The sequence below is a fragment of the Amblyraja radiata genome, chromosome 29 (assembly GCF_010909765.2).
Source record: "Amblyraja radiata isolate CabotCenter1 chromosome 29, sAmbRad1.1.pri, whole genome shotgun sequence".
NCBI lineage: Eukaryota > Metazoa > Chordata > Chondrichthyes > Rajiformes > Rajidae > Amblyraja > Amblyraja radiata.
In genome coordinates this window covers 20,845,252-20,989,430 of record NC_045984.1, presented here as the reverse complement: position 1 = coordinate 20,989,430, position 144,179 = coordinate 20,845,252, and the positions used below count along the sequence as shown (strand labels likewise).

At 39.6% G+C, this 144,179-nt stretch overlaps 1 protein-coding gene and 1 long non-coding RNA gene across 2 annotated transcripts; both read left to right on the top strand.

The window, feature by feature from the left end:
* Positions 1-36,139: 36,139 nt before the first annotated feature.
* On the top strand, positions 36,140-138,836 carry LOC116989447 (mucin-16-like). Its single transcript, XM_033046827.1, has 101 exons — positions 36,140-36,184; positions 37,968-38,126; positions 55,347-55,505; positions 55,822-55,980; positions 56,980-57,034; positions 57,985-58,088; positions 58,403-58,564; positions 58,977-59,093; positions 60,013-60,117; positions 60,982-61,148; positions 61,235-61,302; positions 63,425-63,594; positions 63,712-63,738; positions 64,292-64,446; positions 64,533-64,600; positions 65,383-65,552; positions 65,697-65,723; positions 66,487-66,641; positions 66,728-66,795; positions 67,558-67,727; positions 67,872-67,898; positions 68,648-68,802; positions 68,889-68,956; positions 69,657-69,826; positions 69,971-69,997; positions 70,694-70,848; positions 70,935-71,002; positions 71,769-71,938; positions 72,083-72,109; positions 72,806-72,960; positions 73,047-73,114; positions 73,881-74,050; positions 74,195-74,221; positions 74,918-75,072; positions 75,159-75,226; positions 75,993-76,162; positions 76,307-76,333; positions 77,030-77,184; positions 77,271-77,338; positions 78,105-78,274; positions 78,419-78,445; positions 79,142-79,296; positions 79,383-79,450; positions 80,215-80,384; positions 80,529-80,555; positions 81,252-81,406; positions 81,493-81,560; positions 82,325-82,494; positions 82,639-82,665; positions 83,362-83,516; positions 83,603-83,670; positions 84,435-84,604; positions 84,749-84,775; positions 85,472-85,626; positions 85,713-85,780; positions 86,545-86,714; positions 86,859-86,885; positions 87,635-87,789; positions 87,876-87,943; positions 88,708-88,877; positions 89,022-89,048; positions 91,962-92,116; positions 92,203-92,270; positions 93,160-93,329; positions 93,455-93,478; positions 93,936-94,096; positions 94,186-94,253; positions 95,319-95,485; positions 96,163-96,189; positions 97,015-97,169; positions 98,796-98,863; positions 113,323-113,492; positions 113,634-113,666; positions 114,044-114,180; positions 114,267-114,334; positions 115,212-115,381; positions 115,521-115,556; positions 116,484-116,620; positions 116,706-116,773; positions 118,523-118,692; positions 118,830-118,856; positions 120,167-120,303; positions 120,386-120,453; positions 121,718-121,887; positions 122,035-122,061; positions 123,373-123,509; positions 123,597-123,664; positions 125,684-125,853; positions 125,968-125,994; positions 127,051-127,187; positions 127,270-127,337; positions 128,696-128,865; positions 129,013-129,039; positions 129,587-129,702; positions 129,787-129,854; positions 130,439-130,599; positions 131,147-131,319; positions 131,531-131,598; positions 133,017-133,177; positions 134,555-134,667; positions 137,427-138,836. Exons 1-101 carry the CDS (start codon positions 36,160-36,162, stop codon positions 137,517-137,519), a joined length of 10,755 nt encoding a protein of 3,584 aa, XP_032902718.1. The 5' UTR covers positions 36,140-36,159; the 3' UTR covers positions 137,520-138,836.
* LOC116989448 lies at positions 100,383-100,876 on the top strand. Its single transcript, XR_004416248.1, has 3 exons — positions 100,383-100,402; positions 100,539-100,708; positions 100,850-100,876. It is a non-coding gene; the product is annotated as an uncharacterized LOC116989448 (long non-coding RNA).
* Positions 138,837-144,179: the final 5,343 nt, after the last annotated feature.

The following is a 144,179-nucleotide window of genomic DNA, read 5'->3' as shown; positions in this document are numbered from 1 at the left end:
TTCCTTACACATCCAGTGAATAAGAATCATTACAGTACAACAAGTAAACATGGATTGGCCATGTGTGTTCCATGGCATATACTGTTGCATATTTTCTATATCAACCACTTCCCAGAGTATTCAAGAAAATTACCACTTTGATATTTTAAAAAAAGCAAAATTGTAGTTCAATACATTTTCTGCCCTAATGACACCAGTCTTTAAATTTATCTGAATCAAAAATCTCCACCTTTCCAGAAACCACTGTACCATCTACAAGTTCAGAGGAAACTACAACAGCTTCAAGCACCACATCAGTTCCCACATCAACGACAATAGAAACAACAACAGGCAGTACAAGTGCATCTACAACAGAAGCTACCACCACCTTCACGACCACACCACTTACAACCACTGGTGAGTCCGGTAGGGCAAAATAAATATGTTCCTTACACATCCAGTGAATAAGAATCATTACAGTAGAACAAGTAAATATGGATTGGCCATGTGTGTTCCATGGCATATACTGTTGCATTTCTTCTGTCAAAAACAACACAGATTTTTTTTCAAAATTCTTTGGTCCCTTGAAAACAAATGCGGTCTACTTTCCAGAATATTTAAGAAAATTATCATGTTGCTACAAAAAAAAGCAAAATTGTAGTTCAATACATTTTCTGCCCTAATGACACCAGTCTTTAAATTTATCTGAATCAAAAATCTCCACCTTTCCAGAAACCACTGTACCATCTACAAGTACAGAGGCAACTACAACAGCTTCAAGCACCACATCAATTCCCACATCAACGACAATAGAAACAACAACAGGCAGCACAAGTACATCTACAACAGAAGCTACCACCACCTTCACGACCACACCACTTACAACCACTGGTGAGTCCGGTAGGCAAGAGTAGTGCAAAATAAATATGTTCCTTACACATCCAGTGAATAAGAATCATTACAGTACAACAAGTAAACATGGATTGGCCATGTGTGTTCCATGGCATATATTGTTGCATATTTTCTATATCAACCACTTCCCAGAGTATTCAAGAAAATTACCACTTTGATATTTAAAAAAAAGCAAAATTGTAGTTCAATACATTTTCTGCCCTAATGACACCAGTCTTTAAATTTATCTGAATCAAAAATCTCCACCTTTCCAGAAACCACTGTACCATCTACAAGTACAGAGGGAACTACAACAGCTTCAAGCACCACATCAGTACCCACATCAACGACAATAGAAACAACTACAGGCAGCACAAGTGCATCTACAACAGAAGCTACCACCACCTTCACGACCACACCACTTACAACCACTGGTGAGTCCGGTAGGCAAGAGGAATGCAAAATAAATATGTTCCTTACACATCCAGTGAATAAGAATCATTACAGTACAACAAGTAAACATGGATTGGCCATGTGTGTTCCATGGCATATACTGATGGCATATCTTCTGCCCTCCTGAGTTCTGTCTTTATATTTGCCTGAATCAAAAATCTCCACCTTTCCAGAAACCACTGTACCATCTACAAGTACAGAGGGAACTACAACAGCTTCAAGCACCACATCAGTTCCCACATCAACGACATTAGAAACAACAACAGGCAGCACAAGTGCATCTACAACAGAAGCTACCACCACCTTCACGACCACACCACTTACAACCACTGGTGAGTCCGGTAGGCAAGAGTAATGCAAAATAAATATGTTCCTTACACATCCAGTGAATAAGAATCATTACAGTAGAACAGGTAAATATGCATTGGCCATATGTGTTCCATGGCATATACTGTTGCATATCTTCTGTCAAAAACACCACAGATTGTGCTTCCAAAGTCTTTGGCCCCTTAAAAACAAATGCGGCCCACTTCCCAGAGTATTCAAGAAAATTACCACTTTGATATTTAAAAAAAAGCAAAATTGTAGTTCAATACATTTTCTGCCCTAATGACACCAGTCTTTAAATTTATCTGAATCAAAAATCTCCACCTTTCCAGAAACCACTGTACCATCTACAAGTACAGAGGCAACTACAACAGCTTCAAGCACCACATCAGTTCCCACATCAACGACAATAGAAACAACAACAGGCAGCACAAGTGCATCTACAACAGAAGCTACCACCACCTTCACGACCACACCACTTACAACCACTGGTGAGTCCGGTAGGCAAGAGTAGTGCAAAATAAATATGTTCCTTACACATCCAGTGAATAAGAATCATTACAGTATAACAAATAAATATGGATTGGTCATGTGTGTTCCATGGCATATACTGTTGCATATCTTCTGTCAAAAACACCACAGGTTTTTTTTCCAAATCCTTCGGACCCTTGAAAACAAATGCGGTCTATTTTCCAGAATATTTAAGAAAATTGTCATGTTGATACAAAAAAAAGCAAAATTGTAGTTCAATACATTTTCTGCCCTCCTGAATTCTGTCTTTAAATTTGCCTGAATCAAAAATCTCCACCTTTCCAGAAACCACTGTACCATCTACAAATACAGAGGGAACTACAACAGCTTCAAGCACCACATCAGTTCCCACATCAACGACAATAGAAACAACAACAGGCAGCACAAGTGCATCTACAACAGAAGCTACCACCACCTTCACGACCACACCACTTACAACCACTGGTGAGTCCAGTAGGCAAGAGTAGTGCAAAATAAATATGTTCCTTACGCATCCAGTGAATAAGAATCATTACAGTAGAACAAGTAAATATGCATTGGCCATATGTGTTCCATGGCATATACTGTTGCATATCTTCTGTCAAAAACACCACAGATTGTGCTTCCAAAGTCTTTGGCCCCTTAAAAACAAATGCGGCCCACTTCCCAGAGTATTCAAGAAAATTACCACTTTGATATTTTTAAAAAAGCAAAATTGTAGTTCAATACATTTTCTGCCCTAATGACACCAGTCTTTAAATTTATCTGAATCAAAAATCTCCACCTTTCCAGAAACCACTGTACCATCTACAAGTACAGAGGGAACTACAACAGCTTCAAGCACCACATCAGTTCCCACATCAACGACAATAGAAACAACAACAGGCAGCACAAGTGCATCTACAACAGAAGCTACCACCACCTTCACGACCACACCACTTACAACCACTGGTGAGTCCGGTAGGCAAGAGTAGTGCAAAATAAATATGTTCCTTACACATCCAGTGAATAAGAATCATTACAGTACAACAAGTAAACATGGATTGGCCATGTGTGTTCCATGGCATATATTGTTGCATATTTTCTATATCAACCACTTCCCAGAGTATTCAAGAAAATTACCACTTTGATATTTAAAAAAAAGCAAAATTGTAGTTCAATACATTTTCTGCCCTAATGACACCAGTCTTTAAATTTATCTGAATCAAAAATCTCCACCTTTCCAGAAACCACTGTACCATCTACAAGTACAGAGGGAACTACAACAGCTTCAAGCACCACATCAGTACCCACATCAACGACAATAGAAACAACTACAGGCAGCACAAGTGCATCTACAACAGAAGCTACCACCACCTTCACGACCACACCACTTACAACCACTGGTGAGTCCGGTAGGCAAGAGGAATGCAAAATAAATATGTTCCTTACACATCCAGTGAATAAGAATCATTACAGTACAACAAGTAAACATGGATTGGCCATGTGTGTTCCATGGCATATACTGATGGCATATCTTCTGCCCTCCTGAGTTCTGTCTTTATATTTGCCTGAATCAAAAATCTCCACCTTTCCAGAAACCACTGTACCATCTACAAGTACAGAGGGAACTACAACAGCTTCAAGCACCACATCAGTTCCCACATCAACGACATTAGAAACAACAACAGGCAGCACAAGTGCATCTACAACAGAAGCTACCACCACCTTCACGACCACACCACTTACAACCACTGGTGAGTCCGGTAGGCAAGAGTAATGCAAAATAAATATGTTCCTTACACATCCAGTGAATAAGAATCATTACAGTAGAACAGGTAAATATGCATTGGCCATATGTGTTCCATGGCATATACTGTTGCATATCTTCTGTCAAAAACACCACAGATTGTGCTTCCAAAGTCTTTGGCCCCTTAAAAACAAATGCGGCCCACTTCCCAGAGTATTCAAGAAAATTACCACTTTGATATTTAAAAAAAAGCAAAATTGTAGTTCAATACATTTTCTGCCCTAATGACACCAGTCTTTAAATTTATCTGAATCAAAAATCTCCACCTTTCCAGAAACCACTGTACCATCTACAAGTACAGAGGCAACTACAACAGCTTCAAGCACCACATCAGTTCCCACATCAACGACAATAGAAACAACAACAGGCAGCACAAGTGCATCTACAACAGAAGCTACCACCACCTTCACGACCACACCACTTACAACCACTGGTGAGTCCGGTAGGCAAGAGTAGTGCAAAATAAATATGTTCCTTACACATCCAGTGAATAAGAATCATTACAGTACAACAAGTAAACATGGATTGGCCATGTGTGTTCCATGGCATATATTGTTGCATATTTTCTATATCAACCACTTCCCAGAGTATTCAAGAAAATTACCACTTTGATATTTAAAAAAAAGCAAAATTGTAGTTCAATACATTTTCTGCCCTAATGACACCAGTCTTTAAATTTATCTGAATCAAAAATCTCCACCTTTCCAGAAACCACTGTACCATCTACAAGTACAGAGGGAACTACAACAGCTTCAAGCACCACATCAGTACCCACATCAACGACAATAGAAACAACTACAGGCAGCACAAGTGCATCTACAACAGAAGCTACCACCACCTTCACGACCACACCACTTACAACCACTGGTGAGTCCGGTAGGCAAGAGGAATGCAAAATAAATATGTTCCTTACACATCCAGTGAATAAGAATCATTACAGTACAACAAGTAAACATGGATTGGCCATGTGTGTTCCATGGCATATACTGATGGCATATCTTCTGCCCTCCTGAGTTCTGTCTTTATATTTGCCTGAATCAAAAATCTCCACCTTTCCAGAAACCACTGTACCATCTACAAGTACAGAGGGAACTACAACAGCTTCAAGCACCACATCAGTTCCCACATCAACGACATTAGAAACAACAACAGGCAGCACAAGTGCATCTACAACAGAAGCTACCACCACCTTCACGACCACACCACTTACAACCACTGGTGAGTCCGGTAGGCAAGAGTAATGCAAAATAAATATGTTCCTTACACATCCAGTGAATAAGAATCATTACAGTAGAACAGGTAAATATGCATTGGCCATATGTGTTCCATGGCATATACTGTTGCATATCTTCTGTCAAAAACACCACAGATTGTGCTTCCAAAGTCTTTGGCCCCTTAAAAACAAATGCGGCCCACTTCCCAGAGTATTCAAGAAAATTACCACTTTGATATTTAAAAAAAAGCAAAATTGTAGTTCAATACATTTTCTGCCCTAATGACACCAGTCTTTAAATTTATCTGAATCAAAAATCTCCACCTTTCCAGAAACCACTGTACCATCTACAAGTACAGAGGCAACTACAACAGCTTCAAGCACCACATCAGTTCCCACATCAACGACAATAGAAACAACAACAGGCAGCACAAGTGCATCTACAACAGAAGCTACCACCACCTTCACGACCACACCACTTACAACCACTGGTGAGTCCGGTAGGCAAGAGTAGTGCAAAATAAATATGTTCCTTACACATCCAGTGAATAAGAATCATTACAGTACAACAAGTAAACATGGATTGGCCATGTGTGTTCCATGGCATATATTGTTGCATATTTTCTATATCAACCACTTCCCAGAGTATTCAAGAAAATTACCACTTTGATATTTAAAAAAAAGCAAAATTGTAGTTCAATACATTTTCTGCCCTAATGACACCAGTCTTTAAATTTATCTGAATCAAAAATCTCCACCTTTCCAGAAACCACTGTACCATCTACAAGTACAGAGGGAACTACAACAGCTTCAAGCACCACATCAGTACCCACATCAACGACAATAGAAACAACTACAGGCAGCACAAGTGCATCTACAACAGAAGCTACCACCACCTTCACGACCACACCACTTACAACCACTGGTGAGTCCGGTAGGCAAGAGGAATGCAAAATAAATATGTTCCTTACACATCCAGTGAATAAGAATCATTACAGTACAACAAGTAAACATGGATTGGCCATGTGTGTTCCATGGCATATACTGATGGCATATCTTCTGCCCTCCTGAGTTCTGTCTTTATATTTGCCTGAATCAAAAATCTCCACCTTTCCAGAAACCACTGTACCATCTACAAGTACAGAGGGAACTACAACAGCTTCAAGCACCACATCAGTTCCCACATCAACGACATTAGAAACAACAACAGGCAGCACAAGTGCATCTACAACAGAAGCTACCACCACCTTCACGACCACACCACTTACAACCACTGGTGAGTCCGGTAGGCAAGAGTAATGCAAAATAAATATGTTCCTTACACATCCAGTGAATAAGAATCATTACAGTAGAACAGGTAAATATGCATTGGCCATATGTGTTCCATGGCATATACTGTTGCATATCTTCTGTCAAAAACACCACAGATTGTGCTTCCAAAGTCTTTGGCCCCTTAAAAACAAATGCGGCCCACTTCCCAGAGTATTCAAGAAAATTACCACTTTGATATTTAAAAAAAAGCAAAATTGTAGTTCAATACATTTTCTGCCCTAATGACACCAGTCTTTAAATTTATCTGAATCAAAAATCTCCACCTTTCCAGAAACCACTGTACCATCTACAAGTACAGAGGCAACTACAACAGCTTCAAGCACCACATCAGTTCCCACATCAACGACAATAGAAACAACAACAGGCAGCACAAGTGCATCTACAACAGAAGCTACCACCACCTTCACGACCACACCACTTACAACCACTGGTGAGTCCGGTAGGCAAGAGTAGTGCAAAATAAATATGTTCCTTACACATCCAGTGAATAAGAATCATTACAGTAGAACAAGTAAATATGGATTGGTCCATGTGTGTTCCATGGCATATACTGTTGCATTTCTTCTGTCAAAAACAACACAGATTTTTTTTTCAAATTCTTTGGTCCCTTGAAAACAAATGCGGTCTACTTTCCAGAATATTTAAGAAAATTATCATGTTGATACAAAAAAAAGCAAAATTGTAGTTCAATACATTTTCTGCCCTAATGACACCAGTCTTTAAATTTATCTGAATCAAAAATCTCCACCTTTCCAGAAACCACTGTACCATCTACAAGTACAGAGGCAACTACAACAGCTTCAAGCACCACATCAGTTCCCACATCAACGACAATAGAAACAACAACAGGCAGCACAAGTACATCTACAACAGAAGCTACCACCACCTTCACGACCACACCACTTACAACCACTGGTGAGTCCGGGAGGCAAGAGTAATGCAAAATAAATATGATCCTTACACATCCAGTGAATAAGAATCATTACAGTAGAACAAGTAAATATGCATTGGCCATATGTGTTCCATGGCATATACTGTTGCATATCTTCTGTCAAAAACACCACAGATTGTGCTTCCAAAGTCTTTGGCCCCTTAAAAACAAATGCGGCCCACTTCCCAGAGTATTCAAGAAAATTACCACTTTGATATTTAAAAAAAAGCAAAATTGTAGTTCAATACATTTTCTGCCCTAATGACACCAGTCTTTAAATTTATCTGAATCAAAAATCTCCACCTTTCCAGAAACCACTGTACCATCTACAAGTACAGAGGAAACTACAACAGCTTCAAGCACCACATCAGTTCCCACATCAACGACAATAGAAACAACAACAGGCAGCACAAGTGCATCTACAACAGAAGCTACCACCACCTTCACGACCACACCACTTACAACCACTGGTGAGTCCGGTAGGCAAGAGGAATGCAAAATAAATATGTTCCTTACACATCCAGTGAATAAGAATCATTACAGTACAACAAGTAAACATGGATTGGCCATGTGTGTTCCATGGCATATACTGTTGCATATTTTCTATATCAACCACTTCCCAGAGTATTCAAGAAAATTACCACTTTGATATTTAAAAAAAAGCAAAATTGTAGTTCAATACATTTTCTGCCCTAATGACACCAGTCTTTAAATTTATCTGAATCAAAAATCTCCACCTTTCCAGAAACCACTGTACCATCTACAAGTACAGAGGCAACTACAACAGCTTCAAGCACCACATCAGTTCCCACATCAACGACAATAGAAACAACCACAGGCAGCACAAGTGCATCTACAACAGAAGCTACAACAACCTTCACGACCACACCACTTACAACCACTGGTGAGTCCGGTAGGCAAGAGTAGTGCAAAATAAATATGTTCCTTACACATCCAGTGAATAAGAATCATTACAGTAGAACAAGTAGATATGGATTGGTCATGTGTGTTCCATGGCATATACTGTTGCATATCTTCTGTCAAAAACACCACAGATTTTTTTTTCAAATCCTTCGGTCCCTTGAAAACAAATGCGGTCTACTTTCCAGAATATTTAAGAAAATTATCATGTTGATACAAAAAAAAGCAAAATTGTAGTTCAATACATTTTCTGCCCTAATGACACCAGTCTTTAAATTTATCTGAATCAAAAATCTCCACCTTTCCAGAAACCACTGTACCATCTACAAGTACAGAGGCAACTACAACAGCTTCAAGCACCACATCAGTTCCCACATCAACGACAATAGAAACAACAACAGGCAGCACAAGTACATCTACAACAGAAGCTACCACCACCTTCACGACCACACCACTTACAACCACTGGTGAGTCCAGTAGGCAAGAGTAGTGCAAAATAAATATGTTCCTTACACATCCAGTGAATAAGAATCATTACAGTACAACAAGTAAACATGGATTGGCCATGTGTGTTCCATGGCATATATTGTTGCATATTTTCTATATCAACCACTTCCCAGAGTATTCAAGAAAATTACCACTTTGATATTTAAAAAAAAGCAAAATTGTAGTTCAATACATTTTCTGCCCTAATGACATCAGTCTTTAAATTATGCTGAATCAAAAATCTCCACCTTTCCAGAAACCACTGTACCATCTACAAGTACAGAGGGAACTACAACAGCTTCAAGCACCACATCAGTACCCACATCAACGACAATAGAAACAACTACAGGCAGCACAAGTGCATCTACAACAGAAGCTACCACCACCTTCACGACCACACCACTTACAACCACTGGTGAGTCCGGTAGGCAAGAGGAATGCAAAATAAATATGTTCCTTACACATCCAGTGAATAAGAATCATTACAGTACAACAAGTAAACATGGATTGGCCATGTGTGTTCCATGGCATATACTGATGGCATATCTTCTGCCCTCCTGAGTTCTGTCTTTATATTTGCCTGAATCAAAAATCTCCACCTTTCCAGAAACCACTGTACCATCTACAAGTACAGAGGAAACTACAACAGCTTCAAGCACCACATCAGTTCCCACATCAACGACAATAGAAACAACAACAGGCAGCACAAGTGCATCTACAACAGAAGCTACCACCACCTTCACGACCACACCACTTACAACCACTGGTGAGTCCGGTAGGCAAGAGTAATGCAAAATAAATATGTTCCTTACACATCCAGTGAATAAGAATCATTTCAGTAGAACAGGTAAATATGCATTGGCCATATGTGTTCCATGGCATATACTGTTGCATATCTTCTGTCAAAAACACCACAGATTGTGCTTCCAAAGTCTTTGGCCCCTTAAAAACAAATGCGGCCCACTTCCCAGAGTATTCAAGAAAATTACCACTTTGATATTTAAAAAAAGCAAAATTGTAGTTCAATACATTTTCTGCCCTAATGTCACCAGTCTTTAAATGTATCTGAATCAAAAATCTCCACCTTTCCAGAAACCACTGTACCATCTACAAGTTCAGAGGCAACTACAACAGCTTCAAGCACCACATCAGTTCCCACATCAACGACAATAGAAACAACAACAGGCAGCACAAGTGCATCTACAACAGAAGCTACCACCACCTTCACGACCACACCACTTACAACCACTGGTGAGTCCGGTAGGCAAGAGTAGTGCAAAATAAATATGTTCCTTACACATCCAGTGAATAAGAATCATTACAGTATAACAAGTAAATATGGATTGGTCATGTGTGTTCCATGGCATATACTGTTGCATATCTTCTGTCAAAAACACCACAGGTTTTTTTTCCAAATCCTTCGGTCCCTTGAAAACAAATGCGGTCTACTTTCCAGAATATTTAAGAAAATTGTCATGTTGATACAAAAAAAAGCAAAATTGTAGTTCAATACATTTTCTGCCCTCCTGAATTCTGTCTTTAAATTTGCCTGAATCAAAAATCTCCACCTTTCCAGAAACCACTGTACCATCTACAAGTACAGAGGGAACTACAACAGCTTCAAGCACCACATCAGTTCCCACATCAACGACAATAGAAACAACAACAGGCAGCACAAGTGCATCTACAACAGAAGCTACCACCACCTTCACGACCACACCACTTACAACCACTGGTGAGTCCAGTAGGCAAGAGTAGTGCAAAATAAATATGTTCCTTACGCATCCAGTGAATAAGAATCATTACAGTAGAACAAGTAAATATGCATTGGCCATATGTGTTCCATGGCATATACTGTGGCATATCTTCTGTCAAAAACACCACAGATTGTGCTTCCAAAGTCTTTGGCCCCTTAAAAACAAATGCGGCCCACTTCCCAGAGTATTCAAGAAAATTACCACTTTATATTAAAAAAAAAGCAAAATTGTAGTTCAATACATTTTCTGCCCTAATGACACCAGTCTTTAAATTTATCTGAATCAAAAATCTCCACCTTTCCAGAAACCACTGTACCATCTACAAGTACAGAGGGAACTACAACAGCTTCAAGCACCACATCAGTTCCCACATCAACGACAATAGAAACAACAACAGGCAGCACAAGTGCATCTACAACAGAAGCTACCACCACCTTCACGACCACACCACTTACAACCACTGGTGAGTCCGGTAGGGCAAAATAAATATGTTCCTTACACATCCAGTGAATAAGAATCATTACAGTAGAACAAGTAAATATGGATTGGCCATGTGTGTTCCATGGCATATACTGTTGCATATCTTCTGTCAAAAACAACACAGATTTTTTTTGAAAATTCTTTGGTCCCTTGAAAACAAATGCGGTCTACTTTCCAGAATATTTAAGAAAATTACCACTTTGATATTTAAAAAAAAGCAAAATTGAAGTTCAATACATTTTCTGCCCTAATGACACCAGTCTTTAAATTTATCTGAATCAAAAACCTCCACCTTTCCAGAAACCACTGTACCATCTACAAGTACAGAGGGAACTACAACAGCTTCAAGCACCACATCAGTTCCCACATCAACGACAATAGAAACAACAACAGGCAGCACAAGTGCATCTACAACAGAAGCTACCACCACCTTCACGACCACACCACTTACAATCACTGGTGAGTCCGGTAGGCAAGAGTAGTGCAAAATAAATATGTTCCTTACACATCCAGTGAATAAGAATCATTACAGTAGAACAAGTAAATATGGATTGGTCATGTGTGTTCCATGGCATATACTGTTGCATATCTTCTGTCAAAAACACCACAGATTTTTTTTCCAAATCCTTCGGTCCCTTGAAAACAAATGCGGTCTACTTATCAGAATATTTAAGAAAATTGTCATGTTGATACAAAAAAAAGCAAAATTGTAGTTCAATACATTTTCTGCCCTCCTGAATTCTGTGTTTAAATTTGCCTGAATCAAAAATCTCCACCTTTCCAGAAACCACTGTACCATCTACAAGTACAGAGGGAACTACAACAGCTTCAAGCACCACATCAGTTCCCACATCAACGACAATAGAAACAACAACAGGCAGCACAAGTGCATCTACAACAGAAGCTACCACCACCTTCACGACCACACCACTTACAACCACTGGTGAGTCCGGTAGGCAAGACTAGTGCAATATAAATATGTTCCTTACACATCCAGTGAATAAGAATCATTACAGTAGAACAAGTAAATATGCATTGACCATATGTGTTCCATGGCATATACTGTTGCATATCTTCTGTCAAAAAAAACACAGATTGTGCTTCCAAAGTCTTTGGCCCCTTAAAAACAAATGCGGCCCACTTCCCAGAGTATTCAAGAAAATTACCACTTTTATATTTAAAAAAAAGCAAGATTGTTGTTCAATACATTTTCTGCCCTAATGACATCAGTCTTTAAATTTATCTGAATCAAAAATCTCCACCTTTCCAGAAACCACTGTACCATCTACAAGTTCAGAGGAAACTACAACAGCTTCAAGCACCACATCAGTTCCCACATCAACGACAATAGAAACAACAACAGGCAGCACAAGTGCATCTACAACAGAAGCTACCACCACCTTCACGACCACACCACTTACAACCACTGGTGAGTCCGGTAGGGCAAAATAAATATGTTCCTTACACATCCAGTGAATAAGAATCATTACAGTAGAACAAGTAAATATGGATTGGCCATGTGTGTTCCATGGCATATACTGTTGCATTTCTTCTGTCAAAAACAACACAGATTTTTTTTCAAAATTCTTTGGTCCCTTGAAAACAAATGCGGTCTACTTTCCAGAATATTTAAGAAAATTATCATGTTGATACAAAAAAAAGCAAAATTGTAGTTCAATACATTTTCTGCCCTAATGACACCAGTCTTTAAATTTATCTGAATCAAAAATCTCCACCTTTCCAGAAACCACTGTACCATCTACAAGTACAGAGGCAACTACAACAGCTTCAAGCACCACATCAGTTCCCACATCAACGACAATAGAAACAACAACAGGCAGCACAAGTGCATCTACAACAGAAGCTACCACCACCTTCACGACCACACCACTTACAACCACTGGTGAGTCCGGTAGGCAAGACTAGTGCAATATAAATATGTTCCTTACACATCCAGTGAATAAGAATCATTACAGTAGAACAAGTAAATATGCATTGACCATATGTGTTCCATGGCATATACTGTTGCATATCTTCTGTCAAAAAAACCACAGATTGTGCTTCCAAAGTCTTTGGCCCCTTAAAAACAAATGCGGCCCACTTCCCAGAGTATTCAAGAAAATTACCACTTTTATATTTAAAAAAAAGCAAGATTGTTGTTCAATACATTTTCTGCCCTAATGACATCAGTCTTTAAATTTATCTGAATCAAAAATCTCCACCTTTCCAGAAAACACTGTACCATCTACAAGTACAGAGGCAACTACAACAGCTTCAAGCACCACATCAGTTCCCACATCAATGACAATAGAAACAACTACAGGCAGCACAAGTGCATCTACAACAGAAGCTACCACCACCTTCACGACCACACCACTTACAACCACTGGTGAGTCCGGTAGGGCAAAATAAATATGTTCCTTACACATCCAGTGAATAAGAATCATTACAGTAGAACAAGTACATATGGATTGGCCATGTGTGTTCCATGGCATATACTGTTGCATATCTTCTGTCAAAAACAACACAGATTTTTTTTCAAAATTCTTTGGTCCCTTGAAAACAAATGCGGACTACTTTCCAGAATATTTAAGAAAATTATCATGTTGATACAAAAAAAAGCAAAATTGTAGTTCAATACATTTTCTGCCCTCCTGAATTCTGTCTTTAAATTTGCCTGAATCAAAAATCTCCACCTTTCCAGAAACCACTGTACCATCTACAAGTACAGAGGGAACTACAACAGCTTCAAGCACCACATCAGTTCCCACATCAACGACAATAGAAACAACAACAGGCAGCACAAGTGCATCTACAACAGAAGCTACCACCACCTTCACGACCACACCACTTACAACCACTGGTGAGTCCGGTAGGCAAGAGTAGTGCAAAATAAATATGTTCCTCACACATCCAGTGAATAAGAATCATTACAGTAGAACAAGTAAATATGGATTGGTCATGTGTGTTCCATGGCATATACTGTTGCATATCTTCTGTCAAAAACACCACAGATTTTTTTTCCAAATCCTTCGGTCCCTTGAAAACAAATGCGGTCTACTTTCCAGAATATTTAAGAAAATTGTCATGTTGATACAAAAAAAAGCAAAATAGTAGTTCAATACATTTTCCGCCCTAATGACTTCAGTCATTAAATTTATCTGAATCAAAAATCTCCACCTTTCCAGAAACCACTGTACCATCTACAAGTACAGAGGCAACTACAACAGCTTCAAGCACCACATCAGTTCCCACATCAACGACAATAGAAACAACAACAGGCAGCACAAGTGCATCTACAACAGAAGCTACCACCACCTTCACGACCACACCACTTACAACCACTGGTGAGTCCGGTAGGCAAGAGTAATGCAAAATAAATATGTTCCTTACGCATCCAGTGGATAAGAATCATTACAGTAGAACAAGTAAATATGCATTGGTCATATGTGTTCCATGGCATATACTGTTGCATATCTTCTGTCAAAAACACCACAGATTGTGCTTCAAAAGTCTTTGGCCCCTTAAAAACAAATGCGGCCCACTTCCCAGAGTATTCAAGAAAATTACCACCTTGATATTTAAAAAAAAGCAAAATTGTAGTTCAATATATTTTCTGCCCTAATGACACCAGTCTTTAAATTTATCTGAATCAAAAATCTCCACCTTTCCAGAAACCACTGTACCATCTACAAGTACAGAGGCAACTACAACAGCTTCAAGCACCACATCAGTTCCCACATCAACGACAATAGAAACAACTACAGGCAGCACAAGTGCATCTACAACAGAAGCTACCACCACCTTCACGACCACACCACTTACAACCACTGGCGAGTCCGGTAGGGCAAAATAAATATGTTCCTTACACATCCAGTGAATAAGAATCATTACAGTAGAACAAGTAAATATGGATTGGCCATGTGTGTTCCATGGCATATACTGTTGCATATCTTCTGTCAAAAACAACACAGATTTTTTTTCAAAATTCTTTAGTCCCTTGAAAACAAATGCGGTCTACTTTCCAGAATATTTAAGAAAATTATCATGTTGATACAAAAAAAAGCAAAATTGTAGTTCAATACATTTTCTGCCCTAATGACACCAGTCTTTAAATTTATCTGAATCAAAAATCTCCACCTTTCCAGAAACCACTGTACCATCTACAAGTACAGAGGCAACTACAACAGCTTCAAGCACCACATCAGTTCCCACATCAACGACAATAGAAACAACAACAGGCAGCACAAGTGCATCTACAACAGAAGCAACCAGCACCTTCACGACCACACCACTTACAACCACTGGTGAGTCCGGTAGGCAAGAGTAATGCAAAATAAATATGTTCCTTACACATCCAGTGAATAAGAATCATTACAGTAGAACAAGTAAATATGCATTGGCCATATGTGTTCCATGGCGTATACTGTTGCATATCTTCTGTCAAAAACACCACAGATTGTGCTTCGAAAGTCTTTGGCCCCTTAAAAACAAATGCGGCCCACCTCCCAGAGTATTCAAGAAAATACCACTTTGATATTTTTAAAAAAGCAAAATTGTAGTTCAATACATTTTCTGCCCTAATGACACCAGTCTTTAAATTTATCTGAATCAAAAATCTCCACCTTTCCAGAAACCACTGTACCATCTACAAGTACAGAGGAAACTACAACAGCTTCAAGCACCACATCAGTTCCCACATCAACGACAATAGAAACAACAACAGGCAGCACAAGTGCATCTACAACAGAAGCTACCACCACCTTCACGACCACACCACTTACAACCACTGGTGAGTCCGGTAGGCAAGAGTAATGCAAAATAAATATGTTCCTTACACATCCAGTGAATAAGAATCATTACAGTAGAACAAGTAAATATGCACTGGCCATATGTGTTCCATGGCATATACTGTTGCATATCTTCTGTCAAAAACACCACAGATTGTGCTTCGAAAGTCTTTGGCCCCTTAAAAACAAATGCGGTCCACCTCCCAGAGTATTCAAGAAAATACCACTTTGATATTTTAAAAAAAGCAAAATTGTAGTTCAATACATTTTCTGCCCTAATGACACCAGTCTTTAAATTTATCTGAATCAAAAATCTCCACCTTTCCAGAAACCACTGTACCATCTACAAGTACAGAGGAAACTACAACAGCTTCAAGCACCACATCAGTTCCCACATCAACGACAATAGAAACAACAACAGGCAGCACAAGTGCATCTACAACAGAAGCTACCACCACCTTCACGACCACACCACTTACAACCACTGGTGAGTCCGGTAGGCAAGAGTAATGCAAAATAAATATGTTCCTTACACATCCAGTGAATAAGAATCATTACAGTAGAACAAGTAAATTTGCATTGGCCATATGTGTTCCATGGCATATACTGTTGCATATCTTCTGTCAAAAACTCCATAGATTGTGCTTCAAAAGTCTTTGGCCCCTTAAAAATAAATGCGGCCCACCTCCCAGAGTATTCAAGAAAATACCACTTTGATATTTAAAAAAAAGCAAAATTGTAGTTCAATATATTTTCTGCCCTAATGACACCAGTCTTTAAATGTATCTGAATCAAAAATCTCCACCTTTCCAGAAACCACTGTACCATCTACAAGTACAGAGGCAACTACAACAGCTTCAAGCACCACATCAGTTCCCACATCAACGACAATAGAAACAACTACAGGCAGCACAAGTGCATCTACAACAGAAGCTACCACCACCTTCACGACCACACCACTTACAACCACTGGTGAGTCCGGTAGGGCAAAATAAATATGTTCCTTACACATCCAGTGAATAAGAATCATTACAGTAGAACAAGTAAATATGGATTGGTCATGTGTGTTCCATGGCATATGCTGTTGCATATCTTCTGTCAAAAACACCACAGATTTTTTTTCCAAATCCTTCGGTCCCTTGAAAACAAATGCAGTCTACTTTCCAGAATATTTAAGAAAATTGTCATGTTGATACAAAAAAAAGCAAAATTGTAGTTCAATACATTTTCTGCCCTCCTGAATTCTGTCTTTAAATTTGCCTGAATCAAAAATCTCCACCTTTCCAGAAACCACTGTACCATCTACAAGTACAGAGGCAACTACAACAGCTTCAAGCACCACATCAGTTCCCACATCAATGACAATAGAAACAACTACAGGCAGCACAAGTGCATCTACAACAGAAGCTACCACCACCTTCACGACCACACCACTTACAACCACTGGTGAGTCCGGTAGGGCAAAATAAATATGTTCCTTACACATCCAGTGAATAAGAATCATTACAGTAGAACAAGTACATATGGATTGGCCATGTGTGTTCCATGGCATATACTGTTGCATATCTTCTGTCAAAAACACCACAGATTGTGCTTCCAAAGTCTTTGGCCCCTTAAAAACAAATGCGGCCCACTTCCCAGAGTATTCAAGAAAATTACCACTTTGATATTTAAAAAAAAGCAAAATTGTAGTTCAATATATTTTCTGCCCTAATGACACCAGTCTTTAAATTTATCTGAATCAAAAATCTCCACCTTTCCAGAAACCACTGTACCATCTACAAGTACAGAGGGAACTACAACAGCTTCAAGCACCACATCAGTTCCCACATCAACGACAATAGAAACAACAACAGGCAGCACAAGTGCATCTACAACAGAAGCTACCACCACCTTCACGACCACACCACTTACAACCACTGGTGAGTCCGGTAGGCAAGACTAGTGCAAAATAAATATGTTCCTTACACATCCAGTGAATAAGAATCATTACAGTAGAACAAGTAAATATGCATTGGCCATATGTGTTCCATGGCATATACTGTTGCATATCTTCTGTCAAAAACACCACAGATTGTGCTTCCAAAGTCTTTGGCCCCTTAAAAACAAATGCGGCCCACTTCCCAGAGTATTCAAGAAAATTACCACTTTGATATTTTTAAAAAAGCAAAATTGTAGTTCAATACATTTTCTGCCCTAATGACACCAGTCTTTAAATTTATCTGAATCAAAAATCTCCACCTTTCCAGAAACCACTGTACCATCTACAAGTACAGAGGAAACTACAACAGCTTCAAGCACCACATCAGTTCCCACATCAACGACAATAGAAACAACAACAGGCAGCACAAGTGCATCTACAACAGAAGCTACCACCACCTTCACGACCACACCACTTACAACCACTGGTGAGTCCGGTAGGCAAGAGGAATGCAAAATAAATATGTTCCTTACACATCCAGTGAATAAGAATCATTACAGTACAACAAGTAAACATGGATTGGCCATGTGTGTTCCATGGCATATACTATTGGCATATCTTCTGTCAAAAACACCACAGATTTTGTTTCCAAATTCTTTGGTCCCTTGAAAACACATGAGGCCTCTGCCAGAATATTTAAGAAAATTATCACTTTGATACAAAAAAAAAGCAAAATTGTAGTTCAATACATTTTCTGCCCTCCTGAATTCTGTCTTTATATTTGCCTGAATCAAAAATCTCCACCTTTCCAGAAACCACTGTACCATCCACAAGTACAGAGGAAACAACAACAGCTTCAAGCACCACATCAGTTCCCACTTCAACGACAATAGAAACAACAACAGGCAGCACAAGTACATCTACAACAGAAACTACCACCACCTTCACGACCACACCACTTACAACCACTGGTGAGTCCGGTAGGCAAGACTAGTGCAAAATAAATATGTTCCTCACACATCCAGTGAATAAGAATCATTACAGTAGAACAAGTAAATATGGATTGGTCATGTGTGTTCCATGGCATATACTGTTGCATATCTTCTGTCAAAAACACCACAGGTTTTTTTTCCAAATCCTTCGGACCCTTGAAAACAAATGCGGTCTACTTTCCAGAATATTTAAGAAAATTGTCATGTTGATACAAAAAAAAGCAAAATTGAAGTTCAATACATTTTCTGCCCTCCTGAATTCTGTCTTTAAATTTGCCTGAATCAAAAATCTCCACCTTTCCAGAAACCACTGTACCATCTACAAGTACAGAGGGAACTACAACAGCTTCAAGCACCACATCAGTTCCCACATCAACGACAATAGAAACAACAACAGGCAGCACAAGTGCATCTACAACAGAAGCTACCACCACCTTCACGACCACACCACTTACAACCACTGGTGAGTCCGGTAGGCAAGAGTAATGCAAAATAAATATGTTCCTTACGCATCCAGTGGATAAGAATCATTACAGTAGAACAAGTAAATATGCATTGGTCATATGTGTTCCATGGCATATACTGTTGCATATCTTCTGTCAAAAACACCACAGATTGTGCTTCCAAAGTCTTTGGCCCCTTAAAAACAAATGCGGCCCACTTCCCAGAGTATTCAAGAAAATTACCACTTTGATATTTAAAAAAAAGCAAATTTGTAGTTCAATATATTTTCTGCCCTAATGACACCAGTCTTTAAATTTATCTGAATCAAAAATCTCCACCTTTCCAGAAACCACTGTACCATCTACAAGTACAGAGGCAACTACAACAGCTTCAAGCACCACATCAGTTCCCACATCAACGACAATAGAAACAACTACAGGCAGCACAAGTGCATCTACAACAGAAGCTACCACCACCTTCACGACCACACCACTTACAACCACTGGTGAGTCCGGAAGGGCAAAATAAATATGTTCCTTACACATCCAGTGAATAAGAATCATTACAGTAGAACAAGTAAATATGGATTGGTCATGTGTGTTCCATGGCATATACTGTTGCATATCTTCTGTCAAAAACACCACAGATTTTTTTTCCAAATCCTTCGGTCCCTTGAAAACAAATGCGGTCTACTTTCCAGAATATTTAAGAAAATTGTCATGTTGATGCAAAAAAAAGCAAAATTGTAGTTCAATACATTTTCTGCCCTCCTGAATTCTGTCTTTAAATTTGCCTGAATCCAAAATCTCCACCTTTCCAGAAACCACTGTACCATCCACAAGTACAGAGGGAACTACAACAGCTTCAAGCACCTCATCAGTTCCCACTTCAACGACAATAGAAACAACAACAGGCAGCACAAGTGCATCTACAACAGAAGCTACAACCACCTTCACGACCACACCACTTACAACCACTGGTGAGTCCGGTAGGCAAGAGTAGTGCAAAATAAATATGTTCCTTACACATCCAGTGAATAAGAATCATTACAGTAGAACAAGTAAATATGCATTGGCCATATGTGTTCCATGGCATATACTGTTGCATATCTTCTGTAAAAAACACCACAGATTGTGCTTCCAAAGTCTTTGGCCCCTTAAAAACAAATGCGGCCCACTTCCCAGAGTATTCAAGAAAATTACCACTTTGATATTTAAAAAAAAGCAAAATTGTAGTTCAATACATTTTCTGCCCTAATGACACCAGTCTTTAAATTTATCTGAATCAAAAATCTCCACCTTTCCAGAAACCACTGTACCATCTACAAGTACAGAGGCAACTACAACAGCTTCAAGCACCACATCAGTTCCCACATTAACGACAATAGAAACAACTACAGGCAGCACAAGTGCATCTACAACAGAAGCTACCACCACCTTCACGACCACACCACTTACAACCACTGGTGAGTCCGGTAGGCAAGAGTAGTGCAAAATAAATATGTTCCTTACACATCCAGTGAATAAGAATCATTACAGTAGAACAAGTATATATGGATTGGTCATGTGAGTTCCATGGCATATACTGTTGCATATCTTCTGTCAAAAACACCACAGATTTTTTTTCCAAATCCTTCGGTCCCTTGAAAACAAATGCGGTCTACTTTCCAGAATATTTAAGAAAATTGTCATGTTGATACAAAAAAAAGCAAAATTGTAGTTCAATACATTTTCTGCCCTCCTGAATTCTGTCTTTATATTTGCCTGAATCAAAAATCTCCACCTTTCCAGAAACCACTGTACCATCCACAAGTACAGAGGAAACAACAACAGCTTCAAGCACCACATCAGTTCCCACTTCAACGACAATAGAAACAACAACAGGCAGCACAAGTGCATCTACAACAGAAGCTACCACCACCTTCACGACCACACCACTTACAACCACTGGTGAGTCCGGTAGGCAAGAGTAGTGCAAAATAAATATGTTCCTTACACATCCAGTGAATAAGAATCATTACAGTAGAACAAGTAAATATGCATTGGCCATATGTGTTCCATGGCATATACTGTTGCATATCTTCTGTAAAAAACACCACAGATTGTGCTTCCAAAGTCTTTGGCCCCTTAAAAACAAATGCGGCCCACTTCCCAGAGTATTCAAGAAAATTACCACTTTGATATTTAAAAAAAAGCAAAATTGTAGTTCAATACATTTTCTGCCCTAATGACACCAGTCTTTAAATTTATCTGAATCAAAAATCTCCACCTTTCCAGAAACCACTGTACCATCTACAAGTACAGAGGCAACTACAACAGCTTCAAGCACCACATCAGTTCCCACATTAACGACAATAGAAACAACTACAGGCAGCACAAGTGCATCTACAACAGAAGCTACCACCACCTTCACGACCACACCACTTACAACCACTGGTGAGTCCGGTAGGCAAGAGTAGTGCAAAATAAATATGTTCCTTACACATCCAGTGAATAAGAATCATTACAGTAGAACAAGTATATATGGATTGGTCATGTGAGTTCCATGGCATATACTGTTGCATATCTTCTGTCAAAAACACCACAGATTTTTTTTCCAAATCCTTCGGTCCCTTGAAAACAAATGCGGTCTACTTTCCAGAATATTTAAGAAAATTGTCATGTTGATACAAAAAAAAGCAAAATTGTAGTTCAATACATTTTCTGCCCTAATGACTTCAGTCATTAAGTTTATCTGAATCAAAAATCTCCACCTCTCCAGAAACCACTGTACCATCTACAAGTACAGAGGAAACTACAACAGCTTCAAGCACCACATCAGTTCCCACATCAACGACAATAGAAACAACAACAGGCAGCACAAGTGCATCTACAACAGAAGCTACCACCACCTTCACGACCACACCACTTACAACCACTGGTGAGTCCGGTAGGCAAGAGTAATGCAAAATAAATATGTTCCTTACACATCCAGTGAATAAGAATCATTACAGTACAACAAGTAAACATGGATTGGCCATGTGTGTTCCATGGCATATACTGTTGGCATATCTTCTGTCAAAAACACCACAGATTTTTTTTCCAAGTTCTTTGGTCCCTTGAATACAAATGCGGTCTACCTCCTAGAATATTTAAGAAAATTATCATGTTGATACAAAAAAAAGCAAAATTGTAGTTCAATACATTTTCTGCCCTCCTGAATTCTGTCTTTAAATTTGCCTGAATCAAAAATCTCCACCTTTCCAGAAACCACTGTACCATCTACAAGTACAGAGGGAACTACAACAGCTTCAAGCACCACATCAGTTCCCACATCAACGATAATAGAAACAACAACAGGCAGCACAAGTGCATCTACAACAGAAGCTACCACCACCTTCACGACCACACCACTTACAACCACTGGTGAGCCCGGTAGGCAAGAGTAATGCAAAATAAATATGTTCCTTACACATCCAGTGAATAAGAATCATTACAGTAGAACAAGTAAATATGCATTGGCCATATGTGTTCCATGGCATATACTGTTGCATATCTTCTGTCAAAAACAGCACAGATTGTGCTTCCAAAGTCTTTGGCCCCTTAAAAACAAATGCGGCCCACTTCCCAGAGTATTCAAGAAAATTACCACTTTGATATTTAAAAAAAAGCAAAATTGTAGTTCAATACATTTTCTGCCCTAATGACACCAGTCTTTAAATTTATCTGAATCAAAAATCTCCACCTTTCCAGAAACCACTGTACCATCTACAAGTACAGAGGCAACTACAACAGCTTCAAGCACCACATCAGTTCCCACATTAACGACAATAGAAACAACTACAGGCAGCACAAGTGCATCTACAACAGAAGCTACCACCACCTTCACGACCACACCACTTACAACCACTGGAGAGTCCGGTAGGCAAGAGGAATGCAAAATAAATATGTTCCTTACACATCCAGTGAATAAGAATCATTACAGTACAAAAAGTAAACATGGATTGGCCAAGTGTGTTCCATGGCATATACTGATGGCATATCTTCTGTCAAAAACACCACAGATTTTTTTTTCCAAATTCTTTGGTTCCTTTAAAACAAATGCGGTCTACTTTCCAGAATATTTAAGAAAATTATCATGTTGATACAAAAAAAAGCAAAATTGTAGTTCAATACATTTTCTGCCCTAATGACCTCAGTCTTTAAATTTAACTGAATCAAAAATCTCCACCTTTCCAGAAACCACTGTACCATCTACAAGTACAGAGGCAACTACAACAGCTTCAAGCACCACATCAGTTCCCACATCAACGACAATAGAAACAACAACAGGCAGCACAAGTGCATCTACAACAGAAGCTACCACCACCTTCACGACCACACCACTTACAACCACTGGTGAGTCCGGTAGGCAAGAGTAATGCAAAATAAATATGTTCCTTACACATCCAGTGAATAAGAATCATTACAGTACAACAAGTAAACATGGATTGCCCATGTGTGTTCCATGGCATATACTGTTGGCATATCTTCTGTCAAAAACACCACAGATTTTTTTTCCAAGTTCTTTGGTCCCTTGAAAACAAATGCGGTCTACCTCCTAGAAAATTTAAGAAAATTATCATGTTGATACAAAAAAAAGCAAAATTGTAGTTCAATACATTTTCTGCCCTCCTGAATTCTGTCTTTAAATTTGCCTGAATCAAAAATCTCCACCTTTCCAGAAACCACTGTACCATCTACAAGTACAGAGGCAACTACAACAGCTTCAAGCACCACATCAGTTCCCACATCAACGACAATAGAAACAACTACAGGCAGCACAAGTGCATCTACAACAGAAGCTACCACCACCTTCACGACCACACCACTTACAACCACTGGTGAGTCTGGTAGGCAAGACTAGTGCAAAATAAATATGTTCCTTACACATCCAGTGAATAAGAATCATTACAGTAGAACAAGTAAATATGCATTGGCCATATGTGTTCCATGGCATATACTGTTGCATATCTTCTGTCAAAAACACCACAGATTGTGCTTCCAAAGTCTTTGGCCCCTTAAAAACAAATGCGGCCCACTTCCCAGAGTATTCAAGAAAATTACCACTTTGATATTTTAAAAAAAGCAAAATTGTAGTTCAATACATTTTCTGCCCTAATGACACCAGTCTTTAAATTTATCTGAATCAAAAATCTCCACCTTTCCAGAAACCACTGTACCATCTACAAGTACAGAGGAAACTACAACAGCTTCAAGCACCACATCAGTTCCCACATCAACGACAATAGAAACAACAACAGGCAGCACAAGTGCATCTACAACAGAAGCTACCACCACCTTCACGACCACACCACTTACAACCACTGGTGAGTCCGGTAGGGCAAAATAAATATGTTCCTTACACATCCAGTGAATAAGAATCATTACAGTAGAACAAGTAAATATGGATTGGTCATGTGTGTTCCATGGCATATACTGTTGCATATCTTCTGTCAAAAACACCACAGATTTTTTTTCCAAATCCTTCGGTCCCTTGAAAACAAATGCGGTCTACTTTCCAGAATATTTAAGAAAATTGTCATGTTGATGCAAAAAAAAGCAAAATTGTAGTTCAATACATTTTCTGCCCTCCTGAATTCTGTCTTTAAATTTGCCTGAATCAAAAATCTCCACCTTTCCAGAAACCACTGTACCATCTACAAGTACAGAGGGAACTACAACAGCTTCAAGCACCACATCAGTTCCCACATCAACGACAATAGAAACAACAACAGGCAGCACAAGTGCATCTACAACAGAAGCTACCACCACCTTCACGACCACACCACTTACAACCACTGGTGAGTCCGGTAGGCAAGACTAGTGCAAAATAAATATGTTCCTTACACATCCAGTGAATAAGAATCATTACAGTAGAACAAGTAAATATGCATTGGCCATATGTGTTCCATGGCATATACTGTTGCATATCTTCTGTCAAAAACACCACAGATTGTGCTTCCAAAGTCTTTGGCCCCTTAAAAACAAATGCGGCCCACTTCCCAGAGTATTCAAGAAAATTACCACTTTGATATTTTAAAAAAAGCAAAATTGTAGTTCAATACATTTTCTGCCCTAATGACACCAGTCTTTAAATTTATCTGAATCAAAAATCTCCACCTTTCCAGAAACCACTGTACCATCTACAAGTACAGAGGAAACTACAACAGCTTCAAGCACCACATCAGTTCCCACATCAACGACAATAGAAACAACAACAGGCAGCACAAGTGCATCTACAACAGAAGCTACCACCACCTTCACGACCACACCACTTACAACCACTGGTGAGTCCGGTAGGCAAGAGGAATGCAAAATAAATATGTTCCTTACACATCCAGTGAATAAGAATCATTACAGTACAACAAGTAAACATGGATTGGCCATGTGTGTTCCATGGCATATACTATTGGCATATCTTCTGTCAAAAACACCACAGATTTTGTTTCCAAATTCTTTGGTCCCTTGAAAACACATGAGGCCTCTGCCAGAATATTTAAGAAAATTATCACTTTGATACAAAAAAAAAGCAAAATTGTAGTTCAATACATTTACTGCCCTCCTGAATTCTGTCTTTATATTTGCCTGAATCAAAAATCTCCACCTTTCCAGAAACCACTGTACCATCCACAAGTACAGAGGAAACAACAACAGCTTCAAGCACCACATCAGTTCCCACTTCAACGACAATAGAAACAACAACAGGCAGCACAAGTGCATCTACAACAGAAGCTACCACCACCTTCACGACCACACCACTTACATCCACTGGTGAGTCCGGTAGGCAAGAGTAGTGCAAAATAAATATGTTCCTCACACATCCAGTGAATAAGAATCATTACAGTAGAACAAGTAAATATGGATTGGTCATGTGTGTTCCATGGCATATACTGTTGCATATCTTCTGTCAAAAACACCACAGGTTTTTTTTCCAAATCCTTCGGACCCTTGAAAACAAATGCGGTCTACTTTCCAGAATATTTAAGAAAATTGTCATGTTGATACAAAAAAAAGCAAAATTGAAGTTCAATACATTTTCTGCCCTCCTGAATTCTGTCTTTAAATTTGCCTGAATCAAAAATCTCCACCTTTCCAGAAACCACTGTACCATCTACAAGTACAGAGGGAACTACAACAGCTTCAAGCACCACATCAGTTCCCACATCAACGACAATAGAAACAACAACAGGCAGCACAAGTGCATCTACAACAGAAGCTACCACCACCTTCACGACCACACCACTTACAACCACTGGTGAGTCCGGTAGGCAAGAGTAGTGCAAAATAAATATGTTCCTTACGCATCCAGTGGATAAGAATCATTACAGTAGAACAAGTAAATATGCATTGGTCATATGTGTTCCATGGCATATACTGTTGCATATCTTATGTCAAAAACACCACAGATTGTGCTTCCAAAGTCTTTGGCCCCTTAAAAACAAATGCGGCCCACTTCCCAGAGTATTCAAGAAAATTACCACTTTGATATTTTAAAAAAAGCAAAATTGTAGTTCAATATATTTTCTGCCCTAATGACACCAGTCTTTAAATTTATCTGAATCAAAAATCTCCACCTTTCCAGAAACCACTGTACCATCTACAAGTACAGAGGCAACTACAACAGCTTCAAGCACCACATCAGTTCCCACATTAACGACAATAGAAACAACTACAGGCAGCACAAGTGCATCTACAACAGAAGCTACCACCACCTTCACGACCACACCACTTACAACCACTGGTGAGTCCGGTAGGCAAGAGGAATGCAAAATAAATATGTTCCTTACACATCCAGTGAATAAGAATCATTACAGTACAACAAGTAAACATGGATTGGCCATGTGTGTTCCATGGCATATACTATTGGCATATCTTCTGTCAAAAACACCACAGATTTTGTTTCCAAATTCTTTGGTCCCTTGAAAACACATGAGGCCTCTGCCAGAATATTTAAGAAAATTATCACTTTGATACAAAAAAAAAGCAAAATTGTAGTTCAATACATTTACTGCCCTCCTGAATTCTGTCTTTATATTTGCCTGAATCAAAAATCTCCACCTTTCCAGAAACCACTGTACCATCCACAAGTACAGAGGAAATAACAACAGCTTCAAGCACCACATCAGTTCCCACTTCAACGACAATAGAAACAACAACAGGCAGCACAAGTGCATCTACAACAGAAGCTACCACCACCTTCACGACCACACCACTTACATCCACTGGTGAGTCCGGTAGGCAAGAGTAGTGCAAAATAAATATGTTCCTCACACATCCAGTGAATAAGAATCATTACAGTAGAACAAGTAAATATGGATTGGTCATGTGTGTTCCATGGCATATACTGTTGCATATCTTCTGTCAAAAACACCACAGGTTTTTTTTCCAAATCCTTCGGACCCTTGAAAACAAATGCGGTCTACTTTCCAGAATATTTAAGAAAATTGTCATGTTGATACAAAAAAAAAGCAAAATTGAAGTTCAATACATTTTCTGCCCTCCTGAATTCTGTCTTTAAATTTGCCTGAATCAAAAATCTCCACCTTTCCAGAAACCACTGTACCATCTACAAGTACAGAGGGAACTACAACAGCTTCAAGCACCACATCAGTTCCCACATCAACGACAATAGAAACAACAACAGGCAGCACAAGTGCATCTACAACAGAAGCTACCACCACCTTCACGACCACACCACTTACAACCACTGGTGAGTCCGGTAGGCAAGAGTAGTGCAAAATAAATATGTTCCTTACGCATCCAGTGGATAAGAATCATTACAGTAGAACAAGTAAATATGCATTGGTCATATGTGTTCCATGGCATATACTGTTGCATATCTTCTGTCAAAAACACCACAGATTGTGCTTCCAAAGTCTTTGGCCCCTTAAAAACAAATGCGGCCCACTTCCCAGAGTATTCAAGAAAATTACCACTTTGATATTTTAAAAAAAGCAAAATTGTAGTTCAATATATTTTCTGCCCTAATGACACCAGTCTTTAAATTTATCTGAATCAAAAATCTCCACCTTTCCAGAAACCACTGTACCATCTACAAGTACAGAGGCAACTACAACAGCTTCAAGCACCACATCAGTTCCCACATTAACGACAATAGAAACAACTACAGGCAGCACAAGTGCATCTACAACAGAAGCTACCACCACCTTCACGACCACACCACTTACAACCACTGGTGAGTCCGGTAGGGCAAAATAAATATGTTCCTTACACATCCAGTGAATAAGAATCATTACAGTAGAACAAGTAAATATGGATTGGTCATGTGTGTTCCATGGCATATACTGTTGCATATCTTCTGTCAAAAACACCACAGATTTTTTTTCCAAATCCTTCGGTCCCTTGAAAACAAATGCGGTCTACTTTCCAGAATATTTAAGAAAATTGTCATGTTGATGCAAAAAAAAGCAAAATTGTAGTTCAATACATTTTCTGCCCTCCTGAATTCTGTCTTTAAATTTGCCTGAATCAAAAATCTCCACCTTTCCAGAAACCACTGTACCATCTACAAGTACAGAGGGAACTACAACAGCTTCAAGCACCACATCAGTTCCCACATCAACGACAATAGAAACAACAACAGGCAGCACAAGTGCATCTACAACAGAAGCTACCACCACCTTCACGACCACACCACTTACAACCACTGGTGAGTCCGGTAGGCAAGACTAGTGCAAAATAAATATGTTCCTTACACATCCAGTGAATAAGAATCATTACAGTAGAACAAGTAAATATGCATTGGCCATATGTGTTCCATGGCATATACTGTTGCATATCTTCTGTCAAAAACACCACAGATTGTGCTTCCAAAGTCTTTGGCCCCTTAAAAACAAATGCGGCCCACTTCCCAGAGTATTCAAGAAAATTACCACTTTGATATTTAAAAAAAAGCAAAATTGTAGTTCAATACATTTTCTGCCCTAATGACACCAGTCTTTAAATTTATCTGAATCAAAAATCTCCACCTTTCCAGAAACCACTGTACCATCTACAAGTACAGAGGAAACTACAACAGCTTCAAGCACCACATCAGTTCCCACATCAACGACAATAGAAACAACAACAGGCAGCACAAGTGCATCTACAACAGAAGCTACCACCACCTTCACGACCACACCACTTACAACCACTGGTGAGTCCGGTAGGCAAGAGGAATGCAAAATAAATATGTTCCTTACACATCCAGTGAATAAGAATCATTATAGTACAACAAGTAAACATGGATTGGCCATGTGTGTTCCATGGCATATACTATTGGCATATCTTCTGTCAAAAACACCACAGATTTTGTTTCCAAATTCTTTGGTCCCTTGAAAACACATGAGGCCTCTGCCAGAATATATAAGAAAATTATCACTTTGATACAAAAAAAAAGCAAAATTGTAGTTCAATACATTTTCTGCCCTCCTGAATTCTGTCTTTATATTTGCCTGAATCAAAAATCTCCACCTTTCCAGAAACCACTGTACCATCTACAAGTACAGAGGAAACTACAACAGCTTCAAGCACCACATCAGTTCCCACATCAACGACAATAGAAACAACAACAGGCAGCACAAGTGCATCTACAACAGAAGCTACCACCACCTTCACGACCACACCACTTACAACCACTGGTGAGTCCGGTAGGCAAGAGTAATGCAAAATAAATATGTTCCTTACGCATCCAGTGGATAAGAATCATTACAGTAGAACAAGTAAATATGCATTGGTCATATGTGTTCCATGGCATATACTGTTGCATATCTTCTGTCAAAAACACCACAGATTGTGCTTCCAAAGTCTTTGGCCCCTTAAAAACAAATGCGGCCCACTTCCCAGAGTATTCAAGAAAATTACCACTTTGATATTTTTTAAAAAGCAAAATTGTAGTTCAATATATTTTCTGCCCTAATGACACCAGTCTTTAAATTTATCTGAATCAAAAATCTCCACCTTTCCAGAAACCACTGTACCATCTACAAGTACAGAGGCAACTACAACAGCTTCAAGCACCACATCAGTTCCCACATCAACGACAATAGAAACAACTACAGGCAGCACAAGTGCATCTACAACAGAAGCTACCACCACCTTCACGACCACACCACTTACAACCACTGGTGAGTCCGGTAGGCAAGAGGAATGCAAAATAAATATGTTCCTTACACATCCAGTGAATAAGAATCATTACAGTACAACAAGTAAACATGGATTGGCCATGTGTGTTCCATGGCATATACTATTGGCATATCTTCTGTCAAAAACACCACAGATTTTGTTTCCAAATTCTTTGGTCCCTTGAAAACACATGAGGCCTCTGCCAGAATATTTAAGAAAATTATCACTTTGATACAAAAAAAAAGCAAAATTGTAGTTCAATACATTTTCTGCCCTCCTGAATTCTGTCTTTATATTTGCCTGAATCCAAAATCTCCACCTTTCCAGAAACCACTGTACCATCCACAAGTACAGAGGAAACAACAACAGCTTCAAGCACCTCATCAGTTCCCACTTCAACGACAATAGAAACAACAACTGGCAGCACAAGTGCATCTACAACAGAAGCTACCACCACCTTCACGACCACACCACTTACAACCACTGGTGAGTCCGGTAGGCAAGAGTAGTGCAAAATAAATATGTTCCTTACACATCCAGTGAATAAGAATCATTACAGTAGAACAAGTATATATGGATTGGTCATGTGAGTTCCATGGCATATACTGTTGCATATCTTCTGTCAAAAACACCACAGATTTTTTTTCCAAATCCTTCGGTCCCTTGAAAACAAATGCGGTCTACTTTCCAGAATATTTAAGAAAATTGTCATGTTGATACAAAAAAAAGCAAAATTGTAGTTCAATACATTTTCTGCCCTCCTGAATTCTGTCTTTAAATTTGCCTGAATCAAAAATCTCCACCTTTCCAGAAACCACTGTACCATCTACAAGTACAGTGGGAACTACAACAGCTTCAAGCACCACATCAGTTCCCACATCAACGACAATAGAAACAACAACAGGCAGCACAAGTGCATCTACAACAGAAGCTACCACCACCTTCACGACCACACCACTTACAACCACTGGTGAGTCCGGTAGGCAAGAGTAGTGCAAAATAAATATGTTCCTTACACATCCAGTGAATAAGAATCATTACAGTAGAACAAGTAAATATGCATTGGCCATATGTGTTCCATGGCATATACTGTTGCATATCTTTTGTAAAAAACACCACAGATTGTGCTTCCAAAGTCTTTGGCCCCTTAAAAACAAATGCGGCCCACTTCCCAGAGTATTCAAGAAAATTACCACTTTGATATTTAAAAAAAAGCAAAATTGTAGTTCAATACATTTTCTGCCCTAATGACACCAGTCTTTAAATTTATCTGAATCAAAAATCTCCACCTTTCCAGAAACCACTGTACCATCTACAAGTACAGAGGCAACTACAACAGCTTCAAGCACCACATCAGTTCCCACATTAACGACAATAGAAATAACTACAGGCAGCACAAGTGCATCTACAACAGAAGCTACCACCACCTTCACGACCACACCACTTACAACCACTGGTGAGTCCGATAGGCAAGAGTAGTGCAAAATAAATATGTTCCTTACACATCCAGTGAATAAGAATCATTACAGTAGAACAAGTGTATATGGATTGGTCATGTGAGTTCCATGGCATATACTGTTGCATATCTTCTGTCAAAAACACCACAGATTTTTTTTCCAAATCCTTCGGTCCCTTGAAAACAAATGCGGTCTACTTTCCAGAATATTTAAGAAAATTGTCATGTTGATACAAAAAAAAGCAAAATTGTAGTTCAATACATTTTCTGCCCTAATGACTTCAGTCATTAAATTTATCTGAATCAAAAATCTCCACCTCTCCAGAAACCACTGTACCATCTACAAGTACAGAGGAAACTACAACAGCTTCAAGCACCACATCAGTTCCCACATCAACGACAATAGAAACAACAACAGGCAGCACAAATGCATCTACAACAGAAGCTACCACCACCTTCACGACCACACCACTTACAACCACTGGTGAGTCCGGTAGGCAAGAGTAATGCAAAATAAATATGTTCCTTACACATCCAGTGAATAAGAATCATTACAGTACAACAAGTAAACATGGATTGGCCATGTGTGTTCCATGGCATATACTGTTGGCATATCTTCTGTCAAAAACACCACAGATTTTTTTTCCAAGTTCTTTGGTCCCTTGAATACAAATGCGGTCTACCTCCTAGAATATTTAAGAAAATTATCATGTTGATACAAAAAAAAGCAAAATTGTAGTTCAATACATATTCTGCCCTCCTGAATTCTGTCTTTAAATTTGCCTGAATCAAAAATCTCCACCTTTCCAGAAACCACTGTACCATCTACAAGTACAGAGGGAACTACAACAGCTTCAAGCACCACATCAGTTCCCACATCAACGACAATAGAAACAACAACAGGCAGCACAAGTGCATCTACAACAGAAGCTACCACCACCTTCACGACCACACCACTTACAACCACTGGTGAGCCCGGTAGGCAAGAGTAATGCAAAATAAATATGTTCCTTACACATCCAGTGAATAAGAATCATTACAGTAGAACAAGTAAATATGCATTGGCCATATGTGTTCCATGGCATATACTGTTGCATATCTTCTGTCAAAAACACCACAGATTGTGCTTCCAAAGTCTTTGGCCCCTTAAAAACAAATGCGGCCCACTTCCCAGAGTATTCAAGAAAATTACCACTTTGATATTTAAAAAAAAGCAAAATTGTAGTTCAATACATTTTCTGCCCTAATGACACCAGTCTTTAAATTTATCTGAATCAAAAATCTCCACCTTTCCAGAAACCACTGTACCATCTACAAGTACAGAGGCAACTACAACAGCTTCAAGCACCACATCAGTTCCCACATTAACGACAATAGAAACAACTACAGGCAGCACAAGTGCATCTACAACAGAAGCTACCACCACCTTCACGACCACACCACTTACAACCACTGGAGAGTCCGGTAGGCAAGAGGAATGCAAAATAAATATGTTCCTTACACATCCAGTGAATAAGAATCATTACAGTACAAAAAGTAAACATGGATTGGCCAAGTGTGTTCCATGGCATATACTGATGGCATATCTTCTGTCAAAAACACCACAGATTTTTTTTCCAAATTCTTTGGTTCCTTTAAAACAAATGCGGTCTACTTTCCAGAATATTTAAGAAAATTATCATGTTGATACAAAAAAAAGCAAAATTGTAGTTCAATACATTTTCTGCCCTAATGACCTCAGTCTTTAAATTTATCTGAATCAAAAATCTCCACCTTTCCAGAAACCACTGTACCATCTACAAGTACAGAGGCAACTACAACAGCTTCAAGCACCACATCAGTTCCCACATCAACGACAATAGAAACAACAACAGGCAGCACAAGTGCATCTACAACAGAAGCTACCACCACCTTCACGACCACACCACTTACAACCACTGGTGAGTCCGGTAGGCAAGAGTAATGCAAAATAAATATGTTCCTTACACATCCAGTGAATAAGAATCATTACAGTACAACAAGTAAACATGGATTGCCCATGTGTGTTCCATGGCATATACTGTTGGCATATCTTCTGTCAAAAACACCACAGATTTTTTTTCCAAGTTCTTTGGTCCCTTGAAAACAAATGCGGTCTACCTCCTAGAAAATTTAAGAAAATTATCATGTTGATACAAAAAAAAGCAAAATTGTAGTTCATTACATTTTCTGCCCTCCTGAATTCTGTCTTTAAATTTGCCTGAATCAAAAATCTCCACCTTTCCAGAAACCACTGTACCATCTACAAGTACAGAGGCAACTACAACAGCTTCAAGCACCACATCAGTTCCCACATCAACGACAATAGAAACAACTACAGGCAGCACAAGTGCATCTACAACAGAAGCTACCACCACCTTCACGACCACACCACTTACAACCACTGGTGAGTCTGGTAGGCAAGAGTAATGCAAAATAAATATGTTCCTTACACATCCAGTGAATAAGAATTATTACAGTAAAACAAGTAAATATGCATTGGCCATATGTGTTCCATGGCATATACTGTTGCATATCTTAAGTCAAAAACACCACAGATTGTGCTTCCAAAGTCTTTGGCCCCTTAAAAACAAATGCGGCCCACTTCCCAGAGTATTCAAGAAAATTACCAATTTGATATTTAAAAAAAAGCAAAATTGTAGTTCAATACATATTCTGCCCTAATGACACCAGTCTTTAAATTTATCTGAATCAAAAATCTCCACCTTTCCAGAAACCACTGTACCATCTACAAGTACAGAGGCAACTACAACAGCTTCAAGCACCACATCAGTTCCCACATCAACGACAATAGAAACAACAACAGGCAGCACAAGTGCATCTACAACAGAAGCTACCACCACCTTCACGACCACACCACTTACAACCACTGGTGAGTCCGGTAGGCAAGAGTAGTGCAAAATAAATATGTTCCTTACACATCCAGTGAATAAGAATCATTACAGTAGAACAAGTAAATATGGATTGGTCATGTGTGTTCCATGGCATATACTGTTGCATATCTTCTGTCAAAAACACCACAGATTTTTTTTCCAAATCCTTCGGTCCCTTAAAAACAAATGCAGTCTACTTTCCAGAATATTTAAGAAAATTGTCATGTTGATACAAAAAAAAGCAAAATTGTAGTTCAATACATTTTATGCCCTCCTGAATTCTGTCTTTAAATTTGCCTGAATTAAAAATCTCCACCTTTCCAGAAACCACTGTACCATCTACAAGTACAGAGGGAACTACAACAGCTTCAAGCACCACATCAGTTCCCACATCAACGACAATAGAAACAACAACAGGCAGCACAAGTGCATCTACAACAGAAGCTACCACCACCTTCACGACCACACCACTTACAACCACTGGTGAGTCCGGTAGGGAAGACTAGTGCAAAATAAATATGTTCCTTACACATCCAGTGAATAAGAATCATTACAGTAGAACAAGTAAATATGCATTGGCCATATGTGTTCCATGGCATATACTGTTGCATATCTTCTGTCAAAAACACCACAGATTGTGCTTCCAAAGTCTTTGGCCCCTTAAAAACAAATGCGGCCCACTTCCCAGAGTATTCAAGAAAATTACCACTTTGATATTTAAAAAAAAAGCAAAATTGTAGTTCAATACATTTTCTGCCCTAATGACACCAGTCTTTAAATTTATCTGAATCAAAAATCTCCACCTTTCCAGAAACCACTGTACCATCTACAAGTAAAGAGGCAACTACAACAGCTTCAAGCACCACATCAGTTCCCACATCAACGACAATAGAAACAACAACAGGCAGCACAAGTGCATCTACAACAGAAGCTACCACCACCTTCACGAGCACACCACTTACAACCACTGGTGAGTCCAGTAGGCAAGAGTAATGCAAAATAAATATGTTCCTTACGCATCCAGTGAATAAGAATCATTACAGTAGAACAAGTAAATATGCATTGGCCATATGTGTTCCATGGCATATACTGTTGCATATCTTCTGTCAAAAACACCACAGATTGTGCTTCCAAAGTCTTTGGCCCCTTAAAAACAAATGCGGCCCACTTCCCAGAGTATTCAAGAAAATTACCACTTTGATATTTAAAAAAAAGCAAAATTGTAGTTCAATACATTTTCTGCCCTAATGACACCAGTCTTTAAATTTATCTGAATCAAAAATCTCCACCTTTCCAGAAACCACTGTACCATCTACAAGTACAGAGGCAACTACAACAGCTTCAAGCACCACATCAGTTCCCACATCAACGACAATAGAAACAACAACAGGCAGCACAAGTGCATCTACAACAGAAGCTACCACCACCTTCATGACCACACCACTTACAACCACTGGTGAGTCCGGTAGGCAAGACTAGTGCAAAATAAATATGTTCCTTACACATCCAGTGAATAAGAATCATTACAGTACAACAAGTAAACATGGATTGGCCATGTGTGTTCCATGGCATATACTGTTGGCATATCTTCTGTCAAAAACACCACAAATTTTTTTTCCAAATTCTTTGGTCCCTTGAAAACAAATGCGGTGTAATTTACAGAATAAAAAAGAAAATTATCATGTTGATACAAAAAAAAGCAAAATTGTAGTTCAATACATTTTCTGCCCTAATGACACCAATCTTTAAATTTATCTGAATCAAAAATCTCCACCTTTCCAGAAACCACTGTACCATCTACAAGTACAGAGGAAACTACAACAGCTTCAAGCACCACATCAGTTCCCACATCAACGACAATAGAAACAACAACAGGCAGCACAAGTGCATCTACAACAGAAGCGACCACCACCTTCACGACCACACCACTTACAACCACTGGTGAGTCCGGTAGGCAAGAGTAGTGCAAAATAAATATGTTCCTTACACATCCAGTGAATAAGAATCATTACAGTAGAACAAGTAAATATGGATTGGTCATGTGTGTTCCATGGCATATACTGTTGCATATCTTCTGTCAAAAACACCACAGATTTTTTTTCCAAATCCTTCGGTCCCTTAAAAACAAATGCGGTCTACTTTCCAGAATATTTAAGAAAATTGTCATGTTGATACAAAAAAAAGCAAAATTGTAGTTCAATACATTTTCTGCCCTCCTGAATTCTGTCTTTAAATTTGCCTGAATCAAAAATCTCCACCTTTCCAGAAACCACTGTACCATCTACAAGTACAGAGGGAACTACAACAGCTTCAAGCACCACATCAGTTCCCACATCAACGACAATAGAAACAACAACAGGCAGCACAAGTGCATCTACAACAGAAGCTACCACCACCTTCACGACCACACCACTTACAACCACTGGTGATTCCGGTAGGGAAGACTAGTGCAAAAATAAATATGTTCCTTACACATCCAGTGAATAAGAATCATGACAGTAGAACAAGTAAATATGCATTGGCCATATGTGTTTCATGGCATATACTGTTGCATATCTTCTGTCAAAAACACCACAGATTGTGCTTCCAAAGTCTTTGGCCCCTTAAAAACAAATGCGGCCCACTTCCCAGAGTATTCAAGAAAATTACCACTTTGATATTTTTAAAAAAGCAAAATTGTAGTTCAATACATTTTCTGCCCTAATGACACCAGTCTTTAAATTTATCTGAATCAAAAATCTACACCTTTCCAGAAACCACTGTACCATCTACAAGTAAAGAGGCAACCACAACAGCTTCAAGCACCACATCAGTTCCCACATCAACGACAATAGAAACAACAACAGGCAGCACAAGTGCATCTACAACAGAAGCAACCACCACCTTCACGACCACACCACTTACAACCACTGGTGAGTCCAGTAGGCAAGAGGAATGCAAAATAAATATGTTCCTTACGCATCCAGTGAATAAGAATCATTACAGTAGAACAAGTAAATATGCATTGGACATATGTGTTCCATGGCATATACTGTTGCATATCTTCTGTCAAAAACACCACAGATTGTGCTTCCAAAGTCTTTGGCCCCTTAAAAACAAATGCGACCCACTTCCCAGAGTATTCAAGAAAATTACCACTTTGATATTTTAAAAAAAGCAAAATTGTAGTTCAATACATTTTCTGCCCTAATGACTTCAGTCTTTAAATTTATCTGAATCAAAAATCTCCACCTTTCCAGAAACCACTGTACCATCTACAAGTACAGAGGGAACTACAAAAGCTTCAAGCATCATAGCAGTTCCCACATCAACGACAATAGGAACAACTACAGGCAGCAGTGGTGCATCTACAACAGAAGCTACCACCACCTTCACGACCACACCATTTACAACCATTGGTGAGTCCGGTAGGCAAGAGTAATGCAAAATAAATATGTTCCTTACACATCCAGTGAATAAGAATCATTACAGTACAACAAGTAAACATGGATTGGTCATGTGTTTTCCATGGCATATACTGTTGGCATATATTCTGTCAAAAACACCACAGATTTTTTTTCCAAGTTCTTTGGTCCCATGAAAACAAATGTGGTCTACCTCCTAGAATATTTAAGAAAATTATCATGTTGATACAAAAAAAAGCAAAATTGTAGTTCAATACATTTTCTGCCATCCTGAATTCTGTCTTTAAATTTGCCTGAATCAAAAATCTCCACCTTTCCAGAAACCACTGTACCATCTACAAGTACAGAGGGAACTACAACAGCTTCAAGCACCACATCAGTTCCCACATCAACGACAATAGAAACAACAACAGGCAGCACAAGTGCATCTACAACAGAAGCTACCACCACCTTCACGACCACACCACTTTCAACCACTGGTGAGTCCGGTAGGCAAGAGGAATGCAAAATAAATATGTTCCTTACACATCCAGTGAATAAGAATCATTACAGTACTACAAGTAAACATGGATTGGCCATGTGTCTTCCATGGCATATACTGTTGGCATATCTTCTGTCAAAAACACCACAGATTTTGTTTCCAAATTCTTTGGTCCCTTGAAAACACATGAGGCCTCTGCCAGAATATTTAAGAAAATTATCACTTTGATACAAAAAAAAAGCAAAATTGTAGTTCAATACAATCTCTGCCCTCCTGAGTTCTGTCTTTATATTTGCCTGAATCAAAAATCTCCACCTTTCCAGAAACCACTGTACCATCTACAAGTACAGAGGGAACTACAAAAGCTTCAAGCATCATAGCAGTTCCCACATCAACGACAATAGGAACAACTACAGGCAGCACTGGTGCATCTACAACAGAAGCTACCACCACCTTCACGACCACACCACTTACAACCATTGGTGAGTCCGGTAGGCAAGAGGAACGCAAAATAAATATGTTCCTTACACATCCAGTGAATAAGAATCATTACAGTAGAACAAGTAAACATAGATTGGCCATGTGTGTTCCATGACATATACTGTTGGCATATCTTCTGTCAAAAACACCACAGATTTTTTTTCCAAATTCTTTGGTCCCTTGAAAACAAATGCGGTGTACTTTCCAGAATATAAAAGAAAATTATCATGTTGATACAAAAAAAAGCAAAATTGTAGTTCAATACATTTTCTGCCCTAATGACACCAGTCTTTACATTTATCTGAATCAAAAATCTCCACCTTTCCAGAAACCACTGTACCATCTACAGGTACAGAGGCAACTACAACAGCTTCAAGCACCACATCAGTTCCCACATCAACGACAATAGAAACAACTACAGGCAGCACAAGTGCATCTACAACAGAAGCTACCACCACCTTCACGACCACACCACTTACAACCACTGGTGAGTCCGGTAGGCAAGAGGAATGCAAAATAAATATGTTCCTTACACATCCAGTGAATAAGAATCATTACAGTAGAACAAGTAAATAAACATTGGCCATATGTGTTCCATGGCATATACTGATGCATATCTTCTGTCAAAAACACCACAGATTTTTTTTCCAAATTCTTTGGTTCCTTTAAAACAAAGGCGGTCTACTTTCCAGAATATTTAAGAAAATTATCATGTTGATACAAAAAAAAGCAAAATTGTAGTTCAATACATTTTCTGCCCTAATGACTTCAGTCTTTAAATTTATCTGAATCAAAAATCTCCACCTTTCCAGAAACCACTGTACCATCTACAAGTACAGAGGCAACTACAACAGCTTCAAGCACCACATCGCTTCAACGGTGATGAAGTGTTTTGAACGGCTGGTCCTGGCCCACATTAAGTCCTCACTCCCATCCACTCTGGATCAGCATCAGTTTGCATATAGAGCTAATAGGTCAACGGAGGATGCCATCAACATAGCTCTACATTCTGCACTGACACATCGGGAGCGTCCTGGCTCATATGTGAGGATGTTATTTGTAGATTTTAGTTCTGCATTTAATACAATCATCCCCAGCAGAATGGTGGACAAACTGTCTGATCTGGGTGTTAATGCAATCACATGCGGATGGATTAAGGACTTTCTAACAGATCGCCCACAGACTGTCAGGATGGGGTCCAATTCTCCCCAGTCCTGACGCTCAGCACAGGAGCGCCACAAGGTTGTGTGCTGAGTCCCATCTTGTATACAATATACACTTATGACTGTATACTAACACACAGTACAAACAGGATCATCAAGTTTGCGGACGACACGACTGTGGTGGGACTGATAAACAACAACGACGAGTCTGCCTACAGGGATGAAGTCCAAAAACTGACTGTCTGGTGTACCAAAAACAACCTGGTACTCAACCCATCAAAGACAAAAGAGCTGGTCGTTGACTTCAGGAGGAAGAGGAGAGAGAAACCTGCTCCCTTATACATCAAAGGAGACATGGTGGAGAGAGTCACTGGCTTTAAGTTCCTGGGAATAAACATCTCCCAGGACCTCAAATGGCAAATGAACACCGTCACTCTCGTGAAGAAGTCACATCAGCGGCTGTATTTCCTGAGGTCTCTGCGGAGAGCAAACGTCTCACAGCCGCTGCTGTTGTCCTTCTACCGATGCGCCGTGGAGAGTATCCTCTCCTATGGAATCCTGGTGTGGTTTGCTAGCTGTACTGTGGCTGAGAGGAGGGCGTTGCAGGGAATTATAAAAACTGCGCAGAACATTACAAACGCCCAACTGCCCTCCTTGGATGACATATATAGGGCCCAATGCTTGCGCCGGGCCACAAATATCAAGCAGGACACATCCCACCCTGCCAACCACCTTTTTACTCTGCTACCCTCTGGGAGGCGATTCAGGACTCTGAAGGCTCGAACCGGTAGACAAAAAAATAGTTTCTACCCATGTGCGATAAAAGAGCTAAATTCCAACAGAGAATGCTGGGGAAGCAAAATGTAATTCCAAGAAATGCCGCCAAATTCTTTTAAATTCTTTTAAATTCTTTTAAAATACCTATTTATTTTTTACTAATAAGTGTACATATGTGTTAATGGTTGTCGTGTTTGTATTTTTTTTAACCGGAGGAGATGTAATGGAATTCCGTTGTACAGTATTGTGCAATGACAATAAACGTATTCATTCATTCATTCATCAGTTCCCACATCAACGACAATAGAAACAACAACAGGCAGCACAAGTGCATCTACAACAGAAGCTACCACCACCTTCACGACCACACCACTTACAACCATTGGTGAGTCCGGTAGGCAAGAGGAATGCAAAATAAATATGTTCCTTACACATCCAGTGAATAAGAATCATTACAGTAGAACAAGTAAACATGGATTGGCCATGTGTGTTCCATGGCATATACTGTTGGCATATCTTCTGTCAAAAACACCACAGATTTTTGTTCCAAATTCTTTGGTCCCTTGAAAACAAATGCGGTGTAATTTCCAGAATATATAAGAAAATTACCACTTTGATATTTTAAAAAAAGCAAAATTGTAGTTCAATACATTTTCTGCCCTAATGACACCAGTTTTTAAATTTTTCTGAATCAAAAATCTCCACCTTTCCAGAAACCACTGTACCATCTACAAGTACAGAGGCAACTACAACAGCTTCAAGCACCACATCAGTTCCCACATCAACGACAATAGAAACAACTACAGGCAGCACAAATGCATCTACAACAGAAGCTACCACCACCTTCACGACCACACCACTTACAACCACTGGTGAGTCCGGTAGGCAAGAGGAATGCAAAATAAATATGTTCCTTACACATCCAGTGAATAAGAATCATTACAGTACAACAAGTAAACATGGATTGGCCATGTGTGTTCCATGGCATATACTGTTGGCATATTTTCTGTAAAAACACCACAAATTTTTTTTCCCAAGTTCTTTGGTCCCTTGAAAACAAATGCGGTGAACCTCCTTGAATATTTAAGAAAATTATCATGTTGATACAAAAAAAAAAGCAAAATTGTAGTTAAATACATTTTCTGCCCTCCTGAATTCTGCCTTTAAATTTGCCTGAATCAAAAATCTCCACCTTTCCAGAAACCACTGTACCATCTACAAGTACAGCGGGAACTACAACAGCTTCAAGCACCACATCAGTTCCCACATCAACGACAATAGAAACAACAACAGGCAGCACAAGTGCATCTACAACAGAAGCTACCACCACCTTCACGACCACACCACTTACAACCATTGGTGAGTCCGGTAGGCAAGAGGAATGCAAAATAAATATGTTCCTTACACATCCAGTGAATAAGAATCATTACAGTAGAACAAGTAAACATGGATTGGCCATGTGTGTTCCATGGCATATACTGTTGGCATATCTTCTGTCAAAAACACCACAGATTTATTTTCCAAATTCTTTGGTCCCTTGAAAACAAATGCGGTGTAATTTCCAGAATATATAAGAAAATTATCATGTTGATACAAAAAAAAAGCAAAATTGTAGTTCAATACATTTTCTGCCCTAATGACACCAGTCTTTATATTTGCCTCAATCAAAAATCTCCACCTTTCCAGAAACCACTGTACCATCTACAAGTACAGAGGGAACTCAAACAGCTTCAAGCACCACATCAGTTCCCACATCAACGACAATAGAAACAACAACAGGCAGCACAAGTGCATCTACAACAGAAGCTACCACCACCTTCACGACCACACCACTTACAACCATTGGTGAGTCCGGTAGGCAAGAGGAATGCAAAATAAATATGTTCCTTACACATCCAGTGAATAAGAATCATTACAGTAGAACAAGTAAACATGGATTGGCCATGTGTGTTCCATGGCATATACTGTTGCATATCTTCTGTCAAAAACACCACAGATTGTGCTTCCAAAGTCTTTGGCCCATTAAAAACAAATGCGGCCCACTTCCCAGAGTATTCAAGAAAATTACCACTTTGATATTTTAAAAAAAGCAAAATTGTAGTTCAATACATTTTCTGCCCTAATGACACCAGTTTTTAAATTTTTCTGAATCAAAAATCTCCACCTTTCCAGAAACCACTGTACCATCTACAAGTACAGAGGCAACTACAACAGCTTCAAGCACCACATCAGTTCCCACATCAACGACAATAGAAACAACTACAGGCAGCACAAGTGCATCTACAACAGAAGCTACCACCACCTTCACGACCACACCACTTACAACCACTGGTGAGTCCGGTAGGCAAGAGGAATGCAAAATAAATATGTTCCTTACACATCCAGTGAATAAGAATCATTACAGTACAACAAGTAAACATGGATTGGCCATGTGTGTTCCATGGCATATACTGTTGGCATATTTTCTGTAAAAACACCACAAATTTTTTTTCCCAAGTTCTTTGGTCCCTTGAAAACAAATGCGGTGAACCTCCTTGAATATTTAAGAAAATTATCATGTTGATACAAAAAAAAGCAAAATTGTAGTTAAATACATTTTCTGCCCTCCTGAATTCTGCCTTTAAATTTGCCTGAATCAAAAATCTCCACCTTTCCAGAAACCACAGTACCATCTACAAGTACAGCAGGAACTACAACAGCTTCAAGCACCACATCAGTTCCCACATCAACGACAATAGAAACAACAACAGGCAGCACAAGTGCATCTACAACAGAAGCTACCACCACCTTCACGACCACACCACTTACAACCATTGGTGAGTCCGGTAGGCAAGAGGAATGCAAAATAAATATGTTCCTTACACATCCAGTGAATAAGAATCATTACAGTAGAACAAGTAAACATGGATTGGCCATGTGTGTTCCATGGCATATACTGTTGGCATATCTTCTGTCAAAAACACCACAGATTTATTTTCCAAATTCTTTGGTCCCTTGAAAACAAATGCGGTGTAATTTCCAGAATATATAAGAAAATTATCATGTTGATACAAAAAAAAAGCAAAATTGTAGTTCAATACATTTTCTGCCCTAATGACACCAGTCTTTATATTTGCCTCAATCAAAAATCTCCACCTTTCCAGAAACCACTGTACCATCTACAAGTACAGAGGGAACTCAAACAGCTTCAAGCACCACATCAGTTCCCACATCAACGACAATAGAAACAACAACAGGCAGCACAAGTGCATCTACAAAAGAAGCTACCACCACCTTCACGACCACACCACTTCCAACCACTAGTGAGTCCGGTAGGCAAGAGTAATGCAAAATAAATATGTTCCTTACACATCCAGTGAATAAGAATCATTACAGTAGAACAAGTAAATATGCATTGGCCATCTGTGTTCCATGGCATATACTGTTGCATATCTTCTGTCAAAAACACCACAGATTGTGCTTCCAAAGTCTTTGGCCCATTAAAAACAAATGCGGCCCACTTCCCAGAGTATTCAAGAAAATTACCACTTTGATATTTAAAAAAAAACAAAATTGTAGTTCAATACATTTTCTGCCCTAATGACACCAGTTTTTAAATTTTTCTGAATCAAAAATCTCCACCTTTCCAGAAACCACTGTACCATCTACAAGTACAGAGGCAACTACAACAGCTTCAAGCACCACATCAGTTCCCACATCAACGACAATAGAAACAACTACAGGCAGCACAAGTCCATCTACAACAGAAGCTACCACCACCTTCACGACCACACCACTTACAACGACTGGTGAGTCCGGTAGGCAAGAGGAATGCAAAATAAATATGTTCCTTACACATCCAGTGAATAAGAATCATTACAGTACAACAAGTAAACATGGATTGGCCATGTGTGTTCCATGGCATATGCTGTTGGCATATTTTCTGTAAAAACACCACAAATTTTTTTCCCCAAGTTCTTTGGTCCCTTGAAAACAAATGCGGTGAACCTCCTTGAATATTTAAGAAAATTATCATGTTGATACAAAAAAAAGCAAAATTGTAGTTAAATACATTTTCTGCCCTCCTGAATTCTGCCTTTAAATTTGCCTGAATCAAAAATCTCCACCTTTCCAGAAACCACTGTACCATCTACAAGTACAGCGGGAACTACAACAGCTTCAAGCACCACATCAGTTCCCACATCAACGACAATAGAAACAACAACAGGCAGCACAAGTGCATCTACAACAGAAGCTACCACCACCTTCACGACCACACCACTTACAACCATTGGTGAGTCCGGTAGGCAAGAGGAATGCAAAATAAATATGTTCCTTACACATCCAGTGAATAAGAATCATTACAGTAGAACAAGTAAACATGGATTGGCCATGTGTGTTCCATGGCATATACTGTTGGCATATCTTCTGTCAAAAACACCACAGATTTATTTTCCAAATTCTTTGGTCCCTTGAAAACAAATGCGGTGTAATTTCCAGAATATATAAGAAAATTATCATGTTGATACAAAAAAAAAGCAAAATTGTAGTTCAATACATTTTCTGCCCTAATGACACCAGTCTTTATATTTGCCTCAAGCAAAAATCTCCACCTTTCCAGAAACCACTGTACCATCTACAAGTACAGAGGGAACTCAAACAGCTTCAAGCACCACATCAGTTCCCACATCAACGACAATAGAAACAACAACAGGCAGCACAAGTGCATCTACAACAGAAGCTACCACCACCTTCACGACCACACCACTTACAACCATTGGTGAGTCCGGTAGGCAAGAGGAATGCAAAATAAATATGTTCCTTACACATCCAGTGAATAAGAATCATTACAGTAGAACAAGTAAACATGGATTGGCCATGTGTGTTCCATGGCATATACTGTTGGCATATCTTCTGTCAAAAACACCACAGATTTATTTTCCAAATTCTTTGGTCCCTTGAAAACAAATGCGGTGTAATTTCCAGAATATATAAGAAAATTATCATGTTGATACAAAAAAAAAGCAAAATTGTAGTTCAATACATTTTCTGCCCTAATGACACCAGTCTTTATATTTGCCTCCATCAAAAATCTCCACCTTTCCAGAAACCACTGTACCATCTACAAGTACAGAGGGAACTCAAACAGCTTCAAGCACCACATCAGTTCCCACATCAACGACAATAGAAACAACAACAGGCAGCACAAGTGCATCTACAACAGAAGCTACCACCACCTTCACGACCACACCACTTCCAACCACTGGTGAGTCCGGTAGGCAAGAGTAATGCAAAATAAATATGTTCCTTACACATCCAGTGAATAAGAATCATTACAGTAGAACAAGTAAATATGCATTGGCCATCTGTGTTCCATGGCATATACTGTTGCATATCTTCTGTCAAAAACACCTCAGATTGTGCTTCCAAAGTCTTTGGCCCATTAAAAACAAATGCGGCCCACTTCCCAGAGTATTCAAGAAAATTACCACTTTGATATTTTAAAAAAAGCAAAATTGTAGTTCAATACATTTTCTGCCCTAATGACACCAGTTTTTAAATTTTTCTGAATCAAAAATCTCCACCTTTCCAGAAACCACTGTACCATCTACAAGTACAGAGGCAACTACAACAGCTACAAGCACCACATCAGTTCCCACATCAACGACAATAGAAACAACTACAGGCAGCACAAGTGCATCTACAACCGAAGTTACCACCACCTTCACGACCACACCACTTCCAACCACTGGTGAGTCCGGTAGGCAAGAGTAATGCAAAATAAATATGTTCCTTACACATCCAGTGAATAAGAATCATTACAGTACAACAAGTAAACATGGATTGGCCATGTGTGTTCCATGGCATATACTGTTGGCATATTTTCTGTAAAAACACCACAAATTTTTTTTCCCAAGTTCTTTGGTCCCTTGAAAACAAATGCGGTGAACCTCCTTGAATATTTAAGAAAATTATCATGTTGATACCAAAAAAAGCAAAATTGTAGTTAAATACATTTTCTGCCCTCCTGAATTCTGCCTTTAAATTTGCCTGAATCAAAAATCTCCACCTTTCCAGAAACCAATGTACCATCTACAAGTACAGCGGGAACTACAACAGCTTCAAGCACCACATCAGTTCCCACATCAACGACAATAGAAACAACAACAGGCAGCACAAGTGCATCTACAACAGAAGCTACCACCACCTTCACGACCACACCACTTACAACCATTGGTGAGTCCGGTAGGCAAGAGGAATGCAAAATAAATATGTTCCTTACACATCCAGTGAATAAAAATCATTACAGTAGAACAAGTAAACATGGATTGGCCATGTGTGTTCCATGGCATATACTGTTGGCATATCTTCTGTCAAAAACACCACAGATTTATTTTCCTAAATTCTTTGGTCCCTTGAAAACAAATACGGTGTAATTTCCAGAATATATAAGAAAATTATCATGTTGATATTTAAAAAAAAGCAAAATTGTAGTTCAATACATTTTCTGCCCTAATGACACCAGTTTTTAAATTTATCTGAATCAAAAATCTCCACCTTTCCAGAAACCACTGTACCATCTACAAGTACAGAGGCAACTACAACAGCTTCAAGCACCACATCAGTTCCCACATCAACGACAATAGAAACAACTACAGGCAGCACAAGTGCATCTACAACCGAAGCTACCACCACCTTCACGACCACACCACTTACAACCACTGGTGAGTCCGGTAGGCAAGAGGAATGCAAAATAAATATGTTCCTTACACATCCAGTGAATAAGAATCATTACAGTACAACAAGTAAACATGGATTGGCCATGTGTGTTCCATGGCATATACTGATTGCATATCTTCTGTCAAAAACACCACAGATTTTTTTTCCAAATTCTTTGGTTCCTTTAAAACAAATGCGGTCTACTTTCCAGAATATTTAAGAAAATTATCATGTTGATACAAAAAAAAGCAAAATTGTAGTTCAATACATTTTCTGCCCTAATGACACCAGTCTTTATATTTGCCTCAATCAAAAATCTCCACCTTTCCAGAAACCACTGTACCATCTACAAGTACAGAGGGAACTCAAACAGCTTCAAGCACCACATCAGTTCCCACATCAACGACAATAGAAACAACAACAGGCAGCACAAGTGCATCTACAACAGAAGCTACCACCACCTTCACGACCACACCACTTCCAACCACTGGTGAGTCCGGTAGGCAAGAGTAATGCAAAATAAATATGTTCCTTACACATCCAGTGAATAAGAATCATTACAGTACAACAAGTAAACATGGATTGGCCATGTGTGTTCCATGGCATATACTGTTGGCATATTTTCTGTAAAAACACCACAAATTTTTTTTCCCAAGTTCTTTGGTCCCTTGAAAACAAATGCGGTGAACCTCCTTGAATATTTAAGAAAATTATCATGTTGATACAAAAAAAAGCAAAATTGTAGTTAAATACATTTTCTGCCCTAATGACACCAGTTTTTAAATTTGCCTGAATCAAAAATCTCCACCTTTCCAGAAACCACTGTACCATCTACAAGTACAGAGGCAACTACAACAGCTTCAAGCACCACATCAGTTCCCACATCAACGACAATAGAAACAACTACAGGCAGCACAAGTGCATCTACAACCGAAGCTACCACCACCTTCACGACCACACCACTTACAACCACTGGTGAGTCCGGTAGGCAAGAGGAATGCAAAATAAATATGTTCCTTACACATCCAGTGAATAAGAATCATTACAGTACAACAAGTAAACATGGATTGGCCATGTGTGTTCCATGGCATATACTGATTGCATATCTTCTGTCAAAAACACCACAGATTTTTTTTCCAAATTCTTTGGTTCCTTTAAAACAAATGCGGTCTACTTTCCAGAATATTTAAGAAAATTATCATGTTGATACAAAAAAAAGCAAAATTGTAGTTCAATACATTTTCTGCCCTAATGACACCAGTCTTTATATTTGCCTCAATCAAAAATCTCCACCTTTCCAGAAACCACTGTACCATCTACAAGTACAGAGGGAACTCAAACAGCTTCAAGCACCACATCAGTTCCCACATCAACGACAATAGAAACAACAACAGGCAGCACAAGTGCATCTACAACAGAAGCTACCACCACCTTCACGACCACACCACTTCCAACCACTGGTGAGTCCGGTAGGCAAGAGTAATGCAAAATAAATATGTTCCTTACACATCCAGTGAATAAGAATCATTACAGTACAACAAGTAAACATGGATTGGCCATGTGTGTTCCATGGCATATACTGTTGGCATATTTTCTGTAAAAACACCACAAATTTTTTTTCCCAAGTTCTTTGGTCCCTTGAAAACAAATGCGGTGAACCTCCTTGAATATTTAAGAAAATTATCATGTTGATACAAAAAAAAGCAAAATTGTAGTTAAATACATTTTCTGCCCTCCTGAATTCTGCCTTTAAATTTGCCTGAATCAAAAATCTCCACCTTTCCAGAAACCACTGTACCATCTACAAGTACAGCGGGAACTACAACAGCTTCAAGCACCACATCAGTTCCCACATCAACGACAATAGAAACAACAACAGGCAGCACAAGTGCATCTACAACAGAAGCTACCACCACCTTCACGACCACACCACTTACAACCATTGGTGAGTCCGGTAGGCAAGAGGAATGCAAAATAAATATGTTCCTTACACATCCAGTGAATAAGAATCATTACAGTAGAACAAGTAAACATGGATTGGCCATGTGTGTTCCATGGCATATACTGTTGGCATATCTTCTGTCAAAAACACCACAGATTTATTTTCCTAAATTCTTTGGTCCCTTGAAAACAAATGCGGTGTAATTTCCAGAATATATAAGAAAATTATCATGTTGATACAAAAAAAAAGCAAAATTGTAGTTCAATACATTTTCTGCCCTAATGACACCAGTCTTTATATTTGCCTCAATCAAAAATCTCCACCTTTCCAGAAACCACTGTACCATCTACAAGTACAGAGGGAACTCAAACAGCTTCAAGCACCACATCAGTTCCCACATCAACGACAATAGAAACAACAACAGGCAGCACAAGTGCATCTACAACAGAAGCTACCACCACCTTCACGACCACACCACTTCCAACCACTGGTGAGTCCGGTAGGCAAGAGTAATGCAAAATAAATATGTTCCTTACACATCCAGTGAATAAGAATCATTACAGTAGAACAAGTAAATATGCATTGGCCATATGTGTTCCATGGCATATACTGTTGCATATCTTCTGTCAAAAACACCACAGATTGTGCTTCCAAATTCTTTGGCCCCTTAAAAACAAATGCGGCCTACTTCCCAGAGTATTCAAGAAAATTACCACTTTGATATTTAAAAAAAAGCAAAATTGTAGTTCAATACATTTTCTGCCCTAATGACACCAGTTTTTAAATTTATCTGAATCAAAAATCTCCACCTTTCCAGAAACCACTGTACCATCTACAAGTACAGAGGCAACTACAACAGCTTCAAGCACCACATCAGTTCCCACATCAACGACAATAGAAACAACTACAGGCAGCACAAGTGCATCTACAACCGAAGCTACCACCACCTTCACGACCACACCACTTACAACCACTGGTGAGTCCGGTAGGCAAGAGGAATGCAAAATAAATATGTTCCTTACACATCCAGTGAATAAGAATCATTACAGTACAACAAGTAAACATGGATTGGCCATGTGTGTTCCATGGCATATACTGATTGCATATCTTCTGTCAAAAACACCACATGATTTTTTTTCCAAATTCTTTGGTTCCTTTAAAACAAATGCGGTCTACTTTCCAGAATATTTAAGAAAATTATCATGTTGATACAAAAAAAAGCAAAATTGTAGTTCAATACATTTTCTGCCCTAATGACACCAGTCTTTATATTTGCCTCAATCAAAAATCTCCACCTTTCCAGAAACCACTGTACCATCTACAAGTACAGAGGGAACTCAAACAGCTTCAAGCACCACATCAGTTCCCACATCAACGACAATAGAAACAACAACAGGCAGCACAAGTGCATCTACAACAGAAGCTACCACCACCTTCACGACCACACCACTTCCAACCACTGGTGAGTCCGGTAGGCAAGAGTAATGCAAAATAAATATGTTCCTTACACATCCAGTGAATAAGAATCATTACAGTACAACAAGTAAACATGGATTGGCCATGTGTGTTCCATGGCATATACTGTTGGCATATTTTCTGTAAAAACACCACAAATTTTTTTTCCCCAAGTTCTTTGGTCCCTTGAAAACAAATGCGGTGAACCTCCTTGAATATTTAAGAAAATTATCATGTTGATACCAAAAAAAGCAAAATTGTAGTTAAATACATTTTCTGCCCTCCTGAATTCTGCCTTTAAATTTGCCTGAATCAAAAATCTCCACCTTTCCAGAAACCACTGTACCATCTACAAGTACAGCGGGAACTACAACAGCTTCAAGCACCACATCAGTTCCCACATCAACGACAATAGAAACAACAACAGGCAGCACAAGTGCATCTACAACAGAAGCTACCACCACCTTCACGACCACACCACTTACAACCATTGGTGAGTCCGGTAGGCAAGAGGAATGCAAAATAAATATGTTCCTTACACATCCAGTGAATAAGAATCATTACAGTAGAACAAGTAAACATGGATTGGCCATGTGTGTTCCATGGCATATACTGTTGGCATATCTTCTGTCAAAAACACCACAGATTTATTTTCCTAAATTCTTTGGTCCCTTGAAAACAAATGCGGTGTAATTTCCAGAATATATAAGAAAATTATCATGTTGATACAAAAAAAAAGCAAAATTGTAGTTCAATACATTTTCTGCCCTAATGACACCAGTCTTTATATTTGCCTCAATCAAAAATCTCCACCTTTCCAGAAACCACTGTACCATCTACAAGTACAGAGGGAACTCAAACAGCTTCAAGCACCACATCAGTTCCCACATCAACGACAATAGAAACAACAACAGGCAGCACAAGTGCATCTACAACAGAAGCTACCACCACCTTCACGACCACACCACTTCCAACCACTGGTGAGTCCGGTAGGCAAGAGTAATGCAAAATAAATATGTTCCTTACACATCCAGTGAATAAGAATCATTACAGTAGAACAAGTAAATATGCATTGGCCATATGTGTTCCATGGCATATACTGTTGCATATCTTCTGTCAAAAACACCACAGATTGTGCTTCCAAATTCTTTGGCCCCTTAAAAACAAATGCGGCCTACTTCCCAGAGTATTCAAGAAAATTACCACTTTGATATTTAAAAAAAAGCAAAATTGTAGTTCAATACATTTTCTGCCCTAATGACTTCAGTCTTTAAATTTATCTGAATCAAAAATCTCCACCTTTCTAGAAACCACTGTACCATCTACAAGTACCGAGGGCAACTACAACAGCTTCAAGCACCACATCAGTTCCCACATCAACGACAATAGAAACAACAACAGGCAGCACAAGTGCATCTACAACAGAAGCTACCACCACCTTCACGACCACACCACTTACAACCACTGGTGAGTCCGGTAGGCAAGAGGAATGCAAAATAAATATGTTCCTTACATATCCAGTGAATAAGCATCATTACAGTACAACAAGTAAACATGGATTGGCCATGTGTGTTCCATGGCATATACTGATTGCATATCTTCTGTCAAAAACACCACTGATTTTTTTTCCAAATTCTTTGGTTCCTTTAAAACAAATGCGGTCTACTTTCCAGAATATTTAAGAAAATTATCATGTTGATACAAAAAAAAGCAAAATTGTAGTTCAATACATTTTCTGCCCTAATGACTTCAGTCTTTAAATTTATCTGAATCAAAAATCTCCACCTTTCCAGAAACCACTGTACCATCTACAAGTACCGAGGGAACTACAACAGCTTCAAGCACCACATCAGTTCCCACATCAACGACAATAGAAACAACAACAGGCAGCACAAGTGCATCTACAACAAAGCTACCACCACCTTCACGACCACACCACTTACAACCACTGGTGAGTCCGGTAGGCAAGAGGAATGCAAAATAAATATGTTCCTTACATATCCAGTGAATAAGAATCATTACAGTACAACAAGTAAACATGGATTGGCCATGTGTGTTCCATGGCATATACTGATTGCATATCTTCTGTCAAAAACACCACAGATTTTTTTTCCAAATTCTTTGGTTCCTTTAAAACAAAGGCGGTCTACTTTCCAGAATATTTAAGAAAATTATCATGTTGATACAAAAAAAAGCAAAATTGTAGTTCAATACATTTTCTGCCCTAATGACTTCAGTCTTTAAATTTATCTGAATCAAAAATCTCCACCTTTCCAGAAACCACTGTACCATCTACAAGTACCGAGGGAACTACAACAGCTTCAAGCACCACATCAGTTCCCACATCAACGACAATAGAAACAACAACAGGCAGCACAAGTGCATCTACAACAGAAGCCACCACCACCTTCACGACCACACCACTTACAACCACTGGTGAGTCCGGTAGGCAAGAGTAATGCAAAATAAATATATTCCTTACACATTCAGTGAATAAGAATCATTACAGTACAACAAGTAAACATGGATTGGCCATGTGTGTTCCATGGCATATACTGTTGGCATATCTTCTGTCAAAAACACCACAGATTTTTTTTCCAAGTTCTTTACTCCCTTGAAAACAAATGCGGTGAACCTCCTTGAATATTTAAGAAAATTATCATGTTGATACAAAAAAAAGCAAAATTATAGTTCAATACATTTTCTGCCCTAATGACACCAGTCTTTAAATTTATCTGAATCAAAAATCTCCATCTTTCCAGAAACCACTGTACCATCTACAAGTACAGAGGGAACTACAACAGCTTCAAGCACCACATCAGTTGCCACATCAACGACAATAGAAATAACAACAGGCAGCACAAGTGCATCTACAACAGAAGCTACCACCACCTTCACGACCACACCACTTACAACCACTGGTGAGTCCGGTAGGCAAGAGTAGTGCAAAATAAATAGGTTCCTTACACATCCAGTGAATAAGAATCATTACCGTTGAACAAGTAAATATGGATTGGCCATGTATGTTCCATGGCATATACTGATTGCATATCTTCTGTCAAAAACACCACAGATTTTTTTTCCAAATTCTTTGGTCCCTTGAAAACAAATGCGGTGTAATTTCCAGAATATATAAGAAATTATCATGTTGATACAAAAAAAAAGCAAAATTGTAGTTCAATACATTTTCTGCCCTAATGACACAAGTCTTTAAATTTATCTGAATCAAAAATCTCCACCTTTCCAGAAACCACTGTACCATCTACAAGTACAGAGGGAACTACAACAGCTTCAAGCACCACATCAGTTCCCACATCAACGACAATAGAAACAACAGCAGGCAGCACAAGTGCATCTACAACAGAAGCTACCACCACTTTCACGACCACACCGCTTACAACCACTGGTGAGTCCGGTAGGCAAGAGTAATGCAAAATAAATATGTTCCTTACACATCCAGTGAATAAGAATCATTACAGTAGAACAAGTAAATATGCATTGGCCATATGTGTTCCATGGCATATACTGTTGCATATCTTCTGTCAAAAACACCACAGATTGTGCTTCCAAAGTCTTTGGCCCCTTAAAAACAAATGCGGCCCACTTCCCAGAGTATTCAAGAAAATTACCACTTTGATATTTTAAAAAAAGCAAAATTGTAGTTCAATACATTTTCTGCCCTAATGACACAAGTCTTTAAATTTATCTGAATCAAAAATCTCCACCTTTCCAGAAACCACTGTACCATCTACAAGTACAGAGGGAACTACAACAGCTTCAAGCACCACATCAGTTCCCACATCAACGACAATAGAAACAACAGCAGGCAGCACAAGTGCATCTACAACAGAAGCTACCACCACCTTCACGACCACACCACTTACAACCACTGGTGAGTCCGGTAGGCAAGAGAAATGCAAAATAAATATGTTCCTTACACATCCAGTGAATAAGAATCATTACAGCAGAACAAGTTAACATGGATTGGCCATGTGTGTTCTATGGCATGTACTGTTGGGATATCTTCTGTCAAAAACACCACAGATTTTGTTTCCAAATGCTTTTGTCTCTTGAAAACTTATGCGGCCTACCAGCCAGGATATTCCACAAATTATCACGTTGATACTAAAATATGCAAAATTACAATTCAATGTATTTTCTCCCCGAAAGATTCAAGTCTTTAAATTTACTTGAACCTAAAATCTCCACCTTTCCAGCAACCACTCTACCATCTACAAGTACGGAAGCAACTACAACAGCTTCAAGCACCACATCAGTTCCCATAACAGCGGCAATAGAAACAACTCCAGGCAGCTCAAGTGCATCTACAACAGAAGCTACCACCACCTTCACATCCACACAACTTGCAACCACTGGTGAGCCCATTATGCCAAAGTAATTCAAAATAAATCTGTTCCTTACACATCCAGAGAATAAGAATCATTGCAATTTGAACAAGTTAACATGTATATGCCATATGACTTATGCTGCCGGCATATCATCTGTCAAAAACAGCATACGTGATGTTTCCAAATTCTTTGATCTCTTGAAACATGTGTGGTCTACTTCCCAGAATATTCAACAAATGATCATGTTGATATAAAAAGACGCTACATTAGAATTCAATACATTTTGTGCCCTTAAGATTCCAGTCCTTAAATTTACCTGCACCAAAAATCTCCATCTTTCCAGAAACTACTGTACCATCCTCAAGTACAGAGTCAATTCCAATAGCATCAAGCACCACATCAGTTCCCACATCAACGACAATAGAAACAACAACAGGCAGCACAAGTGCATCTACAACAGAAGCTACCACCACCTTCACGACCACACCACTTACAACCACTGGTGAGTCCGGTAGGCAAGAGGAATGCAAAATAAATTTGTTCCTTACACATCCAGTGAATAAGAATCTTTACAATAGAACAAGATAACATGGATTGGCCATGTGTGTTCTATGGCATATACTGTTACATATTTTCTGCCAAAAACACCACAGATTTTGTTTCCAAATTCTTTGGACCCTTGAAAACACATGCGGCCTTCTGCCAGAATATTCAAGAAAATTATCACGTTGATAATAGCACAGAGGCAACTACAACAGCTTCAAGCGCCACATCAGTTCCCACTTCAACGACAATAGAAACAACTACAGGCAGCACAAGTACATCTGTGGTCACAGTTTAAGGATAAGGGGGAAATCTTTTAGGACCGAGATGAGGAAAACATTTTTCACACAGAGAGTGGTGAATCTCTGGAATTCTCTGCAACAGAAGGTAGTTTAGGCCAGTTTATTGGCTATATTTAAGAGGGATGTGGCCCTTGTGGCTAAAGGGATCAGGAGGTATGGAGAGAAGGCAGGTTCAGGATACTGTTGGATAATCAGCCATGATCATATTGAATGGTGGTGCTGGCTCAAAGGGCCAAATGGCCTACTCCTGCACCTATTTTCTATGTTTCTATGTTTCTATCTACAACAGAAGCTACAACCACCTTCACGACCACACCACTTACAACTTCTGGTGAGTCCAGTATGCAAGAGTAATGCAAAATAAATATGTTCCTTACACATCCAGTGAATAAGAATCATTACAGCAGAACAAGTTAACATGGATTGGCCATGCGTGTTCTATGGCATGTACTGTTGGGATATCTTCTGTCAAAAACACCACAGATTTTGTTTCCAAATGCTTTTGTCTCTTGAAAACTTATGCGGCCTACCAGCCAGGATATTCCACAAATTATCACGTTGATACAAAAATATGCAAAATTACAATTCAATGTATTTTCTCCCCGAAAGACTCAAGTCTTTAAATTTACTTGAACCTAAAATCTCCACCTTTCCAGCAACCACTCTACCATCTACAAGTACGGAAGCAACTACAACAGCTTCAAGCACCACATCAGTTCCCATAACAGAAACAACTCCAAGCAGCTCAAGTGCATCTACAACAGAAGCTACCACCACCTTCACATCCACACAACTTGCAACCACTGGTGAGCCCATTATGCCAAAGTAATTCAAAATAAATCTGTTCCTTACACATCCAGAGAATAAGAATCATTGCAAATTGAACAAGTTAACATGTATATGCCATATGACTTATGCTGCCGGCATATCATCTGTCAAAAACAGCATACATGATGTTTCCAAATTCTTTGATCTCTTGAAACATGTGTGGTCTACTTCCCAGAATATTCAACAAATGATCATGTTGATATAAAAAGACGCTACATTAGAATTCAATACATTTTGTGCCCTTAAGATTCCAGTCCTTAAATTTACCTGCACCAAAAATCTCCATCTTTCCAGAAACTACTGTACCATCCTCAAGTACAGAGTCAATTCCAATAGCATCAAGCACGACATCAGTTCCCACATCAACGACAGTAGAAACAACAACAGGCAGCACCAGTGCATCTACAACAGAAGCTACCGCCACCTTCACGACCACACCACTTACAACCACTGGTGAGTCCGTCATGCCAGAGTAACGCAAAATAAATCAGTTCCTTACACATCCAGTGAATAAGAATTATTACAAATAGAACAAGTTAACATGGATTGGTCAAGTGTGTTCCATGGCATATGCTGTTGGCATATCATCTGTCTAATACAGCACACATAATGTTTCCAAATTCTTTGGTCTCTTGATAACACATGTGGTCTACATCCAGAATATACCACAAATTATCACGTTGATACAAAAAGATGCCAAATTGCAATGCAATGCATTTTCTGCACTGAAGATTGCAATGTTTACATTTACCTGAATCTAAAATCTCCATCTTTCCAGAAACCACTGTACCATCCACAAGTACAGAGTCAATTCCACTAGCATCAAGCACGACATCAGTTCCCACATCAACGACAATAGAAACAAATACAGGCAGCACCAGTGCATCTACAACAGAAGCTACCACCACCTTTACGACCACACAACCTACAACCAATGGTGAGTCTAGTATGCCAGAGTAATGCAAAATAAATCTGTTCCTTACACATCCTGTGAATAAAAACCATTTCAAATTAACATGGAATGACCATGCATATTCTTTGACATATGCGACTGGTGTATCTTCAATCTAAAACACCACAGCTGATTCTTCTAAATGTTTTGTTCTCTTGAAAACACATGCATCCATCTTCCCAGACTAGTCAACAAATTATCACGTTGTTCCAAAAACATGCTCATGCAGCTCAATGCATCTCCATCAGTTGCGCTTCAAGGCCTTAAACTTATCTGAACCTCAAATTCCAATATTACAGAGACTATTGAAACATCGACAAGTACAGAGGCACCTACCACAGCGACAAAAACTACATCAGCTCCCACACCAGCAGCAATAGAAACAACAACTACTGGCAGCACGAGTGCACCAACAACTGAAGCTACAACCGGCTCAACAACAATAGCACCTACTACCATCGGTCAGTATAGTATTCTGGTGTATATGTTCACTTCCCATCGTAAATGTGAAATGTTTTCAATGAAGCCACTGAACATAGAGTTAGCATATCTTCCTTCATAGCCACTAAGAGAGTTTATGCTAATATGTCTGTACAAATAAGCAGACTGACTTATTTACCAGTGTAAATTAGTCTCAATAAGAATTATTAGAAATGCAACAAATTAATAGGAATTTTCCCCTTCATATTTCCCTTGATATGCAGCAATGACAATAGTAGAAAATAATTTAACGCTTCCAGTTGTTAAAATGGTCATAGGGCTGTATTTACCAGTGTACTGAACAAATTATCCACAGGCAACACTAACTGCAAATGCAGAACAATGCATTCCTTTGTTTCAATTTGTTTCAACATAAAATATTCCTTATTCTAGATGCCACTGTATCATCTCCAAGTACGGAGGCAGCAATAACGATAATAAGCACAACGTCAGCCACCACATCAACGACAACAAGAACTGCCTCCACTACAAAACCAACTGCAACCAGTGGTAAGTGCTGTATCTGAGTGTAATTCAAGATGCCAATGTCTGTAAATCTGAAATATTTCACTGGAAGCAACTGAACATAGTTGATGTTATGTTGGGATATCTTCTTTCAAAATCGCTGCTGATAACATTCACAACTACTTTTGAATTTCCAATAGTATTCAACAAATTATCTCGTTTAAATGTATCTCAACATGAAATCCCCCCTATTCCAGAATCCACTCGAACATTAAACAAATTACCTCCAAGTAATGCAAAACTGCAATTACAGACCATTGAATCTCTACATTTATCATCCAGTCTTTATGTTACAGAGTGATGGGAAATAACCTCTGTTCATTACACATCCTGTGAATAAGAAGCATAATTGCTCCAACAACTTAACATGATGCCACATTACCCTTTCTAAACACTGTGGACAATAGTTTTCTTTAGTTTTTTTTTACAACAAACAAATAGGCTCTTTGTCCCACCAAGTCCACTCTTACCATCGATCATGCGTTCACACTGCTATGTTATCCCGCACTCTCATCCACTCTCATCTCTACACACCCGTGGCAATTTATAAAATCCAATTAACCTACAAACCTGCACATCTTTGGGATATGGGAGGAACTGGAGCATTTGGAGGAAACCCACCCAGTTGCAGGGGAAAAGTGCAAACTCTATACAGACAGTACCTGAGGTCAGGGTCGAACCCAGGTCTCTGCACAGGAAGTCTGCTAACTGCACCACTGTGCCACCCTATATCTGCAAGTATACTTCCATTTATTTGGAAGTTTACCAGACCATTGCATATTTACCAGACTATTCAACCAACTATCACCTAGCAACACTAAACTGCTATTGCAGCTCAATGTATTTTCGCATGTTACCATCCCATCATTCAACTTGTCTCAACATGGAATCTCCCATATTCTAGAAACAACTGAAACGTCTTCCACGTCCATTCAAACCTCTACCAGTTTACAGGGATCAAGCTCAGCAGCAACAGTGACCTCCAGTGAAGCACCTAACCCTATAACAGGTAAGAATAAAGTGCAATAGATTGATAGAGAGATTCTGCCAATTGCCGTGGGATTTTTGTCTAAATGTAACATTTGTATAAAATCATTAAATACTTTCATTTCATTTAAAATATCCCGACGGTTTACAAATATATAATTCTGAGTCTAACCTGTGCTCTAGCGCTATTAAGCATCAGCACTAACCATGATCCATTGCGTTCTCTCCCCCCCCTCCCCCCCCCCCTCCCCGGCACCCGTCCCCCTGCCCCCCTGGCCCCCTGTCCCTCTGGCCCTCCGTCTCCCCCCCCCCCACCCCCCCGCCCCCACCCCCCCCCCCCCGCCCCCACCCCCCCCCCCCCGTACCCTTCCCCACCACACTGCCAAATTGGAGGACTGCACTACACAATCGACCCTGATCCGATGTGATCCCTAATTCATTTAAAAAGCTGAGCCTTATTTTACAGAGATGGCAGGCTGCGAGTGGGCATAGAAACCATTTAAAATGGAACTAAGAGCGGGTTGTTCTGTATTTATCCCCAGTAAAATCAATGCATTGTTATGATTGTAGGAGAATCAGACAAATTGGAACATGACTATTTAGGAAAGTTATTCTTGTTCAACTTGTTCAACTTGTGACCTGCATATTGTACACCAAGAATGATCCACTTTAATTTGTCACCATCTTGATGATTTGTCACCACCATGAACAAGGTTGAATCTTTGAAGAAAAACAGGCACAAAGTGCTAGAGTAACTCAGTGCATCAAGCAGCATCTCTGGAGAAAATGGATAGGTGACGTTTCGGGTCGGGACTCTTTTTCAGACTGATTGTATTAAGGAGAGTGTAAAAATGTTTAACTTCATTTTGCTTTGTATCTCTTTCAGATATAGTGGAACCCCCGATAGTACCAGTTACGGTAATAATAATTGAAAAAGATCGGATGAAACTATTTAACGTCACCTTCAATGTGTTCAAACTGCCATTCACACCAAGTCTCCAAAATCTCAGTTCCCCATTGTACATCATCGAATCAGCGAACATTATTAATGAGGTAAACATAATCTTTATGATTATGATCGAGAATAATACATTTAATTATACTTTACATACTAAAATGAAAATTTTAATTTCCAACAGCTGAATAATCTGTTTGCGAATAGCAGTGTAAATTCAACATTTTTAAGGTGTCAGTCTGCATCTTTCCGGTAAGAAAATAATAATTTCTTTGACAATTTCAAGATAACATGAATGTAAACCTATATCAATGCTCAAACAGCATGCAATTATTAAATAATACTAAATAGCAAGTCATAGTAAGAAAATTCTACTCTCACATTCATAGCCTGGTGTTTGCACGAGTTATGGACTAGTTTATCTACAATAACTGATAAATTATTGTAAATATTATTTTGCATCTAATAAACCTGTTACATGTAAGAGTTTCATTTTGCTTCAATTGTGGTGGGTATGACAAATAAACACTTTCATTGTCTCTCTTTAACACTATCATGGTCTAGTTTACTTAGAATATTAGATGATATATTGTACTTTTTTTAAAAACAAATGTACTTGTAGAAAATAAGTTTCATTGTTCTAGTTAGTTTCTCGTGTACATGCCAAGTTAACTCTGAGGAGTTGATTCCCTCACTGTATTGTCATGCTCAAGAGACGATTTGGATCTTGTTAGTTAGTACTGACATTTCTGATTCAAATACATTTTTTACATTTAAATAACATTAATTTGGGGCTTCCAAACAAACTCAAACACGTAGGATGTACTCAGCTTTAGAAAGTCCCAATATGTCAGTTGATTTCATCTCCGACCCTCGCCTGGAGTTTATTAGACTCCACTCCTAATAAGAGCACCAAGTATTTTGCTTGAATTTAACCTCCTTAATGTGGTGTCGGGTGTGAAATAGGATTAGAGAAGCAATTCTGTCAATGGGGATTCTATCAATGGCGACCCCCCTGTCAATTGGGATTATAATAAACATAAAAAATTATAAAAGGACTGGACAAGCTAGATGCAGGAAAAATGTTCCCAATGTTGGGCGAGTCCAGAACCAGGGGCCACAGTCTTAGAATAAAGGGGAGGTCATTTAAGACTGAGGTGAGAAAAAACTTTTTCACCTAGAGAGTTGTGTATTTATGGAATTCCCTGCCACAGAAGGCAGTGTAGGCCAAATCACTGGAGGGATTTAAGAGAGAGTTAGATAGAGCTCTAGGGGCTAGTGGAGTCAAGGAATATGGGGAGAAGGCAGGCACGGGTTATTGATAGGGGACGATCAGCCATGATCACAATCAATGGCGTTGCTGGCTCGAAGGGTCGAATGGCCTCCTCCTGCTCCTATTTTGTATGTTTCTATGTTTCTATAGAGCAACAAATTCGAATGCAAAGGAAAAGATAAGTTTCTTGTTAACTTACATTCTTAGGGTTAATTTAGCTAACGATATTCCATTTTTTAAACATTTCATCAACTTTATTTTGGTTGTAAATCATTTTCTGAAATTTTCATTATTTTTAAACATCTTGGGAGATCTGAGAAATGTACGGCCTACTGAAACTCACTCACGTAGTTGACAGCCAATATAACCAGAGACAGAACTTTGCGTGATGTTAAAGGTTGAGGAGTGTTTGCTGGTGGGGCATGTTCACTGTGCCTCTTGAGACCCCACCATTTTGGCTGGTATAGTTTTTTGTTTTAGAGATACAATGTGGAAACAGGCCTATCAGCTCAACAAGTCCATGTCAACCAATGATCATCCATTAAACACTAGTTCTATGTTATCTCAATATTCTCGTCCACTCCCTACACATTAAGTGCAACTTACAGAGGTTCTATACCCTACAAATATGCACGAACAACCGGAGGATACCCATGCAGCCCCTGAGCGAATGTACACCCAGAGAGCACCGTGGATTAAACCCGGATGTCTGGTGGTATGAGGCAGCATCTCGACCAGCTGCACCACTGTGCCATTCTTTCCCCAGGATTCCTTGGGTCAGGAGACCTGGCAATTTGGTCATTTGGAAGGTAATAGGCAAAGTTACCAGGCAAGTGGAAAGGCCCATCAGGCTCTGGTGCAACTTGCAACTTAATTTTAATGAAGAAAAATAATTACATGGAAAACAGAAAGTATTGAAAATATTCAGCTGGACAGACAACATGTCATGACCGAAACAAATCCAGGATCTGTTCATTTTAGAAATCAATTCATTAATTATTTATACAGGAATATATCTTTCTAGCTGTAACAGAATTCAATTATTTGATATTAGGTAGAAAGGTTTTAAGCTAATTAACACCTGCTCTTTGTCCATTACAGTCCAGCAAGTGATGGCAATACTACAGTGGAGGCAATCTGTGTCTTCAAATTCCTTATTTCAAGCCAACCAGTTGATGAAGTTCAGATTTACCATGCATTTCAGAACGACACAGAAGACATCACCACTTTGGGATCATATTCATTGGATAACAACAGCCTATTTGTGAATGGTACATCTTAATATTAATAAAATTTCTATTTAATTGTATTAAAACTGTTATCTGATAATATTTTACTTTGTATGTGTTTTCTTACCCAGCAATATAACTATTCTCTTGTTTTTGCAGGTTACCATGAACCAAGACCTACAACCAGTGAGTACCATTTGTAATTCTATATTTTACTAAATGTTCTTTTATAGTGAATATCAACAGTAAATATTCTTTACCAAACATTGAATAAATATTGTCACATGTGCCCTCCATATCAGTGATGCAGTCTTGGCAACCGTGTGACAATGGAAAGTGGATGAGATGTGACTGTCCCATCAACATCAATAGTTTCACCACCACTGATGGCCAGTCACTCTATCAAACACAACCCAAAATACCCATGGTACAAATTACTATGACATTAGAAATGAAAAACATTGTCTGTTAGAGTCAGAGATAGCTGGAGCACATAAATTATCTCTTTGGATCACTAATCCTATATTAATCGTTTTTATTCTCTCCTCAACCGCATCATCAATGTCCTCCCGTTGACATACAAACTTGGATAATTTTACAGTGGCCATTTAGCCGAGACCATACATTATTTGTCTATGTATAACACTTTGTCCAATCTTTACACTGAAAGATAAAAATGATTTAGCAAAAAGATTTTTTTTAATTCAGTGTTTAATAATTTTTCTTAATTCCTTAACAGCGATATCACCAATGCAGACCACAACTCCAATTTTGCAAACAAATCCCCTTGATTTTAACGTGACCTTCGTTGTAACAAACTTGACCTCAGCAGCAGATTTACAAGATCCCAATTCAGCATTGTTCAACTCTACAGCAAGTGTTATTGTTTTGCAGGTCAGTTGACAAATTATTGATTGATTTAATTAATTCATTACTCTTGGTTCAGATAGTCTAATACTCTAACCATTGCCTGTTTACAGCTGAACCAACTGTTTCGCAGCAGTAATGTTAACAAAACCTTCTCCAGCTGCAGAGTTATCTCATTCAGGTAAGGAAAACAAAGATTAATCCGGGTCAGTATTTGCATCAACTTACATGGATTTGTGACCTCAGAAAAGCACATTCTAACCCTAACCCCAACTGCAAGTGCATCAACATTTCCTAAATGGCAACTCTGATAGAAAAATGACAAGTTCATATTTAGACTTGTTTTTCTCAAAAATAATTCCCAAACCAATATTTGTGGATTTCTAGGGAGTTTCACAACGTCCATGGTGGTGCATCCCAAGTCCTTCATGTGCCATGGACACAATGATGTGTAGGTTCATGGACATGCAGTGGTGCACCAGAAAATCAGAAGGTCACTTTCAGATTCTAGACATTTCCCGCATCATGCAGATATGGTGGTCGACTCATGTAAATGTTGCCACCAAGTGCTTGCAAGGTCTGCTTTAGCATTGGTTTGAGAGGAAAGATCCAGGCCATGGATTGCAGTGATGAAAACCCATCTCTGATGAGCTCTGATGTACTGTTGATTCCCAATATCATGGCTCATCCCATTCCCAATGTATTAATTTTTGTACTGAAAAAATACCTCAGGAATCAATAATTGCACAGAAACAGTCTACAGAGGAAATATTCAATTTATTTTATAAATTGAATGCCATATCCCCGGCTACATTTATTCTGGAAAATGACATACATATTATGTGCTTGAGTATATAAATAATTTCTATTCCCCAATGTTTCAATCAATAGTTTCTATTCCCAAACTGTCTGACATCTTAAGTTAAGCAGATTTACTCAATTACCTCTGCATCTATTCCACAGCCCCGCAGCTGCACAAGGCACCAGAGTGACTGCAAACTGCACCTTCGCAATTGACTCTGATCCCCAGGATGTTAACAGGGTTAATTTGTACCGTGTGTTCAGAGACCTGTCTAATAACATCACCACTCTAGGACCATATTCTCTGGATAGTAACAGCCTCTACGTGAACGGTATGTATCACTTAAATAAGGATTTACTTCTGATCAAATTTATTGCATTAGAGTGAAAAGTTCAGAAAATTTCATAATCAACCATTTTCCCCTATTTAATGTACACATTTTGCCTAATACACAATTATTCTTTTAATCTTTCAGGTTACAATGAACCATCACCTACAACCAGTGAGTACTGTATTGAATTTCATCTTTCACTAAAATTGCCTTTTGTTGTAGTGGATAACAAGTGAATATATTTACCAAACGTTCACTAAATATTGTCAGATGTGGTCTCCGTATTAGTAATGTTAACACAGCAAGTGTGTGACAATGGAAAGTGGATGAGATGTTACCATCCTATCATCATCATGTTTTCATCTCCACTGCTGGCCAGAGATTCCATCGGCTGCACCCAAAATACCAATGTACCAATCTTTGCTTCATTGGAAATGATAATCATAGACCGTTAGCGTCATGATGGCTACAGCACAGAAATTGACTCTTTGGATCGTGGATTCTGTGCCAATGGCAACCTACCACTTTATACTAATCCTATATTAATCACATTTTTTATTCTCCCTTCATCAAAATTAATTCACATTATTTCCTTCTTCATGTACTTGTAGACTGTGGATGGTATGATTGTAATCATGTATAGTATTTCCGCCAACTGATTGGCATGCAACAAAAGCTTTTCACTTTACCTCGGTACACATGACAACGAACTAAACTCAAACGCAAACTCAAACTCATCCTCTTCAACTGCAGCAAGGTCCTACCATTGACCTACTTATTTGGGTCAATTTACAGTGGCCATAGAGCTTAGACCTATACATTATTCATCTATGTGTAACACTCTTTCCCTTCTTTACACCAAGTGTTAACAGTAATTCAACAAAAAGCTTTTTTTTATTTGATTGTTTAATAATTATGCGCAATTTCTTAACAGCGATATCACCAATACAGACCACAACTCCAAATTTGCAAGCAAATCCCCTTGATTTTAACGTGACCTTCGTTGTAACAAACTTGACCTCAGCAGCAGATTTACAAGATCCCAATTCAGCATTGTTCAACTCTACAGCAAGTGTTATTGCTTTGCAGGTCAGTTGACAAATTACTGATTGATTTAATTAATTAATTACTCATGGTTCAGAGAGTCTAATATTCTAACCATTGCCTGTTTACAGCTGAACCAACTGTTTCGCAGCAGTAATGTTAACAAAACCTTCTTCAGCTGCAGAGTTCTCTCATTCAGGTAAGGAAAACTAAGATTAATCCGGGTCAGTATTTGCATCAACACCACGTGCGACCTCAGAAAAGCACATGTAACTGCAAGTGCATCAACATTTCCTAAATGGCAACTCTGATAGAAAAATGACAAGTTCATATTTAGACTTGTTTTTCTCAAAAATAATTCCCAAACCAATATTTGTGGATTTCTAGGGAGTTTCACAACGTCCATGGTGGTGCATCCCAAGTCCTTCATGTGCCATGGACACAGTGATGTGTAGGTTCATGGACATGCAGTGGTGCACAAGAACATCAGAAGGTCACTTTCAGATTCTAGACATTTCCCGCATCATGCAGATATGGTGGTCGACTCATGTAAATGTTGCCACCAAGTGCTTGCAAGGTCTGCTTTAGCATTGGTTTGAGAGGAAAGATCCAGGCCATGGATTGCAGTGATGAAAACCCATCTCTGATGAGCTCTGATGTACTGTTGATTCCCAGTATCATGGCTCATCCCATTCCCAATGTATTAATTTTTGTAAAAAAAATACCTCAGGAATCAATAATTGCACAGAAACAGTCTTTAGAGGAAATATTTAATTTATTTTGCTAATTGAATGCCATATCCCCGCCTACATTTATTCTGGCAAATGACATACATATTATGTGCTTGAGTATATAAATAATTTCTATTCCCCAATGTTTCAATCAATAGTTTCTATTCCCAAACGGTCTGACATCTTAAGTTAAGCAGAATTACTCAATTATCTCTGCATCTATTCCACAGCCCCGCAGCTGCACAAGGCACCAGAGTGACTGCAAACTGCACCTTCGCAATTGACTCTGATCCCCAGGATGTTAACAGGGTTAATTTGTACCGTGTGTTCAGAGACCTGTCTAATAACATCACCACTCTAGGACCATATTCTCTGGATAGTAACAGCCTCTACGTGAACGGTATGTATCACTTAAATAAGGATTTACTTCTGATCAAATTTATTGCATTAGAGTGAAAAGTTCAGAAAATTTCATAATCAACCATTTTCCCCTATTTAATGTACACATTTTGCCTAATACACAGTTATTCTTTTAATCTTTCAGGTTACAATGAACCATCACCTACAACCAGTGAGTACTGTATTGAATTTCATCTTTCACTAAAATTGCCTTTTGTTGTAGTGGATAACAAGTGAATATATTTACCAAACGTTCACTAAATATTGTCAGATGTGGTCTCCGTATTAGTGATGTTAACACAGCAAGTGTGTGACAATGGAAAGTGGATGAGATGTTACCATCCTATCACCATCATGTTTTCATCTCCACTGCTGGCCATACATACCATCGGCTGCACCCAAAATACCAATGTACCAATCTTTGCTTCATTGGAAATGATAATCATAGACCGTTAGTGTCATGATGGCTACAGCACAGAAATTGACTCTTTGGATCGTGGATTCTGTGCCAATGGCAATCTACCCCTTTATACTAATCCTATATTAATCACATTTTTTATTCTCCATTCATCAAAAGTAATTCACATTATTCCCTTCATTATGTATTTGTACACTGGATGGTATGATTGTAATCATGTATAGTATTTCCGGCAACTGATTAGCATGCAACAAAAGCTTTTCACTTTACCTCGGTACACATGTCAACGAACTAAACTCAAACTCATCCTCTTCAACTGCAGCAAGGTCCTACCATTGACCTACTTATTTGGGTCAATTTACAGTGGCCATAGAGCTTAGACCTATACATTATTCATCTATGTGTAACACTCTTTCCATTCTTTACACCAAGTGTTAACAATAATTCAACAAAAAGCTTTTTTTTATTTGATTGTTTAATAATTATGCGCAATTTCTTAACAGCGATATCACCAATACAGACCACAACTCCAAATTTTCAAGCAAATCCCCTTGATTTTAACGTGACCTTCGTTGAAACAAACTTGACCTCAGCAGCAGATTTACAAGATCCCAATTCAGCATTGTTCAACTCTACAGCAAGTGTTATTGTTTTGCAGGTCAGTTGACAAATTACTGATTGATTTAATTAATTCATTACTCATGGTTCAGAGAGTCTAATACTCTAACCATTGCCTGTTTACAGCTGAACCAACTGTTTCGCAGCAGTAATGTTAACAAAACCTTCTTCAGCTGCAGAGTTCTCTCATTCAGGTAAGGAAAACTAAGATTAATCCGGGTCAGTATTTGCATCAACACCACGTGCGACCTCAGAAAAGCACATGTAACTGCAAGTGCATCAACATTTCCTAAATGGCAACTCTGATAGAAAAATTACAAGTTCATATTTAGACTTGTTTTTCTCAAAAATAATTCCCAAACCAATATTTGTGGATTTCTAGGGAGTTTCACAACGTCCATGGTGGTGCATCCCAAGTCCTTCATGTGCCATGGACACAATGATGTGTAGCTTCATGGACATGCAGTGGTGCACCAGAAAATCAGAAGGTCACTTTCAGATTCTAGACATTTCCCGCATCATGCATATATTGTGGTCGACTCATGTAAATGTTGCCACCAAGATGAAAACCCATCTCTGATGAGCTCTGATGTACTGTTGATTCCCAATATCATGGCTCATCCCATTCCCAATGTATTAATTTTTGTTAAAAAAATACCTCAGGAATCAATAATTGCACAGAAACAGTCTATAGAGGAAATATTTAATTTATTTTGCTAATTGAATGCCATATCCCCGCCTACATTTATTCTGGAAAATGACATACATATTATGTGCTTGAGTATATAAATAATTTCTATTCCCCAATGTTTCAATCAATAGTTTCTATTCCCAAACTGTCTGACATCTTAAGTTAAGCAGAATTACTCAATTATCTCTGCATCTATTCCACAGCCCCGCAGCTGCACAAGGCACCAGAGTGACTGCAAACTGCACCTTCGCAATTGACTCTGATCCCCAGGATGTTAACAGGGTTAATTTGTACCGTGTGTTCAGAGACCTGTCTAATAACATCACCACTCTAGGACCATATTCTCTGGATAGTAACAGCCTCTACGTGAACGGTATGTATCACTTAAATAAGGATTTACTTCTGATCAAATTTATTGCATTAGAGTGAAAAGTTCAGAAAATTTCATAATCTACCATTTTCCCCTATTTAATGTACACATTTTGCCTAATACACAATTATTCTTTTAATCTTTCAGGTTACAATGAACCATCACCTACAACCAGTGAGTACTGTATTGAATTTCATCTTTCACTAAAATTGCCTTTTGTTGTAGTGGATAACAAGTGAATATATTTACCAAACGTTCACTAAATATTGTCAGATGTGGTCTCCGTATTAGTGATGTTAACACAGCAAGTGTGTGACAATGGAAAGTGGATGAGATGTTACCATCCTACCATCATCATGTTTTCATCTCCACTGCTGGCCATACATACCATCGGCTGCACCCAAAATACCAATGTACCAATCTTTGCTTCATTGGAAATGATAATCATAGACCGTTAGTGTCATGATGGCTACAGCACAGAAATTGACTCTTTGGATCGTGGATTCTGTGCCAATGGCAATCTACCCCTATATACTAATCCTATATTAATCACAATTTTTATTCTCCATTCATCAAAAGTAATTCACATTATTCCCTTCATTATGTATTTGTACACTGGATGGTATGATTGTAATCATGTATAGTATTTCCGCCAACTGATTAGCATGCAACAAAAGCTTCATCTGCAGCAAGGTCCTACCATTGACCTACTTATTTGGGTCATTATACTCTGGCCATAGAGCTTAGACCTATACATTATTCATCTATGTGTAACACTCTTTCCCTTCTTTACAGCAAATGTTAACAATAATTCAACAAAAAACTTTGTTTAATTTGATTGTTTAATAATTTTGCACAATTTCTTAACAGCGATATCACCAATACAGACCACAACTCCAAATTTGCAAACAAATCCCCTTGATTTTAACGTGACCTTCGTTGTAACAAACTTGACCTCAGCAGCAGATTTACAAGATCCCAATTCAGCATTGTTCAACTCTACAGCAAGTGTTATTGTTTTGCAGGTCAGTTGACAAATTACTGATTGATTTAATTAATTCATTACTCAGGGTTCAGAGAGTCTAATACTCTAACCATTGCCTGTTTACAGCTGAACCAACTGTTTCGCAGCAGTAATGTTAACAAAACCTTCTTCAGCTGCAGAGTTCTCTCATTCAGGTAAGGAAAACTAAGATTAATCCGGGTCAGTATTTGCATCAACACCACGTGCGACCTCAGAAAAGCACATGTAACTGCAAGAGCATCAACATTTCCTAAATGGCAACTCTGATAGAAAAATGACAAGTTCATATTTAGACTTGTTTTTCTCAAAAATAATTCCCAAACCAATATTTGTGGATTTCTAGGGAGTTTCACAACGTCCATGGTGGTGCATCCCAAGTCCTTCATGTGCCATGGACACAATGATGTGTAGGTTCATGGACATGCAGTGGTGCACCAGAAAATCAGAAGGTGACTTTCAGATTCTAGACATTTCCCGCATCATGCAGATATGGTGGTCGACTCATGTAAATGTATCCACCAAGTGCTTGCAAGGTCTGCTTTAGCATTGGTTTGAGAGGAAACAGATCCAGGCCATGGATTGCAGTGATGAAAACCCATCTCTGATGAGCTCTGATGTACTGTTGATTCCCAATATCATGGCTCATCCCATTCCCAATGTATTAATTTTTGGACTGAAAAAATACCTCAGGAATCAATAATTGCACAGAAACAGTCTATAGAGGAAATATTTAATTTATTTTATAAATTGAATGCCATATCCCCGGCTACATTTATTCTGGAAAATGACATACATATTATGTGCTTGAGTATATAAATAATTTCTATTCCCCAATGTTTCAATCAATAGTTTCTATTCCCAAACTGTCTGACATCTTAAGTTAAGCAGAATTACTCAATTACCTCTGCATCTATTCCACAGCCCCGCAGCTGCACAAGGCACCAGAGTGACTGCAAACTGCACCTTCGCAATTGACTCTGATCCCCAGGATGTTAACAGGGTTAATTTGTACCGTGTGTTCAGAGACCTGTCTAATAACATCACCACTCTAGGACCATATTCTCTGGATAGTAACAGCCTCTACGTGAACGGTATGTATCACTTAAATAAGGATTTACTTCTGACCAAATTTATTGCATTAGAGTGAAAAGTTCAGAAAATTTCATAATCAATCATTTTCCCCTAATTAATGTACACATTTTGCCAAATACATAATTATTCTTTTAATCTTTCAGGTTACAATGAACCATCACCTACAACCAGTGAGTACTGTTTTGAATTTCATCTTTCACTAAAATTGCCTTTTGTTGTAGTGGATAACAAGTGAATATATTTACCAAACGTTCACTAAATATTGTCAGATGTGGTCTCCGTATTAGTGATGTTAACACAGCAAGTGTGTGACAATGGAAAGTGGATGAGATGTTACCATCCTACCATCATCATGTTTTCATCTCCACTGCTGGCCATACATACCATCGGCTGCACCCAAAATACCAATGTACCAATCTTTGCTTCATTGGAAATGATAATCATAGACCGTTAGTGTCATGATGGCTACAGCACAGAAATTGACTCTTTGGATCGTGGATTCTGTGCCAATGGCAATCTACCCCTATATACTAATCCTATATTAATCACAATTTTTATTCTCCATTCATCAAAAGTAATTCACATTATTCCCTTCATTATGTATTTGTACACTGGATGGTATGATTGTAATCATGTATAGTATTTCCGCCAACTGATTAGCATGCAACAAAAGCTTCATCTGCAGCAAGGTCCTACCATTGACCTACTTATTTGGGTCATTTTACTCTGGCCATAGAGCTTAGACCTATACATTATTCATCTATGTGTAACACTCTTTCCCTTCTTTACAGCAAATGTTAACAATAATTCAACAAAAAACTTTTTTTAATTTGATTGTTTAATAATTTTGCACAATTTCTTAACAGCGATATCACCAATACAGACCACAACTCCAAATTTGCAAACAAATCCCCTTGATTTTAACGTGACCTTCGTTGTAACAAACTTGACCTCAGCAGCAGATTTACAAGATCCCAATTCAGCATTGTTCAACTCTACAGCAAGTGTTATTGTTTTGCAGGTCAGTTGACAAATTACTGATTGATTTAATTAATTCATTACTCATGGTTCAGAGAGTCTAATACTCTAACCATTGCCTGTTTACAGCTGAACCAACTGTTTCGCAGCAGTAATGTTAACAAAACCTTCTTCAGCTGCAGAGTTCTCTCATTCAGGTAAGGAAAACTAAGATTAATCCGGGTCAGTATTTGCATCAACACCACGTGCGACCTCAGAAAAGCACATGTAACTGCAAGAGCATCAACATTTCCTAAATGGCAACTCTGATAGAAAAATGACAAGTTCATATTTAGACTTGTTTTTCTCAAAAATAATTCCCAAACCAATATTTGTGGATTTCTAGGGAGTTTCACAACGTCCATGGTGGTGCATCCCAAGTCCTTCATGTGCCATGGACACAATGATGTGTAGGTTCATGGACATGCAGTGGTGCACCAGAAAATCAGAAGGTGACTTTCAGATTCTAGACATTTCCCGCATCATGCAGATATGGTGGTCGACTCATGTAAATGTATCCACCAAGTGCTTGCAAGGTCTGCTTTAGCATTGGTTTGAGAGGAAACAGATCCAGGCCATGGATTGCAGTGATGAAAACCCATCTCTGATGAGCTCTGATGTACTGTTGATTCCCAATATCATGGCTCATCCCATTCCCAATGTATTAATTTTTGGACTGAAAAAATACCTCAGGAATCAATAATTGCACAGAAACAGTCTATAGAGGAAATATTTAATTTATTTTATAAATTGAATGCCATATCCCCGGCTACATTTATTCTGGAAAATGACATACATATTATGTGCTTGAGTATATAAATAATTTCTATTCCCCAATGTTTCAATCAATAGTTTCTATTCCCAAACTGTCTGACATCTTAAGTTAAGCAGAATTACTCAATTATCTCTGCATCTATTCCACAGCCCCGCAGCTGCACAAGGCACCAGAGTGACTGCAAACTGCACCTTCGCAATTGACTCTGATCCCCAGGATGTTAACAGGGTTAATTTGTACCGTGTGTTCAGAGACCTGTCTAATAACATCACCACTCTAGGACCATATTCTCTGGATAGTAACAGCCTCTACGTGAACGGTATGTATCACTTAAATAAGGATTTACTTCTGACCAAATTTATTGCATTAGAGTGAAAAGTTCAGAAAATTTCATAATCAATCATTTTCCCCTAATTAATGTACACATTTTGCCAAATACATAATTATTCTTTTAATCTTTCAGGTTACAATGAACCATCACCTACAACCAGTGAGTACTGTTTTGAATTTCATCTTTCACTAAAATTGCCTTTTGTTGTAGTGGATAACAAGTGAATATATTTACCAAACGTTCACTAAATATTGTCAGATGTGGTCTCCGTATTAGTGATGTTAACACAGCAAGTGTGTGACAATGGAAAGTGGATGAGATGTTACCATCCTATCACCATCATGTTTTCATCTCCACTGCTGGCCATACATACCATCGGCTGCACCCAAAATACCAATGTACCAATCTTTGCTTCATTGGAAATTATAATCATAGACCGTTAGTGTCATGATGGCTACAGCACAGAAATTGACTCTTTGGATCGTGGATTCTGTGCCAATGGCAATCTACCCCTTTATACTAATCCTATATTAATCACATTTTTTATTCTCCATTTATCAAAAGTAATTCACATTATTCCCTTCATTATGTATTTGTACACTGGATGGTATGATTGTAATCATGTATAGTATTTCCGCCAACTGATTGGCATGCAACAAAAGCTTCATCTGCAGCAAGGTCCTACCATTGACCTACTTATTTGGGTCATTTTACTCTGGCCATAGAGCTTAGACCTATACATTATTCATCTATGTGTAACACTCTTTCCCTTCTTTACAGCAAATGTTAACAATAATTCAACAAAAAACTTTTTTAAATTTGATTGTTTAATAATTTTGCACAATTTCTTAACAGCGATATCACCAATACAGACCACAACTCCAAATTTGCAAACAAATCCCCTTGATTTTAACGTGACCTTCGTTGTAACAAACTTGACCTCAGCAGCAGATTTACAAGATCCCAATTCAGCATTGTTCAACTCTACAGCAAGTGTTATTGTTTTGCAGGTCAGTTGACAAATTACTGATTGATTTAATTAATTCATTACTCATGGTTCAGATAGTCTAATACTCTAACCATTGCCTGTTTACAGCTGAACCAACTGTTTCGCAGCAGTAATGTTAACAAAACCTTCTTCAGCTGCAGAGTTCTCTCATTCAGGTAAGGAAAACTAAGATTAATCCGGGTCAGTATTTGCATCAACACCACGTGCGACCTCAGAAAAGCACATGTAACTGCAAGAGCATCAACATTTCCTAAATGGCAACTCTGATAGAAAAATGACAAGTTCATATTTAGACTTGTTTTTCTCAAAAATAATTCCCAAACCAATATTTGTGGATTTCTAGGGAGTTTCACAACGTCCATGGTGGTGCATCCCAAGTCCTTCATGTGCCATGGACACAATGATGTGTAGGTTCATGGACATGCAGTGGTGCACCAGAAAATCAGAAGGTGACTTTCAGATTCTAGACATTTCCCGCATCATGCAGATATGGTGGTCGACTCATGTAAATGTATCCACCAAGTGCTTGCAAGGTCTGCTTTAGCATTGGTTTGAGAGGAAACAGATCCAGGCCATGGATTGCAGTGATGAAAACCCATCTCTGATGAGCTCTGATGTACTGTTGATTCCCAATATCATGGCTCATCCCATTCCCAATGTATTAATTTTTGGACTGAAAAAATACCTCAGGAATCAATAATTGCACAGAAACAGTCTATAGAGGAAATATTTAATTTATTTTATAAATTGAATGCCATATCCCCGGCTACATTTATTCTGGAAAATGACATACATATTATGTGCTTGAGTATATAAATAATTTCTATTCCCCAATGTTTCAATCAATAGTTTCTATTCCCAAACTGTCTGACATCTTAAGTTAAGCAGAATTACTCAATTACCTCTGCATCTATTCCACAGCCCCGCAGCTGCACAAGGCACCAGAGTGACTGCAAACTGCACCTTCGCAATTGACTCTGATCCCCAGGATGTTAACAGGGTTAATTTGCACCGTGTGTTCAGAGACCTGTCTAATAACATCACCACTCTAGGACCATATTCTCTGGATAGTAACAGCCTCTACGTGAACGGTATGTATCACTTAAATAAGGATTTACTTCTGACCAAATTTATTGCATTAGAGTGAAAAGTTCAGAAAATTTCATAATCAATCATTTTCCCCTAATTAATGTACACATTTTGCCAAATACATAATTATTCTTTTAATCTTTCAGGTTACAATGAACCATCACCTACAACCAGTGAGTACTGTTTTGAATTTCATCTTTCACTAAAATTGCCTTTTGTTGTAGTGGATAACAAGTGAATATATTTACCAAACGTTCACTAAATATTGTCAGATGTGGTCTCCGTATTAGTGATGTTAACACAGCAAGTGTGTGACAATGGAAAGTGGATGAGATGTTACCATCCTATCACCATCATGTTTTCATCTCCACTGCTGGCCATACATACCATCGGCTGCACCCAAAATACCAATGTACCAATCTTTGCTTCATTGGAAATTATAATCATAGACCGTTAGTGTCATGATGGCTACAGCACAGAAATTGACTCTTTGGATCGTGGATTCTGTGCCAATGGCAATCTACCCCTTTATACTAATCCTATATTAATCACATTTTTTATTCTCCATTTATCAAAAGTAATTCACATTATTCCCTTCATTATGTATTTGTACACTGGATGGTATGATTGTAATCATGTATAGTATTTCCGCCAACTGATTGGCATGCAACAAAAGCTTCATCTGCAGCAAGGTCCTACCATTAACCTACTTATTTGGGTCATTTTACTCTGGCCATAGAGCTTAGACCTATACATTATTCATCTATGTGTAACACTCTTTCCCTTCTTTACAGCAAATGTTAACAATAATTCAACAAAAAACTTTTTAAAATTTGATTGTTTAATAATTTTGCACAATTTCTTAACAGCGATATCACCAATACAGACCACAACTCCAAATTTGCAAACAAATCCCCTTGATTTTAACGTGACCTTCGTTGTAACAAACTTGACCTCAGCAGCAGATTTACAAGATCCCAATTCAGCATTGTTCAACTCTACAGCAAGTGTTATTGTTTTGCAGGTCAGTTGACAAATTACTGATTGATTTAATTAATTCATTACTCATGGTTCAGAGAGTCTAATACTCTAACCATTGCCTGTTTACAGCTGAACCAACTGTTTCGCAGCAGTAATGTTAACAAAACCTTCTTCAGCTGCAGAGTTCTCTCATTCAGGTAAGGAAAACTAAGATTAATCCGGGTCAGTATTTGCATCAACACCACGTGCGACCTCAGAAAAGCACATGTAACTGCAAGAGCATCAACATTTCCTAAATGGCAACTCTGATAGAAAAATGACAAGTTCATATTTAGACTTGTTTTTCTCAAAAATAATTCCCAAACCAATATTTGTGGATTTCTAGGGAGTTTCACAACGTCCATGGTGGTGCATCCCAAGTCCTTCATGTGCCATGGACACAATGATGTGTAGGTTCATGGACATGCAGTGGTGCACCAGAAAATCAGAAGGTGACTTTCAGATTCTAGACATTTCCCGCATCATGCAGATATGGTGGTCGACTCATGTAAATGTATCCACCAAGTGCTTGCAAGGTCTGCTTTAGCATTGGTTTGAGAGGAAACAGATCCAGGCCATGGATTGCAGTGATGAAAACCCATCTCTGATGAGCTCTGATGTACTGTTGATTCCCAATATCATGGCTCATCCCATTCCCAATGTATTAATTTTTGGACTGAAAAAATACCTCAGGAATCAATAATTGCACAGAAACAGTCTATAGAGGAAATATTTAATTTATTTTATAAATTGAATGCCATATCCCCGGCTACATTTATTCTGGAAAATGACATACATATTATGTGCTTGAGTATATAAATAATTTCTATTCCCCAATGTTTCAATCAATAGTTTCTATTCCCAAACTGTCTGACATCTTAAGTTAAGCAGAATTACTCAATTACCTCTGCATCTATTCCACAGCCCCGCAGCTGCACAAGGCACCAGAGTGACTGCAAACTGCACCTTCGCAATTGACTCTGATCCCCAGGATGTTAACAGGGTTAATTTGTACCGTGTGTTCAGAGACCTGTCTAATAACATCACCACTCTAGGACCATATTCTCTGGATAGTAACAGCCTCTACGTGAACGGTATGTATCACTTAAATAAGAATTTACTTCTGACCAAATTTATTGCATTAGAGTGAAAAGTTCAGAAAATTTCATAATCAATCATTTTCCCCTATTTAATGTACACATTTTGCCTAATACATAATTATTCTTTTAATCTTTCAGGTTACAATGAACCATCACCTACAACCAGTGAGTACTGTTTTGAATTTCATCTTTCACTAAAATTGCCTTTTGTTGTAGTGGATAACAAGTGAATATATTTACCAAACGTTCACTAAATATTGTCAGATGTGGTCTCCGTATTAGTAATGTTAACACAGCAAGTGTGTGACAATGGAAAGTGGATGAGATGTTACCATCCTATCACCATCATGTTTTCATCTCCACTGCTGGCCATACATACCATCGGCTGCACCCAAAATACCAATGTACCAATCTTTGCTTCATTGGAAATGATAATCATAGACCGTTAGTGTCATGATGGCTACAGCACAGAAATTGACTCTTTGGATCGTGGATTTTGTGCCAATGGCAATCTACCCCTTTATACTAATCCTATATTAATCACATTTTTTATTCTCCATTCATCAAAAGTAATTCACATTATTCCCTTCATTATGTATTTGTACACTGGATGGTATGATTGTAATCATGTATAGTATTTCCGCCAACTGATTAGCATGCAACAAAAGCTTCATCTGCAGCAAGGTCCTACCATTGACCTACTTATTTGGGTCATTTTACTCTGGCCATAGAGCTTAGACCTATACATTATTCATCTATGTGTAACACTCTTTCCCTTCTTTACAGCAAATGTTAACAATAATTCAACAAAAAACTTTTTAAAATTTGATTGTTTAATAATTTTGCACAATTTCTTAACAGCGATATCACCAATACAGACCACAACTCCAAATTTGCAAACAAATCCCCTTGATTTTAACGTGACCTTCGTTGTAACAAACCTGACCTCAGCAGCAGATTTACAAGATCCCAATTCAGCATTGTTCAACTCTACAGCAAGTGTTATTGTTTTGCAGGTCAGTTGACAAATTACTGATTGATTTAATTAATTCATTACTCATGGTTCAGAGAGTCTAATACTCTAACCATTGCCTGTTTACAGCTGAACCAACTGTTTCGCAGCAGTAATGTTAACAAAACCTTCTTCAGCTGCAGAGTTCTCTCATTCAGGTAAGGAAAACTAAGATTAATCCGGGTCAGTATTTGCATCAACACCACGTGCGACCTCAGAAAAGCACATGTAACTGCAGGTGCATCAACATTTCCTAAATGGCAACTCTGATAGAAAAATGACAAGTTCATATTTAGACTTGTTTTTCTCAAAAATAATTCCCAAACCAATATTTGTGGATTTCTAGGGAGTTTCACAACGTCCATGGTGGTGCATCCCAAGTCCTTCATGTGCCATGGACACAATGATGTGTAGGTTCATGGACATGCAATGGTGCACCAGAAAATCAGAAGGTCACTTTCAGATTCTAGACATTTCCCGCATCATGCAGATATGGTGGTCGACTCATGTAAATGTTGCCACCAAGTGCTTGCAAGGTCTGCTTTAGCATTGGTTTGAGAGGAAACAGATCCAGGCCATGGATTGCAGTGATGAAAACCCATCTCTGATGAGCTCTGATGAACTGTTGATTCCCAATATCATGGCTCATCCCATTCCCAATGTATTAATTTTTGTAAAAAAAATACCTCAGGAATCAATAATTGCACAAAAACAGTCTATAGAGGAAATATTTAATTTATTTTGCTAATTGAATGCCATATCCCCGCCTACATTTATTCTGGCAAATGACATACATATTATGTGCTTGAGTATATAAATAATTTCTATTCCCCAATGTTTCAATCAATAGTTTCTATTCCCAAACTGTCTGACATCTTAAGTTAAGCAGATTTACTCAATTACCTCTGCATCTATTCCACAGCCCCGCAGCTGCACAAGGCACCAGAGTGACTGCAAACTGCACCTTCGCAATTGACTCTGATCCCCAGGATGTTAACAGGGTTAATTTGTACCGTGTGTTCAGAGACCTGTCTAATAACATCACCACTCTAGGACCATATTCTCTGGAGAGTAACAGCCTCTACGTGAACGGTATGTATCACTTAAATAAGGATTTACTTCTGATCAAATTTATTGCATTAGAGTGAAAAGTTCAGAAAATTTCATAATCAATCATTTTCCCCTAATTAATGTACACATTTTGCCAAATACATAATTATTCTTTTAATCTTTCAGGTTACAATGAACCATCACCTACAACCAGTGAGTACTGTTTTGAATTTCACCTTTCACTAAAATTGCCTTTTGTTGTAGTGGATAACAAATGAATATATTTACCAAACGTTCACTAAATATTGTCAGATGTGGTCTCCGTATTAGTGATGTTAACACAGCAAGTGTGTGACAATGGAAAGTGGATGAGATGTTACCATCCTATCACCATCATGTTTTCATCTCCACTGCTGGCCATACATACCATCGGCTGCACCCAAAATACCAATGTACCAATCTTTGCTTCATTGGAAATGATAATCATAGACCGTTAGTGTCATGATGGCTACAGCACAGAAATTGACTCTTTGGATCGTGGATTCTGTGCTAATGGCAATCTACCCCTTTATACTAATCCTATATTAATCACATTTTTTATTCTCCATTTATCAAAAGTAATTCACATTATTCCCTTCATTATGTATTTGTACACTGGATGGTATGATTGTAATCATGTATAGTATTTCCACCAACTGATTAGCATGCAACAAAAGCTTCATCTGCAGCAAGGTCCTACCATTGACCTACTTATGTGGGTCATTTTACTCTGCCCATAGAGCTTAGACCTAAACATTATTCATCTATGTGTAACACTCTTTCCCTTCTTTACAGCAAATGTTAACAATAATTCAACAAAAAACTTTTTTAAATTTGATTGTTTAATAATTTTGCACAATTTCTTAACAGCGATATCACCAATACAGACCACAACTCCAAATTTGCAAACAAATCCCCTTGATTTTAACGTGACCTTCGTTGTAACAAACCTGACCTCAGCAGCAGATTTACAAGATCCCAATTCAGCATTGTTCAACTCTACAGCAAGTGTTATTGTTTTGCAGGTCAGTTGACAAATTACTGATTGATTTAATTAATTCATTACTCATGGTTCAGATAGTCTAATACTCTAACCATTGCCTGTTTACAGCTGAACCAACTGTTTCGCAGCAGTAATGTTAACAAAACCTTCTTCAGCTGCAGAGTTCTCTCATTCAGGTAAGGAAAACGAAGATTAATCCGGGTCAGTATTTGCATCAACACCACGTGCGACCTCAGAAAAGCACATGTAACTGCAAGTGCATCAACATTTCCTAAATGGCAACTCTGATAGAAAAATGGCAAGCTCATATTTAGACTTGTTTTTCTCAAAAAGAATTCCCAAACCAATATTTGTGGATTTCTAGGGAGTTTCACAACGTCCATGGTGGTGCATCCCAAGTCCTTCATGTGCCATGGACACAATGATGTGTAGGTTCATGGACATGCAATGGTGCACCAGAAAATCAGAAGGTCACTTTCAGATTCTAGACATTTCCCGCATCATGCAGATATGGTGGTCGACTCATGTAAATGTTGCCACCAAGTGCTTGCAAGGTCTGCTTTAGCATTGGTTTGAGAGGAAACAGATCCAGGCCATGGATTGCAGTGATGAAAACCCATCTCTGATGAGCTCTGATGTACTGTTGATTCCCAATATCATGGCTCATCCCATTCCCAATGTATTAATTTTTGTAAAAAAAATACCTCAGGAATCAATAATTGCACAGAAACAGTCTATAGAGGAAATATTTAATTTATTTTGCTAATTGAATGCCATATCCCCGCCTACATTTATTCTGGCAAATGACATACATATTATGTGCTTGAGTATATAAATAATTTCTATTCCCCAATGTTTCAATCAATAGTTTCTATTCCCAAACTGTCTGACATCTTAAGTTAAGCAGAATTACTCAATTACCTCTGCATCTATTCCACAGCCCCGCAGCTGCACAAGGCACCAGAGTGACTGCAAACTGCACCTTCGCAATTGACTCTGATCCCCAGGATGTTAACAGGGTTAATTTGTACCGTGTGTTCAGAGACCTGTCTAATAACATCACCACTCTAGGACCATATTCTCTGGATAGTAACAGCCTCTACGTGAACGGTATGTATCACTTAAATAAGGATTTACTTCTGACCAAATTTATTGCATTAGAGTGAAAAGTTCAGAAAATTTCATAATCAATCATTTTCCCCTATTTAATGTACACATTTTGCCTAATACATAATTATTCTTTTAATCTTTCAGGTTACAATGAACCATCACCTACAACCAGTGAGTACTGTTTTGAATTTCATCTTTCACTAAAATTGCCTTTTGTTGTAGTGGATAACAAGTGAATATATTTACCAAACGTTCACTAAATATTGTCAGATGTGGTCTCCGTATTAGTAATGTTAACACAGCAAGTGTGTGACAATGGAAAGTGGATGAGATGTTACCATCCTATCACCATCATGTTTTCATCTCCACTGCTGGCCATACATACCATCGGCTGCACCCAAAATACCAATGTACCAATCTTTGCTTCATTGGAAATGATAATCATAGACCGTTAGTGTCATGATGGCTACAGCACAGAAATTGACTCTTTGGATCGTGGATTTTGTGCCAATGGCAATCTACCCCTTTATACTAATCCTATATTAATCACATTTTTTATTCTCCATTCATCAAAAGTAATTCACATTATTCCCTTCATTATGTATTTGTACACTGGATGGTATGATTGTAATCATGTATAGTATTTCCACCAATTGATTGGCATGCAACAAAAGCTTCATCTGCAGCAAGGTCCTACCATTGACCTACTTATTTGGGTCATTTTACTCTGGCCATAGAGCTTAGACCTATACATTATTCATCTATGTGTAACACTCTTTCCCTTCTTTACAGCAAATGTTAACAATAATTCAACAAAAAACTTTTTAAAATTTGATTGTTTAATAATTTTGCACAATTTCTTAACAGCGATATCACCAATACAGACCACAACTCCAAATTTGCAAACAAATCCCCTTGATTTTAACGTGACCTTCGTTGTAACAAACCTGACCTCAGCAGCAGATTTACAAGATCCCAATTCAGCATTGTTCAACTCTACAGCAAGTGTTATTGTTTTGCAGGTCAGTTGACAAATTACTGATTGATTTAATTAATTCATTACTCATGGTTCAGAGAGTCTAATACTCTAACCATTGCCTGTTTACAGCTGAACCAACTGTTTCGCAGCAGTAATGTTAACAAAACCTTCTTCAGCTGCAGAGTTCTCTCATTCAGGTAAGGAAAACTAAGATTAATCCGGGTCAGTATTTGCATCAACACCACGTGCGACCTCAGAAAAGCACATGTAACTGCAAGTGCATCAACATTTCCTAAATGGCAACTCTGATAGAAAAATGACAAGTTCATATTTAGACTTGTTTTTCTCAAAAATAATTCCCAAACCAATATTTGTGGATTTCTAGGGAGTTTCACAACGTCCATGGTGGTGCATCCCAAGTCCTTCATGTGCCATGGACACAATGATGTGTAGGTTCATGGACATGCAATGGTGCACCAGAAAATCAGAAGGTCACTTTCAGATTCTAGACATTTCCCGCATCATGCAGATATGGTGGTCGACTCATGTAAATGTTGCCACCAAGTGCTTGCAAGGTCTGCTTTAGCATTGGTTTGAGAGGAAACAGATCCAGGCCATGGATTGCAGTGATGAAAACCCATCTCTGATGAGCTCTGATGAACTGTTGATTCCCAATATCATGGCTCATCCCATTCCCAATGTATTAATTTTTGTAAAAAAAATACCTCAGGAATCAATAATTGCACAAAAACAGTCTATAGAGGAAATATTTAATTTATTTTGCTAATTGAATGCCATATCCCCGCCTACATTTATTCTGGCAAATGACATACATATTATGTGCTTGAGTATATAAATAATTTCTATTCCCCAATGTTTCAATCAATAGTTTCTATTCCCAAACTGTCTGACATCTTAAGTTAAGCAGATTTACTCAATTACCTCTGCATCTATTCCACAGCCCCGCAGCTGCACAAGGCACCAGAGTGACTGCAAACTGCACCTTCGCAATTGACTCTGATCCCCAGGATGTTAACAGGGTTAATTTGTACCGTGTGTTCAGAGACCTGTCTAATAACATCACCACTCTAGGACCATATTCTCTGGAGAGTAACAGCCTCTACGTGAACGGTATGTATCACTTAAATAAGGATTTACTTCTGATCAAATTTATTGCATTAGAGTGAAAAGTTCAGAAAATTTCATAATCAATCATTTTCCCCTAATTAATGTACACATTTTGCCAAATACATAATTATTCTTTTAATCTTTCAGGTTACAATGAACCATCACCTACAACCAGTGAGTACTGTTTTGAATTTCATCTTTCACTAAAATTGCCTTTTGTTGTAGTGGATAACAAGTGAATATATTTACCAAACGTTCACTAAATATTGTCAGATGTGGTCTCCGTATTAGTGATGTTAACACAGCAAGTGTGTGACAATGGAAAGTGGATGAGATGTTACCATCCTATCACCATCATGTTTTCATCTCCACTGCTGGCCATACATACCATCGGCTGCACCCAAAATACCAATGTACCAATCTTTGCTTCATTGGAAATTATAATCATAGACCGTTAGTGTCATGATGGCTACAGCACAGAAATTGACTCTTTGGATCGTGGATTCTGTGCTAATGGCAATCTACCCCTTTATACTAATCCTATATTAATCACATTTTTTATTCTCCATTTATCAAAAGTAATTCACATTATTCCCTTCATTATGTATTTGTACACTGGATGGTATGATTGTAATCATGTATAGTATTTCCACCAACTGATTAGCATGCAACAAAAGCTTCATCTGCAGCAAGGTCCTACCATTGACCTACTTATGTGGGTCATTTTACTCTGGCCATAGAGCTTAGACCTAAACATTATTCATCTATGTGTAACACTCTTTCCCTTCTTTACAGCAAATGTTAACAATAATTCAACAAAAAACTTTTTAAAATTTGATTGTTTAATAATTTTGCACAATTTCTTAACAGCGATATCACCAATACAGACCACAACTCCAAATTTGCAAACAAATCCCCTTGATTTTAACGTGACCTTCGTTGTAACAAACCTGACCTCAGCAGCAGATTTACAAGATCCCAATTCAGCATTGTTCAACTCTACAGCAAGTGTTATTGTTTTGCAGGTCAGTTGACAAATTACTGATTGATTTAATTAATTCATTACTCATGGTTCAGATAGTCTAATACTCTAACCATTGCCTGTTTACAGCTGAACCAACTGTTTCGCAGCAGTAATGTTAACAAAACCTTCTTCAGCTGCAGAGTTCTCTCATTCAGGTAAGGAAAACTAAGATTAATCCGGGTCAGTATTTGCATCAACACCACGTGCGACCTCAGAAAAGCACATGTAACTGCAAGTGCATCAACATTTCCTAAATGGCAACTCTGATAGAAAAATGGCAAGCTCATATTTAGACTTGTTTTTCTCAAAAAGAATTCCCAAACCAATATTTGTGGATTTCTAGGGAGTTTCACAACGTCCATGGTGGTGCATCCCAAGTCCTTCATGTGCCATGGACACAATGATGTGTAGGTTCATGGACATGCAATGGTGCACCAGAAAATCAGAAGGTCACTTTCAGATTCTAGACATTTCCCGCATCATGCAGATATGGTGGTCGACTCATGTAAATGTTGCCACCAAGTGCTTGCAAGGTCTGCTTTAGCATTGGTTTGAGAGGAAACAGATCCAGGCCATGGATTGCAGTGATGAAAACCCATCTCTGATGAGCTCTGATGTACTGTTGATTCCCAATATCATGGCTCATCCCATTCCCAATGTATTAATTTTTGTAAAAAAAATACCTCAGGAATCAATAATTGCACAGAAACAGTCTATAGAGGAAATATTTAATTTATTTTGCTAATTGAATGCCATATCCCCGCCTACATTTATTCTGGCAAATGACATACATATTATGTGCTTGAGTATATAAATAATTTCTATTCCCCAATGTTTCAATCAATAGTTTCTATTCCCAAACTGTCTGACATCTTAAGTTAAGCAGAATTACTCAATTACCTCTGCATCTATTCCACAGCCCCGCAGCTGCACAAGGCACCAGAGTGACTGCAAACTGCACCTTCGCAATTGACTCTGATCCCCAGGATGTTAACAGGGTTAATTTGTACCGTGTGTTCAGAGACCTGTCTAATAACATCACCACTCTAGGACCATATTCTCTGGATAGTAACAGCCTCTACGTGAACGGTATGTATCACTTAAATAAGGATTTACTTCTGACCAAATTTATTGCATTAGAGTGAAAAGTTCAGAAAATTTCATAATCAACCATTTTCCCCTATTTAATGTACACATTTTGCCTAATACACAATTATTCTTTTAATCTTTCAGGTTACAATGAACCATCACCTACAACCAGTGAGTACTGTATTGAATTTCATCTTTCACTAAAATTGCCTTTTGTTGTAGTGGATAACAAGTGAATATATTTACCAAACGTTCACTAAATATTGTCAGATGTGGTCTCCGTATTAGTGATGTTAACACAGCAAGTGTGTGACAATGGAAAGTGGATGAGATGTTACCATCCTATCACCATCATGTTTTCATCTCCACTGCTGGCCATACATACCATCGGCTGCACCCAAAATACCAATGTACCAATCTTTGCTTCATTGGAAATTATAATCATAGACCGTTAGTGTCATGATGGCTACAGCACAGAAATTGACTCTTTGGATCGTGGATTTTGTGCCAATGGCAATCTACCCCTTTATACTAATCCTATATTAATCACATTTTTTATTCTCCATTCATCAAAAGTAATTCACATTATTCCCTTCATTATGTATTTGTACACTGGATGGTATGATTGTAATCATGTATAGTATTTCCGCCAACTGATTAGCATGCAACAAAAGCTTTTCACTTTATCTCGGTACACATGTCAACGAACTAAACTCAAACTCATCCTCTTCAACTGCAGCAAGGTCCTACCATTGACCTACTTATTTGGGTCAATTTACAGTGGCCATAGAGCTTAGACCTATACATTATTCATCTATGTGTAACACTCTTTCCCTTCTTTACACCAAGTGTTAACAATAATTCAACAAAAAGCTTTTTTAAATTTGATTGTTTAATAATTTTGCGCAATTTCTTAACAGCGATTGCACCAATACAGACCACAACTCCAAATTTGCAAACAAATCCCCTTGATTTTAACGTGACCTTCGTTGTAACAAACCTGACCTCAGCAGCAGATTTACAAGATCCCAATTCAGCATTGTTCAACTCTACAGCAAGTGTTATTGTTTTGCAGGTCAGTTGACAAATTACTGATTGATTTAATTAATTCATTACTCATGGTTCAGATAGTCTAATACTCTAACCATTGCCTGTTTACAGCTGAACCAACTGTTTCGCAGCAGTAATGTTAACAAAACCTTCTTCAGCTGCAGAGTTCTCTCATTCAGGTAAGGAAAACTAAGATTAATCCGGGTCAGTATTTGCATCAACACCACGTGCGACCTCAGAAAAGCACATGTAACTGCAAGAGCATCAACATTTCCTAAATGGCAACTCTGATAGAAAAATGGCAAGCTCATATTTAGACTTGTTTTTCTCAAAAATAATTCCCAAACCAATTTTTGTGGATTTCTAGGGAGTTTCACAACATCCATGGTGGTGCATCCCAAGTACTTCATGTGCCATGGACACAATGATGTGTAGGTTCATGGACATGCAGTGGTGCACCAGAAAATCAGAAGGTGACTTTCAGATTCTAGACATTTCCCGCATCATGCAGATATTGTGGTCGACTGATGTAAATGTTGCCACCAAGTGCTTACAAGATCTGCTTTAGCATTGGTTTGAGAGGAAACAGATCCAGGCCATGGATTGCAGTGATGAAAACCCATCTCTGATGAGCTCTGATGTACTGTTGATTCCCAATATCATGGCTCATCCCATTCCCAATGTATTAATTTTTGTAAAAAAAATACCTCAGGAATCAATAATTGCACAGAAACAGTCTATAGAGGAAATATTTAATTTATTTTGCTAATTGAATGCCATATCCCCGCCTACATTTATTCTGGCAAATGACATACATATTATGTGCTTGAGTATATAAATAATTTCTATTCCCCAATGTTTCAATCAATAGTTTCTATTCCCAAACTGTCTGACATCTTAAGTTAAGCAGATTTACTCAATTACCTCTGCATCTATTCCACAGCCCCGCAGCTGCACAAGGCACCAGAGTGACTGCAAACTGCACCTTCGCAATTGACTCTGATCCCCAGGATGTTAACAGGGTTAATTTGTACCGTGTGTTCAGAGACCTGTCTAATAACATCACCACTCTAGGACCATATTCTCTGGATAGTAACAGCCTCTACGTGAACGGTATGTACCACTTAAATAAGGATTTACTTCTGATCAAATTTATTGCATTAGAGTGAAAAGTTCAGAAAATTTCATAATCAATCATTTGCCCCTATTTAATGTACACATTTTGCCAAATACATAATTATTCGTTTAATCTTTCAGGTTACAATGAACCATCACCTACAACCAGTGAGTACTGTTTTGAATTTCATCTTTCACGAAAATCACCTTTTGTTGCAGTGGATAACAACAGTGAATATATTTACCAAACGGTCACTAAATATTGTCAGATGTTGTCTATTAGTGATGTTAACACAGCAAGTGTGTGACAATGGAAAGTGGATGAGATGTTACCATCCTATCATCATCATGTTTTCATCTCCACTGCTGGCCATACATTCCATCGGCTGCACCCAAAATACCAATGTACCAATCTTTGCTTCATTGGAAATGATAATCATAGACCGTTAGTGCAATGGAAGACATTTAATGCAATGGAAGACATTTAAAGACTGCATGGATGAACTACAAAAATTGTTCATCCCAGTTTGGCAAAAGAATAAATCAGGGAAGGTAGTGCATCCGTGGATAACAAGGGAAATCAGGGATAGTATCAAAGCGAAGGATGATGCGTACAAATTAGCCAGAAAAAGCAGCATACCGGAGGACTGGGAGAAATTCAGAGACCAGCAGAGGAGGACAAAGGGCTTAATTAGGAAAGGAAAAATAGATTATGAAAGAAAACTGGCAGGGAACATAAAAACTGACTGCAAAAGTTTTTATAGATATGTGAAAAGAAAGAGATTAGTTAAAACAAATGTAGGTCCCTTGCAGTCAGAAACAGGTGAGTTGATCATGGGGAACAAGGATATGGCGGACCAATTGAATAACTACTTTGGTTCCGTCTTCACTAAGGAAGTCATAAATAATCTGCCGGAAATAGCAGGGGACCGCGGGTCAAAGGAGTTGGAGGAATTGAGTGAAATCCAGGTTAGCCGGGAAGTGGTGTTGAGTAAATTGAATGGATTAAAGGCCGATAAATCCCCAGGGCCAGATAGGCTGCATCCCAGAGTACTTAAGGAAGTAGCTCCAGAAATAGTGGATGCATTAGTAATAATCTTTCAAAACTCTTTAGATTCTGGAGTAGTTCCTGAGGATTGGCGGGTAGCAAACGTAACCCCACTTTTTAAGAAGGGAGGGAGAGAGAAAACGGGGAATTACAGACCAGTTAGTCTAACATCGGTAGTGGGGAAACTGCTAGAGTCAGTTATTAAAGATGGGATAGCAGCACATTTGGAAAGTGGTGAAATCATTGGACAAAGTCAGCATGGATTTACAAAAGGTAAATCATGTCTGACGAATCTTATAGAATTCTTCGAGGATGTAACTAGTAACGTGGATAGGGGAGAACCAGTGGATGTGGTGTATCTGGACTTCCAGAAGGCTTTCGACAAGGTCCCACATAAGAGATTAGTATACAAACTTAAAGCACACGGCATTGGGGGTTCAGTATTGATGTGGATAGAGAACTGGCTGGCAAACAGGAAGCAAAGAGTAGGAGTAAACGGGTCCTTTTCACAATGGCAGGCAGTGACTAGTGGGGTACCGCAAGGCTCAGTGCTGGGACCCCAGCTATTTACAATATATATTAATGATCTGGATGAGGGAATTGAAGGCAATATCTCCAAGTTTGCGGATGACACTAAGCTGGGGGGCAGTGTTAGATGTGAGGAAGATGCTAGGAGACTGCAAGGTGACTTGGATAGGCTGGGTGAGTGGGCAAATGTTTGGCTGATGCAGTATAATGTGGATAAATGTGAGGTTATCCATTTTGGTGGCAAAAACAGGAAAGCAGACTATTATCTAAATGGTGGCCGACTAGGAAAAGGGGAGATGCAGCGAGACCTGGGTGTCATGGTGCACCAGTCATTGAAAGTAGGCATGCAGGTGCAGCAGGCAGTGAAGAAAGCGAATGGTATGTTAGCTTTCATAGCAAAAGGATTTGAGTATAGGAGCAGGGAGGTTCTACTGCAGTTGTACAGGGTCTTGGTGAGACCACACCTGGAGTATTGCGTACAGTTTTGGTCTCCAAATCTGAGGAAGGACATTATCGCCATGGAGGGAGTGCAGAGAAGGTTCACCAGACTGATCCCTGGGATGTCAGGACTGTCTTATGAAGAAAGACTGGATAGACTTGGTTTATACTCTCTAGAATTTAGGAGATTGAGAGGGGATCTTATAGAAACTTACAAAATTCTTAAGGGGTTGGACAGGCTAGATGCAGGAAGATTGCTCCCGATGTTGGGGAAGTCCAGGACAAGGGGTCACAGCTTAAGGATAAAGGGGAAATCCTTTAAAACCGAGATGAGAAGAACTTTTTTCACACAGAGAGTGGTGAATCTCTGGAACTCTCTGCCACAGAGGGTATTCGAGGCGAGTTCATTGGCTATATTTAAGAGGGAGTTAGATGTGGCCCTTGTGGCTAAGGGGATCAGAGGGTATGGAGAGAAGGCAGGTACGGGATACTGAGTTGGATGATCAGCCATGATCATATTGAATGGCGGTGCAGGCTCGAAGGGCTAAATGGCCTACTCCTGCACCTAATTTCTATGTTTCTATGTTTCTATGATGGCTACAGCACAGAAATTGACTATTTGGATCATGGATGCTGTGCCAATGGCAATCTCTACCCCTTTATACTAATCCTATATTAATCACATTTTTTATTCTCCCTTCATGAAAATTAATTCACATTATTCCCTTCATCATGTATTTGTACACTGTGGATGGCATGATTGTAATCATGTATAGTATTTCCGCCAACTGATTGGCATGCAACAAAAGCTTTTCACTTTACCTCGGTACACATGACAAAGAACTAAACTCAAACGCAAACTCAAACTCATCCTCTTCAACTGTAGCAAGGTCCTACCATTGACCTACTTATTTGGGTCATTTTACAGTGGCCATAGAGCTTAGACCTATACATTATTCATCTATGTGTAACACTATTTCCCTTCTTTACACCAAGTGGTAACAATAATTCAACGAAAAGCTTTTTTTTATTTGATTGTTTAATAATTTTGCGCAATTTCTTAACAGCGATATCACCAATACAGACCACAACTCCAAATTTGCAAACAAATCCCCTTGATTTTAACGTGACCTTCGTTGTAACAAACTTGATCTCAGCAGCAGATTTACAAGATCCCAATTCAGCATTGTTCAACTCTACAGCAAGTGTTATTGTTCTGCAGGTCAGTTGACAAATTACTGAACGATATAATTAATTCATTACTCATGGTTTAGTTAGTCTGATACTCAAACCATCACTTTTTTACAGCTGAACCAACTGTTTAGCAGCAGTAATGTCAACAAAACCTTCTCTAGCTGCAGAGTTCTCTCATTCAGGTAAGGAAAACTAAGAATCATCCTGGTCTGCGTTTGCTGCATTTGACCTCAACAAAAGTACAGGTGTTTAAATCTTAAATCTTAAATCATACAGATATAACATTTTTTAGACATAAAATGTTGGAGTAACTCAGCTGAACAGGCAGGATCTCCGGAGATAATGAATGGACAACGTTTTGGCTTGAGTCCCTTCTTCCGACTGGTTAGGTATAAGGGGAATGAGAGATAATGACAAAGATGTGGAGAGATAAAGAACAATGAATAAAGGATATGCAGAAAAGTAACGATGATAAAGGAAACAGGACATTGTTAGCAGTTTGTAGGGTTAAAACGAGAAGGTAGTGCGACTTGGGTGGGGGAGAGATATGGAGAGGAAATGCCAGGTCTACCTGAAGTGAGAGATATCAATATTCATACCTCTGGGCTGTAAGCTGCCTAAGCGAAATATGAGATGCTGTTCCTCCAATTTGCTTTTAGCCTCACTCTGACAATGGAGGAGACCTAGGACAGTAAAGTCAGTGTGGCAATGGGAAGGAGAATTAAAGTGTCTGGCAACTGGGTGATCAGGTGAGTTCAGGCGGGCTGAGCGAAGATGTTCCGCAAAACGATCACCCAGTCTACGTTTGGTCGCCGATGTATAAGGGTCCACATCTTGAACAATGGTTACAGTAGATGAGGTTGGAGGAGGTGCAAGTGAACCACTGCCTAACTTTAAAGGACTGTTAGGGTTCATGGACTGTCCGGGCTCAGGGAGGAGGCATATCAACAGCTGTTGCATCATCTGCGGTTGCAGGGGAAGGTACCTGGGGAGGAGGTGATTTGGGTGGGAAGGGATGAGTTAACCAGGGAGTAGCGGATTTATTAAATTGCCTCTGCATCTACTCCACAGCCCCTCAGCTGGACAAGGCACAAGAGTGCATGCAAACTGCACCTTCACAAGTGATTCTGATCCCCTGGATGTTAACAGGGTTAGATTGTACCGTGTGTTCAGAGACCTGTCTAATGACATCACCGCTTTAGGATCATATTTATTGGACAGCAACAGCCTCTATGTGAACGGTATGTACCAAAGAAAGGAGGATTTTCTGCTAATCGGATTCATTACATTAGAGTGAACAAATATAATGTTCCCCTATTTAATGTTGACTTTTCACCGGATGTGTAAATATTCTTTCTTTTTTCAGGTTACCACGAATCACCTGCAACCTGTGAGTACTGTTTCTAATGCTATATGTCACTTAAATTCCTTTTATTGTAGTGGATAACAACAGTGAATATTCTTTATCAAACATTCAACACATATTGTCAGATGTCGCCTCCATATTAGTGATGCAGTGGCGACTAGTGAGTAACAATGGAAAGTGGATGAGGCTTGACCAACCCATTGCCTGTGGGCATTGATACCATTTTAAATTGAATTAAAAGTGCATTTTCCCAGTGAGATCAATGCATTTCTGGGATTGTAAAATAATCAGACACACTGGAATTCATTACTTTTTAGAGCAGTAGATGTGTCTATTCTTCATTGGGCATGGCTCCAATTTGTTCAACTTTTGATATGCATGCTGCATACATAGGAAAATCGCATTTAATTTGTCATCATCCTTCTTTGTGCAAGGTTAATATTTTTAACTTCAATTTACTTTGTTTCTCTTTCTCGTGTAGTGGAACCACCCATAGTACCAGTTACGGTTAAACCAGTTGATGAAATGAAGAGAAAACTATTTAACGTCACCTTCAATGTGCTCACACTGCCATTCACACCAAGTCTACAAAATATCAGTTCCCCAGCCTATGTCATTGAATCTGTATTCATTGTTGATCAGGTAAAAAAAATATTATTTATGATTAGGATAGAGAATATTACACTTCATTATACTTTACATACTAAAATGAAATTTTTAATTTTCAACAGCTGAATAGTCTGTTTGCCAATAGCAGGGTAAACTCAACATTTTCAAGATGTCAGTCTGTAACTTTCCGGTAAGAAATTTGTTATTTCTTTGAAAATTCCAAGATCACATGAATGCAAAGCTTTTTTTAATGCTCAAATAGTCTGCGTATATTAAATAATATTAAATAGCAAGTCATGGTAAGAAAATTCTACTCTCCTTTTTATAGTCTGGTGTTTGCACCAGTCATGGACTAGTTTACCTACAATAACTGATAAATTATTGTAAATATTATTTTGTATCTAATGTACCTGTGGCATGTAAGAGTTTAATTGTTTTGGTTCATTTGTGGTGCTTATGATAAATAAACACTCTGGACAATCTGAGGAGTTGATTTTGTCACTGTATTGTCACACTCAAGTGCTGTTTTGGATCTTGTTGGTTATTGACATTTCTGTGTCAAATTGCTGGTATGTAGACATTGAAATAACTTGAATTCGGGGCTTCATGGAAACAGGCCTTTCCGCTTAAGTTCAGGTCAACAATTGATCAGCCGTTAAACATTAGCTCTATGTTATCCCACTTTCTCATTCGCTTCCCACACTTTAAGCACAATTTATAGAGGCCACCTAACCTACAAACACGCACGTCTTAAGCATGTGGGAGAAACCAGAGGAACTGGAGGATACCCATGCAGTCACTGGGAGAATATGCAAACTCCACTCAGAGAGCCCTCGTGGACAAGATTGAACCCGGATCTCTGACACAGAGGCAGCTGCACCACTGAGCCACTCTTTCCCCACGATACTTTAGGTCCAGAATAGGACGTTTGGAAGGTAACAGGCAGTGATACCAGGCTTGTGTCCGGCACAATATGTGTCATAATTTTAGTGGAGAAAAATAATTATACAGAAAACTGAAAGTGTTGCAAATATTCAGCAGGGCAGACAGCATATATGATAGAAACACATCTTTAACTGTTCATGATATAAATCTATCCATTAAATTAATATGTCTTTCTAGCATTAACAATTGCTATAATTAACAATAATAGCAATTGTTAATGCTAGAAACAATTTACAATAAGCATCAATTATTTGGTAATAGGATGAAAAGATTAAAACTAATTAACCACCTGCTCTTTGTCCATGCTTAGACCTACAAGTGACGGTAATACTACAGTGGAGGCAATCTGTATCTTCAAAATCCTAACTTCAGCCCAAGTTGATGAAGTTCAAATTTACCATGAATTTCAGAACAAAACAGAAGACATCACTACCTTGGGATCATATTCATTGGACACCAACAGCCTGTTTGTGAATGGTATATATTCATAGTCATTAAATATCTATTGTTCTTTTAACACTGTTACCTGATAACATTTAATGTCTATGTATTCTCTCATCCAAACCGTTACTTTAAAAACAATATTTTTCTTGTGATGGTCTACTCTAGTTCACTCTTACCCCTAGTAAAGGGGTTGTCTGTCCCTCTCCAATACTGCCTCTGGTCTACTCCTCGTCTGCTGCTTCTCCCAGTCTGTTGCCTGTCCCTCTCCATTTCCTGCCTTTCGCTCCCTGTCACAGTCCTGGTTTCTAAGGCTGAGATAAAGAGGAATTTCCTCACACAGAAGGGTTGCAAACCTCTGGCACTGTTCGCTTAAGGACAGGAATTAATAGATATTTGGGTACTGCATGAGATTGGGTATAGAGTAGAGTTGACACAAATCACCAACTGTCTTACTGAACGACAGCGTGGGCTCCATGGACAACTGGTTAGCTCCTCTTCGTCCCCTCCATTCATGTCCTCCTGACCTCCTGACCTATCCATTTCTCTAGCTCATGCTCAGCCAGTTCATGCACCTTCATTTCAGTTCAGGTCCCATGACCTGCTTTGGTGTGACTCTGCGAATCACTGTCTACATCAACCTGATAATTAATTACAACATTGGGCTTTTAATAACGGTCATTTTTACTAAATGTATTTGTTTTGTTTTATAGGTTACCATGAGTCAGCAGCTTTAACCAGTAAGTATCATCCTTAATCTCCCTTTAGTTCATATTGCCATAACAAAAATAAAACTGAATTTAGATAATACTTCTTAACAAATGTAAAACTGAACTAGTCAGACAAATAATTTCAAAAGGCCAGTCTGAGAGAATAATCGACTCCTTTGTATTGTAGATATGGTGAAATTATAAACTTATTCTTTGGAAATTTGCTTAGATTCTTATAGCAATCAAACAGAACAATTATTCTTTATAACCCAGTTTACAAATGGACCATCCCATTGCTATTAATGGTTTCCCCATTAGTGCATCCTGCTCCACCCAACAAAGGCGTATAATATTTTTGATACTATCATAAGCCTTTCGTACATATGCTGTCACAACGCACTGTAGTCTCTAAACAACCCTTCATGTAATTTTCCTTGCCCTCCATTTCAGAATAATACTGTTTTAAGGCGATAAAACGACACTAGTACTGGCAATAAATACATTTTTAAAAAGCGCAGCTCTCCGGCCCCTTATCTCATTGGCCACGCTCGGCTGCACATCGGTGTCTATCTGGTGGACTCTTCCATTTTCCTCTAGTCGTGGGGGTGAGGGATTGGGAGGGGCTAGAGAGCGAGCTGGAGGTGGGGAAGCTACAATTATACAAGAGACAATGGGGAGTGGTTAGTAGTGGTGAGGTCACTATGTTAAAGGAGCATGCACTGATCTACAAGACCTATACATTATTCATCTATGTGTAACACTCTTTCCCTTCTTTACACCGAGTGTTAACAATAATTCAACAAAAATATATTTTTTAACTTGATTGTTTAATCATTTTGCTCAATTTCTCTACAGCAATATCACCAATACAGACCACAACTCCAAATCTGACAACAAATCCCTTTGATTTTAACGTGACCTTCGTTGCAACTAACTTGGCCTCAGTAGCAGATTTACAAGATCCCAATTCAGCATTATTCAATTCTGCAGCAAGTGTTATTGTTTTGCAGGTCAGTTGACAAATTACTGAACGATATAGTTAATTCATTACTCGTGGTTTAGTTAGTCTGATATCCTAACCATTGTTTTTTTTACAGCTGAACCAACTGTTTAACAGCAGTAATGTCAACAAAACCTTCTCTAGCTGCAGAGTTCTCTCATTCAGGTAAGGAAAACTAACAATCATCCAGGTCTGCATTAGCTTCAACACCAAGTGTGACTTCAGTAAAAGTACACATCTTTAAATCAAAACATTTTAAATCATGCAGATTTACATAATTCCCTCTGCATCTATTCCACAGCCCCGCAGCTGCACAAGGCACCAGAGTGCATGCAAACTGCACCTTCACAAATGACTCTGATCCCCAGGATGCTAACAGGGTTAGATTGTACCGTGTGTTCAGAGACCTTTCTAATGGCATCACCACTCTAGGACCATATTCACTGGATAGTAACAGCCTCTATGTGAACGGTATGTATCAATGAAATAAGGATTTCTCATCAAATTTATTTCATTAGTGTGAACAAGATCAGAAAATTTCATAATCAATCATTTTCCCGTATTTAATGTACACATTTCGATAGATACATAATTATTATTTTAATCTTTCAGGTTACAATGAACCATCACCTACAACCAGTGAGTACTGTTTTGAATTTCATCTTTCACTAGAATTGCCTTTTGTTGCAGTGGATAACAAGTGAATATATTTACCAAACGTTCACTAAATATTGTCAGATGTGGTCTCCGCATTAGTGACGTTAACACAGCAAGTGTGTGACAATGGAAAGAGGATGAGATGTTGCCATCCTATCATCATCATGTTTTCATCTCCACTGCTGGCCATACATTACATCGGCTGCAACCAAAATACCAATGTACCAATCTTTGCTTCATTGGAAATGATAATCATAGACCGTTAGTGTCATGATGGCTACAGCACAGAAATTGACTCTTTGGATCATGGATTCTGTGCCGATGGCAACCTACCCCTTTATACTAATCCTATATTAATCACATTTTTTATTCTCCCTTCATCAAAAGTAATTCACGCTATTCACTTCATTATGTATTTGTACACTGTGGATGGCATGATTGTAATCATGTATAGTATTTCCGCTAACTGTTTAGTACGCAACAAAAGCTTTTCACTTCACCTCGGTACGGATGACAAAAAACTAAACTCAAACTCAAACTCATCCTCTTCAACTGCACCAAGGTCTTATCATTGACCTACTTACTTGGGTCATTTTACAGTGGCCATAGAGCTTAAACCTATACATTATTCATCTATGTGTAATACTCTTTCCCTTCAATACACCGAGTGTTAACAATAATTCAACAAAAAGCAATTTTTTTACTTGATTGTTTAATCATTTTCCTCAATTTCTCTACAGCAATATCACCAATACAGAATACAACAAATTTGCCAACAAATCCCTTTGATTTTAACGTGACCTTTGATGCAACTAACTTGGCCTCAGTAGCAGATTTACAAGATCCCAATTCAGCATTATTCAATTCTGCAGCAAGTGTTATTGTTTTGCAGGTCAGTTGACAAATTACTGAACGATATAGTTAATTCATTACTCGTGGTTTAGTTAGTCTGATATCCTAACCATTGTTTTTTTCACAGCTGAACCAACTGTTTAGCAGCAGTAATGTCAACAAAACCTTCTCTAGCTGCAGAGTTCTCTCATTCAGGTAAGGAAAACTAACAATCATCCAGGTCTGCATTAGCTTCAACACCAAGTGTGACTTCAGTAAAAGTACACATCTTTAAATCAAAACATTTTAAATCATGCAGATTTACATAATTCCCTCTGCATCTATTCCACAGCCCCGCAGCTGCACAAGGCACCAGAGTGCATGCAAACTGCACCTTCACAAATGACTCTGATCCCCAGGATGTTAACAGGGTTAGATTGTACCGTGTGTTCAGAGACCTGTCTAATGGCATCAACACTCTAGGACCATATTCACTGGATAGTAACAGCCTCTATGTGAGCGGTATGTATCACTGAAATAAGGATTTCTCATCAAATTTATTTCATTAGTGTGAACAAGATCAGAAAATTTCATAATCAATCATTTTCCCGTATTTAATGTACACATTTCGATAGATACATAATTATTATTTTAATCTTTCAGGTTACAATGAACCATCACCTACAACCAGTGAGTACTGTTTTGAATTTCATCTTTCACTAGAATTGCCTTTTGTTGCAGTGGATAACAAGTGAATATATTTACCAAACGTTCACTAAATATTGTCAGATGTGGTCTCCGCATTAGTGACGTTAACACAGCAAGTGTGTGACAATGGAAAGAGGATGAGATGTTGCCATCCTATCATCATCATGTTTTCATCTCCACTGCTGGCCATACATTACATCGGCTGCAACCAAAATACCAATGTACCAATCTTTGCTTCATTGGAAATGATAATCATAGACCGTTAGTGTCATGATGGCTACAGCACAGAAATTGACTCTTTGGATCATGGATTCTGTGCCGATGGCAATCTACCCCTTTATACTAATCCTATATTAATCACATTTTTTATTCTCCCTTCATCAAAAGTAATTCACGCTATTCACTTCATTATGTATTTGTACACTGTGGATGGCATGATTGTAATCATGTATAGTATTTCCGCTAACTGTTTAGTACGCAACAAAAGCTTTTCACTTCACCTCGGTACGGATGACAAAAAACTAAACTCAAACTCAAACTCATCCTCTTCAACTGCACCAAGGTCTTATCATTGACCTACTTACTTGGGTCATTTTACAGTGGCCATAGAGCTTAAACCTATACATTATTCATCTATGTGTAATACTCTTTCCCTTCAATACACCGAGTGTTAACAATAATTCAACAAAAAGCAATTTTTTTACTTGATTGTTTAATCATTTTCCTCAATTTCTCTACAGCAATATCACCAATACAGAATACAACAAATTTGCCAACAAATCCCTTTGATTTTAACGTGACCTTTGTTGCAACTAACTTGGCCTCAGTAGCAGATTTACAAGATCCCAATTCAGCATTATTCAATTCTGCAGCAAGTGTTATTGTTTTGAAGGTCAGTTGACAAATTACTGAACGATATAGTTAATTCATTACTCGTGGTTTAGTTAGTCTGATATCCTAAACATTGTTTTTTTCACAGCTGAACCAACTGTTTAGCAGCAGTAATGTCAACAAAACCTTCTCTAGCTGCAGAGTTCGCTCATTCAGGTAAGGAAAACTAACAATCATCCAGGTCTGCATTAGCTTCAACACCAAGTGTGACTTCAGTAAAAGTACACATGTTTAAATCAAAACATTTTAAATCATGCAGATTTACATAATTCCCTCTGCATCTATTCCACAGCCCCGCAGCTGCACAAGGCACCAGAGTGCATGCAAACTGCACCTTCACAAATGACTCTGATCCCCAGGATGTTAACAGGGTTAGATTGTACCGTGTGTTCAGAGACCTGTCTAATGGCATCAACACTCTAGGACCATATTCACTGGATAGTAACAGCCTCTATGTGAACGGTATGTATCACTGAAATAAGGATTTCTCATCAAATTTATTTCATTAGTGTGAACAAGGTCAGAAAATTTCATAATCAATCATTTTCCCGTATTTAATGTACACATTTCGATAGATACATAATTATTATTTTAATCTTTCAGGTTACAATGAACCATCACCTACAACCAGTGAGTACTGTTTCTAATTTCATCTTTCACTAGAATTGCCTTTTGTTGCAGTGGATAACAAGTGAATATATTTACCAAACGTTCCTTAAATATTGTCAGATGTGGTCTCCGTATTAGTGACGTTAACACAGCAAGTGTGTGACAATGGAAAGTGGATGAGATGTTGCCATCCTATCATCATCATGTTTTCATCTCCACTGCTGGCCATACATTCCATCGGCTGCAACCAAAATACCAATGTACCAATCTTTGCTTCATTTGGAAATTATAATCATAGACCGTTAGCGTCATGATGGCTACAGCACAGAAATTGACTCTTTGGATCATGGATTCTGTGCCGATGGCAATCTACCCCTTTATACTAATCCTATATTAATCACATTTTTTATTCTCCCTTCATCAAAAGTAATTCACGCTATTCACTTCATTATGTATTTGTACACTGTGGATGGCATGATTGTAATCATGTATAGTATTTCCGCTAACTGTTTAGCACGCAACAAAAACTTTTCACATCACCTCGGTACGGATGACAAAAAATAGTAAGATTAAACGAGAACTTACCAGTTTGAGGTTTGATCTGTATTTTATGAGGAGTTACGATGAGGGATTACGTGAAGAACCCGCTCAGTGCACAGGCGCGGCATACTTCCAAGCAGCGGTGTGGAATCACAGATAGACACAGTTATTTGAAGTAAACATAGTAAAGATAAGGAGACATCAATTTATTAGTTTGATCCATATAATGAGGGTGGGAGCGGAGGGCACGTAATCCCTCATCGTAACTCCTCATAAAATACAGATCAAACCTCAAACTGGTAAGTTCTCGTTTAATCTTACTATTTTACTTCGGAGTCACGTGAGTGACTACGTGAAGATTTCAAAGCTCTGTGATTTCAAACCGTGTAAGTTTCATTTCACTCACTGCCGAAGTTCTTGAGGGAGGAAGTGTTATCGTAATCAACCAATGAGTCTATTTGTAGAAAAACACAATGGTATTTTTTAAACAATAACAACAAAGAATTAAGTTGCTCCCCTGGGCTTAAATTAAATATTTGCAGTTCGTAAATCTTTACTGCAAATAAACCAGATTTTGCCAACGGCTTATTATAAAATTTCTGAACGGTCTTTTCCCCCCCACCATCCTGCTGTAGCCAGGATGTGGTCTATAGGCATGTCCATTCTTTAGCCGTCGACATGGATGCTGTCCTGGTGGAATAAAATTTGTACATGTTAGTGTTTATCCCAGCAGTTTCTAGCACCTGCTTGAGCCATCTCGCAATGGTTTGGCTCGTCACCCGACCATAAGGTTTTTGTGACTGAACCACAAGGCTTTTCATCTCCCTCGTATATTTTGGTTGTGTCTATGTAGGATAGTAGGTGAGTCATGGCACATAACCGTGGTTCTGGTGGGTAAGCCACGACTGGATTAGGTGTTCCTGGTCTGCTCTGTTTAATCAGTCGCTGGATAACGACAGATCTGGTCTGGAGCTGTGATCATGTTGTCCAGTCGCAATAGGTGTAGTGACTGGACCCTCTGAGCGGATACTAGTGCCATCAACATGAGCGTCTTTAGTGTAGCTTGCTCGAGGCCGGGGGATCTGGCTGGTGGCCATTCCCTGAGATATGTCAGGACCACACTGATATCCCAAATATGGGTATACCTGGGCTTAGGGCTTGATATTGTAAATGCCCTTCATCAGTTTTACCACCAGTGGATGGGATCCCATCGCCTGTTGTCCTGGCGCTGGTTGTTGATGGCACTGTAGCTGATCCCTACATCGTGGTGTAGATAGGCCAGGAACTCCAGTATGTTGGTGGCTGTAGCTGTTGCGTATGTCGTCCCTGTTTCCTGGCTGTACTTCTCCCTTTTTTGATGCTGGTTAAGTACTGCCTCTGGTGGATGTTCGAAGGGATGCCGACATGGTGATGGTTTGTTTGGACAATCCCAGTTCCAGGTAAGGTCTGTTCAAACTTGCAACCCAGGCATTTAATTTTCTCATGGCATGGGTGTTTAGCTTACCTGGTAGGTAAGTAGCTGATAGCCAAATATGTCTTTCGACACACCATTGCCAAATCATGTTGACCAATTTGTCGCATGACAATGACTTTATGCCACCCATATGGTTAATATGCCATCACCGTAGTATTTATCAATTTGTAACCGAACATGCAAGTGCTGCATATTAGATACATATGCTTTTAAACCATAAAAGGCGCCCAACATCTCTAGATAGTTAATGCCCAGTGTAAGTAGTAATGATGACTCTAGGTTAGTCCATCTACCACCTGTGCTGGATATGGAGTTAGTCGCTCCCCAGCCTTGAGCAGTGGCATCTGTTTTAGTAACTAAAGTAGGGTTAGTGATAAAGATAGGGCTGAAACTATGCCAAACGTTTTCTGCCCACCACTGTAGCTCTGATATTGCTTCAGTGGGTAAGTTCATGACACGATCATAGTGACCTGTATGTCGTTTTATTGCCTGTACCTTTGCTCTCTGTAAATTTTTTGATAGTGCAAAAGTCCGAATTGAGTAGCCGGAAATGCTGCTACCATTTTCCCAATTACTCTTGCTACTTGTCGAATATCCTTTGGAATTCAGTTGTTTGGCAGTAACATATGTCTCCATTTTGAAATGTATATACTTAACAAATTTGTTTAGTGATGTTAAGTCAATGATGATGCGACAGCCACCATCTTTTTTGGTTTTAGTGAATATATTCGATACAAATTCCAAAGGTTCATGTTTGGTCTTTTCGATTACCCCCTTTGTGATAAGTCTCACCAGTTCAGCTTGTCCCTCACGTTTCTCTTTGACGGAGGGAGAAATACCCTTTGGGGCCATTGTTGAACTGGCGGCGTTTTTTCTGACATGAATTGTATTTTATATCCACTATGCTTCAAACCGGTGCAATCTACCTCCTGTTAGTATTAAGCCTCCACCTCCCAAAAGGTGATAGGAACCAGACCCACCTACCTCCATGGTTACGGGTATTTCCTCTGATTCCCTTTGGTCGGACGAGGCTTGCGAGGTGTCTGATGTGGCGTGTTTGTTGGGGGTTGGCGCATTTTCCATGGGGTCCGCTCTGGGCCCTGGTCTAAAAAAGACTTACGGTGAAAGTAAGCGGACCCCGAGCTTTCACCAGTGTTGAATGGCGGATGTTTACTGGTGGATGCGGCGGGGTGCTGCCACTTGGTGGTGTGTGTTTTCAGTTTGCTCGTTTTATACCCTGCCTTCCCGAAGAGCAGCCTGTCTGGCTTATCGGCTGGTGTTTTACACAGCCCGGCAAATCGAGGACTGATGGCAGGTTTGATGATTTCTTTCCGCAAATTATTAATTTCAAACTGCGTGTTACACAACAACGCGAGTGTATCCTGTTGATTGGTGGTCATCTCGGTGTTGTTTATAGAACGAGCAAATGAAGTGATGCCTGCTGTCAATAGTCGGAGTATCCGCTGCAGCTTTAGCTCGTGGTGCCGGATGGTTGCCCCAATGTGTCCCCAGATTTGGCTGTTCACCGCTGGTACTTTTTAGAGGTTCACAGTTCTCCGGCGCCGTATAGGTATCTAAAGCTTCATTAATCACCTGCCCCTGCAGAGCTCTGTTGGAAAGGTGATTGATACTTGCCGCTAGTTTGGCCTCTAGCGGTTCCCCTGCACGGGGTTTTGACACGTAGCGGCCCACTGCACCAAGCAGCTGTTCCTGCTCCTGCACCCCCTGCATACTCCCGAAATCTTCAGCCATAACCCCTTGTTCTGGACCAGCCCAGTCCTGGTCCGCAAAGCTATCCTCTGGAAAGGAGGATGCAATGGACAGTGCAGGAGGCACTGTAGAGGGAGTGCCTGATCTCCCTCTGCAAGAGCTCCCCTCCCGGGGTGCACCTTGCTGGAGCACCTGCTTCAAGAGCCGCTCCATGCGGCTCAGGCGGCTGTCCCTCCCCCTCCTGGGTGGAGAGACGTCCCCGTCCGACGAGTCGGATGCCACCGGCCGGTTGCTCTTCCGTTTGGCTTTGCCTCCAGCCCGCTGTTCAGACATTAGCGGAGCTGGACTCGGCTCGGTGTCGGGGATATCGGAGCGCCCGGATAGCGCTCCTACCGCCTGTTGCTGCCCCCCCCTTCTCCTCTTGCGGAGTTGGGCAGATTTCTTCGAAAGTCTTGTTTTTTCTTTTCGCGAGAGCGCTCTTTCTGCGCATCTCGCTGGAGCTGCTCCAATAGCTGTTGGATGCAGCTCAGGCGGCTGTCTCTCCTCCATTTTAGGTAGAGACATGTCCCCGTCCGACGAATCGGATGCCACCGGCCGGATGCCTGTTCGGATGGCTAGATATCCAGCCCGCAGTTCAGGCACTAGCGGGACTGGGCTCGGCGCGGTGATGGGGATAGCGGTGCGCCCGGTTCCTACCGCCTTCTTCTGGAGCTTTTGCCTTGTAGATGCGAGAGCGCCCCTCAAGCAGCGCGTCTCGCAGGCACCTGCTCCGTGAGCCGCTCCAGCGGCTCAGGCGGCTCTCTCTCCCCCCGTGCGGGTGGAGAGACGTCCCGTCCCAATCGGGAACACCTGCCGGATGCCTCTCGAGTGGCTATGCATCCAGCCCGCTGCTCAGGTACTGGCGGGCTGGCCTCGGCACGGTGTCGGGGAATTACGGAACACCGGGTAACGCTCCTACCGCCTGTTGCTGCCCCCCTCCCCAACGGGAAACCGTTCCTCCTTGAACGGGGGACAGTTTTGTTCCAGAGCCTTTTTCTCTGCCTGTAAAAAACACAAGCGGAAAAAAGGCTCACCTGTAAAAGAAACCCCGACCTCAGGGTACTCACCTGACGGTCCGGGTCATCTGTAACGGGAGAGCCTTACTCCCGTTGCGGCCGCTGTTGCACTGCTGGCGTAATGGCGCGCCTGCGCACTGAGCGGGTTCTTCACGTAGTCACTCACGTGACTCCGAAGTAAAACTAAACTCAAACTCATCCTCTTCAAGTGCACCAAGGTCCTATCATTGACCTACTTACTTGAGTCATTTTACATTGGCCATAGAGCTTAGACCTGTAAAATGACTTGCTTGTCACACAAAGTATTTTACTAGATAACTTTATTATAAGCACTACACACACTATGCACTAGCTGTCCGTGGTCATAACTGGAGCTAGAGAGCGAGCTGGAGGTGGGGAAGCTACAATTATACAAGAGACAATGGGGAGTGGTTAGTAGTGGTGAGGTCACTATGTTAAAGGAGCATGCACTGATCTACATCCTTCCTCTTGGAAACAAAAGCATTGCACTTGCACAGAGCGACCACGGCTCATACGGTAGAATTAGAAACCGCGCAGGGAACAGTTAAAACATATCATGATACAGGCTACTCAAACACCCCGTAACGGACAGGCGGCTTGACCAACCGCCCAGAGCGGGTGCGCAACCCGCCTTCCCCCTCAACCGCAGGAGCCGCAGGGATGGGGGCAGGGACAGAGACGGGAGATCCGGGTGAAGAGCGCCCAGGGGAAGGAGGAGAACGGGGAGGCGAAACAGGTACACTCGCAGGCGAGGCAGGAGAAGGAGGCTGGCGTGAGCGGGGCACAGAGAGCTGAGAGGGCAGTTTCCGGGGCATGCGAGGAGTGACAGGGGCAGAAGGAGTTTCGGGCAGGGGGGAAGGGACAGGCGGTGAAAACGGGTCTGCGGGAGGCGGAGCAGGCTCGTTGACAAGCAGCAGGTGCTGGCGGGACCGACGGTACACGGTGCCCTCGTAGTCAACCAGATATGACCGGGGAGAGTCAGCATTGCCAACGACAACGGCCAGCCGGTAGTGACCGGAGGGGGACTGCATCCGGACAACCTGGCCCGGGAACAGACGGGGAAGGGGACGGGATGACTTGTCAAAGGAGCGCTTCTGAATGGCCTGCTTCTCGATGATGCGCTCCTTGACAGCGGCAGGGCTCCGGACCGTGGGCTTGAGGGATTGCTGAGAGACCGGGAGAGAAGGGCGAGTGGTGCGGGACATGAGGCGCTGGGCAGGCGAACTGAGTGCGGGGTCCCGGGAAATGTTGCGGAGGTTGAGGAGGGCAAGGTAGAAGTCAGAATGAGAAAGCCAACAATGTTCCAGCAGCTCCTTGGCGCTGCGGACAGCGCGCTCCGCAAGGCCATTGCTTTGCGGATACTCGGGGCTGCTGGTGATGTGGCGAATGTTCCAACGGGCGGCGAAGGCAAGGAACTCTGCGCTTGAAAACTGGCTGCCGTTGTAGGATTGGAGAGTCGCCGGGGACCCAAAGGTTGAAAAGTGGCGGCGAAGCTTCCCGATGACGGCAGCAGACGTGAGGGAAGGCAGCTGGTCCACCTCGAACCAGCTGGAGTAGGAGTCCACGAGGACCAGGAAGTGTTTGCCACGCCATTCGAATATGTCAGTGGCGACATCCATCCACGGCAACTCGGGTGCCGGCTGCTGCATGAGAGGTTGGCGCTGTTGATGAGGCAGGAGACTGTTGCAGGCAGCACAGGCGGAGACCCTGTCCTGGATGTCCTGAGCCATGCCTGGCCAGTAAAACTGGCTTTGGGCCTGGGACAAAGTGGCCTCAACCCTGGGGTGGCCGTTGTGGGCGGTTTGAAAGTAATGATCCCGCAGCGCGGCCGGCACCACGACCTTGTGACCCTTCACCACCACGCCGTTGTGCAGCACCAATTCATCCCGAACCAGGAAGTAGGGCACGGCACCAGCCGGCAGGGAAGAGTGTCGGTCAGGCCAGCCACGGCGGATGACGCCCGCAAGCTGTTGCAGGGCAGGATCAGCGGCAGTGTGTTTGACCAGGGACTGCATCTGCTGGGAAGGAACAATGTTAACGTTCAGTACCATCAGGTCAGACGATTCGTATGGATGGCGGGCAACGGAAAGGAGCGGCGCACGGGACAATGTGTCGGCCACGAACATATCCTTGCCCTTGCGGTACACAATCTGGAACGTGAAACGCTGGAGCTGCAGCATCATCCGCTGCAAACGGGAAGAGGCAACATGGATGGGCTTGTTCAAGATAGAGACCAGCGGCTGGTGGTCAGTTTCAATGGTGAAGGAGTTGCCCAGAATGTAGTCCTTGAATTTGGAGCAGGCGAACACCACGGCAAGGAGCTCCTTCTCGATCTGAGCGTAGCGCTGCTCAGCAGGGGTCATGGTGCGAGAAGCATAGGAAACAGGCAGCTGCTGGTCGTCATGGAGCTGCAGGCAGGCAGCACCGAGGCCGAACTGAGATGCATCGCAAGTGAGGACAATTGGACTGTTTAGATCGAAGAACTTGAGAGTCGCGGTGCGTGCGAGCTTGGACTTCAGGGCCACGAATGCCGACTGGTGATGCGGGAGCCAGAACCATGCATTGTCCTTCTTGATCAGCTCCCTCAGGGGAGTACTCAGTTCGCTGAGGTCGGGTATGAACTTCCCCAGGTAGTTGACCATGCCCAGAAAGCGCTGCAGGCCGGACACGTCGGTGGGAGCGGGCATTTCGGTGACCGCTGCCGTCTTCTGGGGGTCTGGCTTTAGACCCCCGGCCTACGTAAGTGACTTCCGGAACGCGGAACCGACACTTCTTCGGGTTGAGTTTGAGATTGATCTCACAAGCCCTGTCCAGGACTTGGCGGAGGTGCAGGTCGTGCTCAGCGACGTCCCTCCCGTACACCAGGATGTCATCCACGATGATAGCGCACGGCAACCTGGCAAACAGCTGTTCCATGGTGCGCTGGAAAACCTCGCTTGCTGAGTTGATCCCAAAAGGCATGCGGAGAAAACGGAACCTGCTGAAGGGTGTGATAATGGTGGTCAGGAAGGAGGAACGTTCATCCAGAGGGATCTGCCAGAAGGAGCTCTTGGCATTTAGGACTGAGAAGACAGTGGCTGGACCGACCTGTGCAGCGACGTCCTCCACTGTCCGCATGGGGTAGTGCGGGTGCTTGATGGCAAGGTTCAGGTCTTTCGGGTTGATGCAGATCCTGATCTCGCTCTTGTCCTTCTTGGCAGCGACGACCATGGTGGAGACCTACCGGGTGGGAGCACTCACCTCCTTGAGGATGCCCATGGCCACCATGTCACGTAGTGTGGACTCCACGCGGCCCTTCATGGCAAAAGAAACGCGGTGGGCCGGTCTAATCACCGGGTTGACCCCCGGGTCAACAACGATTTTGTAAGCACAGGGCAATTTGCCCAGAACGTCATCAAAACGGTCGGGGTACTCGCTCAGGGGGTCCATGGGGGCCTGCACCAGGTGGATGTCGTGGTGGAGAGAGACCAAGCCAAAGTACTGGCATGCACGAGCGCCCAGCAGGGTGACGTTTTCAGAATCCAGCAGGAGAAAAGTGAGGGGCCGAGAGGTCTCAAGAACTGTACAGATAAACATGGCCTTCCCCACAGGGACCAGAACACCTCCCCCATAGGCATGAAGGCGGGAGACATCGGGAGTAACCCTTTCCCCAGATCTTATGTGCTTGAAGAGGCTAACAGACATAACATTGGCTAAAGCACCAGTATCGACCGTCGCAGGGAAGGAGTGGCCATTCACAGTAACATGTACAGAGGGATCCGTTATCAATGCAGGTGCACCCAAAAGCGAAAACACAGTTGAATCACCATGGGAGGAGCTCGTATCAGAGTCAGGGAGTTCATCCGACTGGTACTGGGAACCAGGCGCGCTATCAGAGTCCACAAGGTTGTTTAGACTCCTTCTTGGAGCAGGGACAGGTTTCCCACGGGATCGACATGCCGCAGAAAAGTGGTTCAGCTTCCCGCAGGAATTACAAGTTTTACCCTGCGCAGGGCAAACGTTGAATTGGTGGGAAGAGAAATTGCAATTTGGGCAGCGACGAGGGGTGACCTTAGCGGGCGCAGCGGCGGTGCCCTGGCGTGGCGGGCCATTGATCCGCCGGCGGCCAGCAGCACCGGTGAAGTTGATGTCCTTGGACACCGGTTGAGATACGGAGCCAACAGCAGAGGCCATGCGAGCGGCATGCATAGCTTCCCTTAGCGTTAGATCAGGCTTCATCAGGAGCTCGTCACGCAGCTTAGAGATCAGGAGACCGTTGACCAGGACATCCCTGATCATTTCGTCCGGGGTTATCGTTTCAAGGCGGCACCGCCGAGCCATATGACGCAAAGAGGCAATGAAAGCGTCAATATGCTCACCGGGAATCTGATGCCTTTGGAAGAACTTAAAGCACTCGATAATATTATTGGTAGGGATATCGCAGAGGGCAGTGAATTTAGCCATGAGACATACCGGGTCGCGACGGTCTTCACTAGGGGCGAACTCGAACGAGGCATAGTGTTCCATGGCCTCCGGACCAGCCAGGTTGAGGAGCAGGTGAGCCTGTACAGCAGGAGTGGCATCAGGATGAGCAATTGCAATATAGTGTTCATAGTCGCGCTGGAAGACAGTCCAGCGGTGGACGATGTCCGTGTCAAAAACGAGCGTGTCGGGACGACGACACGAGTTGGACATAATAAAAAACGGGGATGGGGACACAACTGGGAGAAAGCAAATAATAAAAATAAAGCCGATGAACAGGAGACGCGAGTCTACTGCTGTGACACCATGTAAAATGACTTGCTTGTCACACAAAGTCTTTTACTAGATAACTTTATTATAAGCACTACACACACTATGCACTAGCTGTCCGTGGTCATCACTGGAGCTAGAGAGCCATGAAACCACTCCTTCAACCAGTGAGTATTATTTCTGTTTCTATATTAATCTAATTTGGGCAGGACCTCTTTGAGTGATAAAGTCATGCATTGATACAGCATGGAATAAGTCGTTCAGCTCACCAGCTCACATTTACATTAATCGTATATCAATCCTAATTTTTATTTCCCAAGATTCTCATGAAACCCATGCGGATTCAATCTCTCCTTCAAGGCTGTTTATAGTGGCCCATTTGCCTGCAGCTTTTTATTGTTTGTCGATGTAGTGCCGGATTTACCTATAGGCTTGGTAGGCTGAAGCCTAGGGCCTCAGAATCTAGGGGGCCTCCGGCCAAGGCGTATAATATTTTTGATACTATCATAAGCCTTTCGTACATATGCTGTCACAACGCACTGTAGTCTCTAAACAACCCTTCATGTAATTTTCCTTGCCCTCCATTTCAGAATAATACTGTTTTAAGGCGATAAAACAACACTAGTACTGGCAATAAATACATTTTTAAAAAGCGCAGCTCTCTGGCCCCTTATCTCATTGGCCACGCTCGGCTGCACATCTGTGTCTATCTGGTGGACTCTTCCAATTTCCTCTAGTCGTGGGGGTGAGGGATTGGGAGGGGCCTCACAAGTGGAATAGCCTAGGGCCTCTCTTCATCTAAATTCGGCACTGAGACTACTCCTTTCCATCAAATTAGATCCCAATAAGTTTCAACGATAGCTGAAAATATTTCACTGCATTCTCTACATTCCAAGGGAATCTGACTTCAGTGTGAGTGGTACAAATAATTCAGCAATTTTCTCAATTTTTTTTTAACAGCAACGCCTCCGATACTGACAACGTCTCCAAATCTGCAAACAAATAACTTTGATTTTAATGTGACCTTCATTGCAATTAACTTGGCCTCATCAGCTAATTTACTAGATCCTACCTCAGCATTGTTCAAATCTGCAGAAAGTATTATTAATTTCCAGGTCAGTGGGAAAATTAACTCTTGATATAATTAATTAATTAATTAATTACTTGTGATTTCATTCATCTAAAATTACATCTGTTGCTTTCCAACAGCTGAACCAACTGTTTAACGGAGGTAATATCAAAAAAACCTTCTCCAGCTGCAGAGTTCTCTCATTCAGGTATGGAACACTGATGATCATCCTGTCACAATTTGCTTCAGCGTTGGGCGTGACCTCAGTAAAAGTATATGACATGCGTAACCATTTACATTTCTCATAATGTTGATAGCAAGGTCACACAAGGAGTTTATTTTAATGAAAAATTATTTCCAAAGCAAAATTGGGGATTTGTAGAGAATTGTGCAATGTCAATGAAGATGATTCCAAATCTTCCAAGTACCAGGAACAACACATTTGAAAAGGCCACATCTGGATGTGACATGATTTAACTGTTGACTCTCAGATTGCAGCAGAAGCTAGTTACAGCATTCCTCGGAGTGGGTTTGCTGAATAGGGAGTTGCTGACTATACTCCAAGCCATCAAGTGCAGTGGGGAGAACTTGCCTCAGATATATCCTCCAAGTAATATTCTACCCGCATCATCATAGGTCTGCCTTTGCATTACAAGGATATGACTATAAACAATACCTAAGACAAATTAATTTCTCAGCAGTACCATGACAGTCTGAAAATAATAGACTAAATAACACAATAGAAGTCAGAACAATAGCGAAGACTATTTCAGTGCATTATCTGCAATTTATGTAGTTATCTCATCTCAGACATTTTAACTTTTTGCAGGGAAATGAATTATGTCCTATCTTTTCCAAAGCTACTGTTTAATCTGTTGATTACTCTTCTGTAATTATCCTCAGTGGATATTTTTAAGGCAGAGATAGATAGATTCTTGATTAGTACAAGTGTCAGAGGTTATGAGAAGAAGGCAGAAGATTGGGGTTAGGAAGGAGAGATAGATCAGTCATGATTGAATGATGGAGTAGACTTGATGGGCTGAATGGCCTATTTCTACTCTTATCCCTTTTGACCTTATAATTCTGTAAGAGGCGAGCATACCAGAGTGCTCTCAAACAGGAAATTATTTTGTTCCTCTGCACTTGTCAAAAACTACACTATCTTACTCCACCCAACTAGTTGGATGTGACCCTTGTGGCTAAAGGGGTCAGGGGGTATGGAGAGAAGGCAGGTACAGGATACTGAGTTGGATGATCAGCCGTGATCATATTGAATGGCGGTGCAGGCTCGAAGGGCCGAATGGCCTACTCCTGCACCTAATTTCTATGTTTCTATGTTAACTGCTTAACCTTTCACTCCTCATTTCCTGACATGACATAATTTTCTCTCCTTTAACCTTCCTTTGTCTGTCACTACACCCATCTATTAATCACCTGCTTACCTGTATCAATTTATCGCTTTCTAGAATTTATCTTGCCACCACCTTTCTTATTCCGCTTTCTCTCCTCTACTCCAGTCAATCTGAGGAAGTCCCAACCAGAATTGTTGTCCATCCATTTCCCTTCAGAGATACAGCCTGACCCATTCCTTTCCACCTGCGTTTTGTTTAGTGCTCAAAATTCCAGCATCTGCAGTTCTTTGTGGCTCCACTTCACTAAGTATTCTTTGTATGACATTGTTCTCTATTACCACAAATTCTACATTTCAAAGTGATTCACAGCAGCAAATGGAGCATATACTTTGTGCAATGAAGAATTTCAGCTCCAGCATTTAACATTACAGTGTTGCAATGGAATGTGTGAGAAGATGCTAACAAGATTTCAACAATTCCTGATTTATTTTATTGTCTCTCCAACTATTCCACAGCCCTGAAAATGTACAGGACACCAGAGTGTTTGCAAACTGCACTTTCACAAATGAATCTGATCCTCTGGAGGTTAATAGGGTTAGAGTGTACCGTGTGTTCAGAAACAACACGATGGGCATCACCGTCTTCGGAGCGTATTTATTGGATCCCAATAGCCTCTTCGTGAATGGTATTTATCAAATAAATAAATATTTGTTTTGTTTTTTACATAAATATAATCAATTTGGGAACATATAATAAAATCAATCAATTTTCATGCATTTTGTAATGACTTTCCATTTCATGCATGATGTTTTGTTTCATTTTTCAGATTACAACGAAGCAACATCAATACCATCAACCAGTGAGTGCATTTCTATGTCTAAATTTTCCCCTATTTCCTACTATTGCAGGATGTAGCAACAGTGAATATATTTTGTTTAAGACTCACTGAATATGGACAAATGCAGCCACCTTATTAGTGATGTAGTGTTGGCACAAGAGTGAGAAGTGACCATCCCTGCCACAGTTCTGATCCCAATTACAGACATAATGAACAAAATTGTTCGATGCCACAAATGTCGAAAACGCTTTATCACATTCATTCCCAATGAGGTGCAACAGCTGCAGAAAATATTCTGCTGTGCTTTTTACATTCATAGTTCTGGAGGATGCAAATGGTTCAGCAGCAGGAATTATTTAAACGCAGCTTAATATTTTTTTCATCTTTTTTCTTAACAGCGGTGCCACCAACTCCGGCAACTAATCCCTTTGAGTTTAATGTGACCTTTGTTATAACTAACTTGGCATCAACAGCAAATTTACAAGATCCCAATTCTCCGTTATACACATCTGCAGCAAAGATTGTTGTTTTCCAGGTCAGTTGGCAAATTAATGATTGATATATTTAATTAATTACTTGTGATTTATTTTTCCTAAAATTCCAACTGTTGCTTTCCTACAGCTGGACAACTTGTTTAATAAAAGCAATATCAAAAATTCATTCTCAAGCTGTAAAGTTATTTCTCTCAGGTAAGGAATATTGGATAATCAACGTGATTAGTATTTATTTGAAAATGGTGTGACTTTAGTGAAAATACATGGCTATGTGGCAAGGTCACATAGTGGGCATCTTTTTTGTGGGCTTCTTTTTGTATTAATATAATTCTGAATAGAAAATCATAGATTTTCAGAGAATTCCCTTAAATCCACAATGGTGATTCTAAATTATTCTTCTGTTGAACGTATAACCATGCAGAAAAGGACATGCAATGGTGTGATCTAAGGCATGAATTGCACATCTGGACACCATTTTGAGATGGTGCAACACTTCTGAAGATCCCATAGGAATTGTAGTCTACTCAAGAGCAGAATTGGCTCAGAGCATTTCAATGCAGTGGTCGACCTTCAGCTCAGATACATCTTCTAAGTAATATACTATATCTTTGTCATTGCTTCAGACCTTCAGCCCTTTATATCTTCAGACCTTCAGACCTTCATATCTTCAGACCTTCAAATGAGAAATCCAAATACTGTTTCATAATTCACTTCATCTCATGTACCAATTTTAATGTAGCCCCGCAAATACAAGGTATTCCACCATGCTCTCTAACTGCACCAGCGGAAATTATTTTGATCCTCAGAGGTTAACAGACATGTTGTTCTATACTTGTCAAACACTTCATGAATAGTCCTTTGATTGACTTTGTTCCCCAGTGACTCAATTTTGTTGTTCAAATCAAGTCACTGTTCTGGATTGAGCAAGACCAGTGAACCTTACAGGAATAGTTTTACACATTTCAGTCCCAACATCTCAGACTATTGTAAAGGAATGTATGGGAAGATGCTGAGGAGGATTTCAGAATAACAATTCCTAATGTACTTAATTGCCTCTTCATCTATTTCACAGTATTGCAAATATACAGGACACCAGAGTGCATGCAAACTGCACTTTCAGAAATGACTCTGATCCTCAGCAAGTTAACCGGGATACTGTGTACCATGTGTTCAGAAACAACACAAAGGAAATCACCTTGTTTGGAGTGTATACACTCGACAGGAACAGCCTCTATGTGAATGGTATTTATCAAAGAAAGGAATATGTTGCTGTTTTAATACAAATGTGATCATGGATAAAATGTGGTAAACTCATTCAATTTTAGTCCACTATTTTATGATGCTTTCCCATCTCATGCATGATGCTTTCTTGATCTTTCAGATTTCCACATAGAATCATCATCAATACCATCAACCAGTGAGTACATTTCTATTTCTAAAGATTTCTCTATTTCCTGCTATTGCAGTGAGTAAGAATGAAGTGAATATTCTTTATTAAAGCATAACAATGGAAAGAGGATGAGATGAGACCATCCCATCACTCACTGGTTTCAGCACCATTGCTAACCATAGCATTACACACCACCAGAGTGCATCCAACATTCCCCATCAGTACTTCTACCAAAATGGTGAAATACTGTGGTCACCCACGCCACGTGTTTGTTGCAAGTTGCACTGTGCGAATCTTCCACTGCAAACTACAGAGTAAAATGAATGGATACTGTTATGACTATTTTCTACAATGTATATGGATTATAGATTTACCAAGCCATACAGCATGGAAGCAGGCCCTTCAGCCCAATATATCCATGCCAACCTAGATTCCCATTTTCCCATATACTTCTAAACATTTCCGGTCCATGTGCCTGTCTAAATGTCTTTCAAATGTTATTATTATATTTGCCTCAACCACTTCCTCTGCCAGCTCGCTACATACGAGTTTTTAAAAAAATTCCCTTGGGATCCTAGAAAATGTTCCTCCTCTCACCTTAATGCAATGCCGTCTAGTTCTTGATTCCACAATCCTATCCATGCCGCTCATGATTTTATACACCTGTGTTAGATCACCCCTATTTGCCCATTGTAATTGAGCAGCTGGCTATGAGGGTAAATTCCATGAATGGGGCTGAGACTTGGAACAGTGATACAGTTGTGGGCTGTTTAAATGTTTGTCCAATATCAACTGACAGATGATCAGGTGAGTGATGTGCAATGTATTGTGCAATGTGTCAGTCCAAGTGATGCCGTGATGGGTGAAGGCACCTAATTCTGAAAGATACATATAATTCAGCAACATGAATTCTTTAAACTTCGTGTGATACTCTTTTCTCATTTTTCTTTATAGCAATGCCTCCTCCTAAGGCGTCAAATCCCTTTGATTTTAATGTGACCTTTGTTATAACTAACTTGGCATCAACAGCAAATTTACAAGATTCCAATTCACCATTGTACAAATCTGCAGCAAGTATTATTGTTTTCCAGGTCAGTTGGCAAATATATATTGATATATTTAATTAATTACTTGTGATTTATGTTCTCTAAAATTCCAACTGTTGCTTTCCTACAGCTGGAAAAATTGTTTCCCAAAAGCAATATCAAAAAATCATTCTCAAGCTGTAGAGTTATTTCTTTCAGGTAAGGAATATTGGATAATCATCCTGATTAGTATTTAGTTCAATGCTGTGCGACTTTAGTAAAGTACATGGCACTATAAAAGCCATCATATTCCTTTCTGATGACTCTGATAGTAAAATCAATGCAACCAAATCATAAGGAGACTCACTTTATTTCAAATTATTTGTGCTGGTGATTGGAAATCACCGTGTGCCAGATGCACAATCATGCAGAAGAGCCTGGACATACATTGACTGAGGCATGAATCACACATCGGGACACATTATGAGATTGTTCATCACCTCTGCATAGCCCAGAGGAATTGTAGCCTACTCAAGGATAGAATCCCAAGAAGTGCTTGGATTCTCAGGCTAAGTGGTAGCTCGGGGAATTGGCACCAACCATAGAATGCAGTCACTGGACCTCAGTTGGCATATGTTCTATAACAGTGGCGCAGCTGGTAGAGCTGCTGCCTCACAGCATCAGAGATCCGGTTTCAATCCTGACCTCGGTTGTTGTCTGTGTGGAGTTTCCCTGTAACCATGTGGATTTTCTCCGAGTGCTCCGGTTTCCTCCCACATCCCAAAGATGTGCGGGTTTGTAATTGACCTATTGTGTAGGGAATGGATGAGAAAGTGGGATGGGTGATCAATGGTCAGGTAAAAGTGGATAAATGTGTTATCAATGGTCAGCATGGATTTGGTGGGCTAAGGGGCTTGTTTTCGCATTGTATCTCTAAAACCATATAATATTCTACCCAACATCATACCTCTCCCTTCAGATCTCAACACATTACTATAAACAAATAAATCTTCAGGATACAATAATTTTTCAAAATCACTTCAACAGTTTGAAAATATAGTACTACTCTGCACAATTTAACTCCAGATAATAATCCAAACTATTTCTTGGCATTGACAAACATATTAACTGTAACTGTCTGGGTCCTCTCAGCACTAACATTTTATATTTATGGAGAGGAATGGATGGCATCTTAAATATTTCAAATAAGAAATCAACACTTGGAATACTATATGCAGTCCTGGTCATCCATCTATAAGATGGTCGTAAGTTGGAAAAGGTGCAATAGAGATTCACAAGGATGTTACCTCAACCCGTGGGCTTGAGTTATTGGGACAGGTTGGATGTGTGGGACTTTTTTTTATTTACAGCATAGGAGGCAGTGGGCTGACCTTATTGAGGTATACAAGATTATGAGGGGTATGGATAAAGTGAACATTCAGTCTGTTTCCCATGGTGGAAGATTCAGAAACAAGAGGGGCTAAACTTAAGGTGAGGGGGAAGAGATTTAAGAGGGACCTCAAGGCCAGCTTTTCACTCAGAGGGTCTGGAGTGACCTGCTGGAGAAAGCTAAAACAAATACAATTATGACTTTCAAAAGATATTTGAAGAAATATACAGATAGGAAGGCTTTAGAGGGCTTTAGGTTAAATGCAGGCAAATGGGACTAGCCCAGAATGGAACATGGTGGGCATGGATAAGAAATATCATATTCCAGTGCTCTCTAACAGCATTTGTGGAACTTATTCTGATTCTCCAGAGATTAACAATAAGTAAACACGTTGTTCTCTACTTGTGAAACATTTCATGAACTGTCCTTTGATTGACTTTGTTCCCCACTGATTCAATTATGTTGTTCAAATCAATTCACTGATGTGGATTGCAAAGGAATTTATCGGAAGAAACTGAGAAGGATTTCAAAATAACAATTCCTAATTTACTTCATCTAATCCTCCATCTATATCACAGCACTACAAATATACAGGACACCAGAGTGCAAGCAAACTGCATTTTCAAGAATGACTCTGATCCTCAGGAAGTTAACAAGGTTACTGTGTACCATGAATTCAGAGACAATACGAATGGCATCTCCAAGTTAGGAGCATATAAACTCGACAGCAACAGCCTCTACGTGAATGGTATTTATCCATGAGAAAAAATCATATTTTATTGCATGGATGTTATCAAATTATGAAATTTTTATAAAAGCATTTCATTTTATTCCATTATGTCAGGATGACATTCCATCTTAAGCTTTTGCCTTTTGATTTTTCAGATTATCATGAATTAGCACCTTCACCCAGTGAGTACATTTCATTTTTAAACATCCTTCTATTTTGTATTGGCAGAATAAGTCACAACAGTAAATACCGTTTATTGAATACTCTGTAAATGGTGTTCGATGCAGCCTATAGGTGATGCAGTGACGGCAAGTGTATGAAAATACGTCCCATCCATTGCCATCAATGGAAGAACCTGAATGGTACAATTTTCAGGCTCCTGTACCTTCTTCCCGATTGCAGGGGTGAAATGAGTGTGTGGCCAAGGAGGTATGGGGCACTGATGCTGCCTTTTTAAGGCAGCGACTCCTGCAAATCCCTTTAATGGTGGGAAGGTCAGAACCCGTAATGGTCTGGGCATTCACAACCTTTTGCCATCTGTAACCACACGAGAGATCATTGATGTTTTTGTAGGATTGTTTCTGAGAATTTTGGATTTGCCTTAGCTAATTGGATTAAGTTGATTATTGCTGGTTGAACAGTGAAAATGTGAACGTTAGGAGGCAGCAGAAAATGTGTTCCTGTGTTGAACTTGGATGAATGGCTGTGCAGTGAATCACAAGAAATGGCATTATTATTTCTCAGTCCAATTCAACTGAGCACCTAAAATGTCAGTAAAAACTGATGTGTCATCATTATCTCCAACAGCAAGTGTTCCCTCTTCCAGTCCATTTTACATTAGGCATGTTAATGGATGCATGATAGACATATGCCTATCTACAACAGAAATGGCACATACCTCAGATTAGAGCCACAACCCAAATTTAGAAAAAAGGTGAACAAGGCAGCATAGCGGTACAGCGGTAGGGCTGCTGCCTTACAGCGCCAGAGACCTGGGATCGACCCTGACTACGGGTGCTGTCTGTACGGAGTTTGTACATTCTCCCTGTAACCGCATGGGTTTCTTCCCACATTCAAAAGACTACAGGTTTGTAGGTTAATTGGCTTTGGTAAAATTGTAAATTGTCCCTAGTGTGTAGGAGTGTTAGTCTATGGGTGATTGCTGGTTGGAGTGGACTCAGTGGGCCAAAGGCTCTGTTTCCGTGCAGTATGTTTAAAGTCTAAAGTAAAGACTCCAATGTGGTGTCCAGCATAGGCCCTTCTGCAGCATGATGCAACCAATTCCATGTCCTTTAGTTAGGGCAGCCCCAGTCCCAGCAGCATGCAAAAGCATCACATCTAGTCCCGTTATGGTCTAACTACAGCAGAAAATGTTCTGCTTCCTTTCAACATTCCTGTTTAATTGAACTTCAGTCTACAGAATTCAAATGATTCAGCAACAGGGATTTTTAAATCTCAGCTTAATTAATTTTTTTCATATTTTCTTTAACAGCAGTGGCACCAATTCCGATCAAAAACCCCTTTGATTTTAACGTGACCTTCACTATAACCAACTTGGCCTCAACAGCAAGTTTACAAGATCCCAATTCACCATTGTACAAATCTGCAACAGAAATTGTTGCTTTGCAGGTCAGTTGGCAAATTAATGATTGATATAAATTAATTAACTGTGTATATTTCATCTAAAACTCCAACCATTGCTTTCCTCCAGCTGAACACATTGTTTAACAGAGGCAATGTCAAAAAATCATTCTCAAGCTGCAAAGTTCTCTCCCTCAGGTAAGGAATATAGATAAACATCCTGGTTTGTATTTATCTCAAAACTGTGTGACATTTTCTCAGCTAAAACAGTTACATTAATCTTGTCAAATCTGATAGTAAAAACAATGTGAAAATATAACAAAGGAACTTTTTTAAATTATTCTTAAACCCCATCATTAGTGTACAAAGAGTTCCATAATGTTCCCATTGGTGTTTCCAAATCTGCCTTGTGCCAGGTGCATAAACATACAGAAGAGCATGGACATGCATGGCACCTCTCGGGTATCTAAACACCACTTTGAGATTGTGGATCACGTCAGTGTGCCCATATGCATTGTGTCTACTCAAGTTGAAGTTGACTTTTCCCTTAAGGACCTTCTAATGCATTACCGAGAGTGGAATTGCCTGAAGCGGCCCCGGCCATCAGTGCAGTGATGAGACTCATCTCAGATAGATACTCAAAGTAATATACTACTCCATCATACCTCTCTCTCCCTTCAGACCACCAACAAATTACAATGAACCAAATAATACTTCAAGACAATTTATCATCTCAGAAATTCTGCAACAATCTGCAAGGGTGACACAGTGGCATAGTGGTAGAGTTACTGCCTTACAGCGCCAGAGACCCAGGTCCGATCCTGACTACGGGTGCTGTTTGTACAGAGTTTGACCGCATGGGTTTTTCCCGGGTGCTCCGGTTTCCTCCCACACTCCAAAGATGTGCAGGTTTGTAGGTTAATTGGCCTTGGTAAAGATGGTAAATTATCCCTAGTGGGTAGGATTGTGCTAGTGTATGATTCATCTCAGCCCCAAAGGAACACTTATGGAAATAACTTTGATCCTTCAGAGGTTAAAAGTACCATAACTAGTTTTGTTGTGGTTGTTAAACACTTCGCTAACAGTCCTTCATACAGCTTTGTGTAGGAAAGAACTGCAGATACTGGTTTAAATCGAAGGTAGACACAAAACGCTGTAGTAACTCAGCGGGACAGGCAGCATCTCTGGAGCATTCCATTCCTTCTCCCCTGAGATGCTGCCTGTCACGCTGAGTTAATCCAGTATTTTGTGTCTACCTTCATACAGCTTTGTTCTCCATTGACACAATGACTCGGGTTCCAATTAATTCACCGTTGCAGATCGGGCAAACACATAATAGCAGTAACATTGCAGACTTCAGCCCTGACATCTTCTCTTATCACAAAGTAACATATGGAAAGACCGGAGGATTTCAAAATAACAGTTCCTGATACAATTGATTGTCTCTCCATATATTTCACAGCCCAGAAAATATACAGGACACCAGAGTGTATGCCAACTGCATTTTCGGAAATGACTCTGATCCTCAGAAAGTTAACAAGGTTAATGTGTACCGTGTGTTCAGTCGCAAGACGGGCAGCATCTCTACCTTAGGGGCTTATTTACTGGACAGTAACAGCCTCTTCGTGAATGGTATGTATGAGTGAAATGAATATTCTGTTTGCTTAGTTTAAATACATCTATCTGATCACATTGATAAAATGTCATGAAAGCAATCCATTTTGATCCTTGCAAAAGAGAATTTACATGTTATATATAATACTGTTTTCAATTTTTCAGATTACCATGAATCCACTTCTATAACCAGTGAGTACAGTTACTGTTTCTATTTTTACCTATCATTACCATTTGTTTGAGGAGATGACCACAGTGAATATTCTTTATTAAATAATCACTAAAGTCAGTTGCAGTGCAGCCTTGGTAGTAATGATGCAGTGTGCACTATTGTGAATGTGAGATGTGACGATCCCATCCTCAACTATGATTTTGGCATCACTGCTAGACATGCCATTGCACGCCATCAGAGTCCATGCAATCCTGCATATCATTACTTACACTAGCAAAGTTAAGTACTGCAGTCACCCATTCCACTCATGTTTCCAGTAGCTTGCACTGTTTATGTGCTAAATTTTACTGCTTTGGGCAAAAACAAACATGTTTTTTTGTGCATACATACACTTACAATGGAGTGTTTTGGTCATAGGCCTGCTGTGGTTGAACAATTGGCTATAATTGCAAACTCTGAGAATGTGCGTGAGACTTGGGACAATGATTCAGTTGTGTACTGTTGTGACGACAAAGATAGTCAGTAGATGGGTGATATATTGATCAGAATGTGAGCCCATTAATGTGGTGAGTAAAAGAGATGTAATTGGAGTTTGCAGCCACTCCAAAGGACTTTGCACATTTTGCAGAGTTGTTTCCATGTTGTAGACTTGTATCCATCTGGAGCTTGGCTTGTATGAAGGGGGCCAACACTCTGTCAGTATTGACTCAACAGTAAAATGATGAAAATTAGGCAACTGAGAATTTGCACAGCTCCTGCACTTGGCTGAACAGCACCAGAGTTACACACCAATGGGTATCACCTGTTTCCCAGTTCTGTCCAATAGACCCCCTAGTGCATTATGATTAACCCTAACCATAACCTAATACATCAGTCATTATTATCCTTTTTAACAACTGTGGAAATTGTTGGGAGATAAATGATTGAAAGGTTAAAAAAATGTGTGTGTGCTACACTATCCGGACCACTTTATGACAGACAAGTTCATGAATTGATCAGCAACTTGCTAGACCAAGAGTGCTGGATACCTGAAATTATAGCCATACCCCGAATTTGAAAACAAATTAAAAAGGCTCAAAAATAATGTCAAGCTCAATGAAAAGGGAAGGTTGCTAGGAAATAATACAGCGTAATGGAAGTTCTCTGGTGAAAGATGCTCTAGTTCCAATAAAGTATGTAACAGACAAAACTATTGGATGCCAATATAATTGATCGCTCCTTTCCATCACACCGGCTCCCAAAATGTGCTTTCTATATTCCAGGTACAGGATACAAATGATTCAGCAACAAGAGCTGTTTTAACAATATTCTTCTGTTATTTTTCTTAACAGCAATGGCACCCATTCCGACAATAAACCCCTTTGATTTTAATGTGACCTTCACTGTAACTAACTTGGCCGCAACAACAAGTTTACAAGATCCCAATTCACCGTTGTACAAATCTGCAACAGAAATTGTTGCTTTGCAGGTCAGTTGGCAAATTAGTGATTGATGTAATCCATTAATTACTTGTGGCTTTATTTCATCTTAAACTCCATATGTTGCTTTCCAACAGCTGAACACACTGTTTGCTGCCAGTAAGCTCAAAAAGACATTCTCCAGCTGCAACGTTCTCTCATTCAGGTAAGGAATATTGATAATGATCCTGGTCAGTATTTGCTCCAATGTTGCATGTGACTTTAGTAAGGTAAATGACACTGCAAAAGCATTTACATTTCTGTTTGATAATCTACAATGGTGCTTCCAAATCGCCAATGTGCCAATTGCAAGATTGTGCACGAGCTCGTGAACATGCATTGATGTATCCTGAGGCATAATTGCATATCTGCACATCAGTTCGAGGCTTTGGACTACATCTGCATGGCCTTCATGCACTGTCATCTACCCGAACATAAGTTGGCCATAAGTACATCGAAGTTCTGTTACTGCATTGCCTGGGGGAAATTATACTTGATTAGGTTTCAGGCCATCAAGTGTAGTGGTGGAAATTCACCTAAGAGAGATACTATCCATCATCAAAGCTCTCCCTTCAGACCTCCAGCACATTACCATAAACAAATACAGTATTTCAGTACAATTTAATTTCTCATGGACACTACAATAGTTTGGCTATATTGGACTATGCACAAAATAATCCATACAAACTAATTCACAAATTGACATATGTTACCTGCAAATGTGTTAGTCATATCAGCCCAAACATTTCAGAATTAGGTCAGTGAAATGGATGATATCTTAAATTTTCCAAATAAAAACTCAAAATCCTGTTTTATGATTTATTTACTCCACAACTCATTTATTGCAAGATTGCTCTGAATGTAGTAAGGGCACCAGAGTGGTCTCTAATAATGCTTTTGGAAATAATTTTGATGCTCTGAACATTAATAGACAATAGGTGCAGGAGGAGGCCATTCGGCCCTTCGAGCCAGCACCCCCATTCAATGTGATCATGGCCGATCATCCCCAATCAGTACCCCGTTCCCACCTTCTCCCCCTATCCCCTGACTCCACTATCTTTAAGAGCCCTATCTAGCTCTCCCTTAAAAGTATCCAGAGAACCGGCCTCCTCCGCCCTCTGAGGCAGAGATTTCCACAGACTCACAACTCTCTGTGTGTACATTTTGTTCCTCATCTCCGTTCTAAATGGCTTACCCCTTATTCTTAAACAGTGGCCCTGGTTCTGGACTCCCCCAACATCAGGCACATGTTTCCTGCCTCTAGTGTGACCAAACCCTTAATAATCTTATATGTTTCAATAAGATCCACTCTGATCCTTCTAAATTCCAGAGTATACAAGCCCAGCCACTCCATTCTCTCAGCTTATGACAGTCCCGCCATCCCAGGAATTAACCTTGTAAACCTACGTTGCACTCCCTCAATAGCAAGAATGCCCTTCCACAAATTAGGGGACCAAAACTACACACAATACTCCAGGTGTGGTCTCACTAGGGCCCTATACAACTGCAGAAGGACCTCTTTGCTCCTATACTCAACTCCACTTGTTATGAAGGCCAACATGCCATTCGCTTTCTTCACTGCCTGATGTACCTGCATGCTTACTTTAATGGACTGATGAACAAGGACACCCAGATCCCTTTGTACTTCCCCTTTTTTAACCCAATTTAGATAATAATCTGCCTTCCTGTTTTTGCTACCAAAGTGGACAACCTCACATTTATGCACATTAAACTGCATCTGCCCACCCACCCAACCTGTCCAAGTCACCCTGCATTCTCATAGCATCCTCCTTACAGTTCACACTGCCACCCAGCTTTGTGTCATCTGCAAATTTGCTAATGTTACTTTGAATTCCTTCATCTAAATCATTGATGTATATTGTAAATAGCTGCGGTCCCAGTACCGAGCCTTGCGGCACCCCACTAGTCACTGCCTGCCATTCTGCCATAGTAACTAAACACGTTGCTAAACACTTCATTAACAGTCCTTCTTGCAACTTTGTTTGCTACTTGCAGAGGTTCAAATCAGTTCACTGATGCAGGTTGAGCAGACACATAATACTGTTGGATTTCAGCCCGACATCTTCTGTTATCGCAAAGTAACATATGGAAAGATCTGAGATTGGTCTTTAAAATAACAATTCCTGATATACCATAATTGATTGTCTCTCCATCTATTTCACAGCCCAGAAAATATACAGGACACCAGAGTGTATGCCAACTGCACTTTCAGAAATGACTCTGATCCTCAGGAAGTTAACAAAATTAATGTGTACCGTGTGTTCAGTGGCAGGACGGGCACCATCTCCACCTTAGGGGCTTATTTACTGGACAGAAACAGCCTCTTTGTGAATGGTATTTATCATTTACAGGATATTCTGTTTTGTTCATTTTAATTATATAAAATTGAGAATTTCATTAAAAGTAAATATACTTTAGTCTTTACAATAACTTATTATCTTTTTTTAGGTTACAATGAACCCACAGCCTCACCCAGTGAGTACAGTTTCTGTTTCTATAAAGTATTTCACAAGTATTTCCTTGTCGTGTAGTGTGTAACAACTGTGAATATTCTTTCTTAAAACGTCACAAAATCTTATCAACCGCAACCTCCTCATTAGTGATGGCAGAAGTGCGATATTGAGAAGAGTATTGAAGAGATACTGCACGGTAACAAGCCATCAATTCTAAGTCCACATCAACCATCAACAAGAGGATGAGATGTGACCAACCAATTGTCGCCAATGGCTTTGGCACCACTGCTAGCCAAACATTTTATCATGATCCCCTCCAATCATTATTTCGTATTGCAAAATATCAGAGTGCAGGAAAAGTGTCTAGGCATAATGTGTTTGAGTGCTGTGCCTGCTGAGGTTGAACAACTGGCTTGGTGCAAAATCCTGAGAACCAGGGTGAGACTTGGAACATGATTCAGTTGTGAGCTATTATAATGATTGTTCTAATGTTGAGTGATGGAAGTTCTTGGCTGATGCATTCCGTTGTGTTGGACCCAGTGGTGTAGTGAGCAGGAGAAAACATTTGAAGACGTTTTGAGCGTCTGCGATGGCTCAAGAGTTCATTTACGTCTTTACAGTAGTGTCTAGGTCTTTGGGTCAGTATTTAACTGGATGATGAAATTATGAAAATTAGAAGCCAGCTGGAAATTTATACAGCTCCCGCTGAATGGCTGCTACTACCATTCATGGGCTGACTTTACATTGTGAGTGGCGAGAACTAAAGTGGTAGGGAGTTAAATTAGAGACAAAAGTTAAATTTTCTGCAAATATATATGAGACAACAAAATAGTGACAAGCTGAATTAAATAATATATATTGTACTATGAGAATCTTGCAGCAATTCAAGGTTCTCTGAGAGGAGCAGTACTGATCCCAATTGCAAATGTAATGGATATCAACATTGTTGAATATTCTTTCCCAAAATTGCTGCACTTTCTACATTCCAGGTTAATCCTTAATTCTATAGAATACAAATGAATCAGCAACATGAATTATTTAAGCTTTGTTTGATAGTTTTTCTCATTTTTCTTCACAGCGCCTCCTCCAGCTCAGCCCACAAAGCCCTTTGATTTTAATGTGACTTTTGTTATAACTAGCTTGCCCCCAACAGCAACTCTACTAAATCCTAATTCAGCATTGCACAAATCTGCAACACGTATTGTTGCTTTGCAGGTTAGTCGGCAAATTAATTATTTATTTAATTAAATATTTGTGCTTTATTTTATCTAAAACTTCAACTGTTCCTTTCCTTCAGCTGAAGAGACTGTTTGAAAGCAGTAAAATCAAAAAATCATTCAAAAGCTGCAACGTTCTCTCTTTCAGGTAAGGGATATTGAATCCTGAATAGAAATTATATTTGTATCACACTGTGTGACTTTAGTAAAAGTACATAGCACTGCAAATGCAATCACACTTCTTAGGATCTCTGATGATAACATCAATATGGCAAGATGACATTGGGACATGTTTTTGTGAGAGATGATTCTCAAATTAAAATGGTGGATTTACAGAAATTTCCACCACATCCCTGATGTTGGTTCCAAATCTTCTGTAAATGAAATGCATCACCTTGCAGAAAAAATGTGGACATGCTGCCATATCTGGTCATCAGTTTGAGACTTTGGTACCATCTATAAACACCTTGAATTATTCTATAAGTACCTAACAACAGCTGACAGTGCATTGAACTGCGTAAAAAGAGAATTTGATTATAGGAGTAAATGAGTCATATTGCAATTGTGTAGTTTCTTAATGAGATCACACCTGGATCATTGTGCAGTTTTAGTCTTGTTACCTAAGAAAGTTATGTGCAATTAAGATTCACCTGCTTGGTTCTTAGGATGCCAAATTTATTACATGATACATTGAAAAGATTGGCATTAGTTTTCTTTGGAGTTCAGAAGATGTGAAGATGACATCAAAACTTAAAGAAATCTTAATAAGAATGAACAGGCAAAATATAGGGAGGATATTTCCTTGGCTGAGGAGTCTATGTCCTGGGGCACGGTGTGAAAATAAGGGCCAGGCTGATTACAACCAAGGTGAAGAAAAGTGATTTCAATCGTATGACGCGATTTTAGAATTCTCGACAATGTAGAGCAGTGGAATCATGGTCATTGTCATCATTCAAGTGGTTTGCTTCTGGGGGTAATTTTGAGAACATGGGTCAAATTGTGTTGATGGATTGTTAAAGGTTAAACAAGAACATCCATACTACTGCAAGTAAATTATTCATGTGAACAAATTAATTTCTCGAATGCCTCAACAGTTTGAAAATCATGGAGTTTGATGATTTGCTTAATCTACTGTCTATCTGTTGTAATACAAGCTGACCTTAACCTTAACACTAACCCTAATGCAAATATCAAGGATACCATGTTGCTCTAAGTCAGCTTTCAAAACTGGGTTTGATACTCTGGAGGTTACCAATATCTAAACATATTGGTTTGTACTTGTCAAACACATTACCAGCAGCCCTATGTATGACTTCATTCTGCATTGATTCAATAAGACTGGTTCAAATCAGTTTGAGGTTGCAGATTGAGCATGCAAGTAGCAGCAGTAACAGTTTGAGGAACTTCAGCCCCAGCATCTTATTGCGAAAGAACATATGAGAAGTTGATGAGAAGGATTTCAAAATATTTTTGATTAATTTAATTGTTCGTTCATCTACTTCACAGTTCAGCAAATGTACAGGATTCCAGGGTGCATGCAAACTGCATATTCAGAAATGATTCTGATCCTCTGGAAGTTAACAAGGTTACTGCATACGGTGTGTTCAAAGAACAGACGAATGGCATCACATCTTTGAAAACATATTCATTGGACAGTAGCAGTCTCTACGTGAATGGTATTTATGTTAAAATAAATATTCTGCTCTTTTACATTTATTTTGGCAACAATAGATTTTTTTTTTAAATAGAGGCAATGAATTTTATTTCATGATAGCTTTCCAATTGATTTTCGTCAAAAATTTCACAATTTCTCATTTTTACAGGTTACACTGAAGGATCTGTACCAGACAGTGAGTATGGTTGCTGCAGATTTTTTTCCAATTATGTAACATGTAACATAAATGCAACTCTTTCATTTCTGGGTGTAAGTTTATGTTCATGAGGATAAGTGCTCATGGGGGCTCATGTAGAAAGTTAAAATGCATAGCAACTAAATGACCTGAATTTCAAGTAATATGTCCATTTTTTTTACTCTAATTTGGGAAAATTGCCTTTTTATCACATGCACCAAGGGAACAAATTGAACTGTTCAAAAGGGAACTGCAGATGCTGGAATATCGAAGGTACACAAAATTGCTGGAGGAACTCAGCGGGTGCAGCAGCATCTATGGAGCGAAGGAAATAGGCGACGTTTCGGGCCGAAACCCTTCTTCAGACTGATAGGGGGTGGGGAAAGAAAGAAGGACAAAGGGAGGAGGAGGAGGAGCTGATTGTTTACAAGTCTTTAGTTCAGAGGTTCACAGATAATTCAATTTTAGTCGTGTAATTGGAGAAATTAGAAAAAGTGTTATTTCAATCCATTGCATTCCTGTACAATGGTTTATTCTTTCCCTGCAGCTCAACCGAATGGCGGATCAGGGCGCTTGAATTTTAATGTCACATTTACTATAACAAGTTTGAAAGTCAATCAAAATGGACAAAATACCAATACTCCAAACAACATTATCCAATTGGTAAGTGTAAAATGAATTTTGAATGATATAAATCAGCATGCTGTGCTTCTTTGTCTAAAATATTTCCCTTTTTGCATTTGGTAGCTTAACACCTTGTACCGCCAAAGCAAACTAGCAGGAGCATTCTCAAACTGTCACAGCCCAGATTTCAGGTAAGATATTTGTGCAAACTCTTCATTACAGTAACTAATTTGTTTAAAAGGAAAGCAGAAAATGCCAGCACAGTTAAATGGTCATTCAGTATCTGTGGAAAGAACTGTGTATGTAGATCATGGGCCTCGTATTCGGGGGAAAGGTTTAAGATAGTATCAGGAAAATATTTTTAGATCAAAACACTCGTGCTTTCTACCACACAGAAATTATTTTTCAAATTGCTAGGTAACAGGGAAAATATCAGTAAAAATTGCTGTTGACTCACTATTTTTCCACTCATAGAATTACATAGCATTTTAATTTTTGCTCTGATTTATTTCCCCTGTTCCCTGATGGGAGGCCATTTGATATTTTATATCATCGAGAATAAAATATCAAATATTCTTAGACCATTCCAAAACACTAATGCCACAATTCACATTGCCATTTCAGCATTACAGGGTATTATAACAAAGGTTATCTATTATTTTAGAAAATATATATTCAAGTACATATTAAAAATATTAATATTGCAGTGAAAATACATCACGATCACATTTTGCAATGATTTTCACTAACTGCATCTGCTTTTTTTTTTCCACAGTCCCAGAGACACAGGCACTTCTAGAATTGAAGTCATTTGTTCTTTCAAAAATGATCCAACTATTGATAAAGTTGATGTCTACAATGAATTCAGGGATAACACTGGGAAAATCACTGCACTGGGACAATTTTCATTGAACGAAACTAGCCTCTATGTAAATGGTATGCATTAGTCAAATTAATTTATAGAATAAATTAACGAGAGAGTCATTATTTAAGTGAAAAAAATAGTTTGGGCACAAATAGCTTTAATGATATAAATGATTTGAGCTCCAATTCCCACCATATGACAACAACAAAAAACAAAGAGCGAGGGCTTTTTGCAGCTTCACTCTAAGTATACACAGATTTTTTTCAGGGTAATTGTGATCCAGATCATGGTAGCTTGGAGAAGAAAGAGTTTACAGTAAATTCTTCCACGGAAATGAAAAAAGGATTGTTATTAATTTCAGCAAAAAAAAAATAAAATAAATCTAGTAGCAATCTTGAAGTTTATGTGCTTACATCGAACATAGAACATTGTTCAGCCTAGGCAGGCTCTTCAGCCCACAATGTTTGTGTCAAACATAACGCCAAGATAAACTAATCTCCTCTGCCCGCACATCATCCATATTCCTCCATTTCATCCATTTCTGCGAGTAGTTGATATTTATTTATAGTCTCTCTGTAGCCACTGACAATGTTTTAACATTTCATATCTTAATTTTAGGTTATCAAGAAGTGAAGCCAACTGCAGAAACAACTGTACCTGGACTTGCAGGCAGAGAAATTAACTTGCGATTTGAAATTAATTTCACAATAATAAACAGAAATTTAACTGCAGCACTTAATGATCCAAATTCCCCTGAATATAAAAGCCTAGTTGCCAATATTACTGCAATGGTAAGGACCAACTTTCTGCTTGAAATTATTGACCACATGATCAGATGTATGAATTACTTTTGAATCAGTTTTATTAATTACCGTCACTCATTTTACATGATGTACTATTGTTGCAAAAATTCTGCATTATGAATCTGTTCTGACATTTTCTATAAAATGTAATTTATCTTTAGAAACTTGTGTAATCAATACTAATTTTTGTATATTGTAGCTCACAGCATTGTACCAAAACAGCTTGCTTAAGGACAATTACCGCATCTGTCAAGTTACAGGACTGAGGTAAGAGGATTTCTTCTGCATTTTAAATATTTTTAAAATAAAATAAAAATATTACCTATTATTGACCCAGCTCAACAACAACATCCAAAACTATTTTGTGAATTAAATATGTCAATACAATTTTTAATTTGTGTCTGGAGCTAAATTTAACCATAAAATATAACTGCTCTATTTCCATAAATCACTATTTCCATAAATCACTAGAATCTGCTTCAGTTCAAGTAAGGGTTGCTTGGCATGTGATAACCATTGAGCCATAGTCATAGATATACAGCTTAGAAACATTCCCCTCAGCCCAACTTGTCCATGCCGACCAAGATCCCTCATCTATCCAATTTGCCTGTGCCTGGTCCATAACCCTCTAAAGCTTTTGCAATGCCTAAACAAATGTCCTTTAAAGGTTGTTATTATAGTTGCCTTAATCACTTTCTCTTGCAAAAAATTGCCCCTCGGGTTTCAATTAAATCTTTTGTACTCACCCTATTCCCTCTAGTTCTCGATTTCCCCATACTGGGGAAAAAACTGCATTTGCCCTATCTATTTCCCTCATGCTGTTATATACCTCTATAACAAGCGTTCCCAACCTGGGGTAAATTTACCCCCAGAGGTAGATTTTGCCTAACCAGCAGGTAAATTTGTTGATTCTGGATTGGTACATATCTTTTCTCATTGTCTGACTATTTGGTTCTGGTATATCGGTATCTGTTCATCATTAGTTGTTTATAAATAAGTGAAATAACACTGTTATGTGCTATTAAAGTTGCCAGGGGTAAACGGAATGAAAAAGGTTGGGAACCCCTGCTCTAGAGGATCACTCCTTATTCTCCTGCACTCCAAGGAACAAAGTCCCAGTCTGCCCAACCTCTCCCTATTGATCAGGAACCTGAGTCTGGGCAACATCCTAATAAATCATATCTGAACTCTTTCCAACTATGTACATCCTTCCTTTTGTGCAATGAGCGGAAATGCACTCAATATCCGGCTATGGCATTATCCTTTAAGTTTAGGCAAAAATTATCCTTCCATACTCCAAGATTTCTTAATCAAAGATGTTCAGACAGTTTTCTTACCGACCATACCCTACCTATTCTGTCGCCTGATGCATAACATATCGAGGTCCATCCCAAGATAGAGATTCACAATTAATTTAGTTAATTCAAACTTAACCAAACCCCTAATTTCTCCAGGGTTCATAACAGAAAAAAAGCTACATGCCCACGATTATTTTATTATTCATGTACAAATATTTTGAAATACTCTTAATAAATGACTTGGATTCAAACTTAATTTGTTATGTTGCTATTTCTAACAGATACTGAATCATGGTTATTTTTTTGTTAGACCATTATAGGTGGGCACATATAAATGAGGTTAATACTTTTTTATAATAATGTATATATTCTTCTTATTCCCATTAGAATTGGATCAATTATATGCATTTGCGAGTGCTTCTTTGACCCAACTGCTACCAATGAGTCAGTGACAGCAGACAAAGTGAAAACAGAATTTGCCACTGGAACAAATGGTACAAACCTCCTCGGAAATACCTTCCTGCTGCAAATGGGCAGTTTGTCAGTGGGTAAAGTATCAACCTTGATTTTAAATATTTCTAATATTTCCATATTGATGATTTGTGTTATATTTTTCACATTCTGAGCTCCAGTTTAGTTTACTTCATCTCAAGATGGGATTATCAAATATATAACATAATTTATATCGGTCAAAAGGACCAAAGTACTACATGGATACATTGATTATGTGTTTAGATCAAGTAAGACTTTCTATGATAAAGATATTCTTCTCATAACCAGTCTCTTATCGCCAACAGATTGTAACAGGTATACATGCACCAAGGCAAATTCCTTGTATGTAAATACTTGGCCAATAAACTTATTAATTCATTCATTCATAGAAACATAGAAAATAGGTGCAAGAGTAAACCATTCGGCCCTTCAAGCCTGCACCGTCATTCAATATGATCATGGCTGATCATCTAACTCGGCATCCTGTACCTGCCTTCTCTCCATACCCCCTGATCCCTTTAGCCACAAGGGCCACATCTAACTCCCTCTTAAAAAAAGCCAGTGAACTGGCCTCAACCACCCTCTGTGGCAGAGTATTCCACAGATTCAGCACTCTCTGTGTGAAAAAAAATAATTTCTCATCTCAGTCCTAAAAGACTTCCCCCTTATCCTCAAACTGTGCCCCCAATTTCTGTTGAAGTCTCACCACAGTGTGCTGCTGTGATTCACCTTAATGCTGAAGTCATCAACAATGTGCATATTGCATGCTTCTGGCCTACCAACAGAAAGTAACATCAAGTAGAATGTTAGGAATTAAATATGCATTCAAAAAAAGTCAATGGTATTTTCATTTTCACGACACCGATAATGAGTTCAACATCCTGATTTTTGCAGACAGGCACCAATTACAAAGAACATGGCAGATGTGACTCAGATATTGTGATATGTTACCCCAGGTGAACGATTTGAAACGACCCAATCACCACCTGAGCCTGAGTAGACCACTCCAGAGCATGGGTGGTCCAGTAAACTTGGGCATTTAATTCCGACAATCATATCCCCTCTTGCCCTACCCCACTGGTTTTCTCCCATACCCACTCCCAGCCTTATGAAGTCTGCCATTGGTAGGGTATGGATGAGATTGCCACCCACGACAACCCTGATTTCTGATTTCACTACCAACTCTGCTATTGCATGCCCAATATCATTTACTCCGTGTAAAATAAAGCATCCCTCAGATAAGACCATAAGATGCCCTTTCTCACTAATCTATTCCCGGTACCCCCCCCCCCCCCATTGGAAAAAAGCTGGCTATCTACCTTATTTATCCCTCTCACAATCTGATATTTAATTTAAATTTAATTGGTGATGAAGATTTTAAAACATTAACTTGCAATACACTATTAATTAATGTATGTATTTTCTTCATGCAGGGGCTGAACCGCCTGTCTCTCCTGCTAACACAGAAATACCATTTTGGGCAATCATAATTATCGTGGTGGGCATACTGGCCATTCTATTTCTCATTTCTCTCGGCAGCTTGTTGGTAAGTGCATTTAAAAAAAATATTAAGCAGTGTCATTGTAGAGATGAAATTTAGTCGTGCACAGCATATAAAAGAAAAGAACGCAACGTATGGCGAAGGCCAGCCTCCTGGTATGATAGTTCAATAATCAGAGTTCCAAAGTTAATTTATCTCAGAGATTCTCATATTTACTATGTTTTCATACAACATGGAAGGAGGGCATTTGGCCTATCAAGCCCATGTTACCTCTCACATAAATCCCACAAGATGTCTCTACATATTTCACTGCAAGCTTTCAGGATACCTGCGATCAAGTTTACCACACAAATGGAAATGAAAACAAAATACATTCTATGAGATGTTCTTTCCAAGAAAAGTCCACATAAAAAAAAACAAAGGAGAAGTAACTGCCGGCTGTACTCCATTAGATAAGGAAATAAAGCGGGAAAGCCCATCATCGCACGGGCCTGAGCAGACCACTCCATAAATTGTGCCATGCAGAGAAAACAGTATATTTAGTCCATATCTTTTCTTCAGGACTGAAAGCAAAGTAATAAGTAAGTGAAAGGAACACCAACTGCCTCAGTAGGTTGTCACCACCAGCCTTTGCAGAAAAGCTAGCGAAAAGGGTGAAGATGTAAATTTATGAAGACAATATTCATACTGGAAGCCTATTCCAGGTTGAAATTTTTATTTTAAATAAATGCACCCCATTCAGGGTCAATCCATCTCTGGTGCAAACATGGAACATAATCTTTTTGATTTCCTACCTGAAGCTGATGCATATAGCTGGGTTCCTTCAGGCTTGGGAATGTAAACAGGCTTTAAATAAAATATTGAGCCTTGGCATAATAATTCATATGAAGCTAACTCGGCCTGAGCCTATGGATTTAAAAGACAATTTGATGGCTAAACCAACACATATCGTCTGATGCCTTCAGGCACAGGTGCAGCCATGCCCCAGCTTGGATTAGGGAAAATATGGAACAGTGTTACATAGTTTTGTGGCAACAGCATGGAAGCACAGAAATGGGAAATTACCAGCAGTTACACTAAATGCAATATAACATTAATATAATTAGTGGAAAGATTAGAGCTGTGAAGAGGAAGGTTGTTTACATGTAGGGGAGGCTAGAACTCATTGCTTGAATGCCCCCACCCATTCCGAATCTGACCTTTCTGTCCTGGACCTTATCCATGGCCAGAGTGAGGCCCACTGTAAATTGGAGGAACAGCACCTCATATTTCACTTGGATAGTTTACACCCCAGCGGTATGAACATTGACTTTTCCAATTTCAGGTAGTCCTTGTTTTCTCCTTCTTTTCCCTCCCCTTCCCAGCTCTCCCTCAGCCCACTGTCTCTGCCTCTTCCTTTCTTCTTCCCGCCCCCCCACCCTTACATCAGTCTGAAGAAGGGTCTCGACCCGAAACATCGCCTATTTCCTTCGCTCACTAGATGCTGTCTCACCCGCTGAGTTTCTCCAGCATTTTTGTCTACCTCTGTTCAAAGTTATCTCCACTAACCAGTACTGTTATACCAAAGATGTTTCCAATCCCAAATATCATCTCCAAAGTGAACGGCTAAGAGATGATTTGGGATACATTATTTGTGTAAAAATTCCCTCACTATATCTGTCAGTAACATACATGATGAAATTGACTGGAATAATAGATTAATCGGATAGTTTCTCTCATGAAGGAATTAAATTAACGATTTAGCCGTTCAATCATTCATCTGCTAATAACCTATCGAATGAAAGGGTGTGGTTAGAGTCATACAGCACGGAGTGAGACCCATTGACCCAACTCATTCATACTGACCAAGCTAGACCCATTAGACCAAGTTTGGCCTATATCCCTCTAAATCTTTCCTATCTACATATGTGCTCAAATGTCTTTTAAATATTGTTATAGTACCTGCTTCAACTATTTCCTCTGGCAGCTCATTCTTGTCCCTTAGATCCCTATTAAATTTTTCCCCTCTCACCTTAATCCAATGTCCTCTAGTTCTTAATTCTTAATCCTCTAGTTCCTGATTCTTCTACCCTAGGAAAAAGACTGCATTCACCCAATCTATTTCCCTCATGATTTTCTGTCAGGTCACCCTTGTTGATGACAAGGGGCTGGACCTGAACACAGGCAGGCACGTGTATGTATAGAAATTAGTTTATCATACCTGACCTCCATCTCGTATTTGCAGATATCATTGTTGTTGTTATTGTTACCAGGAGTATTTTTCGAGGGAACCTGTATAGGACTTTCGGGACATGTAAAATCAAACCTAAATTTCGGTTTGGCTTTTCAGGTTTGGCTGATGGGTCTGGCCAATGCCACACACCGACTTTCAGTATACCTATGCACGATTATTACCTCCATTAAGAGGGGTATTCAGTTGGTGGGAGTGGGAAGGTGTCTGGTGCAGGTGTTGGGAGTCCTTGTGCACCAACTGCAGCCGAGCAAAGCATGGTCTGATTTCTTTTAAAATTCACTTTGACTAAGACATTTCCCAGTAAAAGCACAATGTAAACCTCATAGTTCATCAGGCTCCCGATCAAGCGATAAGCTCTGGAGACTTGAATAACCTGTGCATCATGCCAAAGATATTATTCATCTGCATGCGTTCAATTTGCTCAATGCCATTAGAATAGAAACTGGTTTCTAGTTCCAATTCATCCCAAGAAAGTTACAGCAAGGATGTTTTTAAATATGGGAATGTATTAAGGAGTATATTATAATAGTTTCTACTTAAAGTGTGTCAATCTCACATTTTAATCTTTCAGACACTGCTTTATTTGAAAAAGGAGAAACGTGGATCCTATGACACAATGCAAAATCGTGCTGGATTATACTTTACACATCAGAGATTCCAATAAGAAACATTAAAGATAAATAGCAACCAAGTCAATAATAATGGAATTTAAGCGGAAGAAAGCACACCAGTGTGATTACATAGTTATATTTAATTAAATTAAAACTTGAAAATTGTGAATGTAAAATGAATGCAATGCAGTAGAACACATTCTCTGAGTTATGTAGATGTGAAGAAGGGCTTGTCTGTAAAATCAAATGATTGAGATGTTGTTGTAGTGTAAAGTGGCAGGCTTTCCTGCATGATTTGGACTCGCCGTGTACTTTGAAAGGTGCATACATCAGAAGACCTGACTACTACAGACAATGAAGGCAACCTTCCTGGAAAGGACATATTTTGGCAAAAGGTTCCTCACACTTCTGACAAATCAAGCATGGACATTATAACTGTGACTGTGACGAGCCCCTTGAAACCTGGCCAAGAAGGGGAATAGCTCTCAAGACAGGGTAATACCCTTCTAAGTGACAAAAGTACAGACTGCAAGTGGGGCTCAGAGCAAAGATGCATGCATTTTGCCACAGTGGCAATTAAAGTATTTAACTAAGCATTATTTTTAGATTCCTCTGAAGCTATGATGATTGCCCTTCAAATATTCTGTAACGTATCGATATATTTTATAATTCAGATTTGTCTGAAATTGGCAATTCATTTTGTGCTGCTGATTGATTGACTGTTTTAGCTACCTGTATAACAGAGAAGTATCAATTTTACTTAACACTAATTGTTCAGTTCTCTTTCTCCTTAAGATATATTCAAACAAAAGATTATAATTAAAAATTGCCTACATTTTGTGAGGATAAAACTCTCCTTTCTGTATTTTATAGAAGGGATAAATACATTCCACTTCATGACAGAATGCTCAGGCAAAGATTATGTCAAGTGAAATGCAATGATAAATTATAAACAGATTAAAGTTTGTAAGTTTTGAGTGTTTCTCTAAGTGCATTATTTGCACTCATGTTTCATTTACAGTCAGACATTTTGGATAGAAATTTAACTGTTTTAACTCCGTTTCTGGAAAAATAAATCAATGGATACAAATTTTCAAAGCACTGTACAACATGTATTCTCCAGTTTATTGCATAAAAGCAGGTATAAATTTCTCCATATTGTCTCAAATTATAATGACCTATAATCTATTTTAACAAATCTTTTGGAAATGCACTTTGATCGTAATGTTATTGTTGTGTTTATGATAGAAACATTATATATTTCTAAAAGTAAGCTATTTTGAAATAATTTAGATATGAGTATTTATCAAAATATTATTTTTCTGGGCCTATTTTCCTTGTCATATAATAAACAGCAAGAATAAAGTAAACTCTAAACGTTATTTTGTGTTTTTTTAACAGCATCATTACATGCTAAAAATGTAATATAAATGCAAAATGTACATTTTCTTCAAGTTGAGAATTTTGTTTTAAATGCTGGAAATATCCACTTCTGAGCTTTTTCAGCATATACAACAAAATAAGGGTGGCACAGCCACATAGCACCAGCGACCCAAGTTCAATCCTAACCTCTGGTGCTGTCTGTGTGGAGTTTGCATGTTCTCCCTGTGACCATGTGGGATTTCCTCCAGGTCCTCTCACATTCCAAAGACAATATATTCATGTGCTAGGAGCATTAGAGTTAATTCAACAAGTCTGTTAACACGGATGTCGTGACATTAAAAACAATCACCTCGAACCCGTGAAGGTTGGTATCATGCTTTACCACCCTTTCTGACACCACATGCAGGTTCTCTAGCGTTCCCAGCAACACACCAAATTATAGCCGTCTTATGTGGGCTTCCTCAGTGAAGTCATCGTCCAAGTCTCTGATTTACCTGGGACCTAGCTCCCTAGCTATGACTGCAGATCAGTCATGCTCAAGATGATCAAGTCTCTGAGTTAATTTCTAAGGTAATTAATATGTCAATTTGTGAGATGATCGAACAGACAAGGCCAAATTAAATGGTGATATTTCTTCATCTTCACTCTTTTTGCACACCAAGGCTGGGCTAAGTGTAGTTCTTGGTAACGCAAGAGATCGCGGATGCTGCAAAGTAACAAACTGCTCGAGGAAATCTGCAGGTCAGGCAACATCTGTGGAACCAGAGGGATGGTCGAAGTTTCATGAGGTCATGTGATAGGAGAATTAGGCCATTTGGTCCATCAAGTCTACTCTGCCATTCAATCATGACTGATTTATCTCTCCTAATCCCAATCTCCTGCCTTCTCCACCTGAAACTTGTATATATCAAGAATCTATCTATCTCTGCCTTAAAAATATTCACTGACGGCCTCCATAGCCTTCTGTGGCAAAGCATTCCACAGATTCACCACAATGTGACTAAAGAAATTTCTCCTCATCTCCTCCCTAAAAGAAATCCTTTAATTTGAGGCTATGACCGCTAGTCCTGGACTAGTGGAAGCATTCTCTACACATCCACTCTATCCAAGACTTTCACTATTCTGTATATTTCAATGAGGTCCCTCCTCATTCTTCTAAACTCCAACAAGTACAGGCCCAGTGCCGACAAACATAGGTTAACCTACTAATTCCTGGGATCATTCTTATAAACCTCCTCTGGACCCTCTCCAGAGCCAGCGCATTCTTCCTCAGATATGATGCCCCAAATTGCTCATAATATTCCAAATAAGAATCTATAACAGCTTCTTATAGAGCCTCAGCATTACATCCCTGTTTTTGTATACAAGCCGTCTTGAAATAAATGCAAGTATTGCGTTTACTTTCTTTACTACCAATTCGACTTGCAGATTAACTTTTTGAGAATACTGCACCAGCATTCCCAAGTCCCTTTGCACCTCCGATGTCTGGATTATCTCCCCATTTAGAAAATAGTTTATGTCTTTATTCCCACTGTCAAAATGCATGACTCCACACTTTGCTACACTATATTCCATCTACCACTTCTTTGCCCACTCTCCCAACCTGTCCAAGCCCTCTGCAGAGTCCCTGCTTTCTCGACACCACCTGCCCTTCCACCTATTTTCGCATCATCCGCAAACTTGGCCACAAAGCCTTCAATCCCCTTGTCCAAATCATTCATATACAACGTGAAGAGTAGCAGCCCCAGCACTGACCCTTGTGGGTTTCAGGTTGAGATCTTGCCACAACACTGAAAAAGTAAGTGTAGATATGAGGGGGAGCTGGGGATGTGTGGACAATAAATGGAAACAGTTGAGGAGTGCTTGCAATTTTTCTCTGAATGGAGATAGACGCAAAGATGGTAATATGCTGAGGAGAGAAATCAATGATTGTTTGCATTAATCATTCCTGTAAATAATGGAAAGAATTTCGAGTCTGCAAGTGAACCATTTGCTACTGATTATTAAGCTTTTAACCTGCTCTAATAGCCATAGTCGGTAGTTGAAATGCTGGAATCTGAATAGTTCAGCTCTTCAGAGGGGAGATTAAAAACAAAGATTATGCTCCAGATTAACGCTTTCATCGTGAGAAAAGTTAAAGAACAAGTCTGTTTTAAATTGCAGAGAGAGGCGAGGTGGAGAGAGCAATGATAATGTTTGCAGTCGGGTGGAGTCCAGGAATGTGCAAGTGTTGTTCAATAATTGGTGTAATTAACTTGTGATGACGCCCAGGGTGTTCACAGCTTGCTGAGGTGATTAGCTTACCGTCCGGCAATGGTGTGATTCAAATAAAACTAGCCATACATCCCTATTATTAATTCTTCCATAAACAGTTGCTTTCCTTTGAATGGAATCCCTGGAAGTACATCTTAAAGCAATTAAGCCAGTGCCAATTCCCCTTTGAACATAAATTAAATTAAACAGAAGTAGAGTCTAAACTAAGACACAAAGTGCTGGAGTAACCCAGTGGGTCAGGCAGCATCTCTGGAGAACACGGATCGGTACCCTTCTTTCGACTGATTGTGGGGGAACCAGGGGACGGGGGAGAGAAAGCTGGCAGAGAGGAATGGCAAGATAAAGCCTGATGGGTGATAGGTTGATATGGGTGAGTGGGGGGGAGGTTGGGGTTTGTTAAACATATGGTTGGACAAAAGTCAGAGATGAAAAGTCAAAAGGTGTGAGATAAGAATTGAAGTGCAAATTATGAGGGCAGAGAGGAAAAGAGGTAGAAGGGGACAGGGGGGAAAAGGGGATGCATCCTGGTGAGGCCCAGGAAGAGGGGGCGTGGGAAGGGGAAGGGAGAAGGGGAGGGTTAGTAGAAGTAGAGTCTACTTGGGCTGCTGTGGCACGTGCATAACTCTGAGAATGAGAACCACTCACAGGGCCCAAGTCAAAACCATCATTCATGCAGTCGAGATCAGGTCAAGAACTGAAAATCAGTGATTTCTGGAGTGAAACACAACCATTTCCAGAATGAACTCAGGAGAAATTCAACTAGGCCACATAAAACCCCCTTGAAATATTGCTCTGGAAATTAGGTTACAATTGTTCATAATTTCTGCAGAACTCCTTCTGCTATTTAAAAAGAGCATATTGAAACAAACCCAGAACTGAAAACCCAGCACAACGTCTTGTAAATTATCAGTCCTCCTTGAGACTTAAGGCAATAGAGAATTGTGCAGAACCGGGGCCGTGGCTGAAACCAAAGATCCTATAGCGGAGCTTTGGCTGAAACAACCACATTTTCTAACAAAAATAGGTGGCTCCTTGGCCCATCAAGTCACTAAACATTTTAACTGCACTTGAATGCATCTTTCTTGTATTCTTGTATTCTGTTCTGTGACATTAATATATGCTCTATCTAGTGCCAATTGCGTTAACAACTTGATTTACAGGTTTACTTTCTACTGAAACTTTCTGTTAAGAAAACCTAACCATTAAATCAACATTTGCAAAGCAACTCAAATTTGAATGTTGTCCAGTCTTGCTACCTGTTGGCATAGGTTCCAAGAATTTCAAAAGAACTGGAACAGGAACAGAGCAATGAGCAGATCAATGCTAATGAAGCTTTTGTGGGAGTAACAAAAGCCCATTACCAGCAATCACAATCTCACAAATGAATCAAATCATCCATCAGACTGAATGGCAAATACTGGCACGGGTGTGGCTCTGTGTCATTGCAGAATTCACCTGCTGGAAGTGTACAATGACATGCTTCTAGCCTGCAGGGTTGCCCTCTCTCCCCTGTCTCGTTCGTCTGTTGTATTGAACATTTTGTCGAGTGCGAGCATAAGAGGAGTGACATTGCCAGGTTATGGGGGCACACAGGTCAAAACTGGACTGTATGGACAATGTCGCCATCTTCTGCTCGGATCCAAGGTCGGTCCGCAGATTGATTAGCGTCTGCGAACAGTTTGAGTCGGCCACGGAAGCCAGGGTGAATCGCAGGAAGAGCGAGGTCATGCTCTTTGGCAACTGGCCCTACTGATCTTCCGTCCCCTTCACCATCAAGCCTGACTTCTGGAAGGTACTGAGGATCTGGTTCAGGAAGGGGGGGGGGGGGGGGGGGGCAGAGGCGTGTGACAAGAATTGGCTGGACCAGATACCCAAGGTGGGGAAGAAACTGGAGCTGTGGAAGCAGCATTCCCTCTCACGGGACAAAATGTGGTCATCAGGTGTGAGGTAATCTCGGGGCTGCTGTACCTGGCGCAAGTGTGGCCTGTTCCACCCTCCTACGCCACAGGGATCACCCAGGCCGTCTTCCAGTTCATTTGGGGGTCGAGGATTGACTGGGTGCGACGGGCCACAATGCACAAGTCAACAGACAATGGGGGTAAAAGCGTGCCCAACGTTGCCCTCACCAAGATGACCATCTTCGTACGTGGCTGCATCAGGCGGAGCGTAGAGCCAAGGCATGTGGGCAGGAAGTGTCACTACCTGCTGAGGTTCTACCTGTCCCCGGTGGTGTGAAGGATGGGCCTGACACAGATGCCACGAAATGTGGACATTGCCGCACCATCTGTCGCTCGTGGAAAGGTTTTTCCAGACCAACACCTTTGACCACGTCCATCGGGCAGTGGTCAGCACAAGACGTCCTGCAGGCACTGCAGGGAAATGACTCCATGGATCCTGTGGCGTGGTTCCCAGAGCAAACTGCCCAGCTTGTCTGACAAAATGCCTCATCGCTAGAACTCACCGACAAGCACCAAGACCTGGCTTGGCTGGTGGTGAGGGGAGCCCTCCCAGTCAGATCCTTCCTTCACCGTCGGAACCTCACTACCAGCACACACTGCTCTCGGGATGGGCTGCTATGGAGGGAGGACGGTTCTTTGCAGAGTGTGGATTTGCAAAGCAGGACTGGAGAAGTTTGCAAGGGTCCCTGTCACGATTTATTCCGAATAGCTCTATCAAAGTGAACAGTGTGTAAACAGTATTGAATGTTTGTGAAGCCTCCGAGAATGTCGGATTAATTTTTTTCATGGTTCCTGTATTGTATATATTTATTACTTGAATAAAGTCTATTTTTAAAATTAAAAAAAAAAAGACTATCCAGAATTCCTCAAGGAAAACTGTCTCTCAAATCCTACACCAGCCAAATGTGGCAGAACCCACATCTCAGTTTCAGCATACAGTATGGCTGGAATGGGTGTGTTGTCTTCCGACAGGTGAAGCTTGAATCTGCTGGAGATTGGTCATGGAGCAGGTTGTTCTAGAGTATAAATCCTCAACCCTATAAACAGGCTGTTGTCTTGTCCCATGGTCTTTCTTATATCCAAAGAGCTCAGCCGTTT

Bases quoted from the DNA above. Each gene is read 5' to 3' on its own strand.
- LOC116989447 (XM_033046827.1), top strand. From the start codon at position 36,160: ATGACCACACCACTTACAACCACTG. The intron at 61,149-61,234 runs GTAAACATAATC...AATTTCCAACAG, and splicing joins CAGCGAACATTATTAATGAG to CTGAATAATCTGTTTGCGAA. The intron at 84,605-84,748 runs GTATGTATCACT...TTAATCTTTCAG, and splicing joins TAACAGCCTCTACGTGAACG to GTTACAATGAACCATCACCT.